This window comes from Macrotis lagotis, chromosome 5 (genome assembly GCF_037893015.1).
Source record: "Macrotis lagotis isolate mMagLag1 chromosome 5, bilby.v1.9.chrom.fasta, whole genome shotgun sequence".
In the NCBI taxonomy this organism is placed as follows: domain Eukaryota; kingdom Metazoa; phylum Chordata; class Mammalia; order Peramelemorphia; family Peramelidae; genus Macrotis; species Macrotis lagotis.
Genome location: NC_133662.1, coordinates 230,022,673 through 230,130,860, shown reverse-complemented (window position 1 = coordinate 230,130,860; position 108,188 = coordinate 230,022,673). Strand labels below are relative to the sequence as shown.

At 41.7% G+C, this 108,188-nt stretch overlaps 2 protein-coding genes across 6 annotated transcripts; one reads left to right on the top strand and one right to left on the bottom strand.

Moving 5' to 3' along the window:
* Positions 1-8,178: 8,178 nt before the first annotated feature.
* Positions 8,179-24,030, top strand: LOC141488617 (CUGBP Elav-like family member 3). 5 transcript variants are annotated; one of them, XM_074188852.1, is made up of 13 exons: positions 8,179-8,323; positions 9,581-9,663; positions 15,358-15,406; positions 15,839-15,967; positions 16,196-16,275; positions 17,408-17,551; positions 17,871-18,012; positions 18,346-18,495; positions 18,586-18,651; positions 18,858-18,974; positions 19,438-19,581; positions 21,536-21,673; positions 23,214-24,030. In XM_074188852.1, the coding sequence occupies exons 1-12, from the start codon at positions 8,179-8,181 to the stop codon at positions 21,661-21,663; spliced, it is 1,377 nt and encodes a 458-aa protein (XP_074044953.1). In that variant the 3' UTR covers positions 21,664-21,673; positions 23,214-24,030. The 5 variants fall into 5 exon arrangements, with proteins under 5 accessions (XP_074044953.1, XP_074044952.1, XP_074044949.1 ...); XM_074188851.1 differs by lacking the exon at positions 8,179-8,323 and having other exon boundaries at positions 9,586-9,663; positions 15,842-15,967; XM_074188848.1 differs by lacking the exons at positions 8,179-8,323; positions 9,581-9,663 and having other exon boundaries at positions 14,797-15,406; positions 15,842-15,967.
* A 13,623-nt stretch (positions 24,031-37,653) lies between these two features.
* Positions 37,654-107,786, bottom strand: SNX27 (sorting nexin 27). Its single transcript, XM_074188847.1, has 12 exons — positions 107,479-107,786; positions 86,084-86,315; positions 62,089-62,281; positions 60,451-60,515; positions 55,616-55,720; positions 54,939-55,017; positions 52,273-52,436; positions 47,033-47,122; positions 43,103-43,252; positions 42,657-42,785; positions 42,282-42,341; positions 37,654-41,568 (listed from the first exon to the last, which is right to left on the bottom strand). The coding sequence occupies exons 1-12, from the start codon at positions 107,784-107,786 to the stop codon at positions 41,521-41,523; spliced, it is 1,623 nt and encodes a 540-aa protein (XP_074044948.1). The 3' UTR covers positions 37,654-41,520.
* Between the last annotated feature and the right edge of the window lie 402 nt (positions 107,787-108,188).

Sequence of the window (108,188 nt, the reverse complement as noted above, 5' to 3'; positions counted from 1 at the left end):
TCATTATATGGCCAAGATATTTAAGCTTCAGCTTCAGTGAATAGTCTGAATTTCTATAAGTATTGACTGATTTGATCTCCTTGCTGTCCAAGGGACTCTCAAAAGTCTTCTCCGGGACCCTAACTTGAAAATGTCAATTCTGTGGCACTCAGCTTTTGTCATAGTCCAACTCTCACAGCCATACATTGCTACTGGAAAAACCATAGTTTTGACTATACAGACCTCTGTCACCAAAGTGATGTCTCTTGCTCTTTAGTGTGCTATCCAGACCTGCCATAGCATTCCTTCCAAGGAGCAAATGTCTTTTGATTTCATGTCTGCATTCACCATCTGCAAGTGATCTTTGAGCCCAAGAATATAAAATCTAACACAGCTTCCATTTTTCTCCCTCTTTTTGCCAGGAAGTGATGGAACTAGTTGCCAAGATCTTTGTGGTTTTTTTTTTTTTAATGTTAAGCTGCAAGGCAACTTTTGCACTCTCTTCTTACACCCTCATCAAGAGACTTCTTAAATCCTCTTCTTGCCATCAGAGTGATATCATCTGCATATCTGAGAATGTTGATATTTCTCCCCCCCTCCCCCCCCAACCTTGATTCCAGCTTTTGATTCATCCAGTCTGTCATTTTGCATAATGTACTCTGCATATAAGTTAAATGAATAAGATTATAATATAATAGTCTTGTTGTACCCCTTTTCCAATTTGAAACCAATCAGTTTTTCCATGTCTGATTCGGGCTCTTCAAGAGACAAGTAAGATGATCTGCTACTCCTGTCTCTTAAGGACTTGACACATTTTGTTATTATCCACACAGTCAATGGCTTTAGTCAATGAAACAGTAGATTTTTTTTCCTGCATTCTCCATAGTTCCATCAAATGGTGACAATTTGGTCTCTAGTTCCTCTGCCTCTTCAAAACCAGCCTACTCTTTGGGTAATTCTCAGTTTACTTATTGCTGAAGTCTAGCAAGCAGAATTTCTTTGGGTTTTTCCCTTTATTTTTTTTAATGACTCCAAACATTTTTTCCCAATTACATGCAAAGATAGTTGTTACCATTCATCCTTTTACAAGCTTTTGAGTTCCACATTTTTCTACCACTACCCAACCCCGCCCTCCCCATGGCAGCAACCAATCTGCTATGGGTTGTACATGTACAATTGTGTTTAACATATTATTAACTTGTTAGCCATGTTGTGAAAGAAGAATTAGAACTGAGGAGGGAAAACATTGGAAAGAAAGAAAAAACATAAGTTTTGAAAAGTGAACATAGTATATAGCATGCAGAATCTTAAGCATAACTTTGCTGGCATGTGAAATGAATGCAATTGTTTGGTAATTTAAATATTCCATTGCATTACCCTTCTTTAGAATTAGGAGATAAACTGATCTTTTCCAAACCAGTGGCCACTGTTGAGTTTTCCAAATTTGCTAGCATATTGAGTTGAAGCACTTTAACACCATCATCTTTTAGAATTTTAAATAGCTCAGCTGGAATTCCATCATCTCCACTAGCCTAAGTGTTAGCAGTGCTTCCTAAGGCCCATTTGACTTCCTTCTCTAGGATGTCTGGCTCTAGATTAGAAATCATGCCCATTGTGGATGTCGATGATGTTAAGATCTTTCTTGTATAGTTCTCTGTATTCTTGCCCCCTCTTCCTAATCTCTGACAAAAGGTGATCCACTGGAAAAGGAAAAGTCTTAAGGAATGAAGAGTTGGGAGATCCCAGGGAGAATGAAGGATAGGTTTAGAAGTTGTAATGCATAAAAAGAAATGGAATTATAGGAAATTTTGACCTGCTAAAGGAATTTTAGAGTTTTTGGATCTTGGAATAGTTGATGACAGAACAAAGACATGACTATCTCTACTGAGGTTATGGAGAAGTAAATCATGGGTTTTAAGGAAATAGTGGAATTTGGAGGTTAGGACTTTTGACAGGATGCCTTGCTTCAGCAAGGGTCTGAACTGCCTAAGAAAAGAGAGATAATGACTTGCAGGCTGCTAGATAATTAACACTAGGATCTGACACAAAGTCAGCTGGTTAACGTAGTAGATGACAATAAGGATCCACAAGGATTTTCAGTGACTTCAGCATTGTCATGAGTTTAATAAGATTTAATTCACTGATGGATAAATGTAAAATCTTTAGGGTTCAAAAAATCAATTTCACCATTCTAGGTTGAGGGAGGCATTGTTAATCAGCAGTTTGCATGAAAAAGATATGGAGGTTTGTTTAATATTACAAAATGTAACAATTGTAAGCCCAATATAATATACTGTGGTCACCAAAAAAGCTAATGTGATTTTATGTTGCATTAAGAGAGGAATAAGGAACTAGCAGTTCTGCTGCCCTCTGCTTTGGTCAAGTCATACCTAGACTGTTGTGTTCCATTCTAGGAGCCATGAAGATATTAAAAAAAATTGTAACATGTCCAGAGGAGGGCAGCCAGGATGTGAAGGTTCTTGAGTGCTTCTCTTATGAAGTTCATTTGAAAAACTAGACAATTTTCACCCAGAGATGAGAAGACTCCAGGGGAACCTGATCTCTGGGTGTGAAGCTTGCCCTGCACAAGAGGCACCTGTTCTGTCTGCCCCCCAAAACCCTAGGCCAGGAGGAATAGGAGTGAAGAGGGGGACATGAAAAATATAGGCTTGGGACCAGAAATAACTTCCTCTTCCAGTTGTACAAAAGTTAAATGAATGGACTCTTCAGTGGCCTCAGAAGTCTGAATGACCATTTGGTAGTCACATTCTAGGAGTGCCTAGGTAGGTCTGGATTGGACTGGTTGGCTACTGAAGTCCCTTCCAATTCCAATTCCAATTCCAATTCCTCAAGGTCATTCAGTAAATGAGGACACTCCTGAACTAAACCCAAGCTTCTTTGGCTCCAGACTTTTCTAAAACTTCCACAGACTGGAACATGCAGTGACCTCTTGTGGGCCTCCAAGTCAGAATGCAGGGGTATTTGCTGTCTAAAACTGCCTTCCCTAACCTGGTAAAGAGGGCAGAGTTCATCATCATCATTTATTTTGAGAGAAAATGTTTAATATTTCATTTAAGATGATTTGCACAAAGCCTGAGTGGATAGCAGGGTTGCATATCTACTGACAAGATCTGGAATAATGAGATCAGCAGAGTCTTGGGGGTCTTCCTTGGCCCCATCCTGGGGGTAATCTGTTTGAGGTCAGACTAGAAGGTGAGACAGATAGAGGTGGGTGCAGGAAAGTTTCCTTCTTATCCTATTTTCACTTTCCATCAGCCTTTCCCTGACTTTGTGCCCCTCGCCCTCTGTCTAGTCATAGTGCCTTGAGTCACCAACTCTGGCACAGAGGGTTTGGCAGAGACATCTCTCTGGTAATGAGTCTTAGGCAGAATGAAGCAATTGGATTATAACACTTCCCCATACACACACCCATTCCAGATACCAATGCATGATTCCAGGCCACATAACACCTGTTCCTAGGATTAGATGTCAGATGAAAGAGTATGGTGGCATGGTAGAAGGCTCCAGAGGGAACATGCTGCCCATGGCAGGTCAGTGAAAGAGCCACTGGAATTAAGAGAGACTGTCAGTCACAGAAAAGGAGAAGGGGTGGGCCACATTTCAAGGAAACCAGTTCAGGATTATCCTTATTTACTGCATAAACATGAGGATATCTCAGCGCCATCCTATAATAGGGAGAAGGGGGTAGCAGGAATATGTCTAACAAAAGCCAGGAGGGTTGTTTAGACTCTTGGTGGAAGCCGGGAAATGGTAGCCACTGCTGAGGGGACTGGAGGTCACTGGAGGACTCCCGATTGGGGGGGCAGGTGATAGGTGAAGAGTTGCTGGGAACTCTTTCGAAGGAGATCAAGGGGTGCCCCTTACCACATGTTAGTGTCACCTCTGCTTGAGTCTGATTCCTCTGCTGGAACTGGAGCTCAAGAAAGCAGAACCCGGTCTTCTCTAAACTGTGCCTCTCACATCACATAGCACAATGTTCTGGACTCACTGTCTGCTTAATTAAGGTTTCACATAATTGAATAATTCACATAGGGAAAGGGAGTATGACCTTAGAAATAGAGAACTGGCTTGGCAGTTAGGAAGACCCAGGTTCTGATCCACATGGATCGCTCCTGGCTGTGTGGACCTGGGCAAGGTGCTCTCTCCAGAGTTGTGTTTCAGAGAAGGTGCTGGCTTTCTTACCTGGAAGCTCCCTGGACCAGGGAAACCCCAGGCCAGTACAAATAGGATAGGAGGGGAACTTTCCTACCCCCACCTCTATCTGTCTGGCCTTCTAATCTGACCTTATTTATGGAGAAATACCCCCCCCCACGCTGAGGAAGACCCCACAACTCTGCTGATCTCCTTATTCCAGATCTTGTCAGTAGATGTGCAACCCTGTCCAGGCTTGTCACAGTTCTGTGATATCAGTTCTGTGATGCAAATATTATTCTCCCATCCTATTTTTTTTATATTGGGGTTTTTTTCAAGGCAATGGGGTTAAGTGGCTTGCGCAAGGCCACACAGCTAGGTCATTATTAAGTGTCTGAGGCCACATTTGAACTCAGGTGCTCCTGACTCCAGGGCCGGTTCTCTATCCACTGCACCACCTAGCTGCCCCTTTCCCATCCTATTGATGAAGAAAGTGAGGCTTTGAGGAATTAAATGGCTTACTCAAGGGTATAGTGGCAGGAAGCATTAGAAAACAGGTCTTTCAACTCTAGGTCTTTGAGGACAAAGATTGTCATTTGCCTTTTTATTTCCAGTTCTCAACACAGTTGGTTACATTATAGGTGCTTGTTGCTATTTAGACACGTCAAATTCTTTGTGACCCATGGACATGTTCATTTCTTTCTCCAATGTGAACCCATTTTTACAGATGTGAAACTGAGACAAATAAGGGTTAAGTGACTTGCCCACAGTCACACAGCTAGTAAACATCTATGGCTGGATTTGAACTCAGATTGTCCCAACTTTAGACCCCCCCCCCCACTGCTGTATCCACTATAGCACCTATCTTAAAAAAAAAAATGGTGGTTGGTTCTTATCCTAAATTCTTGAGGATGGCATTTACTATGTTAGAGATAATTACAGAGTATCTGACTGTGACTGATCAGACCAATATGAGCTCAGAATGCTCTCTCACAGGTCAGGCACAAATAATCCCAGTGAACACCTGGGACGGGTACTCTAAATGTAACACATCTCTGATTTTCCATTTTGCCTTGCTCTTACAGTGCATGCACCCTCACTGATGAGGGCACACCATGCTGGGAAGTCCTGTGCCAGTGTCTTCCAAGCTGCACAATCAATTTCAAAGTTCTTGAGACCTCAAGAGTATCTTTGTATTGCTTTTTCTGGCCCCCCTATGAGCATTTGCCCTGTGTGAGTTTTCCATAAAATAGTCTTTTGGCAAGCATTCATTTGGCATTCAAACAACATGGCCAGCCCATTGTAATTATGCTTTCTGTAGTAACATTTGAATGCTTGGCAATTTAGTTAGAGAAAGGACCTCATTGTCTGCTATATTATCCTGCCAGGTGATCTTCAGAGTCTTCCTAATTTAAATGGAAGCGATTCAGTTTCCTCCCATGGCTCTGGTAGACTGTCCAGATTTCACGGGCATATAGCAGTGAGGTCAGCACAATGGCTCGGTAGTCAATTTGGTAGGCAGTCTCTCTTCTCTTACAACTTTCTTTCAGTCTCTCAAATACTGAGTTAACTCTGGCAATGTGTGTCAATGTGTATCTCCCTGGAAAGGACACTGCCAAGGAAAGTGAATTATCCACCATATTCAGAACTTCTCCATTTGCTATGATTGATGGTTCCATATATGGATGGTGATGGAGCGCCTGGGTTGTTCTGATATTGTTAGACCAAAGTGAGCACAAGCAGCAGAGAATTGATCCACACTTTGTTGCATCTCAACTTCAGTGAGTGTAGAATGAAAAGTCTTTTGAAATACAGTAAGTCATATAAATCAGTCAGGGTGTTTGTTGGGGAGGGGAGAAATTCCAAATTTACCTCCCAGGTACATTTTTTTGGTATCTGGAAAAGAATTACAAATTCAAAGAAGCTCAGTCAGGGGAGCTGAATTCCAGTCCTGACTTCAGTGACCTCAGGGAAATCACAACATGGTTGGACTTTAGTTTTCTTATCTGTAAAATGGGAAAGTTATATTTGCACCATCTGTTGAATAATATCATTGTGAGGAAAGTATATTGTAAACCTTAGAACAGTATGTACATGTGAGCTATTATTATCTGCTTCAATGTGGGAGTCTCACAAAAAGAAACTTTTAAAAGGATAGTCAGTCCGTCAATAAACATATATTAAACTCCAACTATGTGCCAGGGACTACAAAGGTTAAAAACAGGATAAAGGGGCGAAAGGAGTAGCAGGTCAGCCTCCTCCTGAAGGCGCTCAGAACTGTTATCCCCCTACCATCGTAGGAGCCCTTCACCCAGCTGCTTCTCCCCAGATGATTCCTTCCTTTCTGTATTCATTCCACAGATGTTGTTGTTGGAATGTGTGTGCGTGCGTGTGTGTGTGTGTTCGTGTGTGTGTGCGTGTGAGTGTGCGTGTGTGAGTGTGTGTGAGTGTGCGTGTGTGTGCGCGTGTGTGTGTGCGTGTGTGTGTGTGTGTGTGTGCGTGTGTGTGCGCGTGTGTGTGCGCGTGTGTGTGTGTGTGTGCGTGTGTGTGCGCGTGTGTGTGCGCGTGTGTGTGTGCGTGCACACAGCACTGTCTAGGCACTGTGGGCAATACAGAGATGAATGAAATAATTCGGTCCTTTAGGGAGCTTGCGAGAAGGACATCTCTATATGAGACAGCTTTGGTTCTTGTCCTCTTTGCCAGTGCACAGCACTCTTGCTGCCCTCCTCACCTCCGCCTGCTTGTTCCTTCTCCCTTTCCCTGGATTTTCCCTTGAACCTCATTTTCTCCCCATTTCCCCGGCCCTCGCGCTGCACGCTGATCCCCTCCCCCTTCCAGTCCCCTTTGGCTTCCCGCCACCCGGACCTTTTCCCCGTCCCGGAGCCCCCTCCCCGACTCCACGTTCCCCACTCCCCCTCTCCCCAGCTCCCCTCTCCAGGGCCTTCCCTTCCAGCACCAGGGACAGCTCCAGCCCCGGAACAATGGACCCTACCTTAGGGCTCCTCTGCAAACTCCGTCCCCGAGCTCCGCAGCTCGCTACTGGGGGGAGGGCGCGGGCGGGGTGATGGTCCGCCGGCCCAGCCGCTCTGCTGGGGGCAGTTGGGAAGCGGAGACTGGAGAGGGAGGGAGGGTGTGGCTCCTGCCGGATTCTGCGCTCCTCTCCAGGGTAGAGACTTTGCAGTCCGCCCCTGAGGCTGACATCACCCATGTCAGGGGAAGGGAGGTGGGAGTGGGGGGTGCAGGGGGAGGTTTTTGTTGAGGAGAGAGCAGCCGGGGAGCAGAGCTCCAGGACCCAGGTGACTGGGGAAGCGGGCAGCCCCCGCGGCTGGAGCAGCCGGGAGCCCGCCTAGGCCCGGGGACCGGGGGTGGGGGTGGGGGGTGGGGAGGGGCAGGACCGGGGGGAGGGACAGGGCACAGTGCCGCCCTGGAGTCCTGCGGCCATCAGAGATCAAGAATTGGGCGCCCGGAGTCATCGGACCCACCAGAAGGATCAGCCCACAGGGGAGCTGTCCGCCAGGGGGGAAGCTAAGCAAGGACCTGCCTGTCCCAAATCAGGAACCTGGGGGTCTCCCCCACTGGCACTCCAGGCAATCCAACAAGGCCTCCAGCTCTCGGAGCTCGAGGCCCCCCCCCCCAGGCCCTCCTCCCCACAGCCAGCTCTTAGTCTCAGTCTCCAATTTCTAGCCCTCTCCAGCCCGAGCACTCAGTCTCAGCATCCTGCTGTCCAGCCTCAGTTCCCAGGTTCTGACCCACAAGCAGCCACTCCAGCCACCAATCCTGGGACGTTGCCAAAACCTCTAGGAGGGAGATCAATTCTTTGGGCTATGGCCCCTGGCCCAGCAGTGTGAGCCCAGACCCCTGACCCCTGGGCTCTCGGGCTTCCCAGCCCCGTCAAGCTCCTTTGTGTGAAGAACACCCCCTCCTCCCAGGCAGTGTGGTTGGGGGCCAAAGGGGGAGCCAGCCCCGGCTGTGCCCCCGGCCCCCGCCACCTCCCTCCACACCGGGAAGCACCCCTGGCCTTTGGGCCCCTCCTCCTGGGCCGCCCCGATGAAGGAGCCAGATGCCATCAAGCTGTTTGTGGGGCAGATCCCAAGGCACCTGGAGGAGAAGGACCTGAAGCCAATTTTCGAGCAGTTTGGCCGCATCTTCGAGTTGACCGTCATCAAGGACAAGTACACCGGGCTGCACAAGGGTGAGGGGCTGGGGGGGGGCAAGCCGGGGGGGGGCGCTCACTGGGGAGTGCGTGGGGGTGAGCTGGGAAAGCTCCGGGGGATGGGCCACGGGAGGTGGGGGAGTGCCAGGCTGAGAATATGGAGGGACCGAGAAGGTGGGGATGGGGGGGGGGGCGACTAGTGACTACAGACAGAAGCGTTGAGTAGCCCAGAAAAGCTCAGCTCTGGTCAGGGGTCCAGAGAGAGAGGCTGCGGGGGGCCGGGATTGGGATCAGAGCTAGGGAGGGAGTCTGGGAAACGGAGAAGAGTACAAGAGCCACAATGCCAGGGAAAAGGAGCAACAGGGATGAGATCTGGGGGGAGGGGGACTAATGAAGAGGGGGCAGAAGCAGCTTGGGAATCCAGGAAAACCCCGAGTATCCTGGGGAATAGGAAGAACAAGGGTTAGAGCTGAGCTGGGGTGAAAAGGAGCTACAGAGAGGGCCACCGGGTCAAGAGAGGAGAGCCTGAGGATGGGACGTGAGAACTGAGGCTATCCAGGAAGTATGGGGGTTTGGAAAAGCCGGAAGAGTTGGGTGAGGGGGCAGAATGGTCTCCTGGAATCATCCAAGGGGAAAAGTTTGAAGGGCCAGGGACTGAAGCTTGGGGTCAGACTATGGTGAGCATCCAAGATCAGGGTCTGGCACCCCACCTGTGCCCCCCCCCCCCAGGCCTGCCCTAAGAAGAGGTTCTTCTGGCAACCGCTTTTTCCCTTTCCTGCCCCTCTGGCCCATTCTCCACCCACCCAGATTTCTTTCCATAGGAGAGACAAAAGAGGGATCTGGAGTTGGAAAGTAATTAGGAAATGAGGAAAATCAGAAGTCAAGAGGATAGTAGAGAAAGATGAAGAGAGCTGGAGGAGACTGAGAAAAGGGAAAGCTGAGGGAGGGGGAGAGTGACATTCACTTGTCTGGAAACTCCACACCCCTTCTTCTCCAAATGCAAGGCCTCATCTCCCCCTTCTTCCAGAGTTTCCCCTCCATCCCCACCTCCCTCCCTCCAAGGTCTCAGCCCTCTTCTCCACCCAGATCTACAACATTCATCTCTCACAACTCACTGGAATCCCAGCATCCCCCTCAGTCACATTCTCCCACCCCCAGCTGGTCAAATGAAGGAAAGGGAGAGACTGGCCCTCTGCCCCAGGCCCCCTCTGAGAAGCACTTGGGGAGGGGAGGGAGGAGAGGTCGGCTGACTCACCCCCCCACCCTATCTTTTTGCCAACACCCCACCCCCCCCAGGATGTGCCTTCCTGACATATTGTGCCCGCGATTCAGCCCTGAAGGCGCAGAGCGCCCTGCACGAGCAGAAGACGCTTCCAGGGGTGAGTCCTAGCCTTGGCAGGGTCAGTACTTGCAGGCCATAGTACTTGGAAGTAGCCGGGGGACTCCTGCCCCTTGCCAGCACTCAAGAGCCAGCTGACATCCTGGGTGCCCATTAGCAGACTCAACCCACTTCTCAGAAAGGCCTCCCCTTGTCAAGCCTCCATCCTTCCTATCATCTCTCTCCTGCTCAGCTTAGGGACGATCAGAGAAGCAGGCCTGTCTGGGGTCAGAATGGCCCCAGTCTCTGATACCTGCTGCCCAATCCGCCCAAAGATTCTCCCTTAGAGGCTTAGCTGATTCCAGATTGGAGGAAGGGATTGTTCAATTGCTGGCATTTGCTGAGAAGTGCCAGTGGGGCAGGAAGCCCCCAAGGGCATTATACCCATGGCTGAGAAAGAAGTAGTAGCCAGAGGGGGTGGGCAGTGTCTGTGGTGCCCTGAGAAATAGGTAGGAGAGTCTGCTGGATGGGCATCCCAGGACCCATTGCAGAGCACCTAGAACAGGCTGAGAGAGCTGTCAGCCCTAGAATGCCAAGATGGGTCAGGACATGGACAGAGATGAGCTGGGGAGGAGCTGTGGGTGGGAGGGGCAGACTTTGGTCTGACACCAAGCTCTTCTGTCATCATGGGGAACCAGGCCTGGTTTGAGCAGCTATGCTAAGAAAAGCAAAAGGGGTTCCCAAAGGCGAATCCCTGTGCCCACTAAACAGCGATTCTTTGTTTCTCTTGAGGGAACAAAAAAAGGTGGTGATGGGGATGGGGGTTTGGTGACTAATGACTCTAGACAGAAACCTTAGGTAGCCCAGAAAAGCTCAGTCTGGTAGGTGGTCATCCAGGGCCTAGTTAACTACAGGGGCCAAAAGGACAAGTTCATTAGGCTAGCCAGCTTCCTCCCACCCCCCTGGTCATCCCATCTCCCCCCATTGCCCCTTCACCCCTGCCACCCAGACAAGTGATCTCTCCCAAGGGAAGGAAATGCCCCAGGCCCTCTTGCTATATACAGTATCCCCTTGTCTTCACCTTATGGCTGCCGGAAAGTTTTTCTTGAGACCTAACTTCTCTTCCATCAGCTTGAGCCTCTGCCCTGTCTTTCTGGAGATGGAAAGTGGATCTTACCCTTTTTCCTAGAAAGAGTGTGACCCAGCAATGACAGGGAAAGACAGCCAGGAAGATAGACTTGGGGATTTGAGGGAACAAAGCCAATTCTAGCAGCTCCCAACCTGAACCCCTTCACAAATGCTTCCTTTTAATCGCATTAGCACTGCTAAGAGAAATGAGGAAGTCAGGAAGAAGGAAGTCAGCCACTTGGACTTTCCCCATACTGCCCCCCCTAAGCCACAGAATGAGCCTTAGAAGGGTCATGACTCAATAAAGTAATGGATATGAGTACATGAGGTATATGGGTCTATGTGCAGGCATATACATATATGTGATATGCATTTGCATGTATAAAACCTCTGTGTAGTAGTGTGTTTTAGAGAGTACATATATATGGGGAGCTTTCCTTCTCTCCCATTTTTCCTTTCATTCTTTTCTCAGTGGCTCTGAGATATCTACTTCATATTTGAGTAGTCTCCATGTATGTTTTTACTTGTGTGTGTGTGTGCGTGTGTGTGTGTGTGTGTGTGCATGTGTTTCTTTTGTCTCTATTTCCAGAGTTAGAGAGTTTGGAGGGAGGGAGAAGAGAGGAAACTGAGGGAGGAAGTAAGTCTGGTAGACTCAAGATTCTGAATTGTGTGGACCAGCTTAGGATGGTGGGCATCCGACTTAGATCCCTCCCTGGAGTTTCTGAAGCTGTTCAGGCCAGAGGAAAGATTGGGAAAGGAGAGGCATTCTCCCTCTTTCTTAAGTAAATAAGGTAGGGGATGGCTTTCTAGGAAAGCTGGGGGAACAGGTTAATGATTTTCCAGTGGAGGCCCTAATGCACTTAGCTGAAGTGTGGTTCATCATATTAGTCTTCACGCTGGGGAACATAGTGCAGGGCTTCCAAAGACTTGGGAGGCAGGGAATGAGTAAAGCACCCCTGGGGTAAACCTTGAAAATAAATACCCCCAAAAAAGGTTATTTGGGGGTGTAGGACAAGGGAACTGACAGGGGTTGGGGGAGCAGATGTCTATGACCAAGGCCCAGTCTGGCCCTTTGTGCCTCCCCCCTTCCCCCTCCCCCTCCCTCAGGTCTTTTCTCCTGCCACCTGCCTTCCTTCCGAGCTTTATTGTTTCCCCACAGACAGCCTTTGTGTGTGTGTGTGTGTGTGTGTGTGTGTGTGTGTGTGTGTGTGTGTTCACACACAAGAGGAATTCTGCTGGACAAGTTCTTCCTAAGGTCTCCCCGCTATCCACCCCTCTGGCAGACCTCCTTTCTATGGGTGTATTTGGTTCTCTTTCTCCTCTTTCCCAGTTTCCTCACCTTAGAATCTGAAAGGAACCGATCTGATGGGAAGGAGCCACTCCCCAGGGATGGGATAGGATGAGGCCTGAGGGTTAGACACTCTCCTTCCTCTCTGGCCCACCCCAGAGGCCCCAAGATGTGTCCTCAGTAGTAGCATATGGTCTCATTGATGGCATCCTTAACCTTGCTTCTAGTCTGACCTGAGACTTGACATTTGAAAAATAATCTCACCCAATTAGTTCATATGGGGTTATTTTTGCTGCCTATTATCACCCATAATAGTTCATATATCCTCTTCCTTAAGGGCCTAAGTTTTGGCTAGAATACTTAGGAATATCTTGGTGGAGGGGAGCTCCTAAGCATCACCTAAGCACAGGGAGGATTAAAAGCTTATGTTTTGGTGCTGAGACTTAAGCTGTACCTGCCTGAGGTATAAATAGCCCCTTCTTCTTTTGGAAGCCCTGTAGAAGGCCTGTCACCTGGCCGGGGTAGCTAGGGAACCGGGGCCCCAGTGGCTGCCTGGTTGCCAGGTAAACAGGGCACATCTGGACTCCAGGGAGGGGGGCAGGTGTGCCCAAGCTGAGCTAACAAAGCCAGAGCCTCCCACAGGAAGGATTGGGGCAAAGGAGGGAAGAGAGGCTGGAAGTGGGGGGTTTGGGGGCACCAACAGGGGTTGTTTGTGGAAAGAAGAACAGCCTTTCCAAAGGGCGATCCTTTGCATTAGGGTGTCTGGAAGCCTGTATTTGGACATTTGTGTATACATTCTTTTTACTATGTATTTATTGTCACCAGTAGATATTTATTGTGTCTGCAAAGCATGTGTGTATTTTTGTTTTGTCTACCCTGTGAGGAGAGAGGAAAAGTGACTTTATTTCCCATTTTCAGGGGTTCTCAGGATGCCTGAGTTCCCTGCTCCTTTCCTCTTGTTCTGGCCTCTTTTCTGAAGGTCTCAGTTTCCCTATCTACCAAAGGAAGAGGCCACAGTGTTCTCCAGTGATGGGGGCTTCATGCCAGGAACAGGAACTCCTGGACTATTTTTAATCCCCCATCTCTCCTGGGGATGAATGGGAAGCCTAGCAGACTGGCAGGTCATGAGGCGATCTCCTGTGTATCATTACTGATATTATAGTGAAAAGGAAGGGAGAACGTGGAGACACCCAGCCTACCCCCCAGCAAGATCCCTCCCTAGCCACTCCCCACCCAGAAGAGGCTAAACACAGACACACACTCCACCCTCACCTCCCTAAGCTGCTTTACATTGAATGGGATAATCCTGGATTGGTAGAGGACAGAGATTGCTTGGGAGGAGAGAGAGAGAGAGAGAGAGAGAGAGAGAGAGAGAGAGAGAGAGAGAGAGAGAGAGAGAGAGAGAGAGAGAGAGAGAGAGAGAGAGAGAGGATTTGGGTGGGTTTTTCCCTATCCCCCCTCCACCTCCACCAGCTGCCCTCTGATCTGATGATCCAGGAGAGGACTGGCTCCCTGAGGCCTCTACTTTAGGGATAAAACCACAGTAAGGTGTAAATATCATTAGGAGATGTTAGAAATGTTTAAAAGAATGAGGAAAACAGACCCTAACCAGGCTAAACCCAAACAAACAGTGGGAACATTGAGGGAAATGTCGCTGACAAAAGGGACTGATACGGGTGGGGGAACAGGTTTGACCTACCTCTATCACACTAGTAACACCTGAGAACACAGGCGGAAGGGCTAGAGGAATCTCAGAAATGGTCTGCTCCAGCCTTCCCATTTTATACATGAGGCCCAGAGGAAATAACAAGGCTGCAGTGACACAGTCTGCACCTGACTGGTTTGTGACAAAGTCAAGACTAGAACCCAGGACATCCTCCTAGGGCTCTTTCCACCTTTCCCAAACTGTCCCTTCTCTTTCTGTGTCTCCTCTACTCCTCTTCCCCTCTCCCCGTCCTGAAGGAACTCCCAGGAGATGTGCAATGACATACAATTGAATGTATTTTCTCTTTGAGTCAGCTGTTGAGGCATGTTTAGAACAAAATAATCACAGTGTGAGGGGTATGACTGGTGTGGGGTGGGTGGGCAGTCCCTTGGGAGCAGAGCCCTCTCCATGGACAGCCTCTTGGGCTCCTCAGTTCTCTTTGCCTCCCCACTGGCCTCTGAGGTGCCTTACTCCCTCCCATTTCAGAAAGCATTCTCTAAAGGACAAAGATAAGGTCCTTCGACCAGAGTCAAGGGACTTGGGCAAGAGAGGAGAGAAGGGCTGAGGAGGCCCCCATGTCCACTAAGGATTGAACAAAGAGGCCATCCCCAGAGGTTGGGAGGTTAGCCATCAGAAGAACTTACTAATAGGTGGGAGCCGTGCTAAGGGGAGGGCTGGGAGGGAGGCTGGGCCATCTTCAAAGATCGCTCCATCTGGAAGAGATAACTGGGTGTTTGAACTGGAGGAGGGGAGGCAGGAGAATGGTTGGATTGACCCCCGTCCCCCCCAAAAAAAGAGCCTTTGCTTCTTTTTTTTTTTTTTACCCTCTGGAATACGGAAGGTTTCCTGGTCCCCTCCCCTATGCCCACTGCCCAGCCCCCACTAAATTTTTCGCCCCCAGCATCCCCCATTCTCCCCACCCCTTCTCTGGGTGTGTGGAGCGCCAGAAGTGATGACGTCACTGGTCGCCGGGGCGACAGGGACGGATAAATCAGGCTGAGTGGGCGGTTGCCATGGCGTGCATTCTCCCGTTGCCACGGTGACTGGGCATCTGCTCCCTTTGTGTTGCCCAAGATCCTTCCCCCTGGGGTCAAGGGGTGTAGGGGGGATGGAGAGGAGGCAAAGAGACCCCCAAGGGCAAGGAGGAAGCCAAGGCATCTGTGGGCTTTCCCTTGGTCTGGAGCCCTCTCTGGGCTTTCCATCAGTCCAAGACTTCAATCTAGGATCCTCTGGGGGATTTCTCAATCTGGATAATTTATGGGATGCCTCTGTAGCCCCTGCTTTTTCAATCTGAGCTGGCCATGGTGGAAAATTATTCGTTTGGCTCTATCCTGCTATACCAGCATCATCCCTGCTCCTGCTTTCCAAATCTTGATGCTGGCCCCCCCGGGAGAATCTCCTCCCCCCATATCCTCTCCCTCCATGGTCCTCTAATCTCCCCAGGTCCTAATCTCAAGGGAGAAATACGGCTCATTCCTGCCTTCTCCCCGACCCCAGGCCAGCTCCCTGAGATTGGCGGAGGTGGGAGAATGACCTGGATTGGGGGGTCAGTACCCCTTGCCCCTCTCCAAAGGCCCAGCCTCAGGCTGACTGGAGAAGCGTCCCCGGCAGCTCCATTATTTTCTCTCCTTCAGATGAACCGGCCTATCCAGGTGAAACCAGCAGACAGCGAGAACAGAGGAGGTAGGCTCTCTTTTTAGCTATGATCTTTCTTCCTCATTCTTCTAGCGACCCCCCCCCCCACCTTTGTCCTGGTTATCGGGTCACCCAGAGCCTAGCGGAGGGGATGGGATATTCCCTATGAAGAAAAACTGTAATTTCCAAAAGGTTCCTGGGCTAAGGAGTAGTGGTTGTCCCAGCTGGGCAGTTGGGGAAACTGGGGTTCTGGCAGAGTTGAGATGAGCATCTTATCTTGTGGCCCAGCACTACCTTTTCCTCACGTTCCTATGGGGGCAGGAGCGGGGTGGGGTGGGGGGGCTGGCACATAAGATTGACCTGGAGTTTAGGATGGGTTGGAAATAGCCTGCCTCCCTTCCTTTCCCATATTTCCATTATGGTGGGAGGGCAGGAAGAAACATCTGAAGGCCTTTTTCTCTCCTCTGGCCTTGTTCCCAGAAGACAGGAAGCTCTTTGTGGGGATGCTAGGGAAGCAGCAGACGGATGAAGACGTCAGGAAGATGTTTGAACCATTCGGGACCATTGATGAGTGTACTGTGCTCCGGGGGCCTGATGGCACCAGCAAAGGTGAGCTCTCGTGATCTCTCAACCCAGCCCTCTAGTGCCAGCTGTGGCCCTGTCTTTGAGTGCCCTCTGGTGCCCCATGGCCCAGCGTGGCCTTCAAGAAGCAGTGGGGATGTGGGGAGAGGCAGAGGAGTTTTCTCCAGCATCTTTACTCTGAGTGGGAGGGGGAAGGAGTGTGTGGATGAAAGGTAGTGACCCCTCATGCTCTCTCTTTTCTCTCCCCTCTCCCAGGCTGCGCCTTTGTTAAGTTTCAGACTCATGCAGAGGCCCAGGCTGCCATCAATACCCTCCACAGCAGCCGGACCCTTCCGGTGAGCACCTTTCCCCTTGCTGTGGGCCCCACTTTCTGAGATCTCTGCCTAAACTCAGCCTGCTCCCTGGCCAGTGGTGCCAATGGGTAGACCATGGCTGCTCAGAACTATGCTGGCATTTTCTTCCTCCCAGAAGGAGGCTGGGATAATAAACTGTTCCCCCAGATAATCCACAAATCAAATCACCTAGAGTTGTTATGATGATGTGATGACGGTCATGGTAATCCCTTGAATTTCAATGACACTTTTACTTTGCCAGTGTCTTGAGTCATCTCCTTTTGTCCTCTTAATGTCCTTTTAAAGGAAGGAAAAGAGGGCCAGCTAGTGCTCCGGTAGGCAGCTGGGAACCACAAAGAATTATCAGTCTAGAGCTTCAGACCAAAGCTTGTAAAATGAAACTTAGTAGGAATGAATGTAAAGTTTTATATTTGGGTTATAAGACAGGGAAGGCCCAGTTAGAAACCGCCTCATCTGCCGAGGGTCTGGGGGGTTAGGGTGGATGGATTAACAAAAAAGCTGCTGTGATTGTCCAGATGTTCTCTGCCTGCTCAGGACCCAACTGGAGGGCTGGGGTCAGTCTAGCAAGGCCAGTGATGAGTGGAAAGTGTCCAGGCAGGCGGCCAGGACTGTAAGGGCCCCGGAGCTGTGCAGCAGGCTGAGGGTGAGGGTGGAGGAAGGGGTAGAGGTTTGAACAGTGTGGGGAAGCTGCAGGTAGATGACAGAAAAGGTCAGGAAAGGAAGCAATCCAGTCTTCTGTGGCCGGAGAGGCAGAGGTGGTTTGGGGGGTGGGGCGGTCCTTTTCACTCTTGGGTGTGGCCATTAGTATCTCTTCCAACTCTGAAATTCTATGATTCAGAACAACCTTCCCAATCTTCCCAAAAAGGTTGATTGATTGGTTGATTGGTTGGTTGATTCCAAGAGCCATTGAGCCAACATTAGCAGTGCCTGGCCTGTGACTGTCATGCCCTCATCCCCTAGTGAGGGGGCAAGATGCCAACCACCAGTTATGCTATGGCCTCCTGCTAAGGACACTGTTGAGAAAAAGCCCAGAACCGGCAGCTGGAGGTCCCCAGTAGGAGAGGAAGGCCCTCAGATTCTTGTCATTTGACCACTGTTGGGCCTTTGTCCCCAGGGCGCCTCCTCCAGCCTTGTGGTCAAATTTGCTGACACAGAGAAGGAACGAGGCCTTAGACGCATGCAGCAGGTGGCCACCCAGCTGGGCATGTTCAGCCCCATTGCCCTCCAGTTTGGAGCCTACAGCGCCTACACCCAAGCCGTAAGCCCACCAGCACCTTTCCCTCCCTTCTCTGCCCCATCGGATATCTCCTCTCCATCCCTCCTTCCTGACTCCTAGTCTGTCTGCAGGCCTGCTCCCCTGGTCCCTTGGCCCTCCTCCCTAAGCATTTCCCCTCACCTTGTACCCATTCCCTAAACCTACCTGTCTCCCCCTCCCTCCATTCATTTTCTTCCCTTGCTCACCCCTCCACTCCTGAGAGAAGCCCAAGAGCAAACCTGGTCGGGTGGGTGGGAGGGTGCTGGGGGGCGGGTATGGCCTGAAGGAGCTCACCCTCCTCATGCCCTCTTCCCCCTCCCAGCTGATGCAGCAGCAGGCGGCCCTGGTAGCGGCTCACAGTGCCTACCTCAACCCCATGGCCACTATGGCGGCTGTGCAGATGCAGCACATGGCCGCCATCAATGCCAACGGGCTGATCGCCACTCCCATCACCCCTTCCTCAGGTAGGAATGGGCTGGAGGGTGGGAGAGCCACAAGAGGGTCAAGGAGGACCAGGAATGGTGAGGGGACTGACCTTAGGCCTGAGGATGGTCAGGAGAACAGGGGAGTGGGGCTAGAAAGGGAAGCTTAGGAGGCCTTGATGATCCTGGAAGGCCAAGCATCCGGGACCCTCATGCTTTAGGAACTGGAGGTAGGGACATCTGTCCCCTCACACTTTGTAGTAGGGCCCTACCAAATTCCTCCTAAGGCTCTCCATCTGTCTCTCCATGTGTATGCATGCATCTATCTCTACTTCTCTCTCTCTGTCTCTGTCTCTGTCCCTTTCTCCTCCTTAGGAACCAGCACCCCTCCTGCCATCGCTGCCACGCCTGTCTCTGCCATCCCTGCCGCCCTGGGTGTCAACGGCTACAGCCCTGTGCCCACACAACCCACCGGGCAGCCAGCCCCTGACACCCTCTATCCCAATGGTGTCCACCCCTATCCAGGTGGGCTAGGTTAGGGAGCTGCCTGCTGGGACTTTGCCTCTGGGCCTCCCCAGGACATGCCCTAACAGCCCCTCCTTCTGCTCTCCTCAGCTCAGAGCCCAGCTGCCCCTGTGGACCCCCTCCAGCAGGCCTATGCAGGAATGCAACACTACACAGGTGAGCTCCTGGCCAAGGGCCAAGCTGGGGGAACCAAGGGAAGGGCATCCGGAAAAGCAGCTCTTAGTTTGGTGGGAGTTGGGGACCTTACGATCTGCTCTCGCTGGCAAGCTAGGCTGGGGACAAGTGGGAGGGGGGACAGGCTGGCCATGGGGCAGGGAGAGCCCCATTGGCTCTCTCTCCCCTCCCCTCCCACCTCCCCCCAGCAGCCTACCCAGCGGCCTACAGCCTGGTCACGCCCGCCTTCCCTCAGCCTCCAGCCCTGGTCGCCCAGCAGCCCCCTCCACCCCCCCAGCAACAGCAGCAACAGCAGCAGCGAGAAGGTATCTTCGGGAGGGGATGTTTGGGGGATAGGAATGTCTCCTGGGGTGGGGGTGGCCTGGCCACTTGGAGCTTTAGGAAGAGGATCTTACTGCTGGGGAGTATGGGGCCCAGATGGATGGAAATGAAAAGGCGGGTGAGAAAAGTTTCTGAGACCCTGACCTGCATTAAGGTGGGGGGGGGAGTTACCTTTAGGTTCTGGCCTTCTTCAATCATCTCTGACATTTTTCTCTGCCTCTCATTTATCTGTTTCTCTCTCTCTTTCTTTCCTTCCCTCATTTCTCTCTCCCCCCCTCTCTGATTTTCTCTCTTGTCTCTCTGTCTCTTTTTTCTTTCTCTGTCTCTCTCTGTCTCTGTCTCTCTCTGTCTGTCTCTGAGTTTCTCTGTCTCTCTTTCTTTCTCTCTCCATCTCTCTCTCTCTCTCTCTCTCTCTCTCTCTCTCTCTCTCTCTCTCCAACTCCCCAGGCCCTGATGGCTGCAATATCTTCATCTATCATCTGCCCCAGGAGTTCACCGACTCTGAGATCCTCCAGATGTTTGTTCCCTTTGGTCACGTCATCTCTGCCAAGGTCTTTGTCGACCGGGCCACTAACCAGAGTAAATGTTTTGGTAAGGCCCTGTCCTTCCCAATGATCCTCCCCCAAGCCAGTTCATCTGGGGCCTAAGCAGATCTGCTGGAGTAGGAGCTTAGAAACTGTGGTAGAGAAGAGATGAAGAGCTGCCCTGATAGACCTAAAGAAAGGACAGTGGGAAATGTGGGAGCTGTTTTCAAATCCTCCCACAGTCACTGCACTGTTGAATGGAACAGATTGCATCGAAGGGCCACCACATGAGAGAGATGGCCTTTCTTTGCTGTTCTGAAGGAAAGCTCAGCTCGAGTAGAGACTCAGAAATCCATTTCTACTAGCAGCGTAATATAGCAGCTAGAGCAATGGCTTTGGAGCCAGGACCCCTCTGGAGCTTAGCGGCTGAGGCAAATCCCTCCTTCTCTCTGGGCCCATCTGTGCAATGGAAGAGTAATGTGTTCATTACATAGCTCTGAGGCTGTTGTGTGCAAAGGGCTCTGCAGATCTTTAGAAGGCTTCTAGAAATGGGAGCTATTTCTAAATGATAATAATGAGTGGAATGGGCTGCCTGGAGATGGTGAGCTCCAGGTCATCAGAGGCCCACAGACGCAGTGATCTGACAGGGTTACTGTACAGAGGATTTGCCTTCAGCATGGTGTAAGTTGGCCTAGATAGAATTTAAGTTCCCGTTCAGTTATGAATTTGCCTGTGTGTGGGGAGTAGGTTAGTGCCGTGGAGGAGTTTGGTCTTTCCTTTGAAATCCAAGAGGATTCCCTGGAAGAGATGGTCTGGATATGGGAAATCAGGGAGCCAGCAGCACGGTCTCCTTCCCTTACAGCTCTAGGAGAAAGCATTCTTCTCCTCCCTCAGATTTGCTTAGAGCTTAGAACTTGGATTGCCTCTTTTGTTCTTATATTCTACCTAGTACCTAAATCTTACTCCCAAGCCTCCTTGGTGCTGTGTCCCTGGAGGTCCTACCAGTTAGGACAGGCTTCCAGTAGATCCAAGTTTCTGAGGACCGGCCTAGTCCAGTGCTGATCAGATATAGACAGTCGGCCAATATGTATTCAGTAACCACTCAGGGGCCAATCACTGCCTAGGCACTGGGCTTGCAAAGCCAAAAATGATGCCATCCCTCCCCTCAGAAAGTATTCCATTGTGTCAGAAGAGACACCACCTATTTAAATGTAGAAGTACAAATCATATATATTCAAAATAAACACAAGAATTAACGAGGGAGAGTTAGGATAGGTTTCGTTGAAGAGGAAGTACGTGAGCCAAGTATGAAGGCAGCTGGGGAGTCTGAGGCCCCGTGGGGGACAATCCATGTGAAGCCATGGAGACGGGAGGGCCAGTTTGGCCGGACCATGGGTGCGTGAAAGAGTAGGGTGTAAAAAAGACAAATGGGAGAGGTCGATTGGAACCAGGCCGGGAAGGACTTCAGTGCCAAACAGAGGAGTTTGTATTTCATTCTAGTGGTAATTGGCAGTCATGGGAGTAAATTGAGAAGTAAGACTTGGCCGGATAGTACTCTAGGAACGTCACTTTGGCAGTTATGAAGAAGCTGGATCAAAGAGGACTAGTGAGGAAGCTGTGGGAGAGCCCACCCTGGAAATATTAGGCATGGCTTCTCCCCCCGCCCCCCGTTGGAGGTGCAGAAGCAGGGACAGTCCTGTATTTTGTCTGTCTCCCCAGAATTTGACCCAGGCCCATGGTCCAGATCTGTGACCCCCTTGGTGGAAGGAATTCCTGACAAGGAAACTCTCTGGACCAAGGGAGTAGTAATCATGTTGTAATATCTGGGCCTAGAGAGAAGCCCAAGAAGGACCCAGTGAGGATGGGTCAGAAGCCAGACTTGGGTCCAAGTCTACTTGACTGAGACCATCCTGCCGTCCACAGCCCCTTGCGCATGAACACAGTAGGCACTTAATGAGCATCTGTTGTCTATGGGATGGGGTCTAACCACCTCCACCATGCCCACCCACCCCTTCCACCAGGCTTTGTGAGTTTCGACAATCCAGCTAGTGCGCAGGCTGCCATCCAGGCCATGAACGGTTTCCAGATCGGCATGAAGCGCCTCAAAGTCCAGCTTAAGCGGCCCAAGGATGCCAACCGACCCTACTGAGGGGTAGCAGGTGGGTTCTTCTCCCTTCTCCATCCTTCTCTTCATTATGATGCCCTCCAGCTCCAGGGCCTCTCTTCCCCCCCACCCCCGATGGCCCATTGGTCTTTGCCTTTCTCCCCTTCTCCAGTTATTCTCTGAACCCCCAGACCACTAGGAGAGTGACGTGGGGCAGCTCCCGTTTTATCTCCTTGTCTTCCCCCCATCCCCACCCAAAACCTCTTAGCGTGACGTCCGGCAGAACATGCCCTTCTTCCCTCACGCACAAATAAATTGCTCCCGGGGCTGCGGCCTCTAGAGCTCTATCTGTCCTTGTCTGTGTCCTCCCTTGGCCCCCTGGTGGCTGATCTCCCTGTGTCCAGTCCATGTGTTCATGTGTCTGTCTATGTCTCTCTCCTGGTTCTCAGTGAGGGGTTCAGGACTTAGGGGTAGCCATCCCTGGCTCCCCAGATCCCAGGACAGCCCCTTCCTTTGCCCCATTCAGCAGGAGTCTTTGGGGGTGCAGGGCGGGGATGGGTGGTCAGAGGGGGAAGTGGGGAAGGGAGAGGAGGGCAGAGAGAGGAAGGGAGACCCAAATTGGGGGCGCCCTTGGGAGCGGCCCTGGTTTCGGGAGAGGATTACTGAGGATTCAGGGATCCCCTCCACGCCCACCACGCTGACCTCCAGATCCCAGAGGCGCGAGAGTTAGTTCTATTTTTTTATTGGACAAAGTTCCCTAAAGTGCACAAGCCAAGACCAATACCCACACTTTCTGTTTCTCCCCCTTTCCCCCCACTCCCGGCTGCTTAACTTCCCCCCCACCCCGGGGGCCCCCCAGCCCAGGGCCCGTGTCCAAAGTCGGCCGACGCCCCCATCCCGGACCCCTGCTCCGGGCCCCTGTAAGTTGCATGGAACGAGCGTGTTGTCTTTGGAGCCGAATGTTTGTTATTTTGGGGCGGGGCTGCGGAGGTGGGGGGGACGCCCCCCCAACCCGGTGCGAGGGCTGGGGGGCAGCACGCGGGCCGTGGTGATCGTGGTCTGTGGTCTGTCATTTCTCCTTCGCTCTGTGCCGTCCGAGGAAGCGGCCAGGGAGCTGGGTCAGGAGCGTGTCCCCCTGCCCCCCACCCAGTTCCCCAGGCGCCCCCCACCCTGGCCGGGGCTCTCCGGGGCTCTCTTGGGCTCAGCGCCCCCGAGACACCATCCTTTGTCCCTCGGTGGACTCGCGGCTCTCTCAGGCTCACTGTCCCTTCGGTTCTCTCCTCCTCTCGCTCCCCGCTCCGCCTCTCTCGGCCTGGACTCTCCGGTCTCCCCATCTGCTGTGTGGATGTCTTCTCACTAACCTCTTGTGGTTTCTTGTAGCTTCTTTTCCTTCATTTGGCTCCTCCCCACCCCCCCAAGCCAGCTCCCCGATGTAGACCCCCTTGGACTGAGATTCCCTTCCTCCCGTGGGTCCCTCAAACCTGGAGCTCCCTTCCGCCCCCCCCCCCCATGCGCTTCTCCCCTCCCCCAGCCCGGCCCCCCTTGCCCCCTTCACCAGGCTTCTTCCCCCTCACGGATGTTTCCTTCCTCCACAGGTCTGGAGATGCCAGAGGAAGGGGACACCCCCAATGCCCTCCTCCCCCACTGACCACTCCCCAGTCCTCTCTGCACATCTGCCCTGGCCCTTGGCTGGGCGCCCTGGGGCAGCTGCTTCATGGTCCCGGGGAAGCAGGACAGACACCTCCACTTCCTCTCCCCCTTCCACAAAAACCAACTCTCTTCTCCCCTGATGCCACCGCAGTCTTGAGGGAAATGACATGACTGAGACCCTAGCATCCACTCGGGCCCCCCTTCCTCCCCGATACCTGTTCGACCTCACAAAGGCCGCAGAGTGGGAACCAAGGGGCACCACTTCAGAGTGTTCAAGGGCATCTCTTTTTCCTGCCAAGGTGTGGTACTTGCGCCCCGGCACCTCCAATGCCCAGCCTCCCCCCCTCCTCATCAGGGGACTACTTCACTCTCTTGAACTGTGCAGATCCCCAGGGGGGGGAGCAAGGGACTAGATCCCCCCATTCCTAGCCGGGGTTTCTCAGCAGCTCCCCCCCCCCTCACTCCTCTGCCCTTTCTAGAGCTAGGACATTCCTGTACTTGGGCACCAGGCCCTAAAGCTCACTGCCTCCCCCAGACCCCTCTGGGACTGCCTAGAGACCCTTCCCCAAGAGAAGAACCCTTCCCTCCCCCAAATAATGTTTACAGTCTCTGCTGATCCCTTTCCTGTAAATCCCACATTGGTGCGGGAGCCAGCCAGGCCCGGACGTAGCCAGCCAGGCCCGGAAGCTGCCATCTCTCCTTCTGGGAGTTTAGACAATGGTCCCCGTGGATTTTTTTCTTAATTTTTTCTCTTTGGTTTGAAGGTTAGGGGTGGGAAGGGGTATGGGTGGGGAAAGGGGGAGGGCTGGAGGGCTTTATTACCTGGTCGTTTTCTTTAGGAAAAGGTTTTAGGTGAAGGGATGGGGGTGGATTGGGGAGGGGATGGGAAGGGGAGTCTGGGGAGTCTAAAGTTCTCAATGCTTAACTTATTTATTTATTGCGTTTTACTTTTAATAAGTTGATTTTTTCTGTCTAAATAAAGAAAAAAACTTTAAAAGTGTCCCAAAAGAGTAGTGCTTGGCAGGTTAGCTGTGGGGGAGAGAGGGAGACTGAGGAGATTCACTGCAGGTCTCTGAGGCCTCTGGGAGACTCTCCCACTTCTGGGGACTTCTCCAGTCTCTGCTCCCACTCCAACTCCCTCTTTCCCCTATTCACCTCTCGTCAGGATTCAATGCTGGAGGCTCCCTATAGATCTGGGGAGAAGGAGAAGTATGGCAGAGTGAATAGACTTCACTAGGGGGTTTTAGAGTCATGAAGATATGAGTTCAAATTCCCCCTCAGTCACTTCTTAGCTGTGTGACCTTAAGCAAATTACTTAACCTGTCAGCCTCCATTTCCCCCAGCTATAAGGTGGGGGTAATAAGGACTTCTCTCAAAGATTGTTGTGAGGACCAGATGAGATATTCGACAAAAGCACTCGGCAAACCTTAAAGTGATGAGGAAATAGTTCCGATTTCCATTCTACCCTAATGGACTGAGGGGTGTTGGCCTTTCTGCATCAGATGGATGAATTGTCCCCGATTCATTCTAAGTTTAACTCGGGAGTCCTCTGAAGAGAAGAGCAGTTCTCTGTTTTCTTCATATCTCGGCATTGGCATTCAGGGAAGGATGGCGGATGGGAGTCAGTAGGGCTGAACTCCAAGAGATAACTTGGGCCATCAGAAGAGCAGCTGGCTTCTGTTTTGTAGGAAAGCTTCCAAACCTGGTGTCTGTCTTCCCCTCCCCCACTCAGCTCCCCAAGGGAGCCACCCTTCTGGCCTGGCCTAGTTAAGCCTCTAGCCTCTTTGATGGGACCTTGGCTTATAGTTTGTGCAGGGTCCAAAGGGGAAGGAATCTTTTGTTTTTGAGGAGAGGAGGCCGAGGAATGAATGGAAAGGATAGGAGTAGATAAGAAATTCAGAGACCTAAGTCTTGTGAGGCCACCTCCCCTGAAGTCTGGGCTAGGTATGACCTACGTGAGTGTGTGTGTGTGTGTGTGTGTAGGTGTGTGAGATCTCTGCTGAATTTGTGGGATGCATGAGACTGGAAACTCAGTAAATACATGGGTGGAGGTAGTGATGACCGGTCATGTGTATGTGAGCTGTGTAGCTACTGACCATGTGGCTAGGGCCCGGGAAAAAAGAGGATATGGGCTAAGAAGTAGCCTGGGCCTAATTACATTTGTCTTGGCCTGAGAAGTAGGAATAAGAATCAGCAAGGTATAATTTGGCATAGCTATGGTCTAGAATGAGATGGTATTAGAGATCCTCAAACATTCATGAGGGCAGAAGGCTCAGCGAGGCAGTCTCAGAAGTACTTGCAGAGAGGTTCTAGGTATGAGTATCATTTCTTGGAAATTTCCCTGTGAAAAGATGGATCTGCTGGTATTCAGCCAGAGCCCTGTTTCCTAGGTCAGGGAAAGCAGATTGTGTGAATGACCGGCATCACTGGCCTTAATAAGAGCACTGTTGGATTCAGTAATGGTATAGAGAAGGCACCCAATTTGGAATCAGAAAAACTAGACTAGACTCTTGGTCCTATGTGTGGATAACTCAAGTTATCCTGAGTGATTCGCTTATTTCTCTGGCTTCAGTGTTCTCATCTGGACGAAATGATCTCTGTATTCTTTCAAGTGAAAAACCCAATATTATTTGAGATCAGAGACCCTCTGATGTTCTGAGAGGATGAGGACACCACCTATTGGCATTTCCTGACATCTTTCATGATGGTGGATGTGATGTGGGGTGGTTTCTGGTTGGCAAAGGGTTGGTAAAGCTAGTAGGTGATTGTGCAAGAGTGTGGGTGAAGTGTGCAAAGCCTCCCCACAAAAAGGCAGCTTTGTTATTAACTGAGAATGAACCTTGGAGTTTAGACACGAAAGGGCAGCTCATTCTAGAGAGCCCCATAGATGAATCCTAAAACCATGGCAGGTCACAAGGAGCTTTTTCTCTATGTCTAGAGAGTTAACAAGTTGAAATGAAGCTAGGAAACAGTCTAGGTAAAATGACTTAGCCATTTACTGTGTGTGGACCGGCTGATTTTCTCCTGCATGGAGGACTCATTACTTTGCCCTGCATATTAGACCATTTGGGTTGATTTTAACTTTTTTTTAAATTAATAAGCATTTATGTTCTCTCCCTCCCACCTCCCCTCACCCCAGTTGGGGCAGGAGGAGAAAACCCACTGTAACAAATCTGCATATTCAATCAAAATAAACTCTCCCAAAATGTTTGTGTCATTCTGCATTTGGAATCCATTCACCTCTCTTTCAGGAGGTGGGTAGAATGCTTCCTTATGTCCCTTGGACTTGGGGCTGGTTATCACCTTAATCGGAATTCAGTTTTTCAAAGCTATTTGCCTTTATTGACATCCTATAAATTGTCCCCTTAGTTCCTATTAACTTCATTCTGCATCAGTTCATTCAAGTCTTCCCAGTCTTTCTGAAACCCTCCTATTGTCATTTTTATATCACCATATTGTTCCATGAGATCCATACATCATAATTTGCTCAGACATTCCCCAATTGATGGGTTCCTCCTTTTAGTTTTCAATTCTTTACCATTACAAAAAGAATTGCTATTATATTAGACATGTTAAATATTGTTGAATTCTTTCTAAGTTTTTATGTTCTCCTTTCCCTTATAAATAAACCCAAGGAAATAGGCAGCATGGTGTTTCTTATGGGTAGTATACTTATCTTGGAGTTAGGACAATTGCTATCTGGGGGAACAGAGGCAAGGCCCCTCACATCCGTGGGCCTCAGTTTTCTCAACAGTAAATCAAGGGACTGGATTTAGTTTCTACAGTGGCTTCTAGTTCTAAATCAGCGGTCGTCTTATGGCAAGGATTAAAGGGAAAGAGAGAATTTGTTGATGCCAGAATGAGGAAACCTGTTATTATTGTAGAAGTAATAGCAGTAATAATAGCTAATGTTTATGTGATACTATAGTAAGCACTTTACAATTATTATCACATTGGATCCTCACAACCCTGGGAGGGAGGTGAATTATCTTTATTTTATAAAGGAGGAAACTGAGGCAGAGGTGAAGAGACTTGCCTAGGGTCACACAACTAGTCAAATTTGAACTCAATTCTTCCTTGACTCAAGGCCCGATGCTCTATCCACTTAGTGGAATAGATTCTGAACCCGCTGGGTCATGCTGGTGTAAGGTCCATGGAGATGTAGAAGGCTAAGGACCTTGAACTGGACTTCACTGACCAGGGAGGGTACAAATGGTAGTGAAAACCCTGAGGCCAAAAACAAATGCCCCTGAGGAGCCCGAAGCCTCAGGGAACTTTAAGGTTTTTAAGGCAGCTAGATGGTGCTTAGGGTTCCAAACCTGGACTCAGAAAGACCAAATTCAGGCTCAGACATGTACTAGGCATGTGACCCTAAACAAGTGAACCTTGTCTGCCTCAGTTTCCTCACCTATCAAATGAACTGGCAAACCATTCCAGTATCTTTACCAAGAAAACCCCAAATGACTCACTCCATGAAGAGTCAGACAACGACCGAACAACAAGGTTCTGGGCCAAACATTGGAAACTGTTTGCTAGATCATTCTTAATCCAAAAGAGAGTCTGATTATCCAACCTCATTAAGATCCCAAAGCATCATCCCCCAACTCCTTCCTACCCCCCCCCAGCTAGGAATGGAAAATTGGGCTTAATATTTCTTTTAGCGGCAATGAATCAGTAACTTATGGTTCTTAACTTCAATTGGGATGGAAGAGGACCAGGAAGAAGGGAGAGTTCCCTTCTTCTCTAATACTACATCTTGCCCATCCTGATTACACAGGAGCAGCTTAAAGAAAGCCCTGACAAGAAGCAGACACCACTTTCCAACACTCAGACCCCGCTACCAGATAAACTGAGATTTATCATCCCATCACACATTGTAGTTTTTTTCTGCACCAGTGCATCTTGTGGCCAAAGGGAGAACTTACCCAAGGAAAGAATGGGTTGTAGAGTCATCATTCATTCAACAAATTTGTGTAAAATCCCTCTAAGTACTTGCCTCACACTTGTGGGCATCAAATGAGATGATGCATGGGAAGCTCTCTGAAGACTTCAAAGAGCTCTATCAAATTATCACTGTTGTTGCTTTTTAATTAGTAATTTGCTGAGCACTTACAATGTGTAGGCTCCTCTGTTAGGCAGCAAAGGATGTCAAGATACAATTCTTTTTTTCCTCTGAGTGAGCTGCAGCATAGTAGTAAAATGGGGGCGATTTATTAGGGAAAGAAGCTGGTCTTGGAGGTTAGTCAGTCAATAAATATTAAGTACCTACTATATGCTGGTCATGCTATGCATTAGGGATTCAGAGAAAGATAAAAGACAGTCCCTGCTCACTAGGAGCCCACAGTCTAACATAGGGAAGACAACATGGCTATATAAAGGATAAAGAACCAAAAATGAAATAGCCAACAGAGGAAAGGTCCTCTTGAATTAAGAGGATTGGAACAGATTGCCTAAAGATTTGAAAATCAGAGAAGCCAAAAGGCTGAGTCGAGGAGGGAGCATGTTCTGAGAATGGGGGCAAGTCAGAGAAGAGACCTGGAGTTGGATATATGGACCAGCCAGACCGTCATTGTCACTGGATGGAAGTGTGAGGGGTAAAATGCAAGAAGGAAAATGAAAGGATCAGGCTAGATTATGAAAGACTTGGAACACCAAAGAGAGGATTTTGTATTTGCTCCTGGAGGTGATAGGGACCCATTGGAGTTTACTAAGGAGGGAACTTGATCAGATCTGAACTTTAGGAAAATTACTTTAGAAGTTACATGGAGAATATCTTGGAGGGGAAAACCTGAGGCTGGCAGACCCACCCCTCAAGCAGTTGCAATAGCCCAGGGAAGATGTGATGAGGGCATGCACTAAAGAGGTGGCAGAGGAGAGAAGGGGTTATCTGGAGAGATGATCCTCCTTTAACTCTCCTTTGTGGACTTCCAGCTCCAGATCTATGGTCCTGCAACTGAGCTCCATCCTTTATCTCTGGAGGGACCTAGAGCCTTAGGTTAGAGAAGGGATTAATCAGCTTTCTAATTCCATTCATTAAAAATCATAACTAGCATTCATATGACACTTTAAGATTTGCAAGCTTTTTAGAAATATCTTGATTGACCCTCACCATGATCTTTTTTTGAAAACTGAGGCAGAAGGCGATTAAGTGACTTGCTTAGGGTCGTACAGCTTGTAGCTGAGGTTAGATTGTCAACCTGGTCTTTCTGATTCCAGGTCCAGTGTTCTGTGCATTATGGAGCCACCTAGTGGCTGTTAGTTTTAAAAAGTTGTCTTTACCTGTCAGCTAATATCCATCCCAGCCAGCAAAGGCATAAGATTTCATGAAATGGGAGGATACAATAGGTAAAAAATATTGTCTTGCCCTTGCTCAATGAAAGCTCAAAATGAATAGTCATGAGAAATACCAAATCAACAGTATAAAGACCAAATAGTATTATATGGCTAGATAGAAAAAGAAACTTCCTTGGAACTGGGTTTACTGAATGGACAATAACTCAGCTTTTCAGTAAAACATTTGAGTTCTAAATTCTCTCTCCCTCCATCCACTGAGAAGGCAAGCCAATGTGATGCCAGTTGTATATGTGAAGTTATGAAAAACATTTCCATATTAGCCATATTACAAACAAACAAACAAACAGAAAGACAGGAAACATAAAGTGAGAAATGTATACTTTAGTTCTCTAAGAGTGGACAGCATTTTTCATCATGCTAACCTCAATTTAAAATTTTTTTATTATTTTGAACTGAAAGACAAAAAAAGGGGGAAAAGCATTTCTATTTACATAACACAACTGAAGAAAATTTAATTTAATTTTCATTTCACAGTTTACCTTTTTTTTGGAAAAATTATTTAATAAATACTACACATTGATTTCAAAGCTATCCAGCTTTTCTGTGCTTCCTTCTAAGTTTTTTCTTCTATGTGCTTTCCCCCCCTCCCTCTCACCTCATTCCACCTACAGAAGGCTACCATTGACATAAATGTACATACATACATACACGTATGTAAAACCATTTTATCCATGATTCTGTTTATCAGTTCTTTCTCTGGAGGTGCGTAGCATCTTTCTTCATAGATTTGGTAGTTGATTTAAGTATTTATTATTCTCAAAATGACTTAGTTGTTCTTAGAATAATATCTTTACTGTCCTAAATTTGAGTGGAGAGTACTTTGCCAAACTTAAACTTAAATTGATATAATCTGATATTTGTGTAATTTGAGACAATTGTCATCTTTATATAGAACTTTTAAAATTTGGCAAAGCACTTGCTGACAATCCTAAGAAGTGAATGATATAAGGGTTATCTCCATTTTATAACAGAAACAGAGGCAGTTCATTGATATTGAGGGGAATCAAGGTAGAATTCGGAAGGAAGAGGGACTCTATAGAATCTAGTAAGGACCTCCAGATACTCCTGTTTGTGGACACTATCTCATTTCATCATTTCAAAACATCACAGAATTTCCTGGATACAACTCATAACAAGTCAAGAGTTTGAACAAATAGGAAAATCTATTGGATGAAAAATTACTTGTACAGGTAGACGGAACAATCTCTCAAGCTTACTTATCAGTCTATAAACAGATATATTGATGAATGAGCTTTATCCATTGTCCATCTACCTTTGTGAACATACATATATTTATCTATGTGTCATATATAGATACAGACATATAAAAGATAAACACATATAGATGTATAGGAGAAAGCACACCGAGTCTAGAATCATCTTCCTGAGCTGAAATTCAGCCTCAAACATTTCCTAGCTATGTGACCCTAGGAAAGTCACTTAATCCTGTTTGGTTCAGTTTCCTCCTCTGTAAAATGAACTGGAGAAGGAAATGGCAAACATTCCCTTTTTTCTTGCCAAGAAAACCCCAAATGGGGACACAAAGTCAGGCATGACTGAAAACAACTAAACAGCAACAACTACATGTGCACACACATATATATGTGCCATACAAACATGTGACCAATACAACAAATGGACCATTAAATAATAGGAAAAAAATTACTTTAAGAAATTACAAAATAGGGGCAGCTAGGTGGTGTAGTGAATAGAGCACCAGCTCTGGAGTCAGGAGGACCTGAGTTCAAATTTGACTCAGATAATTAATAATTATCTAGCTGTATGACCTTGGGCAAGTCACTTAACCCCATTGCTTTGCAAAATAAAATTACAAAGTTCTTTTAATGACCCCAAACTTCTTATAGAAACAAAAGCTAACTTTTTTCTTTTTTTAAATAAATTCATTTATTTTTTTCAAAATTCATTTTTTGGTAAGGCTTTGAGTGCCACATTCTTCTTCTTCCCCTCTCTCCTTGACAACAAGTAACCTAATACAAAAAGCCTATGTTTTTAATATCAATAATCTATCCATCAATAGACAGATCCACTCTATCAACCAATAATATCCAATCTATCCATCTATGCATCCAATCTATATGACTTTGGCAGAAGGCATTGGGGAGGCAAATGGTGGGAAGGCTGAAGCAAATAACAATAAGGAAATATGGAGAAAAAAAGATTAAGAGGTGAGCTAGGCAGGATTAAAGATCAGCAATGGATAGTTTATGTGCTACACTGATGTCTTTGTAATATTTAGAGAAATTGAGAAAAGTCACCAGGATGCTGGGTAAATCTCTTATAGCAAACTAGTGAGAATGAGTTACCCAGGGTAGGGGAAGTATGGATGGATACTGGGTAGATTTGTAAATCGATAAAAGTAAGTAGCATAATCATTTATATAATGATGTTGGTGCCGCCTAGTCAGGAGCTCTAATGTGTTTCCATTATATAAGTTGCTCTTTGTAAATGTATCTAGATAAATCCTGAGTGTGTCTTGATAGACTAGTCAGATGTTATACATTTTGTAGTTATTTTGTTTGGGGCTTTCCATATATCCTCCTGACCATGTTATTGATGTGTAACCATTCTGTTGTTTTTTGTGAATTTCTTTCGTATACTATTTCTTTACTGAAATTAGTTTCTTTGGCAAATTTCTAAGCAAACCATCGTATTGCCAGGAAATAGTAATAGTTTTATCTTCTCTTTACTTTTATGCCTTTGATCTCTTTTTGTTTTATCAGCATTTCTATAACACTGTTAAATAACTTCCAGGAAAGGAAATATATTCTTGCTTTACTCTGAATTTATTAGGAAACTTTCTAGTGTTTCTCATTTAATATAATACTAGTTTTTTATTCTAGATATACACGTTTAGCATATTAAGAACAGTCCCTCAAGTTCTACATTTTGTATATTTTTAGCACAAATAGTATTGTACTTTGTAGAAGGGTTTTTTGCATCTATTGATAAAATGATGGAGTTTCAGATTTTTATGATTATGTGTACTTGTTTTCTTAATGATCTCATGGGAAGGTGATACCCAATAAAAACAGAGATGGGAAGATCGTACTTAACCAGATTTGATAAGTTCAAATCAATGTACCTACATGAACTACATCCTTAAGAAGCCAGAAGATGTTATTGTTGGGTCTTACTATCTGCTATTTGAAGAGACTTCAGAGAATGGAAGAAGTCTGGAAAAAAGAAAATGTTTCTCAGTTTTTTTCAAAATAAAAAGAAAAGAATCTTTCCTTATAGGTCAGTGAGCTTGGCTTTGATTTCTGGCAAGCTTCTAGAAGAGATCATCTATTTATTTATTTATTTGCTTGTTTGTTTGTTTATTTATTTATATTAAAGATATTATTTGAGTTTTACAATTTTCCCCCAATCTTGCTCCCCCCCCACAGAAAGCATTCTGTCAGTCTTTACTTTGTTTCCATGTTGTACTTTGATCCAAATTGTGTGTGATGAGAGAGAAATCATAGCCTTAAAGAAGAGAAGTCTAAGAGGTAACAAGATCAGACAATAAGATATCTGTTTTTTTTCTAAATTAAAGGGAATAGTCCTTGCACTTTGTTCAAACTCCACAGCTCCTTATCTGGATACAGATGGCACTCTCCTTTGCAGACAGCCCAATATTGTTCCCAATTGTTGCACTGATGGAATGAGCAAGTCCTTCAAGGTTGAACATCACTCCCATGGTGCTGTTAGGGTGTACAGTGTTTTTCTGGTTCTGCTCATCTCACTCAGCATCAACTCATGCAAATCCCTCCAGGCTTCCCTGAAATCCCATCCCTCCTGGTTTCTAATAGAACAATAGTGTTCCGTGACATACATATACCACAGTTTGCTAAGCCATTTCCCAATTGAAGGACATTTACTTGATTTCCAATTCTTTGCCACCATAAACAGGGCTGCTATAAATATTTTTGTACAAGTAATGTTTTTACCCTTTTTCCTCATCTCTTCAGGGTATAGACCCATTAGTGGTATTGCTGGGTCAAAGGGTATGCACATTTTTGTTGCCCTTTGGGCATAGTTCCAAATAGCTCTCCAGAAGGGTTGGATGAGTTCACAGCTCCACCAACAAACAGTGTAGTAGTGTCCCAGATTTCCCACAACCCTTTGAACAATGATCATTATCCTTTCTGGTCATATTGGCCAATCTGAGAGGTGTGAGGTGGTACCTCAGAGAAGCTTTAATTTGCATTTCTCTAATAATTAATGATTTAGAGCATTTTTTTCATATGGCTATGGATTGCTTTGATCTCCTCATCTGTAAATTGCCTTTGCATATCCTTTGACCATTTGTCAATTGGGGAGTGGCTTTTTGTTTTAAAAATATGACTCAGTTCTCTGTATATTTTAGAAATGAGTCCTTTGTCAGAATCATTAGTGGTAAAGATCGTTTCCCAATTTACATTTCTTTTGATCTTGGTTACATTGGTTTTATCTGTGCAAAAGCTTTTTAATTTAATGTAATTGAAATCATCTAATTGGTTTTTAGTGATGTTCTCCAACTCTTCCTTAGTCATAAACTGCTCCCCTTTCCATAGATCTGACAGGTAGACTAGTCCTTGATCTTCTAATTTGCTTATAGTATTGTTTTTTTTTTATGTCTATGTCCTGTAACCATTTGGATCTTATCTTGGTAAAGGGTGTGAGGTGTTGGTCTAATCTAAATTTCTTCCATACTAACTTCCAATTATCCCAGCAATTTTTATCAAAGAGAGAGTTTTTATCCCAATGGCCAGACTCTTTGGGTTTATCAAACAGCAGATTACTATAATCCTCTCCTGCTTTTACACCTAGTCTATTCCACTGATCCACCACTCTATTTCTTAGCCAATACCAAACAGTTTTGATGACTGATGCTTTATAATATAATTTTAGATCAGGTAGGGCTAAGCCACCTTCTTTTGCACTTTTTTTCATTAAGCTCCTGGCAATTCTTGACTTTTTATTTCTCCATATGAATTTACTTACAATTTTTTCTAACTCGTTAAAGTAACTTTTTGGAATTTCGATTGGTAGGGCACTAAACAGATAGTTTAGTTTTGGTAGAATTGTCATTTTTATTATATTAGCTCTACCTATCCATGAGCAGTTGATATTTACCCAGTTATTTAAATCTGATTTAATTTGTGTGAGAAGTGTTTTATAATTGTTTTCAAAAAGATTCTGAGTCTGTCTTGGCAAATAGACTCCCAAATATTTTATATTGTCTGAGGTTACTTTGAATGGGATTTCTCTTTCTAGCTCTAGAAGAGATTATTTAACAAATTTCTAGTAAAAGGCCAGAAAAGGCAGTAGTGATCACAGAGTAAGAATGGCTTCATCAAGAATAAGAGCACCAAGCCCTGGAGTCAAGATGACCTAAGTTCAAATCTGGTTACAGACTCTTATTAGCTGTATGACCCTGGACAAGTCACTTAACCCTGATTATGAGAGAGAGAGAGAGAGAGAGAGAGAGAGAGAGAGAGAGAGAGAGAGAGAGAAGGAGAAGAAGAAAGAGAAAGAAGAAAGAGAAAGAAGAAGAAAGAAAAAGAAAGAAAGAAAGAAAGAAAGAAAGAAAGAAAGAAAGAAAGAAAGAAAGAAAGAAAGAAAGGAAGAAAGAAAGAAAGAATCTTAAGATCATTTTAGAGCTGGATGGGACTTAAGTAACCTCCATAGTCTGGCCCTTCTCCAAAGAGATACATGGATCTCAACCTCCATCATCTGCTTAAAAATGTCCAGCAAGAGAATTTGCCAGGTCCTGAAGTCTCCCTTTCTATTTTTCAGCAGCTCTTAGCATTAGATCATTTCCAACATCAAGCCTAAATTTGTCTCTCTCTGCAACATTTGCTTTGCTCCTGCATATTCCCTCCAGGGCCAGACAAGAACATTCCCCTCTTCCACACACACAGCAGTCCTTCATATACTTGAAGACAGCTCTCTTGTCCCCTTAGCCTTTTCTACCTGGTTAAACATACCCAGTTCCTTATTAGACATGGGTCATGATGAGCTCCACTCCCAGAAACCTGAATTGGAATGGAAAGGGGTGAGGAAGTTCTCTCTCTGGACACTCTCCAATCTTTCAATGCCTTTCCTAAGACGAGACCCCCCAGGATTGAACACTAGACCCCAGGTAAGGGCCAAGGCTTTTGTCTGATTCCTGGAAGCTCTGCCTCTTGTGACATTTTTGTTGGCATTGTTGACTCATAATTAGCTTGTAATATGTTAAAGTCCAGACTTTTAAATCTAATTATGTCTTCTCCATTGTGGACTCCTGGGCACAATGTTTTTTGAACCCAAGAGTAAGATTTTAGATTTATTCCTATTCCATTTCATCTTACTGGATTCAGCTGAGTGCCCCAAACTGTCAAGACGTTTTTAGATCCTGATTCATCTTATGTGTGAGCTATCTCTCTCAGCTTTGGGGATTTAATCAATATGTCATTTTTGTCTTCAAGCCTGATAAAAATGTTATTCCTTGGAGAGCAATGCACAGTTGGAAACCTCATTCCAAATTGACATTAAATCATTAATAATTACTATTTTTTAAAGGTTTTTGCAAGGCAATGAGGTTAAGTAATTTGCCCAAGGCCACACAGCTAGGTAATCAAGTGTCTGAGGCCGAATTTGAACTTAGGTCCTCCTGACTCCAGGGCCAGTGATCTATTCACTACGCCATTTAGCTGCCCCAATAACTACTTTTTGAGTCCAACCATTCCATCAATTGCAAATCATTGAATTGTGGTTAATTCAGTTTTCCTTTTCTATGAGAAAAGCAAGTAATATTTTATCATACACTTTGCTAAAATCTAGGCAAATTGTATCTGCAGCATTTTCCTGAAACTCCAGATTCTTAACCTCATCCAAAAAAGGAAATAAGTTTTGTCTAATAAGACCTGTTTCCATTCCCACCCCTTTTCTTGCGACAGGGTTAGGTGACTTGCCCAGGATCACCCAGCTAGTAAGTATCCAAGGTCAAATTTGAACTTGGGTCATCTTGACTCCAGGCTGGTGCTCTATCCACTGTGCTGCCTAACTGCTCCAAGGTTCTTTTGCTAGACCACAGGGAACTTGAATCACTTGCATTTTAGATAAAGGACTCCCTTGGCTTTAACAATTCTAAATATCATATCAGAGACTACTTTGAGTCCAGTCATAGCTCTCTCTGGAATTACAGCCCTGATATTCTATATTGTTCCTTTTCTGGTTGAAAACATCATTGAAATAAAATCTCCCCACTCCACTTCCCCAGAATGACAATATCCATCAGATTTCAAACAAATGATGCTGATTAAATTTCTCTTCTAGCTAAAACATTGCTCTTCCAAATGCATAAACAAAACACAAAACTAGTATCCCTTCCCCCATTAAATTGAGCAACAGTACCAAATGGAGGTGGGTGGGTGAGTAGAAGGTTCCTGATTGTTTCACTTATAAGCCCCTTGGCCTGGGGATGAACCTGAGCTGTCACTGAAAATGAGCTACCCTGGATAGGTCCAGCTCAACTCCAGGGCCCCTTGCATTGAGACACCAAGGGTTATGAACTGGGCCCAAGTCCAAAGAAAGGTTGGCAGAGTTAAAAATACTAGATGTAGAATAGAATCCATACCCCCTCTTCAGCTTAGATTCCAAGGGAACACTAAGCAAGATTAAGGAATGATGATGCTTCTCTCTCCTAGATCCAAACTGTGTGGGACTGAAGCTAACCCTGAAACTTTTTTCCCCATTTAATTCTCCTCCCCTCTGCTTCTTTTATTTGTTTCCATCTGAGTTCTCTGAGACTAAATTTCTGGCTTGTCTTCCATATAAATCTGCCTATAGGCAGGAACCTGGAATGGAGAAGATCCCCTACTAGCTCTAGAAAATTCCGGGGGGGGGGCAGGAATGAAGTCTCAAAAGGGAATTCCACCAGAGACGGCCAGGGACTGTGGGTGGCCCACAGCATTCAAAATGCTGCCTTGATCATGGGCACTTGAAAGTCCCCACTCTTCCTTGAGCTCTGAGGTTCTTCTTTATCCTATATCCCACCTCCAAGAAGCAGCGGGAGGCTGAGCACTTTCATCAATAAATCAATTTATTTAAAAGAATATGTTACAATTAATTACACTAAGTGACATTACCAAACAATTTTAGAGTGGTTAGCTCTAGAACAAGGAATGAAAGAAACACTGTTAGCCATTGGTGTTTTCTCTTCACATTTCTTAAATCACAAATAAAAAATACAAGATACTGCAGTGAAAATACAATTAGAGTTTCTGTCAAATAAATTAAAAGAGTGCATGGGCTGGGGAGAGCTGAAACCAGATCATAAGTTCAAAAAGGGGAACATGATACAACAATGGTTTCCATGTTACCAGTTGGCCCAAACCTCCCATTCCACATTGTCCCTCTCTCCTTTTAGGTTTCCTTTCCATAGTTCTAAACTGTCCATGCATTCCAAATGATTACTGTGGAGAACAAGCCAATGCTGTCCTGGGATGTATGAGGCCTGAAATGACATGCTTGGATCTAGGGGAAGGATGGCGTGGAGAGATAGAGGAAGTGGTACAGGAAGACTGGGGCGGGGAGGGGGAGCTCAGTGTATCCCCAACACCCACCACTAAGGTCAAAATTTTCCTCTTCCTCTTTGAACACCACCACATCTTCCTCATCCCCCAAGATAAAGTGCTGCTGAATATGGAAAGAAACACTAGGAGGGCAAGAGGAGACCCAACTAGAGGGGTCTCTAATGCTAACAATCGAGCCCACAGCCTAAGGGTGTGATAGTCTCCTGAATAGAAGAAAAGTTCCCCGAGGTCTGGAAATCAACCAGGACTAGAAACCCTTGGGGAAACTGCTGCCCAGGAGCCAGGCCCCTAAGCTAATGGATTCAGGGAATGGGACAGAAAGGGCAAGCCCTTCTTCAGAGGGCCCTGGCCTGCTGCTCCACATATTGAACTAGACCTACTGAAGTAGGCCAGGGCTAGGGCTTTGATTTTAATCTCTCCTTGAGGGCTCAGGCCAAGAAGTTACCATGAGCACCCTTAGATCTGTACCGTAGCTGAGCTGATTCCCTGTGGGGTTTAGGAGTGGAGATAGGAAAAGCATAAAACCATTATAAAATTATCAAATGCTTAGGTAAAATATAAAGTCAGAGGGACTAGCCAAAGTTTATGGGCATTGGGAAATGGGAGACCTGGCCAAAGGATACCCCCCTAAAATGCAGGAGCATGCTCAGGTCTGCTCTCTTCCTCCTTCTCAGCACTTGTCTCAGAGAACAGAAACAAAGTGGCACCAAAGGCAGTGAGAGGAAGGGGGCCAGGACCCTGCTGGCTCTACTAGGGGATACATTTAGGCTGTGCCAACCCCAGGATGGAAAGCAGAGGGGGAGAAGTATGTCAGATCTACCACTGGTTCATAGAGAGATAGGCTCATTCTCCTAACCTGCAAGTCCCTGGGGCCATGTTGATCATTGCCACCAGAAGTCTGAGGTGGGGGGGGGGGGGGTGTATGTTTGTAAGAGTCTCTTCCTCTCAGCTGCACTGGGATGCTTTGTTCATGATGCAGCTTCAAGAGGGGATTGCCCACAGACCATCACATCCAGTCTTTTGGGCATCTTTCCATAGGGTCCCATTCCCTGAATGCCCAAGCATAAAGGATAAATATACAATGTCAGAAATAGACTATGGCAGCTGCAGCAGATTTCCTTTTTAAGTGTGTGTGTGGGGGGGACTCATTTGAAGGAAAACTGAAAAGAAAATCAAGAGTCCATTATCTGGAAGGCATTGCTCTCTCATCTCTTCCTCCCCAGTGTTGATCTATCACCATGCAAACGGGGCAGACAAATCCAAATGACATTAACTATGTCTCTCTCACTATTCTGAGGCCAGCAATTTTGCAATTCAATGGTTTTCTGGTCATTCAGTCCTTCCCCATGACAGAGAGGGGTGGGTTTCTATCACTTTGAAATGTGAACAAAACTAGCCAAAAACCTCCCAGCAGCTTGGAGGAGGAAACCAGCTTATTCTTTCCAAAGCTTTTGGCTCAGTCTTAAAATTGGTTAAAAACCAAAAATGAAAAACGTTAATCTTATATTTAAAAGCCTTTAAATGTGGAGTCACTTGCAGTCACTTTAAACATCTTGAACTCTGCCAAGTCTGATTCCAAGTCCACCTAAGTTAGTGATGGAGAGGCATTCTATGCCAAACCAAATCACCAGGTGGGCAGAGGCCAGGAAGACAGGAAGGGTAAGAGAGGAAGAAAAGTAGACTCTCAACTTTCTACAAATACATTTGTGATTGAGATAGAGATAATTAAAATACATTTCAAACCCTTCCCAAGCTCTGCTCAAGGGAGACTAAGAGCCTCAAGTTAGAATTACTTTCTGTAAAGCTAACCAAGCCACCCTCAGGACTTTGGAGTTTGCTTTTTTTAGAGGGGAGGAGAGAGACTGAGAAGTGTTCATGGCAGCATCCTAGGCTGCTCTAGTGTTTTTTCTGCAGCCCCTTCACAAGCAGCTATTTTGTCTAAGGTATAACAAGTCAGAAGGGGCTCTCTGGGTGAAAAGGTTTCCCTCTTCGTTGTGTTTCTCAATTTCAGTCATCCACCATTTCTCTGATGGATCTCCTACCTTGGATCTCAACTGATTTCAATGGTGGAGGTTGGGCTGGGCTGGCAGGGCCAAGGGTGGAGGGCATCAAATACTCATAAAACCATGAACAAATCCCTAACACTGCTGCCCCCAGAAGCTATTTTTAAGAAGCATGACTTTGGTCTGGTGAAGTGCTTATGTATAAAGGGTATTACTTCCCTTTTCTTCCTCCATATAAAGCCAAATTTCATGTCCAAAGGATTCTGAGGGCCGACAGAGGAACAAGGCCACCACAAGGCACGTCTGGATTTCTGGAGGAAATGGACCCTAGAGAACAATTCTATGCCCACCCCACATCTGTGCGCTTACAGCCCAGGTGCCAGGGCATAAGAGAAGCAGAGAAGTGAAGTGGAGCACAGCTGGGGAGGTGAGGAACGAGGAGGATACCGAAGCTAGAGCATCTCTGGAGGAGCCAAAAAGCAGCTTGAGGAGTCTTGTGATCACACACACTATTTCAGTCAGACAATATCATCTGCTATTCACGAAGCTTTCCCCTTTCCTCTGCCCAGCACCTCTGTCCTCCATCCTCTTGGCAGACAAAAGGAGCCTTGATTCTTGCCTCTGAGACTCCACGTCAAACCTCTGGCCAGAATCCACACCCAACACAAATAAAGGAAGGAAAAAAAACCCAAGCAGGTTGTAAACTTTTCAAGTCCTTCATGAGGAGAGGTATTTTCCCTGTAAATTTTTTTTTTTTTTAGTTTGTTTCAAAGGAAAAAAGAACAAGAGAGAGAGACAGGAGTAATGAAATCTGGTGAAAGGTGTGTAAAAATGCAAGCTAAAAAAGGTACTGCCATCAATATGAAATTTAAAAAGAAATATATATGTATATACGTGCAGCTAATTTGTGTATATATATATATATAATTTTTTTTTACATACATACATATATACGTTTGAACAGTGCAAATGGATGGAGTTCGTAGTTCCAGTTTTAAAAATATAGTCCAAGGAGAGTCTGTTGGTGTGAGGCCTGGGCAAAAGACAAAAACACCTTTGGCGGCTTGGGTGGGCGTATTTGCTTTCCATATGACCACTTGATTGGCTTCTGGCGCTGACCATCCTATGTTTTCTACCAGCTCAATTCCATAGACATGAGATTCACAAAGGGGATTATTAATATTCAGTTTAGGGCTTTTTAATACAATGACTTCTTTTTTTTTCCTTTTCTCCTCTTTTGTAAGTGTTAATGGTTACTCTGACATAGGGAGTAGAAGGAGGGAGAAAGAATGTCTCAAGGGCAAGGAGGGAAGGGAAAAGTGGGGGAGGGGATGCTAGGTGGCCATATCTCTCTGCTGTGACCTGGCCATCTGGAAAATGTTCTGAAAGGAAAAAAAGAGAAAAAAAAAAGCCCGGTTATGAGAGAGTCTTGGGAGCCTCACACACCTTTCCAGTGTGGAAGACCAGAGACATAGCAGCTGCACAGGTAAAATTGAGGATGGGGGGACAGAGCACATCTCCTCCCCATGCCATCCACAACACTAGGGCTGACATCTCCAAAGACCTCTTTTGTTACATCAAAATGCCTTTTTTCTCATTCCATAGACTGAGTTATCCTTTCTAAACCCTTTGAGTCATAAGTCAGAGAATAAATGGACAGTGGAAACCAGAGTGACTAGAAAAGCAGCTTCCTAGGAGACCACCCCCAACACTGACTCAGACAAGGCCCAGAAGAGAGGCAGCAAAAAACCCACCCACCACAAGGGCAAAAAATTTTGACCAAGACTGTTCCTGGTCAATCACCTGGACAGAGCCATCTCCCCTGAGGGCAGCTCTGGTGGATCTGGGGTGGGATCCTGATTCAGTCCTGCCATACTGGGAAGTAGGGGGGCTGAGAGAGAAGAGAACAGAAAAAGATAAGATGGTACAGAGTCTTGGCGGGGTGGGGGCTTTACTGGCTTAGCCTGCTTCCTGCCCTGCACATCCCAGTGTCTCTCATAACACTGCAATGTGAACTACCAGGGGGCAGTGGGAAGAGAGGGAAGGAGGGTAGGGGGTCAGGCTGCTGCCCCCACAATGTGAAGAGCTGAGTTACCTCTTTCCTCCACTTGAGTTCACAGAAGACCCTCTCGAAGCACTCGTGCATGTAATTGAACTGAAAAAAAAGTAGCCTCCTTCAGCACCTCCTCCATGCCAGGACCCCTGCCCAACTCCCTCCCAGGGAAGAACAAAAGTGAACAGCACCTACTGGGAAAGAGTGACCCAGCTGGGAAAGATTCCCTTCCCAGTGCTTCCCTGGCTGCTTTTTGTGACCAACTGAGAAGAGGACCTAAACTCTGTCTACCCCCTTTTCTGAGTTTGACTCAAGAATCCACCTGGGGTTCTGGGCCTCAGACAGGTACAGAGGGTGAGACTATTCCCCATTCCCCACTGTGGAGGCCGATTCTCAACTCGATGTTCATCCACTCACATATGGTGTGAAGATTTTGACCCATCGAGGCTTCTTCTCCCCTCGAGCATATTCAAAACAGAAAGCCATTCCCTCTTCGTCGGTGTCCCATCGCTGCATCTCATCCCACTCAAAAGCTATTACCTGGTTCTGAACATCAGAGAGCAAAATGGTCAAAGGAGAGTTGACAATCCCGAGCTGGAGATGATCTAACAAAAGGGGTCTGGCTTGGGTAGCAAGGGAAGAGGGGCTGGAGAAGGGGAAGGCCAGGTTGGCCAGGAAGGAAGAATAAAGTGGAACTGGATAATAAAGCCAGGAAGCAATGGAACTCTCCTGCCAGCTCACCAGCCAGTCAACAGAGTTGGGATTCACTTCTCCTCCAAGGGGAAGGCTCAAAGCTCGGCCAATGACCTTGGCCTCAAGTTCACATCTCCCCTGGGTCCCCCAGGCTTCTGCATGGCTCTCACCTCAAGCTGACCCTCTTCTGTGCAGGCATGAAGCTTAAAGTGCGTGATGCTGATGGCTGTGATGACATGTCCCTTCCGCCTAGAGTCGCACGAACAGTGGGGGAAGATAATCTCATTGTAGCCCTCACAAGTCCTAAGCATGTTGAGGTACTGGGGAGAGGAAGAGGGAAAGCTGTATCACTGGGAAGTCAACTTCCTATAGAGAAGCTAAGAGGAAAGAAAGCAGGAGAGACTGAGAGAATGTGCCCCCCCACAAGTCTCCCAGCACCTGGAGCCCTGCCATCTACTCTGACTTCTACAACTCATGAGCACCCTCTCATCATTTCTCCAGGTCTCAGAGAGGCTGCCAGGGAAGTCAGCTGCAAAAGCACTTTTTTTTTTTTAAGGTTTTTGCAAGGCAATGGGGTTAAGTGGCTTGCCCAAGGCCACACAGCTAGGTAAGTGTCTGAGGCCGAATTTGAACTCAGGTACTCCTGACTCCAGGGCTGGTACTCTATCCACTGCACCACCTAGCCACCCCTTCAGGAGCACTCTTGTCCAAAATCCTAGAGTTCCAAGGGAACCTCAAGTCACTTATTCTTCTTTACACAAAGCTGGGCCAGCAGGAATCGAGAGCATCCCATTATTAAGGATGACCAGGTAAAAGAGTTTGCCCCCTCTCTGCTTTCTATCCCACCTCAGGAAAAGTTAGCAATCTCAATTATGACAATGATTGCATCCTAGGGATGGAGCTGTTAAGGGCTTCCCTGTAGGAATTTCCTAAAAATGCTTGGATTAAATTCTAATGGATGTCTGCAGACAACAAACACTGTCACTCAGACATCACTGAGCTGCTGAGGTGAAGAAATTTGACTGCAGTCACACTGCCACTAGTCCAGACACAGCGTCCATCTGATACTGTCTCTTGAGACAGGGGCACGGTGTCACAAACTGCCTCTGGGGGGGAGGACCCCTCAGGACCATGTCCCCAGCTCTCTTCCAGCCCAGGATCCTGATCTCAGGTGTTTCCCCAACTAAATATATTTGTGTTTGTAAAGGAAAGTAAGAAGTGTTGTGTGAAAAAGGCTGAGGAAAAACTGTTGGATTCTGTCAGGTCTCTCCATTCAACACCCTTGAGCCTTCACATCCTCAGTCAAATGTCATCAAGGAGACATGGAAAATTGGGAATGTGAACACAAGCTGGAAGGGCATGTGAAGCTGGCAGCTCGAGGGAAAGGAGGAACAACAACCACCCAAAGTCACAATTCTCTGGAATGGGAGGAGGTCAACAAACTGTACCGGAGGCACCTATCAATATCACCTGGGCTGGCTTTCCCTAAGGAAGGGGAGAGCCCTAAGCAAATCCCCCAATATGCTCCTTCCTCACTTAACAATTCCATGCAGAAAATTAACCACTTCAGGGACTCATTCACTATTAAACATATTTGAATATACAAGAGTTTTATTTGGACAACAATCATGACAAGAACCTTTTATCAAGGTTGTCCAAGTCGGCAAAGGAGGCATTACAGATATTGGCTTTAGCCTATTCTGACTTTCTGAGAATTGTGATAACTATGTAAACATTTCTCCAATAAAATTGAAATTGTACAGTAAAAAAAACAATTCCATGCAGATTAAAAAAACCAAGCAAAAATGAATCATAAAGGCGCCTTAGAGGACAGAAGAAGCTGAGGGGAGGCCACAGCAGAAGGCTGGGGAGTAGAGGCTCTGGTGCCACTCTCTTCCCTACCCCCTCCCTCCTGTGGTACTCACAGACAGAGTTTAGCCTTGAATCTGGGGAGCTAGAGATCCAGCCTCTCAGCATGGTCATCAGAAGCTCTCCAAGAGCTGAATAAAAAGCAGATTCAGCTAGAAAAATGCTTTGCTAAGACTTCTACAGTTGACAGAGCATTTTTGGAGCCTTAAAGCTGGTTCTGCCTGTGTTCTTTTGTTAAGGGGAAACAATGGAGAAGGGTAGACACGGGGATAGCCCTTGAGGCAGGAAAGACCTAAGGCCAAAGTCCCCTTGGACAACCAACCCAGATATGACAACAGGAAGTCCTCTAACCTCTCTCCACTTCAGTTTCCTCATCTGCAAAAGGAAGAAGTTAATTAATCCTTGTACTCCCTAGCTTAGAGGGGTATTGTTAGGAAAACGATTGTTCAATCTCCAAGTGCTTGCAGAAAGGTGAGTTATTGCCATCAGTCTCCCTTTGGGAAGGAATAATGCTGAGGAAGACATTGTAGATCATAACCTAGATGAAAACCAAGAATACCCTGGGCTTTGGTGAGGAGGCAAGAAGAAGTTTTCAGAGGGTCAGTTTAAGATCAGTGAGTCCAAGCATACTAAGATGAATGTCTATTCTGAGGGGGTGTATGTGTTTGAGGGTGGGGAGAGTGGCCTGAAATTGATGGCATGTAATTTTTCATAAAAGTTAGAAAGAGAAAGGACATAAGTTTGGTCAAAGGATAAGAGGTTTAGAAATGAGACAAACCAGGGGGCGGCTAGGTGGTACAGAGCACCGGCCCTGGAGTCAGGAGTACCTGAGTTCAAATCCGACCTCAGACACTTAATAATTACCTAGCCGTGTGGCCTTGGGCAAGCCACTTAACCCCATTGCCTTGAAAATTCTAAAAAAAAAAAAAAAAAAAAAAAAAAATGAGACAAACCCAGAGTTTCTCAGGACAAAAGTGGGATTTTGTTTACCACCATGTTCAGGGGAGGGTTGTGGATGTTCATTAACATCATCTGATTTTCCTCTTAGAAGTCCTGAAAGTTTTAGCCAAAGACCCTGAGAGTGGATTCTTTGCCTTAAACACTACTGAACACCTCAAACTAAACAATAATAGCAACTCACATGTTTATGTTACTTTGCAGCTTACAAAGCACTTTTCTCAAGGAGAAAAATATATTAAGGGTTGTTTTAACCAGTGTTCAATATTCATCAAGGTAAGCAAGCACAGTATTAGAGCAGAGACTCTAGGATTAACAGAGCAGAACGCTTCTGGGGAGTAGGTCAAGGTCCACTGGGAAGGAATTTAAATTCCCCAAAGAGCCTGCCGAGGGTCAAACCAGGTAGTAAAAGTACTCACGAAGTGCATTCCCCTCATCTAATTCCCAGACTTACATGGAAATTCCTTGTCTGTCAGCTCTGCAAAAGATATTGGGTTGCAAAGGACCCTTAGCAATGAGAAGCTATCATTTAGACCTGATTTCAGTCTCTTAGCGAAGTCAGGATTAAGAGCATTATCTTACATTCTACCTTCAACAGAAACTGAAACTCAGCTTGAGAAGGGTCCAGGAAAGCAAAGATGCATTTTAATGAAATTGGGGTACAAACTCTGGCAAGGACGTGAGCAGTTCTCACTTGCTCACTTGCTCTCTCTCTCTCTCTCTCTCTCTCTCTCTCTGTATATTTTTGGCCATCCCCTTCTGCACTGAGTCTTAGGAAAATGTCACAAACCCATCAATGATGGGAAAGTCCCAATTACAATGACTAAGAAGATATTTTTTGGAATATCCCTTACACAAGGCTTATTTTTTCTTGGCAGTCTGAATATCTCCTCTATGCAGAGGGACAAACCAAGCACACCAAATGATCACCCCAAATCTAACAATGAATTAGCAGTAGGGTCAAGGCAAAAACTCATCTCCCACCTCCCTTGTCTGAGCTATAACACCAGGACTACATTGTTCCCCTCCAAATGCACTGGTGTGAGAGGCTTTGTCATTTGAGTTGCTCAATCTCAGAATTAAGGAGAATATAAACTTTTTTTATTTTTTTAGGGTTTTTTTTGCAAGGTAAATGGGGTTAAGTGACTTGCCCAAGGCCACACGGCTAGGTAATTATTAAGTGTCTGAGGCCTCATTTGAACTCAGGTCCTCCTGACTCCAGGGCCAGTGCTCTATCCACTGCGCCACCTAGCCACCCCGAAATATAAACTTACCATAACCATCTTCCTCTGTTCACACAGCTTCTGTAACTGGTACGATTTTTCCTCTGCTTTGATATAACCTTTTTTCACATCATCAACAGCCTAATATCCAAACAAAAGAAAGGAGAAGGGAAAAGAAAAAAGATTGTAATGTTAGGTCTTTAGAAAAATGGAGAAACAGATAAATTTCCAGAGTTATTCTATTCATTCTGATCATTTTTACAATCATGATAATCATAATTCAATAATTATCAACTACTAGATAAAAATTCTTAACTTCTTAGCCTAACATTCAAGACTATCCATAATTTGGCTCCAGTCTACTTCTCCAGTCTTATTTTACATTACCCTCCATCACACTGTCTAAGCTACAGGTAAACTGAGCTTCAACTCATCTTCCAAGGAGCACATCCTTTCCCTTCCTTGGTCATCTTCATCTATCAACATTTTATATCCATTCTTCAAGGACCAACTCAAATATTTATCCTTCCCCGATCTCCTCTCCTGGCAATGCTGTCTTCATTACATGCTCTCCGAGAACTCTATACTACTGAAATATCTATCACATTCTAATTTGCATTTTACTTATCTTTGTGTATGAAATAATCATTAAATTCAGCAAACATATATCATTAAGCAGCTATTAAAATGCAAGGTACCATATTAATTGATGGGAATGCCAAGACAAGAAAGAAATAGTCCCTGTTTTCAAGGAACTTAGAATCTCCTGAGAGGAAACAACACATCTACAGATAAAAATAAATACAGTTCTATGGCACTTTTAAAAACTTTGCCTAATCCCTTCTTCCAAAACAATTGTGTAAGTAAGGTAGGTGGTACAAGTATTACTTTCACTTCACAGAGAGAGGACGCTGAGGACACAGATAGTAGGATGTGTAATACTAAGTATTAGAACCAGGATCTAAATTCAGGTCTTGTTACCCTCAGTCCAACACTTTGTTGTTTAATACATAAATTTACTCTTAAAAGATTTTTTAATCTGAAACATCTGTGCAGGCACTTTCTTTTCCAAGTGGATCAGCATCATCTCTGTACCTTGCAGGCCTAGAGAGCTGCCTGGGTTCACAGAACCAGGAAGACCCAGGAACCATACCTGAACCAGGTCCCTGACAGAGCAGCTGCTTCTTTAGCTATCCTGATATGTTGCCCTTTGAGACCATAAACTTGTTGAGGGCAGGAACTGGGCCTGGATCTCTCTCCCAACCAATCAGGTACCAGCTACAAAGGGTTTTCTTCTTCCACTTCAGTGGATGGATGAGCCAGGATTATGGGACCTGATGCAAATGGCACCTCTTCAAAACCAGTCTTTTCTTTGCTATCTCTAATGTATTCTTTCTTCTATAAGGAAATGTTTTCTTTTCTCTCAATACATTCAATTTTGATATATACCTATCTTGAAAACAAATGTAAAGACTATCAGACTTCCTTCTGTTGGGGGAAGGGGGGGGAATTGCAAAATTCAAAACCTTGCAAAAGAAACTACTACTGTATATAATTAGAAAACAAATAAAATATTCATTTTTTTAAAAACAGTCTTTTCCAATTTTATGATTTATATCCACATTTATCCAGAAATCCTCCATAGAAGATAGATCAATCCTCTAAGTCTTTACTATTTTGTAGATGCTCCACATGGTGCTGTTCTTTCTTCTCTATCATCCACCTGCTTTTCCAGGCACATTCTGGCACACAGCCACTGGGGTGAGGTGTTAAAAATCTAATAACTGTTAACGTCTTCTTTTACCTCTTGGTCACCTGTAGATTTTGATTCTTTTGGAACCATGGTATTGAATAATTCACAGCCATACAGTTTCAATGAGGGTTTCTACATCAGAGAAGAGTTTGGGATCACTGAAATGGCATGGTCTTGGATTTCATTAGATACCTGTAGCATTCTAGTACTCTGCCATTCACAGACAGGAGCATCTGCAGTATCTCACTGTCAAGAAGGAATCCAAGATATCCCCAATAATATTGAAAAACACCTTTACCAAGTCTAGTTTATACCTCATTTAACAGTGATAATTAAATGACCTTTAAAATTACATCCTGTATAATCTTAACATATATATGAAGAACATGTTGTTGGAGAAAAGTCTCTAATATGAAGTCTTAGATTTAGTGATAACCAAGCAATAATAATTATAGTCTATCTTCTATTCCCTACACTACTTATTCAACTGTGAGACTGAAAATCAGTTTTTTGTAAAAAATTGTTTATGAAAGTTCACTTCTAGAACCAGAAGAACGGCAGGGGGGCAGCTAGGTGGTACAGTGGATAGAGCAATGGCCCTGGAGTCAGGAGGACCTGAGTTCAAATCTGACCTCAGATACTTAATAAATACCTAGCTGTGTGATCTTGAGCAAGTCACTTAACTCCATTGCTTTAAATAAATTTTAAAAAATACTTATAGAATCAGAAGAACATTGTGCACACTGACAACATGGGTGATGATCAGCCATGGTGGACTTGGTCATTTCAGTAGCACAATAATCAAAAGATAATTCTAAAAGACTTGTGATAGAGAATACCATCCATATCCAAAGAGAGGGATCTGTGGAGCTTAAACGAAAACTGAAACTTAATATCTTCAATTTTTAAAAGTTGTCTTATGGGGGCGGCTAGGTGGCACAGTGGATAAGGCACTGGCCTTGGAGTCAGGAGTGCTTGAGTTCAAATACGGCCTCAAACACTTAATAATTACCTAGCCATGTGGCCTTGGGCAAGCCATTTAACCCTATTGCCTTGCAAAACCTTAAAAAACAAGCTGTCTTACGTATTATGTCATTTTTTTCTCTCTAATGTTTTCTTTCTTGTTGGGATTTCATTCTTCTCTCACAACATGATCAATATGGATCTATTTTTTAGTACTGTTATAAATGTATAGCCTATGTCAGATTGCTTTCTGTCAGGGGGAGGGGAACAGAAGGGAGGGAGAGAGAAAAATGTAAAACTCAAAACTTTGCAAAAAAAATGATTGTTTAAAAACCACCATTGTATGTAGTTGGAAAAGCAAATAAAATATTTAAAAAAAAACCAAAGGCTGCTTCTTCTCTCTCATGTTTTCATCAAGGATACCCTCAACATATAGGCAGACCATTCTCACAAAATTTAGATGGATAAGAAAGTAGTCAAATAGGTTGGTAGTTGCAAATGTCTTCTCTTTTAACTTTGTTTTGGCATTAACACTATTAGTAATGTTTCTATTCTTTTCACAGATATCTTGAAAGTTGTTCCCCATGTGCCTTGGGTCAACTGACCTATTATTCCTCTAATTCACCTTCCTTATTCGAGTTTCACTCCAACATAAACAGTCTTGACCCCCATGCTTTGCTGTTTCATAGCTAATTACCTTATCCTCATTGACCTTCATAGGTTTTAAACCTATGAATCCACACATCCCTAGGGAGCCCCACATAGGATTTCTCTGCTAACTCTCCAGGCCTGAGCAGGAGAAAGCTGCAAGATTAAGCTGATTTCATGCATTAAGAAGCAAGGGTGGATAACCTCAGCTGGCTACTCACTGATGCATGATACTTTTATTCTATCCTATCAACTCATCTCACTCCCCAGAGTGAATGTCCCAGATCTTGTTTCTGTCTTATTGCAAGTACCTGCACTCCTACTCCAATGAAAAGACCTAGACAAAAATTCTCTTCCTTTACGTCTTAAATGTTCTTGGTATCATCACCCATTTCCTTATTTTCCTTCCAGTCAAAAAAGATATTTTATTGCTAAGACTAACCTTTAATCCCTGCGTCTGTAAGCTTATTATCTTCATTCTACTCCAAGAACCTCCAAGCCACCTCTCTCACATGTATCTTCAACATTTCTTTTCCAAATGCCTTCATTCATGCTCAGGTCTCTCAAATATTTTTTTTCTGGTTTTTGCAAAACAATGGGTTAGGTGACTTGCCCAAGGTCACACAGCTAGGTAATTATTAAGTGTCTGAGGCTGGATTTGGACCCAGGTCCTCCTGACTTCAGATCTGGCTCTATCCACAGTGCCATCTAGCTTTCCCTCCCAAATATTCTTAAAGTCTTCCTCTGACAATCCCATCTCTCCTCCCTTTCACTGTTAAATTTCTTGGAAGTTTTCCTCCACTTTTTCTCTATCCACTTTCTCAATTCCAAGCAATCTGGTTTCAGTTCTACTGCTGTTCTGAAACTGCTCTAAAACTAACAGTAACCTCACAGACAACCAAATAAAACCCTTTATCTGTCCTTATTTTCCTTGACTTTTTTCCCCCAACACTACTGACCACACTTCCTACTAGCAGTTTATACTTTTTGAGGACCAGTTACAGAATCATACAACAACACACAGAGCTAAAAAGGACCAGAGAGACCTTTTTAACCTATCCCCTTCATCTTACATTTGAGGAAATTGAGTCACCACTCTCCTAGCTTTCCTATTTCCCTTTGATCTTAGCAACTCTCCCTCCCTTAGCCTCTTTTCTCCCGATTAGAGGGTTTGTAAGGTAGAATACCAAACTCATTCCAATTTCTTCCTTTAGAGAGGGCAGAAAATTTCCACTCTGCACCCACACCTGCATCTGCCTAGTCTCAACCTCACAAGACAAGATGCCCCCTGTCCCCTTTCCTGCCTCCTTTTTTAAAAATTGTCTCCCCTGCCTCTCACCCACCCCCATTAGATTTTAAGCTCCTTGAAGGCAGGGGCTGTCTTTCTTTTTATTAATTGTATCTCCAGTACTTAGCACAGTTTTTGGCCATAGTAAGTGCTTAATAAATATATACTGGATTGTATTCAAGAAATTAAAGTCTATACATAGCCAAAAATCAGGTTTTTTGTTCTGTTTTTTTTGCAACATCATACTACTGGATTCAATGAACTTGAAGTCAACTAAGCCCAAAAGTATTTTTCACAGGAATGGCCATCGAGTGTTGTTGCCATCCTTCTTTTTCCTACTGAAACTGACCTGAACTCCTAGTCTGTCATTCAAAGTGTTACTCAATAGACCCCTTCTCTCCATATTGTTCACTGAATATCTGAGGTGTGCAGATTTACAAAGCACTTTGCTAGTTGATGGAGGAGACCTAACAATGAAATAAAATAAAGTTCTAGTCTCAGAGCTTGGAGCCTCGTGTTAGCTGTCCTCAGCTTGATCATTCACAAGTCTAATCAACCAGTCAAAAGACTGAGATTATTATCTACTACCTGCCAAGGGAAAGAAAGTCAAGAGCCATGCAAGAAGGCCAAAACACTCACCTGATGGAAGAAGTAGGTAACTGCGAGGTCATTGTCATTCAAAAGAACCTCCTCTTCTGTAGTGAAGAGCCATTTGCGGATAGTCAGGCAGGTGCCTGGCACGGCTGATGTGTAGTTCTGGACATAGAGCTTGTGGGGGAATTCATTGGGAGCCAGCTTACGTACTACAAGTTAGAGAAAAGTCACAAAGCTTATAGAACTAGAGATAAAAAAAATTACACATTCTCTGATTCAGACTGTACAGATCCAATTGGGAAGGGGAAACTATTCCCCAAATGAGATGAGGATCTCAGCTCAGATACATCAAAAGGACCTTCAGAACCATTAAAAAAAGTTTGCTTGACAAACCTGCATCTCCCATTCTTTCAACTCTTCACAAACTGACTGGCATTCCTTCCTTTATCACCTGAGTAGCTAACTTGCTAACAACAATAACTACCTCCAAATCCTCTCCAGTTAAAATGTCTGGCCAACCCTTTAAATTATATCCAGCTGCTGTCTTTAGACCATGATTAAAGAAAGCCTCTTCCTCAAAGAGCTAAGACATTTTTAGACTCTCAGGTTTCAATTCTCAACCAATTATTTTCACTATGATGGGTGAGAGGTTCTTTCACCCATGTGGATCCCAAAAGGCACTCTTCAAAATTACATATCTTCTGGGGAATGCTACCTTCCCATGCCTAATAGTATATAGGCAGAAACTACAAAAAGCACTTTTAATTTCTACAGTGTCTTTCTAAAGAATAGCCCAGAGAACTTCCTCCTCTTGATTTGCCTTCATCAAAAGATGAAGAATTGAAGCACAGAGGCAAGGTTGAGATTAGAATCCAAGGATCCTGGTGCCAACTTCAGAAGTCTTCTTTCCCTTTCATTTCATTCAATTTATTTATTTTCAGTTCCAAATTCTCTCCTTTCTTCATCCCCCTTTCCAACAGTCACATTGATAAGATAATACAAACAAAACCCATTACATATATGTATAGTTATGCACAACAAATTCCCCAGTTAGTCATATTCAAAAAAAGGTGGGGGGAGAAAACAGAAAGAGAAAAGGAAGAAAAGAAAAAAATGAAGAAAAGAGAAAAGATTCTTTAATCTGCACTTGGAGTTATCAATTCTCTTTCTGGAGGAGAACAGAATGTTTCATTATAAGTCCTCTAGAGTTGTGGCTGGGACATTGTGTTGATCAGTTACTAACTTTTAAAAGTTGATCATCTTTACAATAATTGTTATTGCATAAATTGTTCTCCTGGTTCAGTTCATTGAACTTTGTATCAATTCAAACAAGACTTGCCAGGTTTCTCTGAACTCTTCCTTATAGGCCAAGAGTTTTCCATCACCTTCATTTACTATAACTTAATTTGGTGATTATCCAGTTGATAAGCATCCTTTCAGTTTATAAATCTTTTCCACTACAAAGAGTCACTAAAAGTATCTCCTGGATATGAATCTTTTCCCTCTTTCTCTAATTTCTTTGGGGTATAGTACCTCTTAGGATCTCTTCTTGCCCTTGTGCCCTGCCTTGATCTCTCTCAGTCCCTGGGTGCTGGAATGCTCCCTGCTGCTGCAAATGTATCCCTGGCCATGCCACCACACCCTCCTAGCCAGACCCCATCCCCAGTGGTCATGGACCCCACTGTCTACCTCCAAAGCTGGACTAGCTTAGATTGATTCTCCTAATCAGAATTCAGTCTGATGCATTTTCTAGATCTTTGTTAAAATCTCATGTCACCATCTTGACTCTACCCCTTGGGAATCTTTACTATGATTCTGCCTTCCTTTCTAACAGCTCAAATGTTTAATCCATAAGCTACTGAGTCGAGTTTCTAGTAATCTTAGTCATGTGTCTTTATAAGAAGTTCAATAGGTCATACTGACCTAGGGACAGAAAAATCAGGTAGAAGATAAATTTATTCCCTCCAACACTGTCCATGTTCTTCCTAGCCTTATTCCTGCAACTTGAGTGCTGACCTAGAACAAGACCACCCTTAACAAGAAGAGATCAGGGTCATGTAAGAGTGAGTCCTCCAACTTCCTTTCCAATGTGTTACTGGGGACCCTCCACCCCCACCCCATCATGCCTCATTACCTCCTGGAAGAATATTTTTGAAAGCCTGAACTTCTCATGCCACCATGCAGAATTTCTTAGGAGGGAGCTTAGGAATATGAACACATGCAATAAATCAAGAGTGTCTTATGTCAACTTTGCCCTCCAACTGCTGAAAATAAAAAGTCCCCCCTCCCAATTAAACTTTGTGGAAAAAGCATTTGGAGCCCTAATTAAATTAAAAAACTAAAAAGTCAACTTCCTCCTCTTAGGACTATTCCCCTAGAAAACAAAGATTTAAAATTTTAGTTTGGAGGAAAAAAAAAAAGTAGACATAATCTTCAAAACTGTGACTAATCCAGTCAGGAATAGCAGAGGGAATCAGGCCCAATGTCTGCCCAGAGTTGTTGCAGACTCATCTCCACTTGGAAGAGGAGGGAGCAGCAGCAATCTCACACCCCCAAGGCCTCAAGGAGGCCACCTGTTCAATCCACAAAGGGGACCCCAAAGGGTGGGTTTCCCATATTTGAGTTTTCCCCCCTTGGGTGAGTTATTCTAACAATTTACTAAAAGTTCTGAATTCCAAAATAACACACTTCAAACCAGTCACTGGACTTACCAAAGGAGTGATTAATCACCTCAAACAAGGCAAAGTAATTCACGGTTGTGCTGTCCATGCCGACTTTGGCTGCAATAGCCTAAAGCATAAGAGGAAGGAGAGGTCACCATGAGGGAAATTCAACCTGGCAGTGGTGAGAGTGGGGTGGGGTGGGGTTGGTGGAGGGGAATTCTGCCCCCTTATACAAAAATTCACAGTTGGAAAAAATGAATTCCTAAACACTGAGGTAGGTCATAGGGTTAAACTTTGTGTGGACACAAGCACAGATTTTTGGCCATTCAACACAAAATGCCTTTTGGCAAAACCTGCTTTCCAGGTTTTGCAGGGGTCAATGTCCCCTTCTCATCCTGCCTGGCCTGCACAAAATCACTGAACAGGCAAGTCCCCTAAGAAATCACCCTCAAGCACCCTCATGAAAACATTGCAATGCTTAGGGAAGGCCCCCTCTTCAGGCAACCTGAATCTTAGGGGAAGGGATATCATGGTCCACCCAATTAAATGGCAGTCACACACACTGCCTCTTTCCCCACTCATCTGAACATTCATTCCCATGACTGTTCACATTTAGTTCTAAACCCTGGTGGGTTGGGGAGGGGGAAGTTCATAACTACCCCGTCCCCAAGGACAATCACAGGTGCCCTCACAATGATCTTGGTAACAGCACGGCTCCTGTTTACCTGATACACCTGGTCTGTGGTGCTGTTCTTTTTGACTCGGACCGTCACTGTGGTGGCATCTGGCAAAGCCACTCTCAGTTCGACATCAGACACGCCATTGTAGTTCTGGGGAGAAAGAGAGAATGGGTAGCAAGACAACTCTTTGGGGGAACTAGTCATGCTCTCTCAAACTGGAATACATAATCTCCACATGAGAGATGGTAGATCACCATCCTCCTAAACAGAAATAAGGGAAATTGTAAAGAGAAGAAACAAAGACACGCTAAGAATCAATAACCTGACAGGTTATGAAAGAATTTCCTTCAGACTATGGCAACATTTAATCTAAAAGGTCCTTGGAGGAGGAGACCCTAATGAACCCTCATGTCTGTCAAGACACTTGGAAGACCCATTCTAGGACTACACAACCTTCCTGGTGGAGTTTTCTGTTTGCTTTTTTCCTATCAATTCAGAGTCTAAACCTTGAGGAAGAAAACCTCCAGAGGGAGTTGCTTCAACAAATCGTTAGCCTGCATGAGTAAGCTAGACTAGATGAGGCAATCTCCAGCTGACCCTGCTTAACCACTGAGGTTAAACAACAGATCTTCTGAGAACTGATATTCAGGCAGTTCCCCAAACACTTTTGCACATCTTATCCCATGTAAGTCTCACAACAATCCTGTGAGGAAGAGGATACAACAAATGCTTTTATTTCAATTTGAAGAGGAGATGAAGTGACTCACCCATAGACACACAGTTAATAAATGTCAAAGGCAGGTGTGGAGCCCGCAAGTCATCCCAAATCCAGGCTGAACACTCAGGGGAATAGAATAAACACTCAGAGATCTGAGTCCTTAATATCCATTGGTCTGATAAAGTATGCTATCTTACCCTCCCTAAGTCAAAAGGAACCTTTCTCTCCTATAGTTTGTTTTTTTTTGGGGGGGGGGGGGGCAGGGGTGGTTTGCAAGGTAAATGGAGTTAAATGACTTTTCATACAGCTACGTGATTATTAAGTATCTGAGGTTAAATCTGAACTCAGGTCCTTTTGACTCCAGGGCTGGTGCTCTAGCCACTGAACCACCTAGCTACCTCACTATTAGAGCTTTTAATGATAATCAACAAGGTGGTTATGAACTGATCCAACCATTCTGGGGAGCAAAATGGAACCCATACCCAAAGAGCAATAAAACTGATCCTACCCTTTGACTCAACCATACCAATATTAGGCTATATTCAGAAATCATTAAAAATGGAAAAAGTTCCACATGCTCCAAAATATTTACAGCAGTTCTTTTTGTAATGGCAAAGATTTGGAAATTGAGGGGATGCTCATCAATTGGGGAATGACTTAACAAGTTATAGTATGTGAATGTTATTATCCTATAAGAAACCATAAAAGATCAGACTCCAGAGAAGCATAGAATGAATTACAGGAACTGATGTTGAGAAAAAGGAGCAGAATCAAGAGGACATTTGATATATTAACAACATTGTGATCTGAACAACCTTGATGGCTGCAGCTCCTAGGGCAACCCTAGGAGACCTGTCATGGACAATGCTATCTACATCCCAAGAAAGGAAAACAAAACAAAAACTCTACAGACTCTATCTAAATGCACACTATATTCATTTTTTAAAAATTTCTCTTATGTTTTTCTTTCCTATCTCATGGTTTTCTTTCTTTTCCCTTAATCTTAATTCCTCATACAGAAAATGACTAATCTGGAAACATTTTAAACACAATGTATGTACAATATTCACCTGTGTTCACCACTGGGGGGTGGGTGGGAAGGGAGAGGGGAAGGAAATTACATAACTTAAAAATGTGCATTTACATGTGGATGAATGTGGAAAAACTTTCATACTGTATAATTGGAAAAAATAAATAAAAATTTCAATTTTTAAAAAAAATGATAATCAACAAATTCTTCTATAACTCCATGATTTACTTTTTGGTTTGTTTTTTGAAAAAGAAAAGAGGATGTGAAAGTTCCTCAGTGTTTTTTTTAGCACAAATTAATATCCCAAGGCTTGGTCAGTCAGACTCATTAACTATTAATTCCTTATTTGTCTACTATCATAATTCTAGAAGTAGATGAGACACTGTCTCACTATTCTAAAGAAGAAAGAACAAGAAGATGATACAAATGGGAGGGGAAGAAGTGCAGGATACAGGAGAAGGAAGGGAGGAGGAGGGGGAAGGAAGTAATGAATAACATGGAACACTGCGGAGAGCTGGGAGGAGGCAGTAGAGACTGGGCAGGAAATCCAAGTCTCTTCCCAAAGAGCTCAAAGTACTCAAAAGGACACTTCTTCTCTGAGCCTCCTCCCCTAACAAAAGCAATGAAGCTGTCAGTAAGCTCCAGCTCTATGAATAGGCCAGTCCTTCCTATAAAATGCTTAGAACTGCAAGAAGTAGAAGAAGCTGAGGCCCACAAGCAGATTGTGGGGAGAACCAATCCTTTGCAGGACTGGCCAACAAGATCTCCCTGCCCAAAGACACCAGTAGACTGTAAAGTGATGAGGCAATCCTTGGAAACTGGTGGTTCATAAGGCTGCAGATAACTTTGAGTACAAGAGGACATTGTGGCTGCCCCAGTGGACAGCTGGACTTGAGCAAAGGAAATGACCTGATTCATTTGCACTGTGATCCCCTTTACTGGATCCACCCACTGGGACCTTGAACCCATGCACTGATTGATGTCCTTTACCCTTTCCTCTCCGGATGACTAGCATATCAACAAGGGCTGTCCCAAGACAATATAAAAGGAAAGGGAGGTGTGGCAGGAGGTAGGTTAAGAAACTCACAGAGTACTTAGAATAAAAAATAAGTTGGTGTCACTTGGGGTGAAGCTAGTGGCACCAAAAACTATGATCCCTATGCTAATTAATTTGGGATTTCAAAATACAAATAGTAAAAGTCTCCCAAACAAATATAAGTTATATTTGAAAAATAAAACTGATATAGAAAGAAGAAGAAAAAAACATAAGAGTTTTCAGATAAGGTAAGGAAAGTATTAGGAAAAGGGTCAGGAGCTCTTTAAGATATCCTAACTAACTAACCTATAGGTAAGATTAGACTAAATCTTTAAATTCAAAGTTTTTATATTTCTGCCTTTTTACCTTTGGCTTTCCATTGGTCTCCTACAAGAATGAGGAGGGTCAGAATCTTCCTAAACTTAATACATGGAAGGGAAGGGCCATGGAAGATGGGAAGATGTAGACCCTACATCTACCTCAGGCAGAAAAAGGGCAGTGGACCCAAAAAGTGGAACCTTTGGATAATGAAAGTTACAGAATGGCTGGGAATGGTTTTTTCTTCTTACCTGTGGTATTCCCTTTTGGCTTCATTCATATTTAGTGAGGATCTCCCTTAGAGTTCTAGAAAAGAGGGTTCTACTCAGTCTCAAATTCACACTAGTTAAGTTCACTTTCTAAAGAAGTGGCCCCCTTAGCACACTATATGTAACCTTGCTGAGTCTCAGTTTATTCATCTATAAAATGATAGAAGAAAATACCTAATCTGCCTCACATACTACTGTGAGGATCAAATTGTCAACTTTATAATTTTAGCAATGATTCCATAAAAGTTATCATGGCAAAGCAGAGAGGGCCCTGGTCTTGGAGTTGATCAAGTTCTGGATTCGAACCCACCCACCTGGAGATAACTGGGACTGTCACTTAACACCTTAGAGTCTCTACCTCAGTAGGGAGGTATCCTCAGACACCTGGATCCCAGGGGACTTGTGAGGAAAATGTTTTGACACCTGGAAGCACTAGATCACATGGGGTTATGGCTAGCAGAGTAGCAGTAAATCAAAAAGTATGGAACATGATCTCGTGCCTACCATTATGTGAGGGGCCAAAGGAAAGTTTAAGGCATATTTCACACTTACCAACAAGAGCTAACAATCTTATTGAACAAATAAGACACGGAGCCTCAGAGATGTGCCTATGTGACCTGTGGGACTTACCCAGGATCACACAGTCAGCATGCATCAGGGACTGGACTTGAACCTCAGATATGCCCCATTCCAAGACCAGGTCTCTCTTCACTATGCCACAGCTTGCTCTCTCTCTCTCTCTCTCTCTCTCTCTCTCTCTCTCTCTCTCTCTCTCTCTCTCTCTCCCTCTCTCTTAGGTTTTTGCAAGCAATGGGATTAAGTGGCATGCCCAAGTCCACTGTGCCACCTAGTCACCCCTACAGCTGTCTCTTAATAAAATAATTAGTAAATAGAAAATATGGAATATATATTCTCCACTAAAACCCTACTCTAAGGTTTCACTATGACAAAGGGATGACATTGGTTCCAATGTTTTGAAGGTAATGCCAAAAGAGCACACACTTTAGTAGTATTACCAAGTAGGGGTCAGGGAAGGGACTGGGCTCTTGTCCTTCAAAGACCAGTCCAGCAAAGTACAGAGAAGCAGGTCACCAGAAGATTGATCACCTGATGATTACAACTTTGGGGGGAGGGTGAAGAGCTTAAAAGATTGTCTAATAAGGGTTCTATAGGCAACTACCTCCATCAATAAAATTAGTCTTTTGAAGTCCTGAGACCCAGCAGGTAGACACAGTCAATGCTAATATATTAAAGAATTTATCAGTGTGGTGAAGAGTAGGATAGGTGTTCCACCTGTGATACAGATACAGAGAGGGTCTAGGTGGTCTATAATTGTCAAAGAAGATTTCACGGGGGTGGGGCATGAGGTGAGCCTTGAAGAACTTGCAGGAGATCAATGGAAGGGAGGTAGGAGGCTGAAGTAGTTGGGGTATTTTTAGAGCAATTATTATAATTCCAAACTGTTCCTGAGAAAAGAGCAGATAGTCACTGTGGAGGTTGTCAACCTACCTCATCTGACTCTGAGAGGAACTCTTGCATGATGTCACTCTCACCGATGACTCGTATTGAACACACTATGGAACATAAAGACAAGACCTTAGTGAAGGGTAAAGCAGCCAAAAAGATACTTCTGTGTGGATGTGAGGCAGTTAGAAGGGGAGGCTGAAAGGTGGGACCCCCACCCTGAGCAGATGGAATTTTAGTGATGAATGTGGAGCTACCCAGTGGCAGAATATGGGCCCATCTATATGACTTAAAGCAATTCTGAATGTAGAGAAATCAAAATTAGGTCTACTTTTTCTATCCTTTGCTAGCTATTAGTGAGCTAAAACAAGAGGGCTCAGAGGATGGGAAAAACTAATCCAAACCAAAATTGAAAAAAAAAAAAGGAGTGAAATTCAATTTCAACCACGAATAGACTGAAGCCACAGGCATTTAGAGCCGCTTTGTACAACACCTTGGCCAATTAAGTGTGTTGTTGAGCATATCCTTTCACCTGACTTTCTCTTCAAAGTGGAAGGAAAATCACTCCTTGATCTAAAGAAGGTAATTTCCTGACTTACTCTCATGTGGCTGGTAAATTACCCTGATGATTTTATTTCGATTCAGTGAGGTAACTGAATTTGTGAGGCTTTTCTATCAATTATAAGGCAGCTGTACGCCTCACTTTAACCCTTTCATGTCTCCCAAGAGCCCAGTTTAGTGGCTATTTTAGAAAAATGATAATGGTGACAGAAGAAATTTACCACCTTCTACAGAGATTTTTTTTCTCTAGGATAACAATTCACTGTAGAAGTAAAAAAGCAAAGTCCAAAAGAAAAAAATCTCAACTAAGACAGTTATTTAAAAAGGATATAAAAAAACTACCATTTACTAAATAAAATAGTATTTCAGCAATTCTTTAACTAAAGCTTCAAAAGAAAATCCAGTATAAAATAGCAAATTCTGCAATTCTATCTACTACAGTAGTATAGGATGGAAGTGAGGGGATAGCACAGACGAGGATACCAGGACAGGGAAGAAGTGGGAAATAAAGGGAAGGAAATGCTAAAAAATAAAAAAAATTAAAAAGCAAAACACTGCTTTATAGGGATGCTGACCTAAGGCAGCAAGGACTGCTCTAACAGGGATCAACAGTGTCTCAAAGATAATCACTTTTCCCATATAGAATCAAACTGTGTATTTGATTACATGCACTTGAGTGTGTTTGTTGGTAAGTGATAAAACCAAGGTCCTTCATGCATTAAAAACAAATTATGCATTTGTGTGTTATTGTCAAGTATTTGGCAAGCAAAAAAAGTATACTATTAATCAAACACCAAACAAGCATTTCAGTCATACTTCAAAGCTCCCATCATTATTAAATCCAGTATAGAAATGTGCCACAGCATATATAACCTGTATCAAATTGCTTACCATTTTAGAAAGAGGGGCAGGAGAAAAATTTGGAACCCTAAATTTTGTAAAAGTAAATGCTAAAAATTGCCTTTGCATATAATTAGAAAAAAATACTACCAAAAAAAATGTGCTACAGGCTCACTTTCATTAGAGGCTACTGCCAACAGCCCAGGAACTAGTTATAGAAAGCTCAGCTGGGTGCATGGGAGCATTAAGTGACCCCAAGCTTTACCATGAGCACCAACTTACCTTTCTCCAGGTATTCCTCCAACCCCCGACGTCGGGCATCCAACTGCTGTTCTGATAAGGAGAATGGCCACTTCCCTGGCAGGCGAGGAAAAGTAAAGTTGGCAAACTCTCGTTTAAGGTTCTGGTGCAAGATTGCAAATTCCCGGTACCGCTTAGAGCACAGCTGCCTTCCTGCCATGTAAACATTATATACCTGGGAAGAGAGGAGACCAAAGGAAAATGCATTTATTATAAAAGAAAAACACTAGTTATGTCAGTGTTGGCCTGGTAGGTTGGTTGCATCCACCCTGCCTGGTGCTGGTCATTTCCTGGGCTTTCAACCTGAAGGATGGGTAGGTTTTCCATTCCTTTGCAATGTGGGCTCAGGTCCATTCACCACAATAAAACTCAGGTCATTAGCTTTTCTTTCCTCATTTTCCTATATTTGACCTTGCTTGAATACATCCTTTTTGTTTTATTCTTTTTCATCTCTTGGTTTCACAGAATCTTAGGGCCTTGGACCAGACAGAACCTTGCACAAGCCCATCTACTCTCGTCTTTCTCATACTTTTTTCCCCCCGCATACAATCATACTTGTACTTCTTCATGGTTCTCTTCCTAGCTCTGGGCAACCCAGAAGGCAACCCCTTTAGTCTCCTTCAACTGTCATCTCCATGCACATGAACTTCAAAATCTGTACCTCCAACTTTTTATCCCCATGAGAGATATACTCCCACATTTCCAATGATGTCAGACATCTCCACAAGAATGTGTGTTGCAATGGCAGCTCAAACCTAACACATGTAAAACTGAATTCGGCCCATCCCCATCAATATGTGCTCCTTTTTCTTCTCTGTAGACTCTGCTGACATTCCTAAACAGCTGTCGGGTTCTATTAATTCTAATTCTGCCATTGCACTCACAGTCCCTTCTCTTTTCCACACAGGGACCACCTCCTTATCCAGACCCTCATCATCTCTTGTCTGCCTCCAGGTTCTCCCATTCATCCATTCTATTACCAAAGAAATTTTATAAGACCTAAGGCCATCGAGTCATCTCAAGTCTAGCCTAAGAAAACATGCAAATGCTAGAAGGCATTTCAGGCTCTCCCTCTATAAACCAGTTCTGCTCTATTCTTCCAAGCACATTCCACACTAATTCCCTACAAGTCTTCCAAATGACCATAAGCCATTCTCTAATTTCACCTTGTTCCCTTTCAGTTCTCTGCATTTACAAAGGTCATTCATTCCTCATGCTTGGAATGGACTTTCTGATACTTCAATACCTGTTGAAATCCTTCTCTTTACCTCAAACTCAAGTGCCAACTCCAAGAATTCACTGCTCTACTCCAGGTAGAAGTGACCATTTCTTTACTCCAATTTTTCATCCCTCTTCAACACCCTTACACACTAAGAATAACTAGGATTTTTATGGTAACAGCAAGGGTTTACAAAGTATTTACAAATACTATCTCATTTCATCCTCAAAACAACCCTCAAAGCAAGTGGTATTTTTATTCCCATTTTACAAATGAGAAAACTGAGGCAGAAGATAAGTGACTTGCCCCAAATCACAGAGTTTGTATCTGAGGCAGAATTCGAACTCAAGTTTTCCTGATACATATCCAATGTTCTACCCACAGTATCAGCCCACCACTTAACCTGTGTCATAGTTGTGTCTTTTCTATATAGCTCTTCTTCCTGCAATCTGAAGGTGGGGTTATGCCATTTTTAACTTTGCATTTCCAAGGATTAGCACAGTGACCTGCATAGTCTTTTTTTTTTTGGCAAGGCAATAGGGTTAAGTGGCTTGCCCAAGTCCACACTATTATTATTATTATTATTATTAATAATAATAATTATTAAGTGTCTGAGACTGGATTTGAACTCAGGGACTCCTGACTCCAGGACCAGTGCTCTATCTACTGCACCACAGCTGCCCACTGCATAGAGTCTTAATAAAAATTTATTCTACTAAATAGGACATTGCTGATTTTTTTTTGGGGGGGGGGGCAAGGAGCCAAGTTTGGAGGTGGTTGTTTTTGAGGCTGTATTTATCTCATCCAGTCTGAAACAGCAGCAGCTACTCATAAACCCTTTTCCATTAGTGCCTGGCATGGAATCTATGATCTCTATTTCCAGACTAAATCAGCTCATCCCTCCATGGGCACTCTAGCTCACAGGACATTGAACTACCTGGGTTGCCAGACTTAAGGTGGATACACAAAGGGCTCAGACCACTGCCCTCAGAGCTCCCAGCTCCAACAATCACAAATTTCCATTTTCCCAGTAGCAAAAGTAAGATGGACCATCAGGCCCAGAATTCATGATTTTTTTTTAAGCAGACATCAGATTTACACAACATTCTAGTATACATCATACCAATTCTCATCATTACGGTTCTCATGATGCCTTGACATTTTGAAACAATGTTTTTTTGACATTGCCAATTGTGCAATAAAGCTAAAATATCTTAAGCAATAGAAGATAGTCATTCTTTGGTAACCTTGCTTTTTAGAAACAGTCAAATCCAGTAAAGAAAGGTAGGTTGCTCAATTTTGATAATTATATTTTGAGTAGGCTATAAGGTCTTTGAGAGTACAGTGAATGTTTTAGATTTTTCCCAGGTATCCCTAATATCTAACACAGGGTCTGCCACATAAAAGTCACTCAATAGAAGATCAAATTAAAATAACATTATTTTCTAACATATTATATATAAACATATAACATATTATTATATAAAATAACAGAATTATTTTCTTGTGTGGTTTGTAAACGAGCTCTGGAGACAAGACCAAAAGTTAAAAAAGTTTTGAGTAATGGCAGCATGGTGAAGTAAATCACTTCCCAAAATGACTTACTTAAAATACATTGGGCATTACAGTTCTGGTACATTCCTCAAGAAGCAAGGCCCATTACTTGATGGTCACCCTTTATGTAAAAAACAGGGATGTGGTTGTAGCCCTGAAGTAATTTCATCATCAGAAAATGAAAGATCATGTAAGAAGATCTAGTTCTACCATCTAATTCAATTACCTAATCAATTCCTGAAAAATCTCAAAAGATTATACCAACTTCTTTGAAGACTATTCCAGAATTCTATAATCCTAACTTTTAACTGAACTATAAACTTACTCCAATACAGGCAAAGTCTATAGCTAATTTCATCTGATAACCAAATCTTTATATACTTAGTAAAATGTCACTGTCCACATATGTGTTAACAGACGATAAAAATGGCAGTTATTAAGTTATTGATATACAAGAAGACTTAAGTCCTCTGCTCCCCAAGAGACTGTGGATATCTGATGGTCAAATTCAAAAAGCAAAACGAGCCTACAAGTTTTGTGTAAGGATTAAAAGATACTTACCTAAGAATCCTGAATATAATAGACCTTCAGATAAGCATGATCCACAGTTTAAACATTACTGAGTTGCTAAGACATGACATGATCTGTCCTCCCCAAAGGAATGAGTATAATCAGACAGAGCTGAGGACCTCATCTAAAACCTAAATCCTCTATTAGCTTTCTTCACAGCCAGTCCTCAATTGACAACAGAAGACAACTCAAGTCACCTTCTGCGTGAGGATGGATTCTTCATCTCCACCAAAGCTACTGGCTAGCTGTTTTATATATGTCTACTCAAGAGAAAATTGGCTTCCTCTTCAAATATATGCTCATGGAAGAAGAAAATCTGTTTCACTTTTGTCTGTGTCCTCAGCAGTTAGCCTAGTGCCTGGCCAGCCACAAAGGTCATGCAGATTAGCAGACCAGTGCCTCTGCCTCCAAGTCCAGTGTTCTCTCCATTGCACATTTTCTTTCCTGTCTTTACTTATTTTCAAAAAACAAAGATGCAAATTAAGTCCTTTCTATTATCAAGAGAACCATTAAAAAAAAAAAAAGATCTTTTTTTATTCCTTTGTATTCACAGGACTTACTTAGCACAGTTATTTCATTGTTGTTATTCAGTCATGTCCAACTTTACTGTGACCCTGCAGACTTTTCTATGGAATTTTCTTGGCAGAGAAACTGTAGTGGTTTATCATTTTCTTCTCCAATATGTCCCTATTTTATAGATGAAGAACTGAGGCAAATAGGGGTTACGTGACTTACCCAGGATCACAGAGCTAGTCAGTGTCTGAGGCCAAATTTGAACTCAGATCTACTTCAAGTCCAATACTCTATCCACTACACCACTAAACATAAATGCTTACTGATTCATTCCTCAAATCACACCTTTGTTTTCATTTCCAAAATTAAAATAAAGCCCATACAGAAAAGTTAACAAACTCTATATGATTTCCATTTGTACCATGTTTGTAGTATTGGAAATTCTAGCAATTACAACAAAACAGCAAAAAAATTAGAGAAATTAATATTAGAAATAAAGAGACCAAAACAGTCAATCAACTGCTTTAACCAAACAAAAATTAATAGTGGTGAGGAGTCCAACAAAATTTAAGGATACAAGATTAGCCCCCAAAATCATCCGCATCCTTGCCTAGGAAAGATTTAAAAATAATAGTGAAAAGAAACTCCACTTATAACAACAAAAACCATCATACATTTGGGAATTAACCTAACTAGAAATACAAATGATCTTTGTAAGGAAAATTCTAAAACTACAATGATCAAAAATGAGAAGATAAATTCAATGTTCACAAATGGTCAGTTAACAAGCAAAAATGATAATACTTCCTAAAAAAATTGTTTTTAATGCAATACTAATCAAAATTCCAAATGACTTTTTACAGCACTAACACATACTGAAATATAGAAAGAAAATCATGGGACACAATTAAGCAAAAAACTAATGGATATGATCTTATATTCTCCAGACTTCAAAACATATAACAAAGGCATTATCATCAAATCCAGAAGTATCAAACACAGTCAACAACACTTCCAATTGTGTCTCAACTAGATTAAGATATAACTGGGAACTGTTTAACAAAAAATAAAAATACATTAAGATATAGATTATATTGATATATGGTTCTCTATGTCAATCTTTAGCCCAATGGGATCCTTATTGTAGTTGATTGGTCCCTTTTCCTGTTTAAATTTGGTATCACTGATCAAAACTAATTTTTCTGTATAAAAAATTATAGAGAAATGGATAAGGACAGATTCACCAAGCCACCAAACAAAGATATACAATAGTTTCACAGGAACCTCTTGTCATTGATATAGATAATTCCCAGTAAGGAAAGTCTCTCAACAATGTTGATGGGCAACTTCTAATAATTTAAGAGTATTTCTTAAGAGATCTGTGGGAAAACGATAGAGGGCAAACATACTTAAGTGCCTATGTACTATACACTAGGCATAGTATTACATGCTTCACAAATATTATCTAATTTTATCTTTATAATAATCTCCTATAGGAATTGAGGAAACTGACGCAGACAGAGGCTGGGTGACTTGCCCAGGTCCCCTCCCTGGTCAGTGTCTTCTTCAGGATTTGATTTCAAGTCTTCTGACTCCAGGCCCAACAGAAACTCTGTCCCTGGGAGACCCTGGTATCCCCCTAGTGCCATTGAGAAGTTAAGGGGGTCTTGAACTCAGCCAAAATGTGCCAGGAGGAGGATCTGAACCTTGTCTGATCTTGCTGGCTCAGGAAGACTTTCTATTCACTACCTCATCCTCCTGCCTGTCTAAGAAAGATTAGAGAAAGTAGTGAACCCTTTGTCCGACATCTATCTAATCAATATACTTGGGGAAATTATTTTGTAAATTAATGGAAAATAGATTTAGACCTCCATCCCAAAAAATTGCAGCTGGATGATGCACAAACATATAAAAAGGAAATTACAAAAAAAAAAGGAAAAAGAATAAAATATTGGGGCGGCTAGGTGGCGCAGTGGATACAGCACTGGCCTTGAAGTCAGGAGTACCTGAGTTCAAATATGACTTTAGACACTTAATAATTGCCTAACTGTGTGGCCTTGGGCAAGCCACTTAACACCATTGCCTTGCAAAAACTTTAAAAAAAAAAAGAATAAAATATTGCTCTTTACTGTGGAGAATAAGCTTTTTCAATTCAATAGACAAAATCATTAAGGAAAGGTTGCTAACTTAATGAAAATAAAAAATTTCTGAAAAACAAAAGAAAAAATAAATTGGGTTCAATATTTACAGCAAATAAGACATATAAATTTGATATCTAAAACATATATATGAGCATTTGTTAAAAAGTCATAATGGTAAATTAGAAAGGAAACAGACATATAACTTTCTTTTATTTTTTTAATTTTATTTATTTTTCCAACTACATGGATAGTTTTCAACAATGACTTTTTGTAAGGTCTTAGGTTTCAGTTTTCTCCTTCCTTTCCTTCCCTCCCCCCCACCCCAACAGAAAGTAATCTAATATAGGTTATACATATATCCTATAAACATATATCCATATTAATCATGTTGTGAAAGAAGAATCAAATCAAAATGGGAAAAAATATAGAGAGAAAATAATACTTCAGACAACTAGAACATAATAATTTTCAAAAGAAAACATTGCTAAAAAAATTATCTGAAAGATTGGTCACCTTCACTAATAATCAAAGAGATGTAAAGTCAAGCACTTTTGTGGTAACCATCTCATACATACTGAATTAGCAAAAATTATTAAAAGTAATGCAACAATACCAGCAGGGTTATAAAAGAAAAGGTATATTCATTCATTGATGAAAGTACAAATTTATTGGATCTTTTTGAAGAAAACTTGTCAATATGCAATAATAGTTATAAAAATAAGCATATTCCTTTCAGTAGGCTATTAAAAGCAAAAAAGGGACAGCTATCTGTTTTTTAAAATTCATAGTAGCATTAATATATGTAAATATACACATATACATAGATACACACATAAATAAGAGAAAATGAGAAAGAGTATGAGAAAGTTTTTATATCAAAAATTCCTTTTTTTTTTTTTGCAAATCATTACATGGGTTGGACTTAGATGACTTCATATATACAGAACTGAAAGAAGTGGGTCTATGGAGAAAAGCTGTTATAAAAGATAACAGCAAGCACAAAACATACATCCACCACCAGCAAACATTAATTAAATACATTATATCCCAGGTTAAATTTTGAAAGGGGTAATTCCTTCCAAATAAAGTTGCCAGGCAATGTTAGACCTTCTAAATCATATCATCCCTTTAGGCATCTAAAATATCCTCAGCTCAAGCTGGGTCAGAAACTTAATGATCATTTTTACCAACTCTACTTTTTATCAATTTATCTAATTTTCCTCTAACTTTTAATCTCTTGTGCTTATTTTAGGTTAGCTTATTTATTGGCTTTCTAATTTTTAAAAATGCACATTCATCTCATTAATTCTTTCTTTTTCTACTATATATATATTTTTTTTTTCAAGAAAATAATTTTTCCCAAAGGATGCTTTAGCCTTACCCCAGAAATTTTGGTATGTTGCTTCATCATTATCGTTTTATTTTATATAGTTATTGTTTCCATGATTTTTCTTTGGCCCACTCATTATTTAGAATTTCATTGTTAAGTCTCTGTTTGGTTCTGCATCTTTTGTTTATGGTCCCTGACTTACAAGGCCAGAATCACAGGATTCCATTCTATGAAATTGCAGAAAGCTAGAAACAATCTGGATACTCTAAATTATGGTATGGTAAATGTACTGGAAAATTATAATTAACGCAATCAAATATAAGAAATAAGGAAAGAATTTTATGAAATAATAGGATGTGAAAAAAGCAGACACCAACTACAGTTAAATGAAAGAAAAAAATTAATGAGAATGAAGAAACTAAGACACAATAAGGAATAAGAAGAGCCTGAAAAAACAAATTTAAATTGTGTAGTTGCTAATAAGCAAGCTGAGGTGGTTGTCTTAATGTTCATAGGTTGCATGGTTAAAAAAAGAAGATGGGCTGCTCATGTAGGGATAGCAAGGGATCATCACTGGGCAGCCCGAGGGAACCCTCAGTGAACACTGGTATCCCCAGTGTCGGGAAAACTGGCAAAGGACCCTGGCAAATTGGGAGGACCTCTTGTGGTGAATTTAGAGAAGAGTATGGATAAAAGCAGCACAAGAATGCATGGGTGTTTTGGTGATCTGCATCAATAGAGAGATTCCACACATCAATAAGATAACACATAAATTGGAATATTTGAGTACTTATGTTCAGTGTTATTTTGGGAGGTACAGATCACTGTATAGAACTTAAGTGCAGTAACTCCCTCCACTGAAGTACCTAGGACAGGACCATGTCATTTTCCCACTAGAGTCAATAAACTCCAGAGGCTCCTCATCCCTACTAGGATTAAATACAAAATCCTGTCAAAGCCTTTCATAACCCTCCCCCTCCATTCACCCTTTCCAGTCTTCTTTCACCTTATCTCCCCAAATCTGAGCTCCAGTCATACTGCCTCCTTGTTCCTAGACCAATCTCTGGGTCTGCCTCTGGGTATTTTTCCTGGATATCTACCAGGCCTGGACTTCTTTGCCCACCGGCTCCCCATTTGCTACAAGAAGCCCTTCCTGCCTCCTCTTAATTCTAGTACTTTTGCTCTGTGAGCTGTTTCCTGTTTATCCTGGACGTAGCTTGTTTGTACACAGTGGTTTGCATGTTATCTCCATGAGCTCCTTCAGAGCAGGGACTGTCTTCTGCCCCTCTCTGTATAGGGTAGTGACTGCCCCAGACTAGCCACTAAAATGCTTCCTGACATGAACAGATAGGTTTATGCTGCATGGACAGCCTCTAAACCTGGTCTTCCTTACTCTCCAAGGCTAGCCAGGAAGCAAGGCTGTTTCTCAAAATTTTAATCGGGGAGGTGGGGAGGGAAGGGGAGATGAGGAGAGGAAGTCATTTAACAAAAAGTTTTGCTGATGTAGTTTGTCTTTATCACAGTCATTTCTGGAAAAAAAAAACTGTCTCCCCTCTGCCCACTCCCTTGCTCACACTAAATTTTCCCTATGACAATGAATAACAATTAAACAAAAACATTTGACACAATGACTTTAACTGAAAATGTATATAATATTCTATCTGATAGTCTTCCACCTCTCTGCTATGAGGAAAAAGAAATGAATCATCTTTTCTCTGGAACTTCCCCTGGATTTTCATTTAATTCAGAATTCAACTTCCTTTTGGTGAGACTTTAATTTATATTGTTGTAATAATTATATATTTCAACCCTCTCCTGCTCTCTCTGATAAGAACACCATCATTCTTCTGTCACCCAGGTTCTTAATCTCTGCATTATCCTCCATTCTTTATTCCAAATCATCTCATAAAACCAAATCGTGTCATTTCCACTTCAACATCCAAACTCACATCTCACCTTTGCTCAGGCCATCTGTAGCCCACATGGCTGATTTTGCCAGCCTCCTAAACTTTGACTTTTCTCCAATCCAGGTTTTACACACAGTTGCCAAAATATTTTTGCTAAAGTGAGGATCTGACCATATCACTTCCTTACTCAACACACTGCAGTGGCTCCCTACTGTCTCTGACGTCAAATAAAAAGCTTCTCAAGTCTTTCCTATCGTAGTTCCAACCTAAATTTGATGACCTCATTGTGATTTCCCCTCCTGAACTGTGCAATCCAGCTTCACTGATTTCCCTCAGACTCAGCTCTCCATCTCCATGCCTTCTATAATACCCTCCTTACCTTCTCCAGAGTCCCTTACTTCCTTTAAGACAACTCAAGAATTATTTTTTATTAAAAAAACAACTTCCTGATCTGTCTTATAAGTACTAGCTCTATCAGTGCTTGATTAATCTGTATTTATTTGGAATTTTTTCTATATTTACTTATAGTATACATGCATCCCCCAAGAGGTAACAACCCCTTAACTGTTCCCCCTTGCCTCAATTCACTCACCATCCCAGTCTATCCTATACACTACTGCTAAAGTAACTGTCCTCAAGCACAGATCTGAGTATATGTCTTCTCCCATCAACCAACTCGCAGTTTTCTATTGTCTCCAAGAAAAATTGTCAATCTTCCATTTAGCTTTTAAAGCACTACTCATCTGGGTTCCCACCTATTTTTTCAGTTTCTTTGGTTATTGCTCTCCTTCCCTCAATCTATGCTACAGACAAACTGGCCTCTCTGCATCTCCTCCTTTTAACTTCATCTTCATGGAATCTTGCAGGCATCATCTTCAGCCCCAGCCCTGGAAAGCTTCTGGTGAGCTCCAGCTCTGGGGAGTGAACCAGGAGCAGAATAGAACAGGAGGAGTCGTGGCCGGCTGATACTACCAGGCCATGCAGTACTACTGTCAATCAAGCCATACCATGGTCCTGCAAGAAACTCATCAAGAGACAGGAGAGGCAGTACTGTTTGGGCATCAATCTTATGCCAAGAAATCATGTCCTGGTGCTCTGCCAAGCACTGCTGGAGCACCATAGTACGTCACTGATATGGGAAGGAGAGAAACAAATTCAAGGGTCAAGAGAACCTCGCAGCACCAAACCATCCCCAACAGTCCTGTTTCCTATCAAATTGGGGTGGACAGTTCGGGAAAAGGCAAATGAGCAGGACACCTCTAACAGCATACCTCTCTAATAAAGCTAATTGTGCAAGTCATGCCAATTACTTTGGTCGGCATGGTCATCTTTGAAACTGGGGGACAACCACTACTATTATTTCAATGTTTTAATTTGCATTTCTCTGATCAAGTGAGTTAGAACATTTTTATATGATTATATATAGTTTTAATTTCATCAAAACTGCCTGTCCATATCTTTGATCATTTATCAAATGGAGAATGACTCATATTCTTATTCATTTGACTAAGTTCTTTATATATTAGAGAAATGAGACCTTTATCTGAGAATTGTCTTAAAAAATTATCTGTTTTCCTTCTAATCTTGGCTACATTGCTTTTATTTCTATAAACACTTTTTTTATTTTAATGTAATCAAAATTATCCATTTTATACCTCACAATGTTCTCTATCTCTTGTTTATGCAAAAACTGGTTTTCTATCCACGAGTCTGATGGTAATATGTTCCATGTTCTAATTGTCTTAAGACATTTCCCTTTATATCCAGTTCATGTAGTCACTTTGACCTTATCTTGATAAATGATGTAAGATACTGATCTATGCCAAATTTCTGACAGAATACTTTCCCAACAATTTTTATCAAATCATGAATTCTTATCTCAAAAGCTTAAATCTTTACATTTGTCAAACATAAGGTAAATATAATCATTCGTTACTGTGTATCATATACCTACTCTGTTCTACTGATTTTTCTATGTCTTAGTCAGTACAAGATAAAAGTTTGATAATTACTGCTTTTAGTATAGGTTAAGATCTGGTACTGCTAAGCCTTGTTTCTTCACACTTTTCCCCCCATTAATTCCTTTGATATTCTTGACCTTTTGTTCTTCCAAATAAATTTTGTAAAGTTCAAAAAAATAAATTTTTGGCTTTCGATCCGGATGGCACTGAATAAGTAGATCAGTTTAGAGTTGTAATATTTAATATATTAACTCAGCCTACCTACCCATGAAAAATTAATATGTTTCCATTTGTTTAAATCTGCCTTCATTTATATAAAAAGTGTTTTATAATTATATTCATGTAGTTACTGTGTTTGTTTTAGTAATTATACCCTTAGGTATTTCATATTGTCTATAATTTTTTATTTATTTTTATTTATTTAAGACAGTGGGGTTAAGTGATTTGGCAAGGTCACACAGTTAGGCAATTATTAAGTGTCTAAAGTCATATTTGAACTCAGGACATCCGACTTCAGGGCCAGTGCTCTATCCACTGCGACACCTAGCTGCCCACTACAATGTTTTAAAATGAGGTATCTCTTACTCTCTCTTCTTACATAGTTTTTTTTACATTTTTGCAAGGCAATGGGGTTAAGTGGCTTGCTCAAGGCCACACAGCTAGGTAATTATTAAGTGTCTGAGGCCGGATTTGAACTCAGGTACTCCTGACTCCAGGGCCGGTGCTCTATCCACTGTGCCACCTAGCTTCCCCTTCTTACATATTTTGTTGGTGATATATATATATATATATATATATACACACATATATATATATGTATATATATATATATATACAGAAATTTATTTTATGAGTTTATTTTATATTTTGCTACTTTGTTAAAATTATTGTTTCTATTAACTTTTTTGTTGAACCTTCAGGGTTTCCAAGAATATCATAACATCCTTACAAAAAAAGATTTATTATTACCTCATTGCCCATTCTTATTCCTTCAATTTATTTTTTTCTCTTATTACTGAACCTAGCATTTCTTTTTTTTTTCTTTTTTAGGTTTTTGCAAGGCAAATGGGGTTAAGTGGCTTGCCCAAGGCCACACAGCTAGGTAATTATTAAGTGTCTGAGACCGGATTTGAACCCAGGTACTCCTGACTGCAAGGCCAGTGCTTTATCCACTACGCCACCTAGCCGCCCTACACCTAGTATTTCTAATACAATACTGAATAATATTGGTAACAATGGGCATCCTTGTTTTGATATTTTCTTAATCTAGACAATTAAAAAAACCCAATAAATGAAGACCTGATTTGAAGTGTGTTCATTTTCAAGGTAAAATGCTTACACTGAAAATTTTACAATTGGTTCAATGGAACTGGCTCTAGCATACCTCTTGGTCAAACTAACCTATATTTAACTAGTTTTTATACAAGAATACTTACTAACCTTATATTTATCTTTGTATCTAGTTAAATGTACTTGTTTCTCCTTTATGTTAAATTCATTGTAAGTGGGGATTTTTTTTCATCCTCTGTATTTGTATTTCCAGTGCCTCTTTTGGTGAACACTTTTGAAAAAAAATTAATATTTAAAATTTTTTTGAAATACGAATTATTTTTCCCTTCTACCTATTTTTCACCCATTGAAAAAGTTGCAATATGCTATCAATTATAAATGTGAAGTCATGCAAAATATATTTTCATATTAGTTATGTTGCAAAAAATAAATCAAAGGTAAGAAACAAATGAAGTAAAAAAAAAGTCTGCATTGATCTGCACTCAGTTCATCAGTTCACTCTCTAGAGGTAGACAGTATTGGGCATCACTGGCCATTTGAAATTGTCTTGGATTATTGCCTTGATCAGAACAGCCAAGTCTTTCACAGCTGATTATCCTTACAATGTTGCTATTACTATGTGCAACATTCTTCTGATTCTGCTCACTTCACTTTGCATTAATTCATATAATTTTTTCCAAGTTTTTCTGAAACCATTCTCCTCATCATTTCTTATAACACAAGAGTTTCCCAACACAATCGTATACCAAAACTTGTTTCAGCCATCCTCCAATTGGGGAATCTACTCTATTTCCAATTCTTTGCCACCACAAAAAAGAGCTGCTAAAAGTATTTTTGAAGATACATTTCTTTTTCCAAATGGTCAAAGAATATGCAAAGGCAATTTACAGATGAGGGGATCAAAGCAATCCATAGTCACATGAAAAATTGCTCTAAATCATTACTTATTAAAGAAATGCAAATTAAAGCTTCTCTGAGGTACCACCTCACACCTCTCAGACTGGGCAATATGACCAGAAAGGATAATGATCATTGTTGGAAAGTTTGTGGGAAATCTGGGACATTATTACTTTGTTGGTGGAGCTGTGAACTTATCCAACCTTTCTAGAGAGCAATTTGGAACTACACCCACTACTGGGTCTATACTATACCCTGAAGAGATGATGAAAAAGGGTAAAAAACATCACTTATACAAAAATATTCATAGCAGCCCTGTTTGTGGTGGCAAAGAATTGGAAATCAAGTAAATGTCCTTCAATGGGGAATGGCTTAGCAAACTGTGGTATATGTATGTCATGGAACACTATTGTTCTATTAGAAACAAGAAGGGATGGGAATTCAGGGAAGCATGGAAGGATTTGCATGAACTGATGCTGAGTGAGATGAGCAGAACCAGAAAAACACTGTACACCCTAACAGCAACATGGGGGTGACGATCAACCTGGATGGACTCGCTCATTCCAAAAGTGCAACAATCAGGGACAATTTGGGGCTGTCTGCAATGGAAAATACCATCTGTATCCAGAGAAAGAACTGTGGAGTTTGAACAATTTTAATTTAGGAAAAAAACTTGATATCTTATTATCTGATCTTGCTATCTCTTATACTTTATGTTTCTTCCTTAAGGATATGATTTCTCTCTCATCACATTCGATTTGGATCAATGTATACCACGGAAACAATGTAAAGACTGGCAAATTGCCTTCTGCTGGGGGTGGGGGGAGGGAGTAAGATTAGGGGGAAAATTGTAAAACTTAAAATAAATAAAATCTTTAAAATGAAAAAAACCCATACATTTCTTTTTCCTTTTTTCTTCGATTTCTTTGGGATCAAGACCTAGAAGAGACATTGTTGGGTATCAAAGGGCATGTACAATTTTACAGCCCTTGGGGCAGAGTTCCAAATTGCTCTCCAGAGCTTCTGATAAATAATTGTTTACTGGTGGAGTAGGAAGTCCATGACAACAAGAGCCTTTTCACTTGGTTTATTTAGGGATCCTCAGCACAATATGCAGCAGATCAGACCCACTTAATAAGTATCAGCGATCACCTGACTTTTGGCTCTGCTCAATTACTTCTGCACTAGCTTTCAGAAATCTTGTCAATAGGTCTCTCAATTTTATATCTTCATTCTCTCTTACAGCGTAACCATATTCCTCTATATTTATGTCCCATCTTTTTCAGCCAGTCCCCATTTGTATGTAGCTACTTCATTACCAGCTCTTTGCGATCACATTGGGCTGCTATGAATGTTTTGAGACATTAAGGTGGTGCAGTGGGTAAAGTATTAGACTGAGAGGCTGCAAGACCTGAATTTAAATTCTGCCTCAAATACTTACTAGTAGTGTGCCTCTAGACGAGTCATTTAATTTCTTTTTGGCCTCAGCTTCTTCATTTTAAAAATAAAGGTAATAACATAAGTGCCTCATATGGTTATTGTTGGGACCAAATTACATAATAAATGCAAATCTTAAAGCACTTTAAAATTCAAGCTAAGATTGTATTACTGTTATTATTATTATTGTGTATAATGATACCTAACACATAGCACTTGTTATGGGCCAGGCACCTTGCAAATATCATCTCATTTAATCCTCACAACAGTACTGGGAGGGTGATTCTATTATTTTTGTTTTACAGTTTACCAGTTTTACAGTTGAGAAAACTGATGCAAGCAAGGGTTAATTGATTTGTCCAAAGGAACAGTTAGTAAGGGTCTGAGACTACAGAATTGAATTCCAGACTTCCTAACTCCAAGCACAGCATTCCATCTACATGTACCATTATAGACTGGTAGATATTGGACCTCTGTTTTCTCTTGCTGATCATTTATTGTTTTTTTTTGTTTTTTTTTTTTTTTGCAGAATTAACCCAGAAATAGAATTACTGGGTCAAAAGCAACAGTTCAGTTATTTTTCTTGAATAATTGAAATATATATATATATATATATATATATATATATATATATGATTCAAAGATTTCTCTAGAGTGTATTAGTAAACCTATTGTCCCATAGGCTTCTCAGCAGTGGCTGTTCTATGATTTTTAGTCATCGTTGTCAATTTGCATGGTATAAGGTTATTTTTTTTATTTTATTTTTATCTTTTGTTTCTATATCACCTAAATTTCTCTGAGTATCTCTTCTTCTGTTCACCTCCTATGCCCCATAGGAAGCTATCTCATATAATAAAGAATATGTTTAAAGAGAAAAAAAGAAAAATAGGAAGAGAAAAAAATCATCAAAACTGATCAAAACTTTGAAATCATCTGAACAATACATTACATATTCTTTTTTTTTTTTAGGTTTCTGCAAGGCAAATAGGGTTAAGTGGCTTACCCAAGGCCACACAGCTAGGTAATTATTAAGTGTCTGAGACCAGATTTGAACCCAGGTAATCCTGACTCCAGGGCCAGTGCTTTATCCACTGCGCCACCTAGCCACCCCAATGTATTACATATTCTTGACCTCTAGAACTCCTATCTATGCAAAGGAATGGGAGGAGGTATCTCCTGAGTTATTTTAATGTTTGTTTGTTAATATTAATGATATAAAGCATGTTATCATGTAATTATTTACAGTTTTCAAATTTAATCAATTCCTTATATAACTTTAGATATCAAATTCTTTTCAGGGATATATGAGACAAATACTTTTCCTTTTCCTTATTCTATCTTGATTGATATTATTAGCACAAAAACTTTAAGTTTCAGGTAGTTAGAACTGCCCATTGTGTCTTTTATGATCTCTTATAATCCCTGGTTAGTTAAGAATTCTCACTGTGGCTATGGTTATGAAAAAGATCCTTGATCTAGTTCTTTTAATTTTTTATTCTATAACTTTCCTCTCAAGTTTTTAAATAATTCATTTTTTAAAAATCAAGACTTAAGTTGAATGATGGTTTCTTCTTGGAGGATCTTATTTGGTCTTTATTTGGAATCACCAAATTGGTTTCACCAAATACCCAAAATAACAAGAAGCATCTTTCATGGGACCCTGGTCATTTCACTGATAAGTGCTAAAACTGATAAGGGGCAGCTTGGTGGCACAGTAGAGAGAGTCCTGGCTAGGACCTGAATTCAAATCCAACCTCAGACATTTAATACTTACTTAGGTGTGTGACCCTTGGCAAGCCAATTAACTTCATTGCCGTGCAAAAAGAAAGAAAAAAACCCAAAACTGATGATAAACAAACAGAACCTCAGGATGACAGTTGCTCTTTATGTGTCAATATATGCTACAGTGGATAAATAAGTTGAAAAATTATCAACTAATTCAATGTCAAGATGAATTCAAAAAAACATAGGACAAACTAAGCTAGAAAATATGATTCTGGATCATGAAATCAAAGAAGACAGAATGAGTACAGTACTCAGAGACTACATGCCTAGCAAGCTTTCAAAAAGCATCTTCTTTATGTGACAGCTCTGTGTTAAGGGCTATGGCTACAAAGCTGTAAAAAAAAAAAAAAGAGTTCCAACCAACAACAGGTTTATACTTTATAGGGCAATAGGATATAGAGACGGATGTGAATCATGTGAAACTGAATAGAATAGTGGGAAAGAGGAAATAAAGACAAAATATCCTAGGATAATTTGAGGAAGGCCAGGGGAATTGATTCAGAGATTCATGAAGAAATGGTCCCAGAACTAAGAAAAATGTAAGTTCTAAAACTGGCAGAAATGAGAAGGTATTATTTTCCATAAATAGAGGCACAGAGATGGGAGAAGGCACTGGAGTAAAGCTGGCCAGCTAGTTTAGCTAAAACACAGAGTTTGTGAAGGAAAGCATTGGAAAGGTAGATTATGGCCAAATTGTGGAAAGTTTTAAATGTCAAGCTAAGACATTTATATTTCATGCTACAGAATAAAGGAGCTACCACTGATAAGTACTCTGAGCTGATCATCATGACGGGATAATTTTGATTATATGAAATTGTAAAGCTTTTGCAAAAACAAAATTAATGCCAGTAGGATTAGAAGGGAAATAGCCAACTAGGAAAATATTATCAAATGTCTCCAATAAGAGTATGACTCCAACTAACAGCAATATAGGACCAAAAGTCTTTCCCCAGAAGATAAATGGTCAAAGGACAGGAATATTTCTCCAATTATTAACAATTATGTGAAAGAATGTTCCAAATCACTAATAAGAGAAATATAAATCAAAATAACCCTAAGGTTTTACTTCACACCCAGAAATTAGCAAAAATGAAAAAAAGACAGGGAGAGTAAATACTGGAGAGGTAGTGGAAAGATGGACACAGTCATGATTTGTAAAGGAGCTTTAAATTATTTTCAAATGTTCTGAAAATCAGCTTGTTTTCCATTATTCGAAGAAAGTGACTTAAAAATCCATATCTTTTAACCTGGAAAAATTGCTGCTAAGTAAGTCTATTACCACCACCATCCCATCCCAAGGAGGTCCCAGAACAGTCCCATATGCATCAAAATATTAATAGCAATACTTTTTGTGGCAGCCAAGAGTTGGAAACAAATGGTTAAAAAAATCGCAGTACAATGCAATGAAATATTACTATGCTGTAATAAATTATGAACATAATAAATAGAGATGGTTCAAAGTGAAGTAAGCAAAACTGAGAAAACAATATATACAACTGAAATAACATGAGTAGAAGGAATACAAATGAAACTGAATGCTATATAATTCTATGGATTAAGCTTGGTCTCAAAAAAAAAAAAAAAAAAAAGACAGAAGACATCTGCCCCTGCACCTTTAAAAGAAATTAGAGGAACATGGACGTGAGGATCAAACTTTTTTGATATGCATGGTTTTTCTTTCTTCCTATTTTCTTTCTTCATTATAAGGAAAGGCTCTCCCTGGAAAGGGATAAGAAGAAAATATATAGTGGAAAATACTGTTGATGAAAAAAACAAGCCTATCAAAAAAATTTTTTTATTTAAGAGAGTGGGGTTAATGTCAAGGTCATACATCTAGACAATTATTAAGTGTCTGAGGCTGGATTTGAACTCAGGTACTCCTGACTCCTGGGCTGGTGCTCTATGCACTGTGCCACCTAACTGCCCCAAAAAACTATTTAAAAAAAAAGAAATTTAAATTTAAAAAGGAGAATTTAAGCAGTTGTGAAATGGCCTGGTTAGAGAAAGGGAGGACCTGATAACAAGAAGAAAAAAGTTGGAAGTACAAGAACAGAAAAGGATACAAAGGGAGATGTCATATTAGTAGAATTATAGGAGCTGGACCAATAAATGCTTTTTTCCAAGTCAGAAAGCTCTAGATGTAAATAAGCAATAAGAACATAAAAAATGAAAATTATTCTATCTTATAATACAGACACAGAAACCATTTCAATGTCAGTTGTCTATGTGCAATCTGTTCAATAACTAGCTAGAATAAAGTATTATCAAATCAGAAGAATGAATAAATGATCAGTTTCAATGAGATGTTGATTATAATTTTTTAAAATGGGAAATGGACAAAAGACAGTGACTTTCCCTGTAATTTTTCTTAGAGAAATTTTGCATCTATTAAGCCATCACCACAATGAGGAGACAAAGAGTCTAAAAACCAATTCAGTCAACAAATACTTAATGTCCTTGCTGATCAGAAATACTTAACAGCTAAGGCCATAGCAATCTAGAATGAAAACTCTACAGAACAAATACAAGCTCCCCTATGATTTGCAAAACATTTCAGAGGCTGAGAGAAGACTTCAAGCCACACTGTTTTTCAAAAATCACAAAAGAGTGATATCCATTCTACCACATACCACCCCCCCATTAACAGCCAGTAGGGTTTGCAAAGCACTCTACCTACATCTACTCACCAAGCCTCATAGCAACTCTGTGGGGCAGGAATGGTTATTATTATCCTCATTTTACAGAGGAAGAAACTGAAGCCAGAGAATGGATGTGTGCACAGGGTCCCACAGCAAATCTGTATTGGGAGCAGTATTTGAACTCGGGTCCTCTGACTCCAGGTCCTCTCCTCTCTCCACTGTGTTACCTAGAGGTGAGAGAGCTGGGCCTGGAGTCAGAAAACCCAAAGCTCCAATCCAGCCTTGGACATTTACCAGCAGTGTGATCCTGAACAAGTCTGTCTGCCTCAGTTTCCTCAGTATCTTTAAACTGAGGACAATAACAGCCCTTCCCCACCCCCAAGGTTATTGAGAAGATCAAATAAGATACTACTAAATGCTCATTTCATCTGTCTTTTCATCCATATACTTCTCTTTCAAAAAAAAAAATAAAAGCTACAACCATCAGAACACTGTGAAGGACCATTGTGAGAACTCCCAATAAATACTTCCCTTTTATTCTTGCCTAAATTACAGTTCAAAGTAATGTGCTCCATATCTTTGGGCTTCAAGTTGGGATACAATCCTACTGCAACCTTGCCACATTCTTGCCAAGGGTCTTCTAAGAATCATGGGAAGAGGAGGAGTGGGGGAATGAGGAAAGGGGAACAGTCTTGCCTTGGAGTGGCACTTATCCTCTTCATAAGGGCTCTGAAGAGCTCTAGATCAACCAATCAAGTCTGTCACTAGCCAGAGACCCCTCTGTCAAACTTAACCTGAGGCAACATTTTGAACATTCTCAGGAACTTAGGTCTTCAGCTGTTTTTGAAACCCTCCATAAAAATGCTACTGATGAGCACTGCTGACAGTTTCTCGGGGGGAGGAAGAAAAGGAGATATTCATCAAACTAGTTGGTAATAGTTCTGGCTCAAAGACCAATGACCTTTTCAATGAACTTAAAGTAGAAAGTCTTCCATAATACCTCTCTTGAGCTAATTCCTCTACACTCTTCAATTCTCTTAACAGGGGTCAGAAACAGTAGAAGAGCATTACCTGGAGGATAACCCACTCATCTTTCAATGCCAACAAGACATTTCCTAAAAAAAGCAAGATCTACAATTCTGGAGACAAAAAAAAACTATGTGATACAGAAGCTCTTAAATGAAATAAGCGTTATTTTCTCAAATGTTTCAGTTCAAATAACCTCTTCATCTCATTCCATTGCCCTTAGATTTTGAAGCTAAGAGCAAAGTACAAGCAGGAGGAGGAATGACTGACATCAATGTTTTAAGGTAAGTAGGCTCTAAGAACCAAACAAATTTTTTAAAATATCTAATGCTCCTTAAAATGAGCTGTTTAAATAAGAAAAGAACATATATGCAAGAAAGTTATTGCAAAACCTGTTTTCTTCTCTAGTCCTTAAAATTAACAAAGAGCCAGCCATAATCTCACTCATCTACAAAAGTGACTAATTCACTAAGTCTCTGCTTAGGGCCACTGGCAACAAGCTTATGTGTCATAGTCTCCATAGGAAAATACTTCCCATCTCTAGATGGGGGAAAAATGATTTAACATGAGCTAATTCATCACCGCATACCAAGAGATCAAGAGAGACAGGCAATACATTTGGGACCTGCCCAGTTCAGCTGAGCCTTCAGCCTGGAAGGGTTACCAACAGAGCTCGTCAGAGATCATGGCGCATCTTTTCTTCATTTGTTAAGATAATCTATCCTTCCCTACAAGAACCATCATGCTGACACAGGCTATACAGGTCAACTGCCTGAGAATGAAAAGTTTCAGCATGCTTGCTTCCCTTACTTGATATAAAGAATACCAAGAAGAGAAAAGGAAAGATATGGGTGGAGAAAAGGAAAAACTGATCTGTTCAGTGGGACTATTTTTAAATCATTCTTCCTGCAGTGTATAAGGCAAGAGTTTCAGTTTTCTGCTTCCAAATGATTTGTGAATTTCTCAATGTCTAAATACTGAAGGCTCATGCTGTGCCATTTCCCTTCCCCACCCCCATAGCATAGTTCTAGTGGATGAAAGCCAGGAGATGGTGACTGATAACTGCTTAGGAGTGCAAACCACTACAGGATCAAGATCCCAGAACTATCTATTGGGCTTCTGTATCTAATCCCAAACACTAGCTCTTAAAATTTCCAAAACTTCCAGGTGGGGACATTTAGAATGTTTTACTCTCCCCAAAGGCCAATGACACTCCTGAACCCACAGTATAAAGACAAACTCTTCTCAAGTCTAAGAAATCCAAAGAAGGGAGAAAAAAAAGCTAAGAAATTAGAATTCTGTCATGGCAACAACCTCCAAGCTTCATCTGGCACCCAAAAGGACCCTCTGCAGGTATGAACGATGGTTGGATGTGCCTGGTGACCCACAAGACTATATAAATGCAAATGTCACAAATTCGACTCCAGAGCTGAAAACTGGCCTTCCACTATCATTAACAAAGTGCTTGTAAGGACAACCCAAGGTGAGGTTATCAGTTGCTTTGGGGGAAACTCCATCCAATTAATGCTCATCAGGTTAAAAGCTTCTTGAACTTAAAAAAAAAAAGAGAATGAGAATAACATATTCTCAAGCAGCCAGGTCCCTAACCTAAAATGGGGAATGAATGAAACAGGATTACTTCCATGGTCAACAGGAACAATGAGTCAGGTTTTAAGCATTTCTGACTGCTCAGGCATCACTAAGCAAAACCAGATCACTTTCACGTATCAAGTCTACAACTTTTACTGACTAAGAGATTATAAACACATCTTCATAAGTTTTGTTTGTCCAAGTATCCTTGACCTAAAATCTGATTTCCTTGTGATATATGTATGTCATGGAATACTACTGTTCTATTAGAAACCAGGAGGGACAGGAATTCAGGGAAGCCTGGAGGGATTTGCATGAACTGATGCTGAGTGAGATGAGCAGAACCAGAAAAACACTGTACACCCTAACAGCAACATGGGGGTGATGATCAAACTTGATGGACTTACTCATTCCATCAGTGCAACAATCAGGGACAATTTTGAGCTGTCTGCAATGAAGAATACCATCTGTATCCAGATAAAGAACTGTGAAGATCAAACAAAGTTCAAGGACTATTCCCTTTAGAAAAAAAAACAGATATCTTATTGTCTGATGTTGTTATCTCTTATACTTTTTGTTTCTTCCTTAAGGATGTAATTTCTCTCTCATCACACTCAATTTGGATCAATGTACAACATGGAAACAAAGTAAAAACTGACAAATTGCTTTCTGTGGGGGGGTATTGGGGGGAAAATTGTAAAACTCAAAATAAATAAAATCTGATTTCCTGTACTTGTCATATTAATATAAAACAAGTATGGATCAAATCTCCTAATTAAACCAACTACAATACTTGCAAAGAACAAAACTCTGGGCTTTGAACATGAAGTCCTCCAAAATATGGAAAATAAACCAGCATTAAACCCATGTGCTAATAAATTTCACTAAACTATAAAATTCTGTCAAGAATGAAGTAATCTCTTTACAATTTCTCTAACTGAATTTTGAACTATTAACCCTGTCACCAGAATGAATTACCACAAGTCTTTAGATTCATTCTCACAAAATGGTTGATTTCCAGGCTGAGATTCAAATGCAACTATCAGGCCTTTTAAATGTATGTGGTCTAGGGACGGCTAGGTGGCGCAGTTGACAGAGCACTGGCATTGGAGTCAGGAGTACCTGGGTTCAAATCCGACCTCAGACACTTAATAAGTACCTAGCCATGTGGCCTTGGGCAAGCCACTTGACCCCATCTGCCTTGCAAAAACCAAAAAAAAAAAAAAAAGTGTATGTGGTCTGATTGCCAGAAAATAGCATAACCCATTGCATTTCCCACAAAGAATAATGAATATTTCTCATTAACACTACCCCTTCATTTAATCATGGGTAAATAAAGTATAATTATAGTCAAGAGAAAAATCAAGAAGATCAGACTATCACTGACAATAAGATTTTTAAGAGCAAACAAAGGCACCAGGAAATGTGATGGAATACATCACCCAGGATTTGGGATGAGCTTTCTACATCTCTGGAAGAACAGCAACAGATTGAAAATGTGTAAAATAACTCATGTGTGTTCCATTTACAGTGCAATCAGGACCCTGAGAAAACACAAAATTAAATACTAGCAGCTCCATACAGATAAAAGGAAGACAATGAAAACTTGATGAGGTTATTCAGACTACAAGGATGAGAAGCAAAATGGTAGTTCTAAAATAGTTAAGGCAGCACTACCTTGATAATCTAGGGACACCACCTTTTTTCAACCAATCATGCTTTATCCACTTACAGACAAGAGGAAGGGAAAGAATAATTTTAAGTAAACAGAAATGCCAATTTAAAAAAATCATACAGATATTTACAAAATACCATAAGACAAGGAAGCTAAGAGCTATTTGGGAGGAAAAAAAAATTAAATTTACAAAGAGAAAGAGAGAAAGAGAGAGAGAGAGAGAGAGAGAGAGAGAGAGAGAGAGAGATTGACTCTTCCCCTCCCTACTGAAATATTCCCGTCTACAGCAAACCTGACTATCCAAGGTCTATTACTTCTATAGGAAACCAACATGTGTCAAAAATAGACATTTTATATTGTTGCTGTTCCAAGAACATTAAAGACAACAAAATGGAGAAAAATGAAGTATAGATGCTTGAAGATGAAGTCAGGCTGACACTTACCACAAACTTCTCGCCATTCTGCTCCACATGTTTATATGTGGGAACTGATATGGGCACCGCTTGCTTTTCCGTATAGTCGTAAAAGGATTGTCCCAATGAGTCATCACTGGGATCAAGGTTATCTGCCTCATGAGGAGGTACAGATAACACTGTCAAGATCAATTCCTTTTCACCAGCTCGGATCAGATCCACCACCTGCTTGTGTGTTGCCCCTTCCACATTCACGCCATTCCTGGGGGGGGTGGAAAGAGGAAAAAACAAACCTATGAGGCATAAGAGTCCATGACTCCTTCCCAGGTCCCTCCCAAATCAAGGTAACAGAAATGGAAGGAAATTCTAGACACATCCATGTGTTCTGCTATGGATAAAATATTTACTATCTCTTATAATACAACCTTTTCTAGTTACTTGAAACAGATTTAAATAATTAATTCATTAAAGATTTTTTAAAAACTGGTTTGTGTATCAAAAAAACTTGTCTTTACAAATCCTGATATGAAAACATATCTATGAAAAATACAACCAAAACAAATAAAAGGCCTTCAATCCTATACACAGAGGAGATATGAAGTCAAAAGGGAAGCAAAGCTTTTTAAGCTAAATGGTTCAATTTCCTCATCTGAACTATTTATGTACAAAGCCCAATCCAAGTGTCTCCTGCCACTAGGGCCATCTGAACAAAATGATTGTCCTTTGTAACCCCAGGAGAATTTAGTTGAATGGAATTTTTTACAAATTCACCTCTTTAGTTTTCAAAGTACAGTTTAATGGATGTATTTTTATATTACTCTCTGATTTGTACGCACATCCTCCAAATGGCCTGCCCTTCTTACTGCAGCACTTAATTTCTTCTAGAGAAAACAATTTTCTTGGGAATTAAATGTAATTTCTCTTCATACCAAATCATGTTTTTTCCTGCATCATCTGGTACTGAGGTTGAAGGAAACTTTCTACCACACTTGCTTCATTTCCCCCTCCTATTCTGATTCACCTTATCTCTCTCTTATATAATTTCTATCCAAAGCCTGGCCTAGTCAGTCTGAACTAGAACATATATCTCTTTCCCTTGGATCCTATAGAAGAAGTCTGTGTCCTCATTCCATCTCCACTGTCAGTGAGTACATAGAACAAGCAAACATTTAAACCACAACATCCAGAAGTCTAAAAGTTTTGTACAGAAAGTTTCCAAGTCCCCCAAAATTTACTAACTACCTTACCAAGAGGAGGATCCAACTAGCAAAAACCACTGGGCAATTGGCCCAAAGGGAAACTCCTATGGATAGCCCACAAGAGTCAGGACACACATACCTGGCTTCTAACCAAATTTATATTTAAGCCTATCACATAAAACTGACCTCTCTTCTGACTCAAACCATCAATTCTTCCTTCCTGAAAAGGGTGTTAAGTTTAGTAACAAACTTCTCATAAACTTTGCGGTCACTGGAATTCTCTTTTAAAATTTGGTAGTTAAAATATCATGTATAATCCAAGCAGGAGATCACTCTGTCTGCCTGGTTCAACAGACGGTAAGATGAACTAATCAGTAAACACATCACTCTTGATACTTTACAAACCCAAGTCTATACCAAAGAAAGTTAGTAATCACAATAATGATGAGATCATTCTTGAAGAATTTAGAGTTCTTGTACCTCTGAAATGTAAACCCAGATTGGGTCAGTAATCAAAAGTATACTCTACAGTTCAACAATTTATAATTTCATTTTTGCATTATTAAGGATTTCTCCCCTCATTTTACAGGATCAGCAGTCATCTATTCCAGCTCTTCCAATTTATAGACAGGGACATTAAAGCTCACAGAGATTAGATAAAAGGCTTCTCATCACATAGATACTAAGTAGAGAATGAGGACAGCTAAATGGTACAGTGGATGAAGCACTGGACTTGAAGTCAGGAGGATGAGAATTCGAATCCAGCCTCACTTGACTCTTACTAGCTGTGTGACCTTGGACAAGTCACTTAACCCTGATGGCCTCACATCCAGGATCATCTCCAATCACCTTGATTCATAGCTGACCTCTGGGCCCAGATAGTTCTGGAGGAGAAAGTGAGACTGGTGACTTAGTACAGCCCTTCCCTCCCCACCTCAAATCCAATTTATGTGCTTGTCATGTTTATCACCTCTCTGATGTCATGATTTTCCAAGCAAGCAAAGGACAAACATCATCATCATTATCATCATCATCATCATCAGTAAGTAGAGAACAAAAATTCAAACCCAAATTCTATGACTCCAAAATTCAGTACTTTTTTCTTTTTTTTAATTCTGAACTTTAACAAAACACCAACAAGACATCATTCTTTCCACTGAGCCACGTGGCCTCCTCTACCTTGCTGCCGGTGACTTGGTCACATCATTATCAACATCTTCATCCAAAGGTAGAGCATTTAAAACTTTAATAGAATAATACTGGCTAGCATTTCTAGGGAAAGATAAGGTAGGAAAGAAAAAGAGATGATAGATAAAAGCTAGGAAAATCAGGAATAGATTTTATTCATCTATTCTACCCTTGGCCCTCATCAACATAGGCTAGGAATTTGGGGAGATTTTTGCTTTGTTTAAAGAGCTGAAAAGGAGAAAAATATGAGGCTATTATCCATAATAGCAATAATGGAAATTTAAATAATAACATTTCTGAACTAAGACCAATAGATTTTATTAGATATTTAAGGGAAATTTACTTTATGGGAAATTTTCAGGAACAGATACCATGGAAATTGCCATTTCTCAGCTGACTTAATTTTTTTCTTAATTCAAAGACAAATTACAATGTCTCTCACAAATTAAAGTCTAGGGTGATTCAAGGTAATGAGCCTTACAAATAGAGCAGAGAAACCCAGAAGTGAGAATCCAGAAAAAGTTTGTAATTAGATCAGAGGGATCCTTTAACCTAGGCTGCAGTCTTTACCTTTGCTTTTCACATATAAAAGGCAATCTGACCAACCAAATGTCAAACAATGACAGGAAAGAGTTATCAGTGTTACATTCTAAATATATTTGCTAACATTTATTTGGTTCAACGGTGGAAGGAATGTTGTATATTCCACAAGTTAATGCAAAATTGGACATATTCCTTCAGTTACAAAAGAATAAAAAGAAGTCAAACCTAGGATGGCTGACTTCACAAACAGTCCTCTCATCTTAAAAATTAAGAGCTTTCTATGGTCACACGAAGTCACATAGCACCTTCATCTCTCTCAATCTGCTACAGTTAGAATGAAATTATATGTGGCTCAATTCCTGAGGAAATTTGGGAGACAAAAAGAATATTAAATAAATGCAATAATAAATGAGGTACATGAAAGAAATTTAATATTTTGCTTTTTTGTGCTATTGCAACTGATTCCCTTGTTCAAAAACTTTTAATGATTCCCGAAGAAACAAAATGCCTCCTTAGTATGACATTCAAGGGTCACAGCTACCTGCTCCAAATGACTTTTCCAGGTTTATTTCCTTTCATACATTGCACAATCTAACCAAATTAGCAATTCACTATTCCCCAAATGTGGCATTCGTTACCTACCTTCCATGATTTTCCTTACAATAAATATTCTCTCAATTTCCCTCATTTTTCCAGAGGCCAATTTAAACACTATTTTCTGTATCAAATTTTCCTTTATCTATTCCCAAGTGTGGGGGCAGCTGGGTGGTACAGTGAATAGAGCACCAGCCCTGGAGTCAGGAGGACCTGAGTTCAAATATGATCAGACACTTAATAATTACCTAGCTGTGTGAGCTTGGGCAAGTCACTTAACCCCATTGCCTTGCAAAACCTACAACAAAAAACCCCAAACAAGTGAGAAGTGACATTTCTCTCTTTTAAGTTAGATAGAACTCTGTTTATTTTTTCATACAGTTAATATCACCTTGTATTGAATCTGTTAAGACTCAAGGTGTCTTCACTCTCTCTCTATTGGATATGTATACTCCTTGAAGGCAAGAGATGTTATCTTGTTCATCTCTGTACTCATCCAACAACTATTAAGTAAATATAGATATAGATAGATAGATAGATAGATAGATAGATAGATAGATAGATAGATATATTATATTATGTCAATAATTTGGCCATTATATGAATGGGGGAGGGGGAAGACTAGAGAGGAAGAAAGTAATTAATGAAACCATGCACTAAAATGTGAACTACAGAGGTATGAGTTTTCAGATCTTTTGAAATACTGAAACAATAATAAAAACTGTGGATACAAATGCCCCATGATGTCTGCCACATTGCTTTACATTGGTAAGATCCTTTGAGGATCCATACTCAGCCCTCTCTTAGCGCCAATTTCTCTCATTTTTCCTACTATCCATTCCATCATCCCCATAAATCAAAATCCTTTAAGGTCCTCTATTGAAAGGCACTAACTACTAGAAATGTATGATGGATACATCCAATTAAAAGTTCTGGACTTTTGATACAATGACTTTTCTTACCATCAGTAAAGAAATAAATTTCCTAAACCAAAGCAGAAGGAAAACATAATAAAAAATGATCTACTATTATATACCATCTGTGCTTATTCAAAGAGGAATTGGCATTAAGAGCACAATTCCCTAAACCTTCTTAACTCCCTTCTCCCCAAAACCTTGGCACAAACCTAAAATGTCTTCAGCATCACCAGAACATTTCATCATGTTAGTGATATTCCCATTCTTCCATCATACCTATATCTCCTCCCATGGCAGTTAAGTGGCAGAGTGCTGGGTCTAGGGTCAGGAAGATCTGAGTTCAAATGTGACTTAAGACACTTACTAGCTACGTGACCTTGGGCAAGTAAGTCATTTAACTTTTGTTTGCCTCAGCTTATTCCACCATAAAAATGGAAATAACTCAGGACCAATCTCTCAGAACTGTTGTGAGGCTCTCATAAAAGTTATAAATAATTAATGTAGTCCCTAGCACCCAATAGGTGCTCTACAAACCCTTCTTCCTTCCCTTTCTCTTTCCCCTGGATGATACCTAGACTGGATAACAGGAATGGCTTCAGACTCTAGAATTCAGTCAAGATTGAATTCAGTCAATGGGCAAATAGCTAAGATGATTCAAACCCTACCAAGAAGAAAAAGGAAAAGAGTTTTCATTCAATAGATTGGAAAGCTGAGACTAATGGAGACCATTATTTTGAATATAAAAGAAATGGCAGAACCCCCCCCCCCCCCATCTGTATTGCAGCAAGGAGTCACTACAAGGTCTATGGCCTACTCCTATGTGTCACCAAGTCATTAAGGGTCTCCATTAGATGCAAAATGAAGGCAGGAGAAAGACTTTAATTCAAGCATTGTCATTTAGACTCAAAGATTAAAGCAAAACTGAAACATGAAGCAGTCTACTGGAAAAGGAAGTCTGACTAATTAGAAACTTTTTCAAATCCTTCCAAACTCACTTTAGAGAGAGATTCAGCTCCAATCTACTTCTTATTCTACATCCTGAGTCCCACACCCCAAGACCTATCCTGTGAAAAGAAGAATGGAGAAGTTTTGTAGTAGTCTCTTCAGTACCAGGAAGGTGAAGGAGTGGGGGGGGGGGGGGAGATTGACCTTCAGAAATGTGATATATAATATCACACCTACAACATTCCTCCTGGAGAAGTCTTCAATACCCAAATTTTTATGGGAAGTCAGTCCAATCTGGGAACCTTTCCCAATTGCCCCCACCATTTTCTACAGAAAATAGTTGGGCTAAGAATTAGTGTCTCTGCCTTGCATAGACTGATGCTAAGTGAAGTGAGCAGAACCAGGAAAACATTGTACACATTAACAGCAACAATGTGAGATGGATCAATTATGATGGACTCAGCTCCTCTCAGCAGTTCAGTGATTAGACATCCCTGAGGGACCTGTTAAGGAAAATGACATCCACATCCAGAAAAAAAATAAAATAAAATAAAACACTACAGTCTGAATGCAGAGCAAAGCTTATTATGTTCACTTTTTAAAATTTCTTTAGTCCTTTCTTTCTTTCTCATGGTTATTTTTTCCCTTAGTTCTAATTACTCTTTCATAACATGACTAATATGGAAATATGTTAAACATGATAGTACATGTACAACTTTTACCAGATTATTACTTGCCATGGGGATGGGGGAAGGAAGGGAAGATGGTAGAAAAATGTGATACTCATAAATTTGTAAATGGATGAAGGCTGAAAACTACTTTGGCATGTAACTGAAGAGAAAATAATTTCATTAGGCTTTATGTCTCAACCCCCTATTAAAAAAAAAGACATATAATCCAAGCCTTCTAATGACTAAGAAGACAATAAAAATGACTATATAGTTAGTCAGGCACTTCCCCCAAGAAGAGGAAAAGAAAAAATCCTAGACTTGAGTCCTGAGTCTGGTTCTGCCCCTTACTTCCTGGTGGTATGACCTTAACCACTGAGCTGAGTCAGTTCCTTGTCTATAAAGTGGCATATCTGCCTCCACCAACCTTACAAGGTTGTACTGTGAGGACCAAATTGCAAAACACTTAGGAAAATACTCTGTAAAATGCTATATACAAATAGAGGTGATATTAACTCAATAGTAAATCTGAATCAAACTGTTTTTAGAAGGCTTTGATCCTAATTTTAGATATACATGTATAGGAAACTTAGCATTCTACTCTGATAGTCTATCTTAAAAAGTGTTTTGTAAATTGCTCCCCCCCAACTCTTCCTACAAACTAGGAGAAAAGGACTCACAATTTAGGGGAAAAATAGCCCCTGGCAGCACATTAGGAGGCATTTCCTCTGCCTGTTTATTGGCTTGATGACAGTTTGGAAGAGGCTAGCAAAGAATGAAGATTAGACTATTAAAATAGGGAACTGCTCCATCACTTCAACATGGAGTTAGTCTTTTTAAATTTGCAGTTAAACTCCTCACCAACAAAGGGTTCCCTCCACTTTCTTTCATCAAACTGTTTTGCCATTAATCACACCTTAATTAGGCAAACACCTAATATAAGAAATCACACAAAGTCATAGAATGAAAGTTAGAGGAGACCGTGTAGTTCAGTATGGCTTATCAAGTTCAATCTCATCTTCTCACTTTACAGATGAAGAAACTGAGACCCAGAGCAGTTGAGATTCCTCTGTGATCAGGAAACAGAAATAAGATTTGAACTCTAGGCATCTAATTCCAAATCCAGTGTTCTTTCCCTTCCCCTAAGTAATTTTCTCCAAATTTTGCTACACTTTGTCCTTGACTATTCTACTCCTGTATCATGAGGCACACTTAAATATAAGTGATAAACATGGTCATAGGAGGAGCACGCAAGCTCTCTTCTGCATTCTAACACATTTACTTTCTTTTTTTTTTGCTTGTTGTTTTTGGGTTTTTGTTTTTTTTTAGGTTTTTGCAAGGCAATGGGGCTAAGTGGTTTGCCCAAGTCCACACAGCTAGGTAATTATTAAGTGTCTGAGGTCGGATTTGAACTTAGGTACTCCTGACTCCAGGACCGGTGCTCTATCCACTGCACCACCTAGCCGCCCCACACATTTACTTTCAAAGGCTGTGCTTTAACTGTTCCAGTCAGATATTCTACATTTCTCTCTTCTCAGAAGACTCAACAAAAACTAAATAGTCCTTAATCCTCCCCCAGACCAGTCTTTTTGGAGCCACTATACATGTGGATGGCCCCAAGGTCACAGAAATATTTCCAAACTTTCTGATCAATAGCAAACTTAAGTTTCCCACCTAACCTGCTTGGTCTGCCACTCTGAAAAATATAAGGTTAAGTTTGAGCTACACTAAAATCACCAAAACTCTCCCAAGTCAAAATATGAGGTAACAATCAAGAAACAGTGAGCTATTCCAGTTGCTGCTATGATGGATAAAATATCAACAGAAATCTTGTCAGAAAAAATGTCTTCTTTTTCCTAGAACATAATTCTCTTGGTTCAACCAGTTACTACCCAAGGAAAATCTAAAATTTCATAATTTACTGGGCCTCTCTTCCCATTCACCTACAGAAATTCAGTGCATTTTTCAGTCAGCAACAAATAACTCACCAAACACAAGATAAAAGCTTTTACTAGATGACAAAGTCCCCAAATTACAATCAAACGCTTGTGGAATTTGTGGAAAGTAATTTTATCCTTCCCTCTTCTTGCCTTCTTATGACAGGGGCTCTTAGCCTACAATCCATGAACTTGTTTTGTTTTGTTCTTAAAGACATTGAGGATTACATTCCAATATATTTGGCTTCCTTTGTAATCCTATGTATTTTATTTTTAAATCATAATTCTAAGAAAGGGTCTATAAGGCTTCACCAGCCAAAGGGTCTGTGGCACAAAAACAGTAAGGAACCCCTGCCTCATTAAATATTTTAGATAAACTCATAGAACCATCACACTGCAACATTCTTTTACTATAATACTTCTGACAAGTTTCTGCCTGTTGGGGACAAGAAGAATGAGAGGTTAAGGTTAAAAACAAATCACATATTCTTGAGATGCAACAAAAGTTGACCTACAAAGGGTCAAATTGTACAGATTTTCATCACTCTATAGAATCTACTCAACCTCAAAAATAATTAGTGACCAAAAATTTAAGACTTCTCCCACTCCGGGAGAATAAATAAACAAAACTGAGAATACATTTTAAAGAAAGAGCAGCAAGTGAAAGAAAGTTACAACTCATCTATTAGAGCCGATCTTAAGCTCTTGGCTATGGTTGAGGAAATGGAAAAATGTCTATCAGCTGCTGGTTGGCTCTCAAAAGGGGAGGAAAAGACCAAAATATCTAATGAGCTGTTCCTTGCCTAAGATAGACATTCTAACCATGGCTCATCATTCTTCTCAAAATAAGAGACAGAGACACAACGAGAGCAACATAAATGACTCTTCTATCTTTCTTCCTTCACCATTTCATTTAAGAAGAATACTGGAAGGGGGAAAAAAATCCCCAAACAGTAGGATCCTTCTAAAACAAGGGCAGAAGGGAATTACAAACTTTCTACAGTCCTATAAAAAGAAAAATTTGAGTTAGATAGATATAAAGTTCTTAAGAAGGAGTTAGGCATGCCTGTATGCATTCGTACATAGAACCAACCATATACTTCATACATACTGCTAGGCAATTAGGGAATGAGAAAGTTCATGCATTTCTCTTTTAATGTAAAAGGCAGAATCCTAAGTGTCTGAAAAGTAGAATCATCTAAAGACTCAATAATACTAAATTTTATACTACAATAGAAAAAGTGGCTTTGGTGTTTAAAAAAAATCTTAATTCACATCTAAGTTTTACTATTTATTACTATATATATATATGTGACCTTGGGCAAGTCATTTGTGTGGGTTTCAATTTTCTCATCTATAAAAAAGAGATGCTCTAAACTCTGCACAGTGGATAAAGTGTCAGATCTGAAGTCAAGGAATTTCTGAATTCAAATCTGGCCTCAGATATTTATTAGCTATGTGACTCTGGACAAGTCACTTAACACTGTTAACTTCAGTTTCCTTATCTATAAAATGAGCTGGAGATGGAAATAGCAAATCACTTCAGTATCTTTGCTAAGTAAACCCCAAAAGAGGGTCAAGAAAAATCAAACACAATTGAAAATGACTGAGCAACAACAACATAAAAGAAAAAAAAAATTCACACTGGTTCCACTAGTTGGAGAAAAGTACTAATATGCTATTCTCTAAATTGTTCAGGTACAGTATTATGCAGTGACTACTTTGCTTTCTATTATGAGTAACAAAATTACATGTTTAAAATTAGAATATGGCATTCAATATGGGCACAATTAAAAATAAAGTAGTTTTCTTCCATTCAAAGAGCTTAAAATTAAAAAATAAACTAAATTTGTTTTGAAAAGGATAAACATGCATCCCAAGCAGCTCAAATTTACACCAAAATAGTCAGAAAGAAAAGAATAAGAAATAATCATTTTGATATAAAAAATTAAGCTTTTATTTCAGATGAATTCTAAGAATAATCATTTGTCTTTTTTGCAAAGATACAGATAACAAAAGTCAAGCCCCAAGCCCTTATCCCTTCAGACAACATAAAACACAAAATACAGTACAGCAGGAATTTCAGAGGTCTTCAGGGTGAAGCTGACAGATATCTGACAAAGGATGATCTTTTCTGGTCTTCAAAAGACTTCCTGAAGCCAACCCTACCACAGCTATTCAAGGTGGTAATTCCATTAAGGGGTATTAAGGTCAGAAATCACCATAGTGATTTTCCTAACATTCCTTGCTTTCTTCTCATATTGCATTATCACTACTGGAGACTCTGATCACTCAAGATAAAAAAAAAACACTTTAAAAACCAAGTACTGAATCTTCTACAAAACTAGCTACAAATCTGAATTAGAGGTTGGAAGAACCCTTGGTTTTGGGGTTTTTTTTTTTAAGTTCTGTTTCACTAAATTTTGTAGCTAATGTAGCCAAGGTCATGGACTCAATTCCTCTGAACTACTTAGTTTGCTCTATTTAATCTATAGCCAAAGTCCTTTATTCCCAGTCAGCCATCTCCAAAATTTTGTTTCAGAGCAAATCTATTCACATTACTGGAAATCAAACAATTATCTATTGGTGACATGGTAGCAAGCTCTGCCTTTTCTGTGAAAAACAGCACAGCACACATGCAAAAAAAGAATCTGCTCCAAAGAGATCAAGAGAAAAAAAAAAACCTGATATATATATATATATATATATATATATATATATTTAGAGCAGGTTGTTTTGTAGTAGCAAAGAACTGGACAATGAAAAGACACCATTCAATTGGGGAACAGCTAAAAAAAGTTAAGAGTATATGCATGTGATGGAATACAACTACACTATAAGAAATGATACAGGGTAGGGGAGGCTAGGTGATGCAGTGGATAGAGCACCAGCCCTGGAGTCAGGAGGACCTGAGTTCAAATCCAGCCTCAGACACTTAATAATTACCTAGCTGTGTGGCCTTGGGCAAGCCACTTAACCCCATTTGCCTTCCAAAAAAACTAAAAATAAAATGATACAGGGGAGGGCACTTCAGACAAGTTTGGAAAGTCTTGTATATACTGATGCAAAGTGAAGTAAACAGAATTAGGAAAATAATTTATACAAAACTAATACTGTGAAGATGACCAGCTTTGAAAAACTTAGTAACTGATCAACACAATAACCAACTATAATTCCAAAGGATTCATGATGAAACTATCTACTTCCAAAAAGAAAGCAGATGAAACAAGAATGCAAGTTGAAATTTCTTTTTGGACATGGCAAATGCAGGAATTTCGTTTTTATGACTCTATATATCTGTAAGGGGGGGGTGTTTCTTGCCTTTTCAATAGGTGGTAAAGGGGAAAGAAACAGGAAAGAATTTGGAACTGAAAAATAAACAAAAAAATAAAAATTGTTACTTTTAGAATCAGTTGCTTCACAATCAGTTTTTTCAGTGCAAACTTATCTTAAGAGAAGCAATTAGAGGTGATAACCACTCTCTGAGGGCCTGAGGCATATACTTAATATGTTCAAAGTATAGAACCATGAAGGAAAGAAACATTTAAGATTTTTTTTTAATCACGGGCATCTATAAATGCTAATTAGAACAAAAAGAGTTAAGCTAAAGTAACCCACCAGTCAAGTGATACCACAAGGGAAATCTAATTTTATATTTTCACTGAGACCAAATCAAATAAAAATAACACAACTCAGGGTTAAATTTAAACAGTATAATGAACAAGAGGTAGTTCCTAAACATGGAAAACCCAAAGTGACCAAAATGTGAGAGAAAGAAAAATTACCTCTTCCTAAGAGACAATATAGCTTACTAAAACTCATCCCAACATTTGTTAAGCATCTGTCATGTGTGGAGTACTGTGTGAGTCTCTCCCCTTCAGGGATAAACTACAAACACAGATAACCTTAATATACAATATTACAGGCAGATGTTAAAGGTTTATAAAAGAGGATGTAACCTGAGGTCTAAAGGAAACTGTCATTATCAACAGGGTACCAGGAAAATTTCATGGAGAAGGTAGCATTTGAGTTGGCTTTCAAAGGACAGAGGAATCTAACAGGTGAAAAAATCAAGGCGAGGAAGGTATTTAGGCCTAGGGCAAAAACCATGAGCAGAGTCAGGAAAAGAGGAAGGCAGAGTTCAATTTACGTAAGGCTAGAATATGTGTCAGGCCCAATATAATAAGTAAGTCTTGAAAGGTACAGCAGCACCAGACAGGGAGCAATTAAGACAAAAAAAGTCTGAAATTCACTAGGTAGGCAACAAGAAGTTATTAAAGAGATTTGAAAAAAAAATATCTTTATAAGGAAGACTTGTAAAAAAAGACCTGTGGAAGTACAAAGGACAGATTAGGAAGAAGATGCTGGAGTAGAAAGAAGGAAGCATGATGAAAGATTTATTATATTATAATGATCAAGGCTAAATCAGAAGAAGGTAGGGGGAAATATATATCCATCCCTTCTTACCAGAGGTTGTCAGGCATATTACCTGCAATGCTCTCCTTCCTCATCTCTACCCTCCTGACTTCCCTGTATTCCCTCAAGTCCTGGCTAAAATCCCACCTTCTACATGAAGCCTTTGTCTTGAATGTAAGGACTTACCGCTATTATTTCCCACATAATATATATATATATATGTATATATACATATATATATATATATGTATATGTATATATGTCATTTGTACCAAGTTATTTCTCTATTGGCTGCTCCAGTAGATCCTGAGCTTCACGAGAGCAAGGACTTACCTTCTATCTTTCTTTGCAATAGAGCTGACAATAAACATTTAGTCAATGGCCAACTTCCCAGGCCTACTGCACACTACGCCCCTCACCCAGTCTGTGATCTATTCTCTATTGCCCTGACTCCATCCTCAATCCCCTGCCTCAAGTTCTTCTTGCACATTCTATTTGGGGGACTGGAATGTATTCCTCTTTCCTGTGTCACAGAATCCATAAATTCCATCAAGGTTCAGCTTATATGGCATTTCCTAGGCAAAGCCTTTGGAAAAGTTAATAGTGTTTGCTCCTTCCTCAAAAAATCATCATATATATTCTTGTTTACATCTCCTTGACGACAGGGACTGTTTTTTATCCTGTCTTTATATTCCCCAAGGCTCTAGGTCCTTTAGAAGGTATTTAATATATGCTTGTTGGCCTGAGCTTGGACAATTTTGTCAAGGAAAATTAACAACAGACAATAAAAAAAAACACAAACTTTAAAAACTATGAGGAATTACTGCACATCTATCAAATTGGTAAGAAGGTAAAAAAAGGGGGGAAATTTGGTGTTGATAGAGCTATGGCAAACCTGGAATATTAATTCACTGCTAGTTCAGATGTTACAATACAATCATGGTGGAAAATAAATAGAATTATACAAAAAAAGCCACAAAATTGGTTACTGCCTTTTACCCAAAGACTGTGCTACTAGACTTATCTCATGAAGACTTTACTGAAAGCAAGAAAAGACTTACATTTATTATTCCTAATAAACATAATATTAGGAATACTATCTTTAAGAGCAAAATGCTGAAAATATACAGTAAGCCCAATGATTGGAGAATACCTATGGTATAGTAAATGAATATATGTACTACTATTATATCATATGGAACTTAACAAATGGGAAAAATTCAAAGAAATATATAAAGATTTGTACAAAATGATATTGAACCTAAAGAAGATAATTTTAGACAAAACCCAACTTGGATGTTGTGGTATAGTAAATAGAGTTATAGACTTGGAATCAGGAAGATCTGAGTTTAAATCCTATCTTAGACATGAGATTTGAGACCCTGGATAAGTCACTTAACCTCTGTGAGCCTCAGCTTCTTTATTTGTAAAATGGGGATAACAGCATGTATCTCCTGGGCTATTGGGAAGACTGTAAACCTTTAAAAACTACATAAATGTTAGCAACTTTTATTAATATTTTTAAAGCTATGGCCATTTGTACCAGAGTTAAATTACACATTCTTCCTCTCTTAATGAACGGCCAAGTACTCAAGTGTAAGGCTTCATATAATATCAGTAGCAATTACTCTTCTGTTCTCAAGGATTCTACAATGTGAGGGAGTGAACTGCATAACTGTCAGGGTTTATATGATGCATTGAAACACAAAAAAATTTAGCAATTAAAGAATAGAGAGACAGGGTTGTAGCTGTATAAAACAGAAAGGTCAAAGACAGACTTTTAAAAAATTTGAGTGACCTAAGTAGGTTCATAGGTAGGTAGGAAAGAAACAATGGAGGAGAAAATTGAAGAAATGAGAGAGAGAGAGAGAGAGAAAGAGAGAGAGAGAGAGAGAGAGAGAGAGAAGAGAAGAGAAGAGAAGAGAAGAGAAGAGAGAAGAGAGAAGAGAAGAGAGAGAAGAGAGAAGAGAGAAGAGAGAAGAGAGAAGAGAAGAGAAGAGAAGAGAAGAGAAGAGAAGAGAAGAGAGAATTCATGTCCACAGCAACATCCTGGAGAAAATGGGAAAGGATGGGATCAAGAGGCACAAAATTTAGTGTGTAGAAGAGATACTTGTATGAGAGAGGAAAATGGAGGAGAAAGAAAGTAATGACATTACAAAGCTTAGGGGAACAGAGGAGGAAAGTGAGGGAATGCACATCAAATGACTGGTCTGCAGGAGAAGTTGGAAGTCAAATGTTTTCAAAACTTCCATTCTCAAAATTAGAGAGTGAACAAAGGGTTTTTCATTTAATAAGTCTCTCCACTTAAATATACCAGACAACAAAACGCAACACAGAATACTCATAGTACCTTCCAAAAATACACCAACACTATTTTTTAAAAAGTCAATCTAGTTAAGCTGGTGCATATTTCTGTTCGGTGACTTCTTGGCAGGCAGCCCTCTAGAGCTGAGAGAATAACTGCATAAGCAAATGCTACCATGGTCCTCTAGGTCATTCTGTACTTTTCCAAAGCGGAATAAGCAAAGAGCTAATGTCTCAAGTCCATAGCAGATTCAGATCTCCTTCTGAAGTCTTACCATCAGATCTGAGAATCATGTCTGAAGTTTCAGGTAGTTTTTAAACAAGAACAAATCCCATTAGGACATGCTTCTTTAACAGTGCAAGTTCATAGGTGAGAAAAAAATAGCTGTACTTCTGCAGAATTCCTTCCTTAAATATCCTGCAGATGAAGTCCATTTCCTCAACTATTATAAGAATATCATTTAATTGGTATAGACTAAAAGAATTAGTAATTACCAATGAATTCCTGGTATATGCATATCACCGAGTACTTGACTCATTCCACACTAGAAAACTTCACTTCCTAAATATTCTGGATATTTCTAGCAAAGAGAATTAACTTTGTTTTCTTCATTAATCCTTGTATTGGTTTGAAGGGTTTTTCTTTGGTCTTTAGTCTAAAATTGAACATAGGAAGGGGGAATGACCCTTGGTATTAAAATAGATTGCCTTCTGTCTTTAATTCTTTCGACTCCCACCAATATGCAATATGCAAGGAAAAGGATTAAAGGAAAAATTTCTGAATTAAAGAACTAGATTAGGGCTGTCCAACCTTACTTTTAAAGGTTTTTATTGAAACAAGAGACAATATATTTTAATTTCACATTTTAGTGAGAGCTCTTGGGTAGCTCGGCTTCATTTACTAAAGCATTTACAGGCAAGTGCATAAAATCTCCCTGCTGGCTGCATTTTGGACAGCCCTGGTCTTAGATCCTTAGGGCAGTCAGCAGAGAAGTGATTGGAACCAGGAGGGGAACAGACACCAGATCCTACATGTGAAGACTAAAGATATAACTGACAGCTTACTTCTAGGCCTAAGGAATTGGAAAATCAGGGCTTAAAACATATCGGAAAACTCAAATTGCTCTTCACCAGCTGCCCTCTTAAATCGAACTGTTAGAATCTGAATTTTTCCTTCATCAAAAAAAAAAAATTCAAAGAAATAAAACTTGAGACAGTACAAGAAACCAGACACTTGAAATTCTTGAACTGGTTCAATCTTGAGAAAATTTCCCATCTTCCTCATACCACAATTTCCCTTTATGGCAAAAAAAAGAGATCAATCACCTCCCCTGAGATCATGGATTTTAGCACATAGGGTCAAGTACTGCCATTCATATACAAAATAAATGGCAGTGAGCTACCAATGATTCCTTTAAACAAATATTTACTAAGTGGTCTCTAGAAAACACAGTGAGAGGTGCTAAGGATGATACAAATTTCAGATTAAGACACATTTCCTGTCCTTATAGAGCTTACAGTTATATAGAGGAATAAGACACAAATCCAAATGACTAAGATATAAATTATTACCTAATGACAAAAGATAGTTACAAAATCAAGTGTTATGTAAGATCCAAGAGGAAAGGTCATCACCACTTGCAGCTCAAGAGGTTTTACAGTTAAGGAGGCATTTGAGTTGGCCTTAAGAGGATGGATGCATGGGAAATCAACAATCATAGCATGACCGGGGGGGGGGGGGGGGGGGGGGGGGGGGGGGGGGGTGAAGGAAGAGAAGACCTTCCAGGCATGGGGAATAACATGAAAAAAGTAAAGAGGTGGAGGGTTTATAGATGGTGTTCTGGAGGCAAATTAATCCAGTTTGACACCAAAAAAACAAAAGAGATTGTAAGTCTGGAAAAGGGGGGATGACAAAACACACCTTTAAAGGAGTCATGCTGTACTGTAATACCCACATCTAACCAAGAGGTGCTGGATCAAAAGGAGGAATATTTCTGAATGTGGTACAGATGGGAATTTGCTTTGTGGATGATGCATATCTGTTATAAAAGTTTTCATTTTCATTCCCCCCCCCACAATGGTGAGGAAAAAAATAAAATTTTCATTCATTGAAATCATCAAAAAAAAAATGATAGGATGACACCAAATTGTGGAGTGCCTTGAATGCCAGACAAAAGAGTCTCAACTTTACCTAGTATGCAATAAGGAATCACTAAAGATTTGAAGCCAAAAACAAAGGAAGGATTGGATACGTGATGAACAAGTGCAATCTAAAAGGCTTGAATACTAAGGAAAACAGGGAAAAAAAGGAACATAACCCCAAGATTTCAAACATAAGAAACTAAGTGATGATGAAATCCAATAGTCAGAAAAACTGAAGTTGGAAAAATAAGTAGATATAGAAAGAAATGATACGAACTTAGTTTATAAATTGAGCTTGAGATGCCAAAGGATACCTAAGTAGAAATATTCCATAAGAAGAGGAGGTGTGAAGCCTGGAGCTCAGAATTCAAGTCCAGACTGAAAATAGAGGAGAGAGAGAGAGAGAGAGAGAGAGAGAGAGAGAGAGAGAGAGCGAGCAGCTGAAGTCATAGGAGTGAATTAGACTGCTAAGAAAGAGGAACAGTTAGGTTGCACAGTAGATAGAGCACCAGTCCTGGAGACAGGAGGATCTGAGTTCAAATGTGGCCTCAGACACTTAATTACCCAATTGTATGACCTTGGGCAAGTCACTTAACTCCATTGCTTGCAAAAAAAAAAAAAAGAATGCTAAGGGAAAGAATATTGAGAGAAAACAGGACCACTGGATAGCCCCTTGGGAAACATTCACATTAAGAAGCTAGTAGAGTATCTCCCCTGAGCTAGTCTTCTGGTTGTGAGGATATAAGAATATATGCTTAAGGTACTTCTCCTGTTTACCTCACAAGTTTCACTTTCAGGAGAGTTTATCCAGGATTAGGGGGTATAGTAAAGTGAATCTAATTGACTCAGATCAAATCTTAGATTCATTCATCTTAAATTCTAACCAAATGAGCTTTAACAGGCACAGACAGAAGCACTGCAGTTAAACAGCAATGATGTTCACTGTGTCAATTAAGTCACTTTGCTTCTGTGTCAGATCATAGGATTTCCCAAGGAGACTCATTTCAGAAGTAATTTGTGGCCTCAGGGGACATGTTAACAAGTCCACATCAGAAACAAACTGTAGACACCATATGAAAGCAAGGCGTCCCAAGCCAATGTGATTGGAAAGAGAACTGGTCCCAGCATAGCACCTTATCCATACTCAGAGGCAAATAAACATATACTCACAAAGGGATGACTCCTAGTTTTAGTACTGGTATAGGAGCTATTTCTGAAAGGAAAGTACAGGCTATTTCTGGAATTAGTTTTATTGTTTTCCACTCTCCTTACAAAACTAAGTTACTTCCTGGGTTTATAATTATGATAGATATAGTTCCTTCACTAACAGTCAGTTGAATGAACATAACAGGGACACAAAATATCTATTTAAGTCACGTCTCACACAACTTAGAAAATAATTAGGAGAATAAATACATAAACACAAAGCTATTAAATTATTTGCTAGTGTTGGATTGCTCAACAAATTTCTCCTCCTACCTGAGTTTTACCAAGACACAGCTAGACCCCAAAGAGGTCAAATTAGTATGACACTGCTAAGAAAGTAGAAGAACCAAATAAGCCTATTAAATTCTTTGCCACAATTTTTCTAGAAAGTCACAGAACTTTGTTCAGAGTAAAATATATAAATGAATAAATTGATAGTGCAGCATCTTAGATTATGGAAGTGATGCAGATGGAGCTACAAAAATAACATTAATCTTGATACTATAGTCAGTCTACTATCATATTCTATGCAATATTTAACTGCTTTTCTACCCACATTAAAACACAGGAACATAATAATTAAATCAATTTTCTAAATAGAGCCTTAGTTCCTTCTACCATTTCCCACATGTCAATAAGGACTGAATTCAGAATCCCATCATATGATACATAGGCATTTTCTTCTGTTAAAACTAACTAGAGAGAAGAATCATGCCACACTGGAGAAAGCAGCTCTTTTCAAAGGCCTAAATCATTTAAGGTTTTTCTTGAACTTGACTTGCAATAGACACTTCTCAAAAAAGCAGTCAGCCATCTTTCCCTCCACAGACATTCTTAGAGAGTGAAGTCAAAAAATTTTATGGTCAGGAAATTCTCCTTAAAAAGTTGTAAAAATTAGCTGACTTTCAGTAAGCATTTTCCTATTGCTTTATCTTTTGTTCAGGGGCAAAAAATTTGAGATAAAAAGTACATTTTCCTACCTACTACTACAGACAAATACTATGGTGACTGGCAATTGCCCATCTCAATTGACTCCAATCAACTAATCCTACATGAGAAAGCATTAGTTTGACCTTCACTTACTATATGTACAGGCCTATTGATTCTGAAGGTTACAAACTACCCCCAAAAGACCACATCTACTCAAAGAAATCACTCATAAGTAACAAAACTAGTATCAACTACATACCCAAAATCACAAATTCCATATCCAAAGCCTTCCTCAAGGCAAGAAGTCAGTCAAGAAGTTTTATAAATAAATTAATCCAAAGAAAATCAAACTGAAGACAACAGTTCTTTATCATACTATTAACAGTGCAAAAACATTTATTTTCGTTCTGGGTTTTTTGGATGTACTCTTTTGCTTATAGATACATTCACATCAAAGGAAAGACACACTCAACATATGTTACATTGGGAAAGATTACAAAGTAAAAACTAAGTTTGTTAAACAGGAAGACTTGGAGCCCAGAAGTCCTATTCATATACTGCAATACCAAATACTGCAACAGAACAATTTCTTAAATCAGATTGTTTTGTAGAGGAGGAGAAAGTGAACCATGCTTGTTAAACCTGACCCAAACACTAAACCACATCCCAGTGTAAAAAGTGCCTTTGTGAATAATTTTCTTTAAGTAGCAATTTCACTAATATCCAAACTTGAACACCTTTGAGTGCTAAACTATAAGTTCCTTTGACTACTCATAGCATAATAAAATGCCCAAACAACTGTACAGAGTGGAAAAACACAACTACAATTCTTCTGAATAAAGAAAAACATTTAGTTACGTGAAAACTCACAGGATCAGGATATAAACATAAGCACAATTCAAACCACAGCCGCACAATCTTTACCTATCCTCAGCTCTGACCCCACTTGAGATTTCAATAAGCAAAGTTTCTGAAAGCAAGATGTGATAGGTCAAGAATATCTGAAAGAGAGAGAAGTCTTCTGGAATATTTTACAGAGGAAGAACTGGAATATTTTGGGGGGGAAAGCATAGGACAATAAACATGTTTACCAACCATGATCAAAACCAGGAAATGAAATTCTTGCTGTGCCCCTCTTCCTCTAGCAATCAAACATTTCCCTTAAGAAGACAAATCTGGGGGTGGCTAGGTGTCGTAGCGGATAAAGCACCGGCCCTGGAGTCAGTAGTACCTGGGTTCAAATCTGGTCTCAGACACTTAATAATTACCTAGCTGTGTGGCCTTGGGCAAGCCACTTAACCTCGTTTGCCTCACAAAAACCTAAAAAAAAAAAATACCAATCTACCATGCACAACAAAATCTTCATAGCTACTCTTTCTGTGCTAGGAAAAAAACAGCGTACAAGGTAAATTCCCAAGAACTAGAAAAGAGCTAAACAAAGTGTGGCTCATGAATACAAATGGAATATTATTATACCATGAAAAATGATGACTATGAATTCTAAGAAGCTTGGGAAGATTTTTATGAACTGATGTAGACTCTGAAAGAAGCAGAATCAGAAAAACAACATACATGATTAATACCTTGTAATTGGAAAGAAAAAAGACAAAAAAATTCATCATTGAATGGTAAGTGATTCTAATGATGGTTCACTTTGTTGAACTGCTTATCTTTCCTTTTTTTTTAATTCTGTGCTTGGAAGGATTGGTGGAGGGAGATATATATATATTTGAAATGGCAAAAAAAACACCTTTCTTTTTCAAAAAGGGGAGGGAGAGGGAAGGCATGTCTACCTATACTTGGTATATATTGATATATGACTCTTACTCAGCAAGACCAAAGAAGGCAAGAGAAAGGGCAAGATTTGAATTTGGAACTGGGGAAGGAAGTTGCATAGATTTCAAGAGCATTTCCCAATTTGTTCAGTTCTGTGGTGCAATTTCCACTTTCTCCCATTCCACGGTGCTCGGGGCAGCTTCTTGGACTTTGAAAATCAAAAATACATGCAAATGAAGCTGCCATGAAGTTCCACAGGGAAAGGAAAGCGACCCCTCCCAGGGGCCGCTGACAGGAGAGGATGATGGGTCTGGAAAGAACAGAATTGGGAGCTCGGGACGGACAGAGCAAGCTCGCTCCTGCAGTACAGGTCTCAGACGAGCCGATGCCCAAGAGGTGCCTCTACTGGCACAGCAGGCTCGGGGATAGCGGGACGGTTTGTGAAGGGCTTGGAAGTGGAGGGAAGGGGAAAAAGAAAAGGCTGCTCCGGGCAGGGGAGGCGGCGCTCCTCACGCCCTCCTTTCTCAGGTAGGGCGCTCTCCTGGAGGTGCCAGGGCCCCGACCCGGCTGCCCCGGGGCGGCCGTGCCGGGGGGAGGCAGGCCTGAAGGTGGGCCGGGGGGCCCCGAGGGGAGGGGGAAGGGCCGGGCCCCGATACTCACACCTCCAGGATGCGGTCCCCCTTGCGCACCCCGGCGCGGTCGGCCGCCCCCCCGGGCAGCACGGCGCTCACATGCTGCAGCGGCGCGTACAGCTCCCCGTTGATGCTCCGCAGCTGCCCGCCCTCGCTCACTTGGCCCCGCACGTTGAAGCCGTAGCCGGACTCGGACTTGACGATGCGCACCACGCGCGGGCCGCCGCCGCCGCCGTTGCCGGCGCCCAGGAGCCCGGGCCCGCCGCCGCCGCCGCCGCCGCCGCCGTTCCGCTGAGGGGCCGAAGGGTGAATCCCTTCCCCGTCCTCGTCCGCCATCTTGCGAGCGAGCGAGCCGTGCCCCCGCCCCCTCCCCAGCGCGGGCCTCCCCCTCCTTTCCGCGCTCCCTCCCCTCGGGGGGCCGAGCCGGGGAACGAGCGCGCGCGCGCACGCGCGGGCCCGGCCGATGGCGTCTCCGGAGCCGGGCGGGGAGAGGAGGGCGTAGGGCGGCGCGAGGCCTCCTGGGAGGTGTAGTTTCGACTGGGAGCGGGGCCTGCCGGGAGTTGTAGTTGATGTCCTTTTCCCGCCTTTTCTGCCTCTCCTAGTTCCGGGAGGGGGACGAGCCCCCGGGACCTGGCGGGGCTCCTTTGGCAGCCCCTGAGAGTAGTTTCTTAGGCAACTAAGAAGGCGGGGGTGGGGCGGTCCGGGGCGGGAGGTGGGGCGTTGGCTCCTGAGCCATCC

What these genes read in the sequence shown, in the direction of transcription:
- LOC141488617 (XM_074188848.1), top strand. Translation starts at nt 15,025, where the DNA reads ATGGTGGAAAATTATTCGTTTGGCTCTATCCTGCTATACCAGCATCAT. An exon ending in ACAGCGCCTACACCCAAGCC is followed by an intron (nt 17,552 to 17,870) that starts GTAAGCCCACCA and finishes TCCCCCTCCCAG; the next exon opens with CTGATGCAGCAGCAGGCGGC. An exon ending in TGGTGTCCACCCCTATCCAG is followed by an intron (nt 18,496 to 18,585) that starts GTGGGCTAGGTT and finishes TGCTCTCCTCAG; the next exon opens with CTCAGAGCCCAGCTGCCCCT.
- SNX27 (XM_074188847.1), bottom strand. Translation starts at nt 107,786, where the DNA reads ATGGCGGACGAGGACGGGGAAGGGATTCACCCTTCGGCCCCTCAGCGG. An exon ending in AGAATGGCGAGAAGTTTGTG is followed by an intron (nt 62,282 to 86,083) that starts GTAAGTGTCAGC and finishes CTCTCTTCCCAG; the next exon opens with GTATATAATGTTTACATGGC. An exon ending in AACTCAAGTGGAGGAAAGAG is followed by an intron (nt 41,569 to 42,281) that starts GTAACTCAGCTC and finishes TTTTCCTTTCAG; the next exon opens with AACATTTTCCAGATGGCCAG.